At 35.3% G+C, this 118022-nt stretch overlaps 7 protein-coding genes and 1 long non-coding RNA gene across 14 annotated transcripts; 4 read left to right on the plus strand and 4 right to left on the minus strand.

Moving 5' to 3' along the window:
• Window positions 1–1289: 1289 nt before the first annotated feature.
• On the minus strand, window positions 1290–25678 carry LOC138324902 (uncharacterized). 3 transcript variants are annotated; one of them, XM_069270133.1, is made up of 3 exons: window positions 25479–25678; window positions 25140–25245; window positions 1290–3122 (listed from the first exon to the last, which is right to left on the minus strand). In XM_069270133.1, exons 1-3 carry the CDS (start codon window positions 25483–25485, stop codon window positions 2618–2620), a joined length of 618 nt encoding a protein of 205 aa, XP_069126234.1. In that variant the 5' UTR covers window positions 25486–25678; the 3' UTR covers window positions 1290–2617. The 3 variants fall into 3 exon arrangements, with proteins under 3 accessions (XP_069126234.1, XP_069126233.1, XP_069126235.1); XM_069270132.1 differs by lacking the exons at window positions 25140–25245; window positions 25479–25678 and adding an exon at window positions 22915–23928; XM_069270134.1 differs by lacking the exons at window positions 25140–25245; window positions 25479–25678 and adding an exon at window positions 6408–7670.
• Window positions 25679–25703: 25 nt separating this feature from the next.
• LOC138324903 (uncharacterized) lies at window positions 25704–31766 on the minus strand. The gene is made up of 3 exons (XR_011208702.1): window positions 31596–31766; window positions 26547–26643; window positions 25704–26075 (listed from the first exon to the last, which is right to left on the minus strand). It is a non-coding gene; the product is annotated as an uncharacterized lncRNA (long non-coding RNA).
• Window positions 31767–32995: 1229 nt separating this feature from the next.
• On the plus strand, window positions 32996–47381 carry LOC138324905 (annexin A13-like). Of its 2 annotated transcripts, XM_069270136.1 has the most exons (9): window positions 32996–33052; window positions 33957–34035; window positions 38810–38904; window positions 40664–40777; window positions 43409–43499; window positions 43914–44062; window positions 44521–44698; window positions 45269–45381; window positions 45720–47381. In XM_069270136.1, the coding sequence occupies exons 1-9, from the start codon at window positions 33032–33034 to the stop codon at window positions 45843–45845; spliced, it is 966 nt and encodes a 321-aa protein (XP_069126237.1). In that variant the 5' UTR covers window positions 32996–33031; the 3' UTR covers window positions 45846–47381. The 2 variants fall into 2 exon arrangements, with proteins under 2 accessions (XP_069126237.1, XP_069126236.1); XM_069270135.1 differs by lacking the exons at window positions 32996–33052; window positions 33957–34035; window positions 38810–38904 and adding an exon at window positions 39143–39155.
• LOC138324906 (inosine triphosphate pyrophosphatase-like) lies at window positions 46705–52670 on the minus strand. Of its 2 annotated transcripts, XM_069270137.1 has the most exons (5): window positions 52572–52670; window positions 51279–51428; window positions 50608–50736; window positions 48980–49172; window positions 46705–48519 (listed from the first exon to the last, which is right to left on the minus strand). In XM_069270137.1, exons 2-5 carry the CDS (start codon window positions 51417–51419, stop codon window positions 48236–48238), a joined length of 747 nt encoding a protein of 248 aa, XP_069126238.1. In that variant the 5' UTR covers window positions 51420–51428; window positions 52572–52670; the 3' UTR covers window positions 46705–48235. The 2 variants fall into 2 exon arrangements, with proteins under 2 accessions (XP_069126238.1, XP_069126239.1); XM_069270138.1 differs by lacking the exon at window positions 51279–51428 and having other exon boundaries at window positions 46726–48519; window positions 52572–52656.
• Window positions 52671–52886: 216 nt separating this feature from the next.
• On the plus strand, window positions 52887–74947 carry LOC138324907 (HBS1-like protein). Of its 3 annotated transcripts, none has more exons than XM_069270140.1 (17): window positions 52887–53027; window positions 54906–54974; window positions 55505–55669; window positions 55989–56123; window positions 57241–57294; window positions 65901–66231; window positions 66418–66500; window positions 67257–67416; window positions 67828–67940; window positions 68552–68668; window positions 69260–69493; window positions 70327–70500; window positions 71115–71210; window positions 71572–71675; window positions 72119–72219; window positions 73057–73201; window positions 73359–74947. In XM_069270140.1, the coding sequence occupies exons 1-17, from the start codon at window positions 52985–52987 to the stop codon at window positions 73410–73412; spliced, it is 2178 nt and encodes a 725-aa protein (XP_069126241.1). In that variant the 5' UTR covers window positions 52887–52984; the 3' UTR covers window positions 73413–74947. The 3 variants fall into 3 exon arrangements, 2 of the variants coding, with proteins under 2 accessions (XP_069126241.1, XP_069126242.1); XM_069270141.1 differs by having other exon boundaries at window positions 52897–53032; XR_011208703.1 differs by lacking the exons at window positions 65901–66231; window positions 66418–66500; window positions 67257–67416; ... (7 more) ...; window positions 73057–73201; window positions 73359–74947 and adding exons at window positions 57774–60873; window positions 61273–62923.
• Window positions 74948–77161: 2214 nt separating this feature from the next.
• On the minus strand, window positions 77162–81221 carry LOC138324908 (uncharacterized). Its single transcript, XM_069270142.1, has 4 exons — window positions 81070–81221; window positions 79387–79473; window positions 79071–79136; window positions 77162–78613 (listed from the first exon to the last, which is right to left on the minus strand). Exons 2-4 carry the CDS (start codon window positions 79467–79469, stop codon window positions 77824–77826), a joined length of 939 nt encoding a protein of 312 aa, XP_069126243.1. The 5' UTR covers window positions 79470–79473; window positions 81070–81221; the 3' UTR covers window positions 77162–77823.
• Window positions 81222–81353: 132 nt separating this feature from the next.
• Window positions 81354–87387, plus strand: LOC138326187 (neurofilament heavy polypeptide-like). The gene is made up of 6 exons (XM_069272315.1): window positions 81354–81646; window positions 84424–84582; window positions 85295–85370; window positions 85919–86076; window positions 86569–86670; window positions 87004–87387. Exons 1-6 carry the CDS (start codon window positions 81485–81487, stop codon window positions 87385–87387), a joined length of 1041 nt encoding a protein of 346 aa, XP_069128416.1. The 5' UTR covers window positions 81354–81484.
• Window positions 87388–91997: 4610 nt separating this feature from the next.
• On the plus strand, window positions 91998–108734 carry LOC138324909 (delta-like protein D). The gene is made up of 9 exons (XM_069270143.1): window positions 91998–92193; window positions 92481–92647; window positions 92783–92903; window positions 93331–93497; window positions 94116–94315; window positions 96661–97001; window positions 97511–97594; window positions 103653–107639; window positions 108006–108734. Exons 1-6 carry the CDS (start codon window positions 92146–92148, stop codon window positions 96864–96866), a joined length of 909 nt encoding a protein of 302 aa, XP_069126244.1. The 5' UTR covers window positions 91998–92145; the 3' UTR covers window positions 96867–97001; window positions 97511–97594; window positions 103653–107639; window positions 108006–108734.
• The last annotated feature ends 9288 nt before the right edge of the window (window positions 108735–118022 follow it).

Genomic DNA, 118022 nt, shown 5'->3' on the forward strand with positions numbered 1-118022 from the left:
CGTTCACACTTTGTTTCGAGAGACTTGACAAGTTTCAGTAATTTTTCCTTTTCCGTCATTTAGCACATGGCACCTGTCACTAAGAAACGTTGATCTGCTTTTACCTGCCCGTTTGGATGTTTCACTTGTCTGTCCACTACATGGTTTAGTTTGCATCTTGATCAGCTCATCATTGGAAACAGATGCAAAGGGTGCAGAGGCGAAAAATTCCCTTTTTAATCTGAAAGTTTTAATTCTCTGTTGATCTCTTATCTTCTTAGCGCGGGACTTTGTTTTATTGCTACTTTTCACTGCCGGACATTTCCGAGCGTTGACGTTTCTCTCGTATCACTTTTTTTGAAGCACATTCTTGAGAAATGTCCAAGATTTCCGCACTTAAAACACGACACATTTTTAGCGGGACAAGAAAAGCGATGGTCTGAATAAAGAATTCCACCTCTTCCACATTTTCTACACTCACTTAAAACTGGTCCTCCATAGTTCATCTGAGGTAGTGTCCCAAAACGCTGGCAAAGTCCATGGCTAGGGTTTTAACATGTGCATTTTACCCTGGTGAAATATCCAGTTCTCCATTTGTAAAACATTGTATGTCCCTTGCACGGATATCAAGTCTTAGTAATGAGCGACCGTATCGTAGCCCCAGCTAAAAAGTGGACTTGCCCGGAGATTCTCACACCAACTTTCACAGAGCTATAGCTAGTGTATTGGGGAAATAGCTCTAATGTAGTCTGTGAAAAAGGATAATCCAAAAGATGATATTTTCTATATACTGATTTATTACAGTCGGGTGCGGAGCGGAGAAATATCCAACTCTACACTTCCAAACCTAGCCTAAAGTGAATATACAAGTAATACAAAATGATAATATACAAAATATGTATTGTAAACAACTTATTGATATTTAGAAAGATCGATTTTATGTTCGAGTAGATTAAAACAAATAAATAACATCAAAAATGGTCCGAATAGGAAGTCATAAACCGCGTGACATATGTATTAAAAATATTGATATTTATAAAAAACGATTTTAGTTGCTATGTATAATGAAGTTCAATTCTGGTGGTATGTTTCTTTCGTCTCTCAAACACAGGTGCATAAAGTACCAAGGTGTAATCAAAGCTCCCCTAAACCCTGATTGGCCTTCCCGTATATGTTATCCCTGACGCATCTACGTCTGTCTGCTTCTTTCGGTGATTGGGGGTCTCTAATGTGCTATGGCCAGGTGTTTTCACAATGGATACACATGCCAGCGAATCCCCTTTAACAGTGTATAACAAAATACAACCAGATCTGAAATTGCTCAGGATTTATTCACAAACAATTCAAGTCTTTGTTTCTCTCGATCAAGATATTACCTTCTTCCTACATTACATTTAATTGGGTTTATTCCATGGGGGCATGTATTGGAGAAAGGGGTGTTGAGGTAAAGGGGAGATCTCGGATTCGTACATACCGTACTTGTTCTATTTTCAGATTCCCACATAAATTCGACAATTAAGACAGGAAAACGGGGCTTGTCAGATAGCAAAGACAATGCTGATTTAACTGTGACACATGAGACAATTATAATGAATAGACAGCTTTATTATAGCATTCATTATTATACATGCCCAGTTGTGTTTCTGTGATCGTTGTTCAAACCACAAGGCTAGCTTAAGCTTTTACAAATGATGGAATATTTCGTGAAAAACATTTCAAAATAACAAATGTAAAAGGAAAGCTGTATAGGGTTTATCTAACTTATCATTTCCAACTAGTACTGGGCTTTATACCTTTGCAGCTTTACCTAAGATGAATTGATTCGTTGCATAGCGTAATTTTCGTACCTTAATTTACACAGAGCAGATGTAAGGAGTATTAACAAAAGCATTTATTCATGAACCTCCAACAGGTAAATGTAGCAATGGTATCTGAAATACTGCGCACCAGCTTATTTTTGTGGTGACAATGTTTTGCGTTTTTACGCCTATTATTCATTACTGCGATATGACTTCGCGACATACAGCTTTGTTGGTACACGAATAACACCTTGTGGGGCGCTTAATTTCCGCAAAATCTGTTCGTCAGCGGACGCAAACATAAACGTGGTTTACAGTAGGCGCCACGAGAAGGCGCCGCAAGCCTCATAAAGGAAAAGTTTTTTGGCGCACCAACATTTGCGCAAATAATCACAACCGCAGGCTAGGATCGTCTAAAACTTAATCAAATTGATCACATGGACAGGAAGTCAATAGTGTTTGACGCGAGTAGTCGCTAAAATATAAATAACAAATTATTCAACATTGGACGTTATAAATGTGAAAGACTTCTGGTTTATCACATAACGTGGTGGTTATAAGAGATCTATCTTTAGCACTTATTTGATTTGTCTCGTATGAAGAAACAACACCTCATGTTAGAAGTTTTTCACGCGTAAGTTGAGAGATATATTGTTCCTCCCGTCTTGTACATCTAAGAACTGCCGGATAATTCCAAGTATTTCCCGGAAAATGTTCCATATGACATACGTAACACCATCCACTGGTTCTATTGTATGTATGGGTATCAGCCCAATCACAAGCGAATGAATGATAATTTATATTCCAATTTTTTTCAGCAATAATCTCCAAGTTCTACATCATTCACCAAAAGAAAGGTCTTTTGTAGACCCTTTTCTGATAGCGGGTTTGTTCCGGGATTTCTTTGCAGAACTGTCACTTTTTACAAGTTCTGGAAAGTGATTTCCGCTTCCAGGTTCCGAACCATACATAAGCCATGTCATCACAAATTCTTTGGAAGGCATATTGGCGGGAAGTGAAGTCTTACTGGGCAGTCTCCCGACTATTGCCAGATCCTCTCTAGCTTCCTTGTTAGCACTGAAATCATTGTCTAATGAAGAGTTCGACACCATTTTTCGTACCTTCCCGTTCTTTTTCACATATTGGGGAGGAGAACCGCCATGATGGTTCGACATATACATAAGATCAGTTTTCTTGTCAAATTTACTATGCATAGGACATGGCGACGCGCGCACTTCCGGTAGAATTCCGCTAGACTCTAGCCTGACGGAGTTGGCCCTGGCAACCTTGTCTATTGCATCGTCAGGGAAGTCAAGGCCGTCTTGGGAGGAACAGTCCATCGCCCTACAACAAACAATAAAAAAAATAACATAAATAACGATATAAACAATAATATAAATAACAACATAATATCACATAACAGGATTGTAAGTGACACCGTTGACTGCATCAAGGTTGATAAAAAGCAAACGGGAACTTGGCAAATTTTCTCAAGGACGTGTTTGCATTGTGATTGTAAGGGCTGAATGTGATTTCCAACGTTATGGTCATTACAAACATTTTATAATGGATGTGCTTTTTGAGACTTTAATTGATTCGTACATTGTGTATTATTTATAGTGATGCCTCATGAAAGTTTACTGCCAAAGACGGCCAGCAAGACAGCCAACCCATATTATGGAACCGGGCAACAGAAAGAGCAGTTGTCTCACTCATGAAACGCCGAGCGTTAGACAGGTATATAAACTCTACCATTGGTATAGACCATGATGTGTATGATTTAAGTACTCCGTAAACGTCTGGAGTACCAATAAATATCAACACTTGATTTTGAGTGGATAACAAAGTCGGTCTGTTTGTTTACACTATACAACTTTATTGTTGTAGAATGTCGGAGTCGTTGGTAGTCCAGGAATGAACTTACACAGGTAAATCATATATATCACACCAGCGACATATTTCTCCTCATTTCCCACTAATGTGATAAGTCTCCATGTTGGTATTACACACACTAAAATCACGGGTATATTGCCTTATGAAACACCATTAGGACAACAATAGTATATACATGCACATTGTTTACGAAAGAATAAATAACATTATGTTTCCAGACAGTTCATGCTTCATTTAATGACATTTATGACATCAGGAAATGCCAAAGTGGAATATCTATGCAACTTATTCGAATTTTCACAATCTATTTTATGTATCATTTAATTCATTAGTTTTGTTGACATCACAGATTATGATTTTGTTAGGAATACAAACAGCATATTTCACTCCTCATCGGCTAAGTAAACTGATCATATTATGTACACAGCGGTATTGATAATAAGTTATTATAAAAATTCCGTCTTTAGGCTATCTTAGTAGTCACACATATAAATATCAATTTCATGTTTGACCAAGTGCTTATATTAAGTTTTAGGCACACATTTCTTAAATATTCTGACAAAGAAAAAAATTGAATAGAAGTTTACTTTGACAGTACTAGATACTTTGACAGGCTTTGACCTTTGACAGTACTAGTTACTTTGACAGATTTTGACAGTACTAGTTACTATGACAGATTTTGACAGTACTAGTTACTTTGACAGCTTTTGACAGTACTAGTTACTTTGACAGCTTTTGACAGTACTAGTTACTTTGACAGACTTTGACAGTACTAGTTACTTTGACAGACTTTGACAGTACTAGTTACTTTGACAGTACTAGTTACTTTGACAGATTTTGACAGTACTAGTTACTTTGACAGATTTTGACAGTACTAGTTACTTTGACAGATTTTGACAGTACTAGTTACTTTGACAGATTTTGACAGTGCTAGTTACTTTGACAGATTTTGACAGTACTAGTTACTTTGACAGCTTTTGACAGTACTAGTTACTTTGACAGCTTTTGACAGTACTAGTTACTTTGACAGACTTTGACAGTACTAGTTACTTTGACAGATTTTGACAGTACTAGTTACTTTGACAGTACTAGTTACTTTGACAGACTTTGACAGTACTAGTTACTTTGACAGTACAAGTTACTTTGACAGTACTACTTACTTTGACAGTATTATCTGACAATGCAAGTTTGAAGTATTAGTTACTTTGACAGCACTAGTTAATTTGACAGTACTAGTTACTTTGACAGTTCAAGTTACTTTGACAGTACTAGTTACTTTGACAGTATTATCTGACAATGCAAGTTGAAGTATTAGTTACTTTGACAGTACTAGTTAATTTGACAGTACTAGTTACTTTGACAGTTCAAGTTACTTTGACAGTACTATTTATTTTGACAGACTTTGATAGCACTAAATACTGTGATAGTGCTAGTTACTTTGACAGCACTATATTTTGACAGTACTAGTTGAAAAGTCTAGTTACTTTGACAGAACCAACGTGAGTCTGAGCTTCACTTGACCTTGATACACGAAAGTGGCGTTCAGAAAGATAGCCAATGCGTGCCAATGACAGACTGTGTGTAAACACATTAGTTAGAAGGCGCGATACACAATTACAAACAAAATAGGAGTTACATTTGTGTTCAACTACCGTGATTTTATCTAAATAAACTACGTCATAAGTCGACAGAATTTTAAAACAAGACAAAGGTCTCTGATCAAAAGGTGTTAGTTTGTAATGAGTGTGTATCTGAGGCGACAGAGGAGATTGCAGTTAATGTGTATACAGATCAGACAAGTATAATGGTCCTTATTGGTCCGATAGAGTCAGAAAAAACCCATCATACTAGGGAAGCCAACAGACCAAGCTGTGTTGTTAAAGATCAAATGATAAAAACAAAGATAGGTATCCAAGAAACACCTGCCTTTATAGGGGGACAATAAATCAATAAACAAACTCCTATGGGATCTATACTGCATTGTTTTTGTAAGTTAGTACTCATCAAATCAATTTAAGTAATATCTATATTGTGTCGATTTTGTCGTTAGCTTATTTTGGCGATTCGTTTACTACACGTCCGATGAACAACTCTCTTACTCTATGTTCTATTGTCATTAAAGATGTCACTATAAGCTTGCTTGTTGTGTCTTCATATGTGTTCTGAAGAGGGGATTGTAAAGTCTAAAAGTGAAGATACGCTAGCTGTCAGTCACTAAGGATTTAATATAAGAATGCCCAAGATGATATGTCTGCAAGAGGGAAAACAATGGTCGCAATTTCGCGATCATGCAATGACGGCATCACATACCCAAAAAAATTCATATACTATATATGCCAGTTGTTACATGAAATAACCAAGAGAAACAAAATTACCCCTGCCTTAATAGATACGGATACTGCTTGCTCACCAGGCAAGACATTTGTTCCCAACCAGAGACCAATGTCGTATAACCAAGGGCATCTCACAGTTTTATCCCTAATGACATCAAGACAAATGATCATTTTACAGTCTACAAAGAGTGTAACGTAATCTGAAGTCTTGGCTAGCAACAATATCTTCACGGAGGAGGCAATGGTCAAAGGGACAAGACTATTACATTTTCAATATTCATCGCTATGGCGTTAGACGAACCTGCCCTGCAAAGTTTGACTGATTGACATATTATCATAAACTTTCAAATTCTTATTGAAGAATACCACTGGGGTAATGACATCTTGAAAACACATCACTGACCTTTTGGAGGACGGATCTTTGTCTACGACTGCTAGTCTCGCAGACAACAGACAGAAACCACTGCTGGTACGCCTTCTATGTATAGACGCCATTTGTGGATAGCTACCACAAGCAGACGACAACTTAGATGTCCGTGTGGGAATTCATAAATGGCGGGTGGCCATTGAATACCACCAAAATGTCACTAAGATATCATATCATGAATATTTTAGCCAAAGTGTAAGAAAAAACGTATGCATCCGTGAACTATACATCAAGTCACAACACCCTATCCTTGTACAAGCGGAATGGTCCCCAATTAGGTCAGACAGTTCCGATTCATAAAGCAATGTTCAGTTTTGAAACTCAGCAAATCACCAACGGTCCATTTAAGCAACAACCTTTCACTGAATTTTGTTACCCCACAGTCATTGTATCAACTCAAATAAGGAAATTGTCCGTGGAAAAAATCAAACAGAACAACTCTTCGTTAAGAATGAGATCCACACTTTCTCGCACTCCTTTGGTAAACTACACAAACGTTTACGCGAGGCGAATTTTTCCTGGGATTAGTTCCTTCTTAGAAGAGATCTGCGGCGTTCGATAAGAAGCTGCCACAGGCTTCTATCATTATGAGCTCAGGAATGTCTTGAGGAGTTTTTTCATTCAACAAATATTATAAGGATCCTGTCCAACAATTTCCAATACTCCCAAGGAACAAGTCACAAATCTGACAAGTAGCAAGCAAAGCCATATTAAGCTCAACGTCAAATCCTGTTTTGAATGATAATTTCCTGAGCATCGCCCAATGGGTTTGAGTTCCGTATAGAACTAAGTTTTTCGCCTATATTGACCAGCTTTGTTATCCTTACAAATCTGTATCTTTGTATCTAACTATCTTGGGTCATGTCGACTTTTAATTTACTATTCTGTCGACACCTGTTCATGTCAATTACCCTTAATCCCCCACTTGATTCCACAAAGTCACTTTATCAGTTTCCATTCACCTGTACAGGTAGACCAATGTCAGGAATACAAAAGTCCTTTCAAAAGGTTTGGAACTAATATAAATGGAAGTCCCTCCGGAACGAAGCACCCGGTTATCCGAGCTACTTATTACAAACTCCACCTGAGGTGTCGGCGTAGAGTATATATCCTATGAGTAACTGCCACAATAAACTGGGCTAAAATGGCCATTGTTCACGACTGTATCAATAGAATAAATCAAAAAGCACCTTTAATCTACTGTATGTACGTAGTCTTGTCTCTCGGGGGCATTCGATAACAACTTCAAATAGTCTATAAATACCTATAAATATCACAAGCTAATTGTGCATTATTCCCGGTGTACGAAGTAACACTGCTATTTTGTTAGAACAAATGAATTGGAGTGGTTTTGTTTCGCGCGGCAATGTGAACTCGATACCCGCGGAATTAGGCCCCGTATAGTTTGTTATTGAGGTGATGTCTTATATTTGTTATCGATACCCATATATTATGTATCTGTCTGACACATAAATCATGACAAGATCACTTAACTGGTGTTAATAGAATGTTAATCAAGAATAAATCCTTCATTAAACCAGCTCCGGGCATATATAAGCATCCGAAACACACCCGACCCGATGGGGATATTCCAGGGAATACGCCCGTAATTTATAGACTTACTGACGTCAACTATGTTTTTGGACACTGCAGTATGTTGATAATGTGTCTCGATGTGATAGCGAAACTCTTTGTCTACATTATAGTGCTATCTCACTGAAGCACACTGCCGAAGACAGTACCTCATACCAGTCACATCATACCTACAATATTGTCAGACGATGGTACGCAGGCTCTATGTAGGAGCAGTAACTATCATTTTGTTCGGACTCTGCAGCGTGACGACCAGGGGAGAGAATCAGGAACCTCCCTCACAGAGTCACACGATCCGCTCGAGACCAAAATTAAGATGGTGTCAAGGAAGCACTGCTTCACATATGTAAGAAGAACAACGTCTTTGGCAATTTAAATATGGCTTTCGATTTCGTTCTGGTTGAAATTAAATATGGTTTCGATGAACAGTTCAAGTCGATTGCAATATCCTATATTACACTGGACGCTCAAATGCCAAGAAATATGTGATTTCATTGAACATCGTGATATCGGACTCGGGTTTCACAATCAATATTTGTAATTATTAGATATACTAATTAATCATATTAGCTTCGTATGTTCATTGATTATTTCGTTGTTGTCGTTTCTTTGGACGCAAATTATAGAGAGAAAACATCCTTTAGACTGCCCTATCATTATGTATCCCATTACTCAATTATGTGTGGAAATATCATTTTGTAAAAAAAAAGTATGACATTGATGATATTACTTATTCAATTTCAATAAATCTGTGAAGATTGATGGCCGCTATTGATTGAGTTTTTATTCTTTGTTTGAATTCATATTCCAAAAATAGTAGCCTATTTGGACCTTCTCGAGTTATATATGGGTCTAAATACAATATGGCCTCTGCTGGTGCCAAGGTTTTCCAAATGATTACTATTCCTTTGTTCTCTCTTGTGTTTCAACGACACCGGTATGTGTGTTTTACAAGACGGGTAAATTGATATTTAACCTGACAATACAAACTTCTGCTTGATAAAATGTGAATAATTCTTGCTGATTAAATTCAATTTATCCAGCCTTTCAACACACGTGCCGGTAGACACGCACGACCACAGATGTTTTAGAAGACGCTACTAATAGAATTAATTCCTCTCTGGTCTGATAACTTACAGAACAAATATCTTAAGACGTATTACAAAACTATTGTGTATTTGCGTATTACAGAGTTATCCGCCCTTGTGGGTAGGTATTTATTGTGACGTCATGCGTTTGCGAGCGTAACGTCATACTTTTTGGAGAAAACGCTCACAAAATAATGACGTAACAATCGATATCTACCCACAAGGGAGGTAAATCTGTAATATGCAAAGACGGAAAAGTGAATCGGTGACATTTTCGTTTTATAATTTGGAGCTATGTTTTTCTTTGTTCCCTCAACAGCCGTCATCTGTGTGGTTATTTTGGGCACTGGACCTTGTGATTGTTGCCGACAGTTAGTTTTAAATCAGGACTTGAATTTGTACAGTTTTGTAAATAATTATTTGCTGCTTTTGTTTGTTTTTTTTTCTTCAAAGTTTTCACGATGAATGTTATTCTTTATATAATATTCGAGTTTGAAAAAAATAAATAGATTAATAAAATTTATGCGATCACAAAACAACCGTCAGTTGTGTACTTATTATGGGGAATGGGGACCAAGACTTGTGATTGTTGCAGACTGTATTCATGGTATTGTAGTGCTAGCATGCTGCAGCGTACCCAGTAGATCATATCCTATTGATACACTCCCTTGAAGAACGACTTGACAAATACTAGTACTACAAGGTGAAAAATAATGTGTCATTACTTTTAAAACATTACATAACGAAACATCACGAGAAAAGATCAAGTCAGCAAGGTAGCACATTTTTGGTGCCAGAGATGAGATTCTGCACAAGTAGGCGATATCAATCATATTTAAAACCTTGGTGCAATTAAATCACGACCGAGTTTTCAGAATTTTTTTCCTGAAATGAATGACGGTTTTGTATCCTTCAGGTTAATTAAACCCCTAAAAGTTCACGACTGACAACATATAAGCTAGCATATATCTACCCGTACTGCTGACATATTGCCACATGCGGAGTTACAATTGTACAAACGTTTTCATTATTTATTTACTGTTTTCCAGCCGTTAATATTCAGTATGTACTATACAATATACTTAGTTTGCTTTGTTTGATTTAATACGGTGGCCATTCGCCATCCATTCGTGCTTTATCAGCCATTTCGTATTCATTTTATTATTTCGACCGGGATCCGGAAATCAGAGCTAGTGGCATCCGTCCTGTGTCATTATCCTCATACCTAACGTAAGCCAATCGTCCACAAAGATCATAAGTACAGTTATTGAATATTGACCGTATTACATTGTGTAAGAATAACACTGATATTGACTTCCGCTGTTAAGCCCATTACAGAACAAACATGGCGGTTTCCACGCCGCGCGGCCGCATGGGATATCTATTGAGAAATCGATTGGTCCTTGATCTACTATCATCAGGTAAGATTGGTCCTATCGACAGTAAAGTATCGAGCCCTGGGGACTGACCTGAATTGACCTCTTCAGGTACATATATATGTCCGGCAGAATTGACAGTATGGTATATCGCACCAAATGACATCCTTACAAATTGTGCCAAACATGCCTTAATTAAATGTTCGGGAATTATTTATTTAGAGTTCATACAGGTACAGGAAAACGAGATAGAATATAAACGTTTGATTCTCGCTCACCTGTATTCAATGGTTATACGAGCATGTGTTACGCCTTAACGTTGATATAAATGTAGCTAATGACGTAACTGATCACTCTTATAGACCGGACGGTCCATTACTCACGTGTTCACTACAACACGAGTCGATAAACCGTCTACTCTATCTCAATTGGTCTTGAGACCATGAAGTGCAATTAATGGAGAGGTTGCAAAAAGTTGCCAAACACATTCATTTTGGAATCAGCGTTCTAAGGTGCATAGATACAGTGCACAAATAACAACAAATAAACTCACTGCAATACGAGGTAACTACGTATATATATACCATTTACGGAAACATGAACGCTATAAATCAGCCAATGACCTTGACTTTGGTATATCAACGTGATGTTGGCGTTAGTATAATGAATATTTGAGGCTAGTAGTAAAAACCAAATGCATTAACCAACTCATTCAACTGTTTTATACTTAGTAGGACATTATGATGCAAAAGGCAAAGTATCATTATTTCTTCATACTGGGACAAAATGTCGCTCATACATCATACAGCTGTTACGTCTTTCAAGAACTTCATGATGCAGAGAACATAAAACAGCCGGTTTCTCATTCATTCAAAACTCAATTTTGCGAAATCATCATACAGTTGTTTCGTTCTCTCATTCGAACTAAAATAATGCAAAGGTCAGCATATTCATGATTCCTCTTCTAAAACTAAAAATAATGCAAAGACCATCATACAGGCTATATACATCTATTTCCTCCTTCAAAAGGAAATAATCATCAAAGACCATAATACCACGTTTCCTCCTTCTAGAACTAAATAATGCAAGACACCATACACAAAGTTTCTTCCTTCTAGAACCCAATTATGTGAAGACCATCATGCAGCTGTTTCGGTCTTTTAGAACACATTTCTTTCAAAAAAAAATCATAATGCTGTTTCGTATGATGAAAATAACACATTTTTTAGATAGGTTTTACATAACCAGTGTCGGAACTTTCATTTATACTTGGCTAATTATGTAGGTCAAACATAAGCTACCATAGTCAGAACTTGGTGCTGTTTGTCACTCTTGGTATAATGACCACATCATGACTAACTTATCTTGATTCTTTTTACCCTGGACCTTTTGGTGTCTATTTTGGTATATATTCCACTAGAATCTTATATCAGGTTTAGTAGACTCAGATTACGTGTTTTAATGAATTATTCACGGATCTGTCATGGTATAAAAGTCCGCCGATAATCGATGACCTTATTGTACATGAGGATGGGTTTAGCAAGCTTTCTGCGGAATTCCCATCTCGGAACTTCAACTATTCTATCATATCATTGTTAGAAGAATTTATCTATGAATCGACAGATCAGGAACAAACAACACCAACTACAAAACAAAAGCTGTACGGACGTTAACCAAGCACTGGAACTCTGCATAACTTTCTACAAGTAGAGGGTTCTTCTGCTTTAGTGACGACATACGCCATACAAAGTTAGGCCTAGGTTGTGTTCGCATTCTCAAATGAGAAACACCCCCATCTCTCTTCCATTTGTGAGATGCATGGGAAGTTTTGATGGAGATGATATTGCCATTTGAACTCTTCGTAGAGCAACATATTGCAATGAATCATTCTTCAATAATTTTTATCACGAATTAAATATCTATAAAAGATCATTACATTGCAGGAAAAGGTACAATTCTCTGACAGAAACCGCCACCAACATTAAAATATCTACGTATACAACAATGTCAATGACCATTGATTGATTGATTCAACATATTTAATTGTCTTAATGGATATACGATAGGATCATCAGGTATGAGTTACAGACGCCTTCTGTACAATAAATACCAACATGACGCCAACAACAAGACGAAAACAACAACATCATGGAAAGGACGATGAAAATGACATTACAGACGACAATTACAACGACACAATGACTTTAACAACGAACATGAAAGTAACAGCAGCAACAGACACATTAACGGCGACCATCACATTAACTAAACAATGTAGCAACGAACTGACAATGAGCCGAAACAACAAAACAACGACGATGAAAGTAACGACATCCGCAATGAAAATCGACAATGACATTATATGACAAGACTATACAAATGGCATGGTGTGATTGTTTACCTCGTCGTTCTAGTCATTCTGTGAACTTCTAAATGAAATCGACTATCAGTAAGTATAAATACCTGTAACACGTTTCCAGACGACAACCACAGACGATGGTGGGTGAGAGTCTACCTGTTCACCTATGTAATAGTTATACATTAACGTGTTACACATAGCAGGACCACATAATGAACGGATCCATATCTAAACTTCAAATGTCAGATTTCTTAGGAAACATTTAAATCGTACAAAACAGCTTTTGCTGTTTCGTTACTGAAGCAGAAACATCGCGGGTCACATCTATATCCGCCTTGTGTAATGGTTAGGTGCTGGAACAGCCTGGCGCTCGTCCGAGAACCTCCCGGTACCAAATTCAGGTGTGATTTCATTTAATTAACTTTATTACTTTGGTTTTAAGGCCAATTATATTCTACGTTTTTACAAAATTCATACAACATAATATAAATCAGAGTAATTGCATTGATCAATTAAATTGATTGATTATCTGTTGAAATAGGACAGTATGGGGTAAAACTAACAAATACAAAAGTATATCTGTACTGATACACTACAAAGTCAGCACAACAAATCAAACTCGTGTGTTTTCTCTGGCCTAGACCTTTCCTTTTCCAATAAGACGTAGTAAATAGCATGCAGTAAAACTCGTAGAAATTTGAGGTACACGACCATTTATTACAGGTAAGCGACTAATAGGTGTATTTATGTTGATAAGATATGTAATGAAATGTCGGATAACCAGAGGTTGTGCATGGTATGGCGAGTTTGCCTGGTTTCATTAAAGGCAAACATGGCTAAATCTTGTGTCGATTAGTAAATATGAGTTTAATTGAACACATTTGGCATTCTATCTTTGAAAGTTACACAGTAAAGGGGATCAATGCTTCACATTTTAAACGATCGTGAAATTTCGTTTTCTGTAAATGTTTAAGTAGGATTAAGTAACACAGACTAACATATTGATATTGGAAGTAGGTTTATATAGGGGTTTTATACTACAAACTGGTCACGTCCATAGTGATAGTTCTAAAGAAATAAAGACTTCTGAAAATACAATGTTCGGAACAGCTGTATGGTGTCCCTAACATCACCGACAAGTTCTAGAGGGACAAAACAGCTTATGGTGTCCCTAACATCACTGACAAGTTCTAAAGATACAAAAAAATCTGTAAGATGTCCCTAACATAATGATAGTTTTACTAAAGGAGATAAAAAGCTAAGCCAAACATCACTGACAAGTCCTAGAAAGATTAAACAGCTTATAGTGTCTGTAACATCACTGACAAATTCTAGAAAGACAAAAAAGTTGTATGTTGTCGCTAACATCACTGACAAGTTCTAGAAATACACAAAACAGCTTATGGTTTCCCTAACATCACTGATGAGTTCTAGGGGGGAAAAAGAACTGTATGTTGTCCCTAACATCACTGACAAGTCCTTGAGGGACAAAACAGCTGTATGGTGTCTCTTACATCACTGAAGAGTCCTAGGAAGACACAACAGCTGTTTGTGTCCAAAACGATAACTGACGAGTTCTAAAAAGACAAAACAGTTGTGTGGTGTCCTTAATATTACTGATAAATTGAACAGTCCGAAAGGGACGACTGTAGTAGATGTATGCTAACTCTACGGTAAAACGATGCGAGTTAAGAAGAACCTTCTTTCAAGTCTCTAAACTTTACTGACGAGTCCTAAGCGGATGAAGCAGACTTTTGTTGTTCCCAGCATCACTGCAGGGTTAGATGACAAATCAATTATTCGGTGCAATTTCGAATTGAAAATACATCATTTTAACTTTGCAAAAATGAAAAGCATTTACTCCTTTCAAAATATGGACATGATGTAATTATAATCATAGAAAGGCCGAGTGCTGTTTACATATTGATTAGTACTTTATCTGTTCAAGTAAACATATCTCATACTAGTAATCTCATGGTAATGAATTGTAAACAGTTATCAATATCTTATCTTATTACAAGCATTTATAAACATCAAAACGTAATACGTGACACAATAGATATGAGAGAAACAAAGAAACCTGTTCCTTTGGTGCTTACCCCTTCGTTCCGGGTAGGGTCACCCAAACTTTGGAGGGTCGGAGCATGAAGTCCTTTAAAATCCGCACCTCTGATTCACATATATAATCCTCTTCCGTACCCGGGGGTGGGGTTTAGAGGGTGGAGCCTACCCTAGTAGGACGTAAGGGTAACCACTGTCCAGAAATAACATAGCACCAAGTGTAGAGATCTCAAAAGTGTGGGAACCAGTACTATATTCCAATTCTTTGATTTGAGGCACCCAGGGGGTATTTCTTAACAAAAACGCTAAAATCAATCATAAAAGCAAAACGAGGTGCTTCTATTTGTCAAGGAAAACAGCATTTTATTTTCTAAGGACATGCATTACGGTCTGTATGATGCGCTGACTAGTTTTTAAACCTATAAAATGAATTTCCCTTTGTCCGAGTTTGGCCTATTGTTTAGCGTGACATGGTACCGTAACTATATGACGTGCCGTGAAAGGTGTATAGAATACCGATAGAAATACATAATGCATAACGGGTTAACACTTGGCAGTGGTAGCCTCTCCTGAATTATTGTAATCCGGCCTTATTCATGCTGAGTTCCCTCCTGTACTCTAAATACAATGCCGCACCCATCTGTATCAAACGCCCCCTCACAATTCTACCGCGTCACCAAACTCGAACACTTTCACAAATAGTATGCAAGTGTTTCTAACTCATTTCTCACTTTTAAAATAACAAAAAAGAAAAAACCCAAATCAAATTGATAATCATCGTAAGGTCATGCGGTTAATTAATTAATGATATAAACCTATTCATGTTCAACAACTGTTTAAATGACCGGGAAACTTGATACAGGGGGATTTAAAAACACTCGTCTGAGTACTGGGTTATGTTTAGTTGGTCCCGACCTGATAGCCTATATATCTATACAGTGCCAAACAAATCCTGCAATACTTCACACCGAAATATATGGTTAATATACCCGTACAATGTCAATAGTGCACAAAGCACAACCTCGCAATGTTTTACATGTTTGGTTAGCTTTCTTACCCGTACAATGTCAATAGTGCACAAAGCACAACCTCGCAATGTTTTACATGTTTGGTTAGCTTTCTTACCCGTACAATGTCATTAGTGCACAAAGCACAACCTCGCAATGTTTTACATGTTTGGTTAACTTTCTTACCCGTACAATGTCATTAGTGCACAAAGTACAACCTCGCAATGTTTTACATGTTTGGTTAGCTTTCTTACCCGTACAATGTCATTAGTGCACAAAGCACAGCCTCGCAATGTTTTACATGTTTGGTTAGCTTTCTTACCCGTACAATGTCAATAGTGCACCAAGCACAACCTCGCAATGTTTTACATGTTTGGTTAGCTTTCTTACCCGTACAATGTCAATAGTGCACCAAGCACAACCTCGCAATGTTTTACATGTTTGGTTAGCTTTCTTACCCGTACAATGTCAAGAGTGCATCAAGCACAACCTCGCAATGTTTTAAATGTATAGTTAGCTTTCTGACCTGTACCATATACAGACTATACAAAATACAACCCAAAATTTGCCCCATATTTAAAGCAGTCGCTATTGTGATGTCAGGAAAAATCATCCGCAATTAGAGCAACAATAACACGCTGACAGAGAAATACCGCCACACCACTGTCGTAGGGAGAATTTCTCTTTCAAGTCCAATTAACGGAAGTTTAATTAACACAACCTAATTAACAATTAATAAACTCAACTCAGTTCTTCATAACAAGATACAATTAACAAATCAAGAACAATTAACAAATCCAACCGGAAGTGAAGTAAACAGAATTATTACCTGATCCTGTGGGAAACCTTTGGTGTCGGTAAGACGAAAGGCAGCGTCCTGTATGGACCGTATTTGGACATTCTGACGTCTCCTCACACCGAACACGTAATAAAGATACCGATATCAGTGGAGACCATAAATTTCCTATCTGTACGTTGGTCAGCTTGAGTCGACAGAACCATAAAACATTATCCAAACACTTGTACTTACACGTGTAGAGCGGTTTGTGTAAAACTCATGTTTTAGTCATAGATTTCTCTCCTTCCGAAATTACCACGCTAGGTATTGATTTTTGGCCCCGACTTACCTGGACTCCTAAATATGGACTCTAGTTTGCATGTACTTGTCACAGAAAACCTGTCCTGAGATTAAACGATTGTAAACTTGAGTAAACTTTCAGTTTTTTTAGTATAAAAATATCAAAACAATAACCCAATCCAGGTAAGAACAAACACAACCCATACATGTACCTTTGTTTTTGATATCAGAACCAGACAAATACCAACTTCATGTCTGCTAAGAGTACTGAATTTACCACAATTACAATATTTTATCACTTTGAATATCCATCAAATGAATAATGTCACATTGTTTTTACCTTTTTCACGAACGTCTAGGAATTCCGGCAGTTTGAAGAATACTGTCCCAAGAAGACAGCGAGATTGTGACATCCGCGGAGCAAAGTAAGGCTTTAGATGACGGGTTGTAAAGATAATGCCAGTCTCTAAACTAGAGTTTCACCTTTTTTCTACAAAGTACCGTATTATCTAGGCGCACACAATAGCCATAGTCTACAACAGCATGACAATCACTCTCCTCCATGAATTCGTCTGCTACCTTTTCAAACTGTATACACAAAACACTTACCAGGATTCTGTTAGAATAGTATCATTTCAAAAAGAATCGTCAGCTAGAAGCATTCAGTCATGTAAGATTATCTATCAAAATGCATATTTTTGGTTTAAAAAATCCCAAATATTATATGATGCTGCTCGACCCGTTCAACAAATTTGACAATGTATTCAGATCAAGAAGAACAATTGATTTCCGAAAAAACTGTTGTATGCAAGAGAAAGCTGCCAATGCTTTTCACGAGCAGTTCTATTCTATTGCAATTGTAGAGCATTGGTATTGTGGTATATTAATGTATAAGTAGCAATGAAAACAAACCACTTTCCCAGGTACAATCATGTAAAAATAGTAAGCAAATATGTATACATGAATATTTAATCGACAAACAGTTCCATTTAGGATTTCAATAGGTTTTTAATGAAGCACTGTAGGCCCTAAGCTGGAATGTTGGTTTATCTATCTCATTCCATGGTTGTTATATGTACTCTGTGCTACCCAAATACAAAATAACAATAGTATCGTATTTCTTTATTGCTCCCACAGCAGGTAAATCAGTAAAACTTTTGTGATATTGAACAGAATTATAGTAAACATTAAATAGAAACTCCGAATTACACAACCATTGTTATCTATTCAGAGAAAATAAAAACCCACAAAAACTTAAAGGCAATAGAAATGAGTAAACGTACCTTTCATATTTGATGTCAATGATTTAGACACCCACGTGAATGACCAAAGTCGCAACTAGTCACTTCCTCAGATACATTTCAAAGTATTGTTGTGGATATTTTGGTCTTCTTTTCAACATACTTATGAAATATCCAAATACAAAATAACAGACGTATCTTATTTATGTATTGTTTCAACAATATATTCAAATCAGTGAAACGTGTGTGATATTCGACAGTTATAGTAAGAATTCCACAACCATTGTCATCTATCAAAAACAAATTATAGTCATATATCTATATTAACATTTTCACTGCAGTTCCACTATGTAACCTTACCAAGCGCAGTAGCGCGCTTCATGGAATTTGCCTCTGTCCAGTTGGCATTCATATTGGCTTTTGCTTAAATATATATTCATCTATCTACATGATACGTTGCAAAACCAGTTTCCAGTTTGAACACAAGACAAATGGTAACTTTATAATTTATGTCGATGCATTTTAGACACCTAATTGAATGGTTCAAATAACACATAGCTCATTCCCCATGACACAATTAACATAAACAAAAACTCAGTAGTCCCGTGTCCTTGCTCAGCAATACAAATCCTAAGAGAACGAATTCTCAAGTACATAATAGATGCAATTTATCTTCAGTAACTGATACTTCATAACCGTTGCGTGAAACCAGCCGAGAAGATATACAATAATCCAAACTCAACAATGGAACAAGCTGTAAAACTGCATGGAGAATTTTTTATCAAGACCAGGTGTTGGAAAAGAAAAAGCGTCTGCGGCTTTACCAACAACACCCATCAAAGCAATCTTTGTCGATTTCGATCTTAAGACAATCTCATAGCAGTCAATGGAAGGTCATGGACAAAACAATCAACAACTACCCAGTTTTTTGTATTGCATATCGCGTAGAGGAAAACATATCGAGGTAAGCTATTAGTGATGTATTTTCGATCAATATGGTGCACTATGGTGGCATTCACATTTCATAGAAGTTATGGACTACAAAAATGTCGGTTATGCTCCATCTCATCATAACAATGTCTTTTACAAAATGCAATAACATTTGTCACATGTAGAATTCAACTAATGATGCCTTTATCCTTCACTCTTTTCATTTTTGGCCTGTAGATAATGAGAGAGTTTTGGATTATGTCAATCATAAGGTAGACTTATACCGCGCGTTTCATTTGCAGATACAACTGGTACGAACCCGCTGTATCTGTAATGGAACGCGCTGTACCAGCCGAACCGAACCGGTACAAGTGGTTCGTTCCACTGGATACCAAGATGGCGGACCCGAGATTCTTCGTTTGTCACCAGAATGTTTTCTTTGTTGAAAACAAGGCAGAGCGTATTTATATCCGATAAAATTACATGGATCGTTTATTTCAATGTGTGCTGAAATTCTTTAGGTATTATTTTTATATCCATATCATAGTTAACACCGAAAATACTTAGCTTTTATATTCGAAGCGTATCTTTCATATGGGTGCCGCCATCATGAAAAAATCCAAACGCGTTCCATTTGGCGGTGCCGTATCACTTTAGTGCAAATGGTACGAATCCGCAAATGGAACGCACGGATGATTGGCACTTGTTGTTAGCGTGCAGCGAGAAACTTATTTCTTTTAAAGAGGAAAGAAAACAAAAACACGTTTACGTCCTCGTGACCAAGCTGGATCATTCATTCATAAATCGTTTTTAGCTAAAGTGTCTAACATAGAAGATGATAGAATGTCGACAATATTTGATAACCATTAATCAAATAATATTACACTTCATAGAAAGAAAGCACGTCCATTAAATGAGTAATGCTATGAAAAGAAGTAGATATAATTTTTATGAAACGGAATGTAATATGGCTGGTTTTTTGGTAGCGAACATGAGTGATTTGAGGCGCTAGCAACTGGACCACACCGAAAAAAACCTGAAACTTTCCAAACTGATACAACTTCATGAGAGCGACGACTCGATATTTTTGACATATATATAGGATAAGTGGTTGAGGGAGATATTTTTGACATATATTTAAAGAATGATGAATGAAGAGTTTTACGTGCCAAACATATATAACGTTTCGGGGCACGCCAAATAGTAAAGTGTAAATGCGAATTTATGTATCCTACTGCCTAGACTCGTCAGTGACATTAAAACGGTTGATGAGAATGACAACATCTCGATACAGAACACACGTGCTATGATAAAGGTTAAGTCAATCACTGAAGTGAAATCCTATAACGACTGACGAACCTATTTACTTAATCATTTAAATACACACACAGGCAATGCAAATGGTGGAGGCTTTAGGCAGAACACAATAATGGAATTAAATACAACAATCAGAAGCGATATGAATAATAACGATATGGTGTGGTGATACGTAAATGATGTTTTTGTACCAAACCTGGTAATTCGTCGCATGCTACTTCGTCGCTTCTTCCTTTTCATATTTATCACATAAAATGTACACGTTAAGCGCCTGCCACTTAACTGGTGAAGTTTGACAAGCAATGAAATATGATCTGGCAGGTATTTATGTACAGTATCGACTTATGCAATATAAACTCTATATCTACTTAACCGATTTACAAACAGTATAGTATGTATTGGGAAACTCTAATATAGAATTACTAAATCGCTTTATATTGGATTTCTTTACTAAACTTAAATGTTAAAACGTTACAATACGGGATTAAAGAAAAAATATTACCTACAATTTACATCAATGCATAGGTAAAGATTATACGGACGGCTCCTCACAACCCGACACCGTTGCCAATTATAACACATAGAATAAATACCGCACAAATTAGCTAAAAATCGAATATTTTATGAGTGTACAAGTTTCCAATTTACAAACTAATTTGATAGTTCAATAGATAATGTATTGATAAGGTGTTTATTCACAGATCCGATGCAGCCGCTAAGTCCTTGTTAGAGTACAGCTTATTTAAATAGCTTTTGTGTTGCGTTTATTACAATGTAAACGATCGTAATTTGTACGACAATGGACCAAACTGGAGGAGATAATTGGAGGGGCAGCATGTTCAATAGTATATCATATGGAAGGCCATTCATGCATAAAACGTCTATTAACGATTTAATAAATATTTTTATTAATTTATTGTCCATTGTAACTGTCAAATGTTGCGACATTGAACATTTTATACAACAGAACATCCTGAATTTTATATTATTATAATTAATTGTGATAAAAACTTTTAATAAAAACCTGTTTTTACATCTATGTTAAGATTATGAATAGGCTTACACGTGAATTTGATCAACTTATACAAAGAATCAGCCGCTAAGTCCATAAAGTCAACAATGTTCATGGTATTTATTTCAGCTTTGACTCATATACAGTGTACCACTTTCCCAACATAAGAAACAAATTCTCAAATATTGTTAAGGAGAACTAGATAGCTTTCTGAATAGTTAGATTATTATTTTCTTTACCGTGAGAAACGATACAAAAGAGAAAGTACGGTACAGTATATGAATATTTTCGAATTAAAATGAAACTCGGACAAAACATATTAAAGCTTCACTAAAATGTGGTTTTTAAATTGTCCAAGGTTAAAAGAAAGTAAAAGTAAATCTCTAGGTCTCATTTCAATAGAATGAAGCATCGTAAGGCCAATCTCTGCATTCCAACAAAGTCTATCTTTGAGTCTGGCTCTACAGGTTAACCTGACAAATCTCGAGTTATGAAAGATATTCATCGGAATAGATTACGTTTTAACGAAAGCGTAACAAAATAACAAATATATGACGTCATTAGATTTAGGTTAATTAGATTCATCAAATGTAGCACATCATCACAGTATCCTTTGATATCAAGTTATATTATATGATTTTTATCAATCAGGAAAATATAAAGGCTGAAAGTTTTGATACTATTAAATCATCAGAACAAAATCAGAAATACATTTTGAGTGAACTACTGTTTTTACTGATTATTCAAATAAAATATCTAAAATCAATGTGTGTCCTTATTGAACACTGAAAATAGAAAAACCTGAAGCAGATTTGTAGTAGCTCATTTTAAAGTTCTACATTTGTATTCCAGCCGTTATTTAAACTTTCCCGTCAATTTCCGATAACTGAATGTGATATAGTATTATCCATCTGATATTCCTCGTATAGTCAAGTCACGATTTCTCAGAAAGGATACAAGCTACGATAATTGCACTTGTGCTTCAAAACTCAAAAGTAAAATATATTTTTTGGGAGTCACATAGGATATACTCTCGTTAATCAATTGGATGTTAGCATTAAAATCAGACTTTATCACAGACATAAGATAAAAAGGTGTCATTCATTCTTACACAAACTAAAGAAATCAGTCATTATTACTGATAATCTACACGATGTTTATTAATGTTTTGACAGACCAATACTTACAAATGTATTGTGCTTTAAAGCTAACAAATTGTATTGAAGATTAATCACATACCAAGTTTAACTGTATTAAGTAAAAGAGAAAATCGGATTTTGTAGATTAAATAAAACGGATTAACTTCAAATATCCATTTTATAATTTAGATATAGCAAACGAAACCCTCCATAGTGTAACTGGTATACTCAATATTATATTTTCACAAAATGAAATAAAATATGTTATAAAACAGCCTTTACCTTTCGAAGAAGGCGAAGGGTGTGACCTTCTTGCGGACTATTTTAGGGAGGTAGCCTCCCGTCCGCCTGTACCTCCGAGGTGAGAACTTGATATCCAGCCTCTGTACGCCGAACAGATTTTCCTCAGTCAGTTCACTGAGCAAGGCGGGACTGATGAAAACCTTGTCGGTCTCCACAGATCGTCTCACGACATCCCTGTTAGGCAGTGCAGGGAGTCGGTCCATGACAAAGGTGACGGGTCAGGATACCCTTTCTTCACCTTTGGTTTATTTTGGAATGACAGAAGTCTGCCAACGGGACTGGCTTCCCTGAATATCTACCTATGTCTGTGACACTGACTTGGTATTCCCGGAGTTTCGAGAGCATTTACTTCCACGACAATATCATATTAGAACTTGTTGTTTTCTTCATGCTACGGGTTATCCAATTGAATTTTCATGATTCTGTCTTATCACAAAGGTGATTAGTGGTGATTAATCTGTTAATCCGTGAACACCTTATTAAACAATCAACAGTTCGAACATTGACTCTCCTGAAATATTGTTTCCAATGGTACATGGATTTTCACCAAAACTTCGTCATTTTCCTTTTGCACTGTCCGTCTGTTCGTCCAAGCGAAGACGACGTAAGGTTTTACTTCAAGTTTCCACGTGTAACTGCATCTAGTTAGGAGGACTACAGATCTTATACGTCCAGAGTCGGTACCTACACTGGCTAAATACCCGATCTTATAACAATAATACCAACACTGCGGTCATTATCTCCACCGGTCGATGTCACCCAGGTAAAAAAACGACACGCACACCTGGTCATACGACAGATCAATTTCAACACCTTTCCTGTGTTATTAATCAAATCGAATATGTCTGTTTACTCAAACAATACAGTCAATTGTTATTTAAAGCACGAGTACTTAGCAGCAATACACTAATCCCCTCTGAAGTTTGCTCCAACTCTCCACCCTAACCCACTCACACGTTATATTAACACACGCCGTTTGACGAATTGCTCTCCATTGCAAGGTCGATACGATAGATCGGGTTGGACACCAACAGAGAAGGGACACTGGTTCTCATTCCGGCCTCCCGCCCAGCTGCTGGGAACGAGACATGCGAAAAACTTGTCAATCCTCATTAAGCAATCCGATACGGTAATGAGCACCGGAGACATTTTATATGCTAATTAGCTTCAAGTAGGTAGTAGAGACTTGATTTGTGATCAATGATCATTTATTTTCAACAAAAGCGCTCTAAACTCAATAACAGACGTGTATCGGTTTTGTATACGTTTTAAAATGCAAATTTACTTTTAACCATTTACTCAGCAGCGGATCAAAGCTGATTCACTTTCAAGCAATAGATATTATTCATACAATAACGGCGGGTATCGGTTTTAGCTCAATGAACAATTTCAGTAATATTCAGATTAAATCAGCCAGGACATCACATCACATCATTGACTTGAGGGGTTGGGGGTTGTGATCATAATTCTACATAATGAAATGTAGATCACGTAACGTTCATGATAATAGACTCAGTGGAGCATACTCACCTTATCAAGGTCTTATATACAAAGTGCTAAGAAAGATGCTTAAAAATTATTACAATTCTTAAAGTTTTTCATCATATGGTAATTTGAATGTGTTTAATTTAAATGGAGCTTATCATCAAATCTAACTGAAGATGAATAATTAATTGTCTATGCAATTAGCTAATGTATGTAGATTATATATATCATAAAGTATTCCTATATGAATATATGATATTGAGATATTCTAAAGTAGTGTATCATTCAAACTTAAAAAGTATTTGAACTTTATCTTTTTAATGACCAATACCTTTTAAAGCATATTTATAACGAGACAATTGTTAAATGCGACATTCAAAATGTTGTGATACTAGTATTCAGTTTAAATTTTAAGTAAGAAAGAGACCATGGAAGAGGGGCATTGATTGGTATCTTTGTAAGGTATTAGGGGAGACGGGTAGCAAATAAAAATTTAAATAGAAAAAATAATCAAACAGAGTTGTATGAAGAAGAAATACGTATTTTTTTAAAACTCCAACGATGATCGTCAGCAATGATAGACTCCAATGGTGAGCTATATTTAAGACCTGTTTTTTTAAGTCAAAACGTAATTAATTTATTTTAAGAAAATATGAAAATTAAAAAATAAAACAAAAGCTACGATAGGCAATGTTGTTTGCAGATAATATATACTTTACCTGTGAAGCCAGTGCCACACCCAGCGGCGCTTCTCAGCCCTTCTACGATTCGTCAGTGACTCGTCAGAATTTTTACTACTTTTCGACAACATAGGACAGGACACGTCTGTAATGTTTTACAAGGATACATTTTATCTTGTCGTTTTTTAAACATTCGTCATCGGTGATTATGGCATTGTATATTTAGAACTACTTTTACCGTCATTGGAACTTTTGACATCACTGTTTAATTCATTCAATTTAAATCGTTTATTTGCAAAGAATAAAACAATTAATTTACAAAGATTAAAAAGCAATTAATGACATTCAATGACCTTCCGTAAAATGTGCTGAACTTACCTGACATTCAATGACCTTCAACGCATGTACGATCACCTTAACTTCAACGCCATCCAGACACCTTTCTTGGAACCCTAGTGACATTCAATACCGTTCAATGACATTCATTGACGTCCTGTAAGGTTCATTGACATTCAATGACGTTCTTCTTTGACATTCGGTGAATACATAGACACTTAAAGACCTTTATGAGCATTCGATGACATTCCAGGACGAGCATCCTTAATGTTTGGTGATCTCCATCAGCATTGGGCAAGATCAATGGCATTCGGGGACCTTCATACACGCTGTGTGAAGTTCCTTCACATTTCAGTAACATAGATTTACATTTGGTGAGGGGCATGAACGTTTTGCAAGACGGTCCATTGACATTTCATGTCCTTAATAAACATTCGGTGACATTTTGTGAGGTTCTTTTCTATTCATTGATGTCCATTGATCTTCATGGACGCTCAGTGAGGCAGGCTGAGAGGCTTAGAAATGCAGCATGGGCGAGATAAAAAGGTATATACGAGGACAGCAGAGTTCCATTAATTGCAAAACTACAGCCATAACGAGTTTGACGAGGAGATGTACAAAGATGTCTGTCAATCTAGACTGAAACAAGAACAGTGAATAGACTTTTTACTGAAATAGATGCATCTTAAGAGATATGGTGACATACATTTGGGACCAAACGATCACTATTCCGATAAACAGAATAATGACATGACTTAAGTGTTAACAATACACATTGGTATACCCCTATACAATCGTTTCTATATAGATTTTATTGACAAAATGCCAATAAATGAACTGTTCCGTCGAGCGGTAGAAAGAACTGTTAAAATAGACTGTTAAAATATGCTGTTGGACCGGAGTGACGTCACATCTAAAATTCGTGACGTCCATGCATTGTTTTGAGTCAATGGGTATAACAAAACCTTTATCGACTGGGTTTTCGGGCTCGGGTAACAGTTTGTTTTTGGTTCCAACAAATCATCTGTTGCCCTCAATCCCAGTCAATAACTGTACAATGTATATGAATGAAGTGGTGGAAACAACTCAAGACCGCGTCATTACACTTACCCACATATAGTCCTCCATCGTTTGACATACTTTCGGGATTTCTTCCCAAAACAGGTAACTACGGAAGACCGCTCCGTAGGTAGGAGTTGGCTCTGTACTGGATAAGCAGAATGGTAGGATAACATAATATTTGAATTATATGTAATAAAAATAATCGGACAATATCAACTTAATTACATTGATAACAAAATGGTCACACAAAGAGATAAAAAAAACAACAACAAATTCGTGGAATTTATAATACCCGCTTTTGTTAATCAAAGGCCCATAACTCCAGCAAATAGGGTCCGATCCAATTTGGGCATGGCCCCGTGACATTTAACCATGTTACCAAGTTTCGAGAAAATCCGGTAGTATTTGCGAAAGTTATTGAACAGAAACAAAATGGTGTTTTTCGTTAATCAAAGGGCCATAACTCCGCCAAATAGGCTCCAATCAAAGTCCCGCTCGAACTTGGCCAAGGCCCTGAGACATTTAACCAGTTATGTACCAACTTTCGAGAAGAATCCGCTAATATTTGCGAGTTATTAAACGGAGCCGAAAAGGTTTCGCCCAATGAAATATAAAGACTACGAAATTGAAATTTATCCTATACATAGATATAATCTTCAGATCATTTTCAATGCATACAGCGAACAATATGGGTGGTCAGTTGCCTAGCTTGACCAGGAAAATACTCCTCTAAAAAATAGAGCGAAGTCAAGCTTTACATAGAACATGACGTATTTTTTTCCAAAACGAGGCCGCAGCAACAAACGGAAGCGTGCAACAAAATGTCAGATAGAAGTGACAGTCTTGCCACGGCATGTTTAGTTAAAAAACAACAACAACAAATCGAAGTGCGAGGGACTGTTTATACATATCATATCATACGCTCGCTAACTATGTACACCAAATATACACGTAGTTAGTCTGCGGCTGTTTGTGCGCTGGCATGTGTTGAAATTAACTCACCACGTGCCACAGGCGTCTGCATTTGGTTTTGGAAAAATACAATGTCCTAACCCTACTATATAGTAGGGGTAGGTTATTATACTTTTTTTTTTATAAAACCAGAAGCAGACGCCTGTGCCACGTGCAATGCCGTTACACGAGTCCCAACAGATCCCGACAAGTTCCGCTTGAGATGTGGCTTCTGTTACTTCTATTGCTACATGCCATCTCTGAATTTAATTCCCTATAGATATCCTAGGGTGCTACCTAATCCATTATAATTTCCTCCACTTTGTTGCCGATGCAGATATATTTTTTTCATCGCACACTCTTTCGTTCAGCCATTTTGTTTACTTTTAGTGCGTGACAATGCGCATGCGCCAAACTTCGACAACACAATCCATCGCAGCTTCATTTGCATATTATTTTGTCTGACGGACAACGTAATAAATCAAGGATTTCCTTCAATTTTGTATTCAAGACACATTTGTTCAATCTCAAACACATTAAGAAATTAAATCGAGATATTTTAATATGTATTTTTCATCTTTTCTTCCGCTTATCGCATTTCACAAAAAAATATTTATTTGGTTGGGCGAAACCTACCTTTAAACGGTAACAGCCGAAAATGCTGTTTTCCGTTAATCGAAGGGCCATAACTCCGCAAAATAGATATTGACCATGTGACCAAGTTACAAAAAAATCGCTTTAAGATTTGTGGCAGTTATTGCACAGAAACCAAGCGTTACAGACAGAGAGACGGACAGACACGCGGACAGACCCACACTCATATCCGTCGTTCCGGTGAAAGCGGGGGATAAAAAGAACCGGAAATTCTAAAGGTTGCCCTAGTACATGTAAAAAATACGATTTCCAGGTACGTGTATTTAGTAAGTCAATATATTTAATGAAACAGACAATAATATTTTGGGTATTTTTTCAGATCTATTCAATGATATCACAAACATGGACCTGATGGCATTAACGGACAGCCAGGAAAATTTGTTAATCCAAGAGCTTGAGATTCCGTCAGCAAATGCCGATTCCAACACGATGTCCAACTATCAGCTACCCCAATTCAACAAGACCTTATCGGGGAGACATTCGAATGTTAATTTCCATGGCATCGTCCAAAATCTGCATATTCATTATCATTGATTATCGGTGTTGGGACCAACCTGCGGCCTCGGGAAACTGTTTCCCTCAGCCTGCGGCCTCGGGAAACAGTTCCTCAGGTTGGTCACAACACCTCGGGAAAAGAGTTTTGACTGTTGACTGATAAGGCATGAAACAACTGTATAATATTCACTACCACATTTTGCCAGTAAGTCAATGTTTATAAAAGTTTTTAAAATGGCTTGCCATTTCTCTGTAGTTTGGAATAACTTTCTTATCCAGTTAAGCTTTAAAGAGGAAATAATAGCATCAATATTAATCATCTTCACGCCTCCATTCAGAAAATCTTGAACTACAATATCTCTCTTAATTTTGTCAGATCCACAATTCCATAAATATTGAAATGAAATTGTATTCAACTTTTTTAAAAAAATTATTTGGATTGGGAAGAGCAGTAAAAAGATGATTAAATTGTGATACTAGTAATGATTTAATAATATAAATCCTACCAATAGGAGTTAAAGACCTCCTACTCCAAGGTTTTTATCAGAGATTTCAGCTTAATTAATTTCTTGTCAAAATTCAGCTTTGGAAATTCATGAAGATTTACGCTAAAATCAATTCCTAAAAGTTTGAATCTGCTTCTTCCCCACTGTAAGCCCATATGAGGTAGAAAAGTATCCTGACTAAACTTGTTATGACCAATCCAAATTACTTGTGTTTAATCCACATTTGTTTTTAACCCTGGAATTTTATCAAAATTACCTAATTCCCTAATTGACTCTGTCAGAGATTTCTCAGCTCCATCTAATATAAGTGATTTATCATCTGCGTACTTAGATACTAAAATTAGACAATGATTGACATCTAATCCCTTAACATTATCATTATGTCTTAATGTAATAGCTAAAATCTCTGCACAAAGTATGAATAAATATGGAGCAATTGGGTCACCTTGACGACACCCTCGTTTAATATTAATAGAAGAATTTAAATTACCACCATGATTGATAAAAGAATAGGCATCTCTATGCAGAGTTTTCACCCTAGACAAGATACTTCTACCAAAACCGAAAACATTTAAAACTTCAGTGACATGACACGGAGTCGAAAGCTTTTTCAAAATCTATTATCAATAAAATCCCAGAGATATCTTTTTCCATTGCATATATCATTATATCATATACTAACCTTGTTTTAACCCAAATATACCTCCAAGAGAGAAAAACTGTTCGATCTATATCTATTAACTTATTCAAAACAATTTTTCATAAAATGCTTCGGTTTGTCCGCTTTTGGAATACAAGGAATAATCCCTTGTCTTTGAGTTACAGATAATTCACCATTTCGATAACCATAATTATTACCATGTTTTAGTGTTTTACTCGCCTCTTCAAAAGTTATTTCCCTTCTAAATTATTTGACTCAGGTAGGAACGGTTGTGGAACCTCATAATCACAAAGAAAGTTTGTTTTAATTCAAATCCATTGGTAGATGACCGAGCAAATCATAAAGTTTTCTGTAAAAATTACTTATTCTTCCAAAATATATTTTTGTTTAGTCAACACATCATTATCAGTAGAAAGTTTTAGAATAATTTTAGATATAAAATTCCAATTTTCCAAAATAAAAATAATTTGTAGGTTTTCCCCCTCCTTCACCCATCTTGCGCTAGAGCGAACCAAGCTACCTTTTATTTTTGCCAACCTTATTGCCTCTAATTCTTTTTTTTTCTTATTATTCAAATTTTCTATATTAACCAAGTCATCTTCCACCATCTCCTTTATAACTTTCTTAATATACTCACTGTAATATTTTGCTGGTATTTTTTCTTAAGAAGAATAAGAAATAATTTTCTCACTTATTTCCATAAGCATAGTTTCTAAAAATAGCTGATCATTTATAGTTAGTTGTAATTCAGAGACTGGTATAAGTTTTAAATGTTATAAACTGGAATACAGTACTATTTTTTAACATTATCAATACAGTTATTAATAATATTAATATATTCAATATCATAAAGTAATGAATTATTAAATTTCCATTATCCCTTACCTTTTTTAAATTCATTTAGTTTCAAAGGTATTTTAGCCAAAGAATGGTCCGATCGATAACCTGGATCTCTACATGATAGATTTATACTAGACAACAGATTTTCTGTAATAAGAAAAAAAATCAAGGCGAGCTTGCAGTACTGGGTTACTTTTTCCCTACCCCCAGACGGAAACTTCCCACAACTTTATATAGGAAACAGATCTGCTATCTCCAGTATAATACTTTACCCCTAAAGGAAATTAACAAAACAGGCAGCAACGTTAATCTGTCTTATAATACCATCAACATGACGGAAAAGTACTTATCTGAAGGTGGATGAGGATGGGACATAATGGAACAGTACTTATCTGAAGGTGTATGATGATGATGGACATGATGGAACAGTACTTATCTGAAGTAGGGTGATGATGGACATGATGGAACAGTACTTATCTGAAGGTGGATGGTGATAATGGAACAGAACTTAACTGAAGGTGGATGGTGATGATGGAACAGAACTTCTCTGAAGGTGGATGATAATGAATTACATGATGGAACAGTACTTATCTGAGGGTGTGGATGTGATAATGGAACAGAACTTACTGAAGGGTGGATGGTGATAATGGAACAGAACTTAACTGAAGGTGGATGATGATGATTAGAACAGAACTTACCTGAAGGTGTATGATGATGATGATGATGATGGAACAGAACTTACCTGAAGGTATGATGATGATGATGATGATGGAACAGAACTTACCTGAAGGTGGATGATGATGATGATGATGATGATGATGATGATGAAACAGTACTTATCGGAAGGTGGGTGATGATAGACATGATTGAACAGTGCTTATCTGAGATGGAAGATAATGATGGAACAGTATTTATCTGAAGGTGGATGATGATGAACATGAAGGAACAGTTCTTACCTGAAGGTGTATGATGATGTAGAACAGTACTTACCAAGACCAGGTGTGGTAAAGTCCCCCGGCGAAAACTCTTATGATAATAAACATGATTATACCGATGAGCAGTTTTGGGATTTTCAAGTTGGATCGCGAACGCATTGTATATGATATTTCGAGATGAATTGTCTATAGCTATAATATAATGCTTGTTGATTGCTTGGTATCTAACAAGTGAGAAACATAGCGTCACGAATCTATGACGTCACAATGTAGCAGTTGTTCATGGTAACAACCTTTGACCTATCTTATAGGTCACTAATATTGGTGACGTCGTGAGATTTGACTTACTGTAGCATGTACTGTGTAGGAGATGAAACGAAACGGAATCTCATACTGAAATAAAATTGATTAAAATACACGTCTTTTTTTATCAGTCCATTTAATAAAGTAGTTGGCGACATCCCGTAAGGGGTCGGGTTCTGATGACCTTTATACCACATTTACTTCAGATAAAATGCATTTTCTACACCAAGCTACAGAAATTGAAAACGACATTTCGTTTAAAATTAGTTTTGTTCTGCTCTTTGAGTAAGACACACAAACATTCTGACTGATCTTTCAAACGATTTCGTCCCCTGAAATGCGCTTCCAAGATTCTGTCAACAACAATTGGATTGGCTGATCCGAAATGTCTGTAGAAAGTGACCCTTAATGGGATGTTGTCAGATTGATTGCCACGGGTTCGTTTTGGCAACGAATTCCCTCAATTTTCATGTGAACGTTAGAATTATTTGCAAATTTCGTAGACGAAAATATTTGTATAATTTTCCGTTGCTTATTTCAAGACATATTTAATGTAACGCGTTTCAGAATTATGAAATAAGAATAAATGGACATCAAATTTTTGATACACTGCATTTAATCATCTATTTTACAAAAACTAAATAAAGGAGAAATATTTAAAACGTATCTGAAGACGGATAAAGTAGTTTTCTACAAAGTTCTGCGACTTCAAGAAAATTCATTTAAAAATAAAATCACGATAGTAAATTGAAAATTTGTCAAAATGCATGAAATATATAATAACAACACGGAGGTACTTTGTCCGGTCTCTGTACCAAATATTTTCGTGATTTCGTGCGGATGACATTTTCGCGATTTCGCGAGACATTGCTATGATCGAGAAAATTTGATAAGCGAAATATTGAAAAATGCTTCACTCATATGTACCCCGAAAGCCAGATCTCGAAAATTTTGGCAGTCGTAAATAACCGGCTATTCGGTATCATCTAATTAAAATAACAAGGTAAGTGGTAAAACATTTTAAAGAAATTGTAACGAAGTAGACACATACATGTATATAGAAATTCTATGAAGTAGATGGCATATAAAGGTCTATGAATAATGTATCGCTGTGTTCCCCAGCGTATTCATCGCTCTGACATCACGTGTATTGGTAAACACAATGTAAGGTAGATAACCTAAACAAAAATGGCGGCGTCATATCGACAGGTGAGTTTTACTAAAAACATTAGCCGGGATAAAAATTTGACATTTGGTGAAATCAGCGATATTGTCGGAGACAAGTCTAGAACACGTAATGGATGTATACCATTAATACTGTATTAACCGTTGACCTGTCCAGTACGACCGCGATGGTCGGACTTTTATTTTGGTATCTAGTGTAAACAATGTATTGAAAGTAACGTAAACAACCGCGAGCCCGCTACAGCTACACTGTAGATGTACATTACTATACATGTTTGCAATATATTTTTTGGTCATAGTTGTTAAGTTTACGGTAAGGAACGGCTTCTTGTTATCATATTGAATCTGTACAGTTTACAGTGAAGATAGTGAATGTAAACATAAAAAATGCACAAAGAGCAAATTGACATCAACTATAAATAGGCATACCTGTATATATCGATTTAATAATATGGGAATTTCATTGGCGCCATTTTTAAACAATTTTTTAAGCGTCAGTAATGGTTTCGTGTTAGTTTTCACTGCAATTTAATTAAAATTTGATCTTCTATAATGTCGCTCTCCGGAGACCGTCCGTTCGTCCGCTTCTAATAGTTTAGTTATACGTATTTTTCAGCACCATTAATTCAGGGTTTGGTTTCGCGTTAGTTTATATTATTTTATATTATTGTTTGTGTTAATTAAACATATATATATACACGATTAAACATCAATTATTTTTCAAATGATGAGTATCGTGTATGCTCTGTCGGGGGTGGAACATCTTAAATAATTCATCAGCATCAGCAATTTTGTGTTATGTTTTGTTCAATACACACATATATGCTTACCTTGAAATAAGTACGTAATTTGTCATATACTTCTCATTATAAGACGTTATGTCCATTTCTCACTGTCATTTTCCTCCTCTGTTTTAACTTTAACACAGGGTACGGTGAAAGCATGCGGACCAGACTTCAACCCAGAGAGCGCAGCTCAGGCTTTCCACAAGGCAATGAAGGGCCTAGGTGGGTGACGCATTTTATTTCTACCAATACAATAAACATACTAGGCTATCATCGTCTGATGGCTAGAATACTAGTACGATACACAATATTTTCCCTGTGATTTCATTTCACGATATTCAGTGACTTGTCTTGGCACTGAAACAAGAGGAAGCGCTGGAAAAGTCATAAAAGCCCGGACTTTGACGAAATACATGTAAATACGGAGAACATTTTATAGTACATTCTTGAAACTCGTAAAAAATTGATTTTAATAAACCTTTCGTACACGCAACAAATGTACGAACAATTTTTTTGTGTATCTTTTTTTTTTATTTTCAGAAACAACACATTGTTTCATAACCATTTTGAAATAAATATTTATACCTCATTCATCTCATTCTTTCAACAACAATTTCAAACTCCCTGGTTTGTGTTACAAATAATCATTCATATCGCTCATTTATCTTCAATTTCAGTTTCGCCTCTAGCATAAGCATTGCTATTGGTATACATCATAATGTACGAACAAATTTGAAACGAAATATTTTTTTTATTTCCTCGTTAAATCGCAAATCAACTAGGAGATACTTCGCTGATGGCGGCCTCGTTGAAAGTGTACACACTTGTAGACAAGCATTGATGGTATTATAGATCTTGGTGGAGATAGGGGTTTTTCCCCCTCCTACACCGACTTTTGAGTTCCGGCTATGCACGCACAGATATTATAGTGTTATTTACAAATATTTAAAAGTATCACTATTAACAAAAAATAAAATATCTATAAATTCCAGTCATAAGGACTGAAAATATGTATCAATTTAAAATATTGGTGTCAAATGAATTGAGGGTACCCTATGTGTATACGTACTAGTTAATAGATTTAGTTTCATAAAATTTTGATCTATTTATAGGGTAGATTGATACAATGATATATAATGGGGAACACTGATACAAGTGGCGGGGCAATCCCCAAACAACTTGTACCTACTTAATGGTAAATGAGTATATAAACCTGAATAGACTGGGGATTAGAATTGGTCTATAGGCTGCATAGGTGTTTTATAGAGTCTCTTTTGCAGTTTCCTTAGACCAAATCTATTTTAAAAGTTACACTACCGGCCTCACTAAGGATGTTCACTTAGGACAAACTTGTTGTTAGTCTTCCAATATTTGTTGAGCTGAGTCTTAAAGCTGTTGATTGACTTGGCGTTGACTACCTCGTTTGGTAATGCATTCCAGTGATTGATGACTCTATTGGAGAAGTCATTTTTTGTTGTATTCAGCCTGACCTGTCTCTTGAACAGTTTGTGGGTATTTCCTCGGGTTGACTGGTATGGTCGACTACTAAACATTGTGTCTGAGACTATTTTATCATGCTTATTAATAATCTTGTATAGTTGAATCAAATCACAACGTTTTCGTCTATACTCCAGTGTAGGGAGACCCAATGTTCTAAGTCTGTCTTCGTAGGACAAGTCTTTGATATTTTTAATCCTCTTTGTAGCTCTACGTTGGACATTTTCGATTTTGATGATATCTTTTTGTAGGAATGGTGACCAGATGGTAGTGGCATATTCTAGGTGCAGTCGTACCAGGGATTTGTAAAGAGTTCTGGATATATGTTGGTCCATGTATGTAAATGTCTTAAAAATTACTCCTATGATACGATTTCCTTTTTGTGCTGCTATGTTAGCTTGTTCCGAGAAGTTCAGCTTCTCATCTATGATCACACCTAGATCCTTTTCTGTTGAGACTTTCTGGATAGTTATGTTTGAGGATTCGTTCCGGATGTTGTATTGGGATGTTTTCTCGTTGTTACCAATCTCCATATGTTTACATTTGGTAAGATTGAGAGTCATCAGCCAGTTCTCTGCCCACTTTACCATTTTATCTATACTATTTTGTAGTTCTTGTCTGCTACCCGGAGTAGAGATTTGTTTGTAAAGTTTGGTGTCGTCAGCAAACATTTTAACAAGGCATGGCACAACTTCTGGAATATCATTTACATAGATCAGAAACAGTACTGGTCCCAGAACACTTCCTTGGGGAACTCCACTTGTTACAGGTAGACTATGGGAACGTGTTCCGTTAACAATTACTCGCTGTTCCATGTCCGTGAGAAAATTTCTGATTCATTGGAGAACTCTCCCTTTAATACCATATTGTTCCAGTTTGTGTAGCAGTCAGCTGTGACATACCTTGTCAAACGCCTTGCTGAAGTCCAGGTATATCACATCGGTATTGTGGCCTTCATCCATTGATATTGTCCAGTCTTCCAGGCATTCCAGTAATTGAGTGGTGCATGAACGTCCCTGTCTGAATCCGTGTTGCTCTTTTGTGAATAGGTTGTTGGTATCCATATGTTTGACAATTTCGTCTCTCACTATTCTTTGTAAAATCTTGCTAGGTACTGAGATCAGGCTGATTGGTCTGTAGTTACTAGGGTCTTTCCTTGAACCTTTTTTGAATATCGGGCAAACGTTGGCTTTTTCCATGGGTCTGGGAGTGTCCCTTCTTGGATTGATTTGTTGAATATAATAGTTAGAACACTTTTTATTTCATTAACTGTTTTTGCCAGCAGCATTGGATGGATATTATCTGTTGGTGATTTGTTAGGGTTGATTTTATTGATGGCTTTTTCAACTTGTGTGACAGTCACAGTAATCGTCTCAAGGGGTTCAGCAGTTTCTGGTTGGAAGGTGTGGTCTTTCTGTGATTCTTTCCTCTGCAGTAAACACACTGGCGAAGTATTTATTCATAGTGTTGGCTATTTCTTCGGAGGTCGATGTTAGCTCTCCTGATGGCATTGTAACATTTCCAATCGTTGTAGCTGTGTTGGTTTTAGTTCGAACATATTTCCAGAAAAGCTTCGGATTTGTTTTTATTTTGTCAGCCAGGTCTTTTTCGTAGTAGTATTTGGAATGCCTCAGAGTTTTTGTAGCTCGGTTCCTAGCCATTTTATATTCAGCAAAATTGTGAGCGGATTTACAATGTAGGTATTTGGACCGCATTTCCGTTTTCGTCTAACTGCATCCTTAGCTGTTTTGGATATGTATGGTTTTGAATTTCTTTGGCTGCAAGTTTGATGTAGTGGAATGTTCTCCCTAATTTCCCTATCGAGTTGTTGACTGAAGACTTCCCAGGCTTCCGATACTGGCCACAAATACGTGTACTACACAGAAACCTCATCAAAATATATTGACATTTGTTTTAGTATATATGAGATGTTTGAAGCTGTCTTTGGTAGATTAATGCTAATATCCATTTTATTTTCCGTTTCTGGTTTTCTATCCAGTATGTAGACAGATCTATAAATTACCAACTTACAGTTTGGACGTGATAATTGGAGCTCAAATCTGGTTGCATGATCTTAAGAGGCGACTTCTTTATTTTTTACTTATTTATTTTTTTAATCTTTATTTTTTTAATCTTTCATATCCATTTGCTTTCTAAAGATTTATGTATTTATGTATTTCGAGATATCACTAAATGACGTGGGTGAAGAATGATTTAAAAAGTCTTGAACGTTCGTCCGTCTTCCGGTGATTGTGACGTTCATAATTTGACGAAATTTCGTCACAATCACCGGAAGACACATCTTTCTGCGAGAAAAATTGAAAACGGTATTTGCCAGCTCAATGAATATGGATGTGTCATATTTTTTGTATTTGGTGGATGGACTGATGGTATAAATGACAGTCATGGGTGTTTTTTGTAAATACGTAATTTGGAAAAATTATTTAAAAAAAAAACGTGATATTTACTGGGGCCAACTCAATGAATATGGATGCTTTCCATACATTTTTTAGTATTTTGGTGATGGACTGAAATGATTATATATGACTGGCATGTGATTTTTTTTTTTTTGAAACGAGAATTGAAATAATTAATTAAAAAAATCGGGATATTACTATTTAAAAAAAAAAAATCACATGACTCGTCCATATATACTCATATCAGTCAAATCCACTCATATATACAAAATTCCTTAAAAAAAAAAAAAAAAATGTATGACAACGTCCATTTTCATTTAGATGTCCCCCTGAGCGTCCTTTGACAGTTCCCCTTGACGAAACTAATTGACGTCCCAGGCTGTGACGTCAGCTTGTACATATATATAAATATAGGACCAAATCAGTCCCTTTCCCCTGAGACGTCATAAAAAATCTGTACTTTCCGACAAACGAAGGGAAAATTGAAAACGGGATTAATGTTTCCGAAAAATTCGACGTAAATTCGTATTTTTCACCCACGTCGTTTCAGTGATTTTGGTGTCTCGAAATCGACATATTGGGCTCAAAAAAACCAAACCAATCCACAGTGTATTTTAAGGGAAAATTTGGTTTCTACCGAGTGTACGCATGTCAGGGTATGGACCCTGTGACATACTATGTATTCCTTATTGCAACAATTAAGAGGGTATCGCACGATGAAGACCACGGCCTCTACGATTATCGGAAGTAGCCTATATTGCTTAGCAACCATTATTCGACGCATCTGGTGCTGTATCCCGTTGTCTTTAATATGGTATTGCCTATGCAAATAGTGGAAATCAAATACAAAGTAACAACATAAATATAAAATTGGGACGTGAGCTAAAACCATTTCCATAATTCCAATGGGTTAACAGTTTTGAAATATTTGACCTTGGACATGAGCAATACTTGTCTCTAGTGCAATTGTAACTTACATGTATATCCATATAAATTGCATTATCAAAATGTTGATAAGTAAACCTACGTTTTGATATGTTTTAGCGTCATTATATGCGGGTACTTCTTACATTTTTATAAAGGTACGGATGAGAAGGCTATCATTAACCTCTTGTCTGGGCATTGTAACAGCGAGCGTCAGGAGATTAACGCCATTTCAAAGTCATGTTTTGGAGCGGTAAGTACAAGGTCATAGTTTGGAGCGGTAAGTGCCAAGGTCATGTTTGGAGCGGTAAAGTTTACAAGGTCATGTTTGGGAGCGGTAAGTCGTAAAGTCATGTTTGGAGCCGTTAGTCCAAGGTCATGTTTGGAGCGGTAAGTTACAAGGTCATGTTTGAGCGGTAAGTCGTAAAGTCATGTTTGGAGCGGTAAGTCGTAAAGTCCCATGTTTGGAAGCTATATAGTTAGTCCAAGGTCATGTTTGGAGCGGTTTTAAGTCCCGAAGGTCAATGTTGGTGGTGAGCGGGGTATAAGAATCCCCCAGCGATGAGAAAGTGGTTTGTTGATGCAGTTGTAAGTGTACAAGGTGGTTTTATCTATATGATTTAGGGTCCTCAGTTTTAACGGGATAGTCTGCTTACTCTAGACTAGTAAAGGATCATTACTCATTACTACTGTGCCAATAAGTCACAAGATTTTCCAACACGATGACATCGTCTTCTGCTCTACTTAGCAAGTTAGTTTGATCTAAGATGCATGATCCAGCAACTCCTAACTGTGAGCTTTATGAGATTTACAATTACCGGGGATGAGGAAAAAATGGGGATCAAAGTCCATTAGATTCTGGATATGTGATTTGTAAATATATCATTAGTTAAATCAGCAGTTTTTTTAAGTAAGTGGGTTGATGAAGATGGACTTCTGGTGGACAAAAAGCCCCAGGATTATTTTTTAAACAAACACAGGATACCAAAGTTAAGGTGCTGCAAATAGTCGTCTGGTATAGAATTTTACCAACTAAAATTTTTCTATTCAGAATTAAGGTAGTGAATTCTCCGCTATGTAAATTCTGTAGTGATGAAAATGAAACATATATACATTTGTTTTACGAATGTTCAAGGATAGCAAAAACTTCGTAAGGAGTTTGAGAAATGGTTACATGAGAAAACCACTTTCAATGTTAGTTTATCACCATTATCAATACTGCTTGGACATAAACAATACGTTAAAATATAATGTCATTACTTTTCAAACAATATGTATATCATTGTAGAATTAAGAAAATTTATGTATGGTTTGAAGTACTTTAATTACATATATGTAAGTATTATGAGGCGGAAAAGGTTATGTATCAATCTAAAAATGAATATACAAAATTCCTTATAAGATGGGGAGGATGGCATGCATTGTTTGAAAAAGAAAACATTGAAATGCAGTTGTCTCTTTGACAATCCACATATTGTAGATAGATAAAATGTTGGTCTTGTAGGGTTTGTGTAAATGTGTATGTCCAATTGTTACTTGTTGCATATATACAAAAAATGTAATGTAAGACATATTATTGGTATTGTGATGAATTGTATTCCTTGTTCTGTGTAATAACATGTTCATGAAAATCAATAAAAAATTTGAATGAGAAAAAAAAGTATTGTAAGATTCAAATTGACATATTTTGGCATAATTGGTTTCAAGGTTATGTAAATTAAGAGAAGCAGTTTTATATCTTTTTAGGGACATAAGTGCAGGGATTATAGGTACTGGTGTTTGGGACAGTAGGGTCATCATGTCATATCATAAATCATGTTGTGCATAGCAGGTGACAAGGTCATTTCTGTAAAGGTCATGCCTGTAACTTAGAGTGTACCGCTTTCAAGGTCGTCATCAGCGGGTTCTGATTTTAGTTACCTTTGTTGCTATGTTTCCGATAAACTGATGTAGTCTAATAACTAATTTACAGATACAAATATGTTGATAAATTGTGAATCTTTTTGTTGCAGAATCTAGAAGACAAACTGAAGGGAGAGTTAGGTGGCCATTTCCTGGAGCTGTGTCTGTGTCTCTTGATGCCAAGCTGTCAATTTGATGCCTGGTGTCTCCATCAGGCCATGAAGGTCAGTCATGTATCTCCATCAGGCCATGAAGGTCAGTCATGTATCTCCATCAGGCCAGGAAGATCAGTCATGTGCCTACATCAGGCCATGAAGGTCAGTCATGTGTCTCCATCAGGCCATGAAGGTCAGTCATGTGTCTCCATCAGGCCATGAAGGTCAGTCATGTGTCTCCATCAGGCCATGAAGGTCAGTCATGTGTCTCCATCAGGCCATGAAGGTCAGTCATGTGTCTCCATCAGGCCATGAAGGTCTGTCATGTGTCTCCATCAGGCCATGAAGGTCAGTCATGTGTCTCCATCAGGCCATGAAGGTCAGTCATGTGTCTCCATCAGGCCATGAAGGTCAGTCATGTGTCTCCATCAGGCCATGAAGGTCAGTCATGTGTCTCCATCAGGCCATGAAGGTCAGTCATGTGTCTCCATCAGGCCATGAAGGTCAGTCATGTGTCTCCATCAGGCCATGAAGGTCAGTCATGTGTCTCCATCAGCCATGAAGGCATCATGAAGCCATGAAGGTCATGTGTCTCCATCAGGCCATGAAGGTCAGTCATGTGTCTCCATCAGGCCATGAAGGTCAGTCATGTGTCTCCATCAGGCCATGAAGGTCAGTCATGTGTCTCCATCAGGCCATGAAGGTCAGTCATGTGTCTCCATCAGGCCATGAAGGTCAGTCATGTGTCTCCATCAGGCCATGAAGGTCAGTCATGTGTCTCCATCAGGCCATGAAGGTCAGTCATGTGTCTCCATCAGGCCATGAAGGTCAGTCATGTGTCTCCATCAGGCCATGAAGGTCAGTCATGTGTCTCCATCAGGCCATGAAGGTCAGTCATGTGTCTCCATCAGGCCATGAAGGTCAGTCATGTGTCTCCATCAGGCCATGAAGGTCAGTCATGTGTCTCCATCAGGCCATGAAGGTCAGTCATGTGTCTCCATCAGGCCATGAAGGTCAGTCATGTGTCTCCATCAGGCCATGAAGGTCAGTCATGTGTCTCCATCAGGCCATGAAGGTCTGTCATGTGTCTCCATCAGGCCATGAAGGTCAGTCATGTGTCTCCATCAGGCCATGAAGGTCTGTCATGTGTCTCCATCAGGCCATGAAGGTCAGTCATGTGTCTCCATCAGGCCATGAAGGTCTGTCATGTGTCTCCATCAGGCCATGAAGGTCAGTCATGTGTAAAGTTCTCTGGTGTCCCCACCAGACCATGAAGGTCAGTCATTTGTTAATGGGTCTGGTGTCTCCACCAGGCAATGAAGGTCAGTCATGTGTCTCCATCAGGCCATGAAGGTCAGTCATGTGTAAAGGGGTCTGGTGTCCCCACCTGGCCATGAAGGTCAGTCATGTGCATGTGTAAAGACGTCTGGTGTCTTCAACAGGCTATGTAGGTCAGACATGTGTTAAAGAGTCTGTTGTCCCCATCAGACCATGAAGGTCAGTTATGTATAAAGGGGTCCGGTGCCCCTGTCAGGCCATGAAAGTCAGCGATGTGTCTCCATTAGGCCATGAAGGTCAATCATGTGTAAAGGGATCTGACGTCTCCATCAGGCCATGAGGGTCTGTCATATGTTAAGGGGTGTGTTGTCTCCATCAGGCCCTGAAGATCAGTCATGTATAAAGATGTCTGGTGTCTCCACTGGGCCATGAAGGTCAGGTCAGTCATGTGTAAAGGGGTTTGTTGTCCCCATCAGGCCATGAAGGTCAGTCATGTGTAAAGGTGTCTGGTGTCTCCATCAGGCCCAGAAGATCAGTCATGTATAAAGATGTCTGGTGTCTCCACTGGGCCATGAAGGTCAGGTCAGTCATGTGTAAAGGGGTTTGGTGTCCCCATCAGGCCATGAAGGTCAGTCATGTGTAAAGGTGTCTGGTGTCTCCCATCAGGCCCAGAAGATCAGTCATGTATAAAGATGTCTGGTGTCTTCACTGGGCCATGAAGGTCAGGTCAGTCATGTGTAAAGGGGTTTGGTGTCCCCATCAGGCCATGAAGGTCAGTCATGTGTAAAGGTGTCTGGTGTCTCCCATCAGGCCCAGAAGATCAGTCATGTATAAAGATGTCTGGTGTCTTCACCAGGCCATGAAGGTCAGTCATGTGTAAAGGGGTTTGGTGTCCCCATCAGGCCATGAAGGTCAGTCATGTGTAAAGGTGTCTGGTGTCTCCCATCAGGCCCAGAAGATCAGTCATGTATAAAGATGTCTGGTGTCTCCATCAGACCATGAAGGTTAGTCATGTGTTAAGATATCTACTGTCTCCACCAGGCCATGAAAGTTAGTCATGCATAAAGGTTTCTGTTGTCTCCATTAGACAATTAAGGTCAGTCATGTGTAAAGGTGTCTATTCACTGTAAATAACAACAATTTTTGAATGATTTAACATAGTAACTATATGTAAAATTAATGTCCACTGTCCGCATTGAGGAGCTGTCCGCTATATACATGACATTTATATAGTGATTTTTGTTGGGGATTCCTAGCACTGTCCGTTATGGACAGGTGTCCGCTATATAGAGGTGTCCGCTATTGCAGGTTTGACTGTATATACCTTTGCATGATTAAACATCAAAATAATTAAAATTCAATTATTGGTAATATTTAAGAACACTTGTTTACATGCAAACATTTTGTTTGTTTCATTTTCAGGGTATAGGAACCAAAGAGATCCGACTCATTGAGGTAATCAGTACCAAGTCTAACTCTGAAATGGCCACCATCAAAACTGAGTATAAAAACAGTAAGAATCATTTAATATTTGTACTGGATTAGTATTATGAAAACTCTGTAGTGACTTAATGTGATTAAATTTCACGATTTACAGTTAAAAGGCTCTGTTGTACTTGTAACAAATCTTTTTGGCATCAATTTATTTCACAGTTTCTTATATCATATAATTATTGACCACGAAAAACCTACACAGAAATAAGTTTACTGTGATCATGATTTTTAATCTATATTCACAGTAATTTACTGTACTAAACTAAGTATCAGTACAAAAGACTGCTGTTGCCACACAGGGACCTGGAACAAACTTTTAACCAACGGTATATATATAAATATATTATAGATACTATAATATACATAATGTTGGTTAGAATTTCTTGCCAGGTCCCTGTGGTTACCTTTACATGTTGTTTCTTTCTGTTTGTAGTTTATGGCAGGGATCTGGAGGGTGATATTGTGTCAGAGACCAGCGGACACTTACGTAACATTCTGGTCTCTCTGATCCAAGGGCGGCGGGACGAGGAATGTTACCTCAACAGTGATGTCATGAAACAGGACGTCAAGGACCTGTTTGAGGTAGGGATGAGATGGTGAGAATAGGAGTCTCTAAAAGGGAAGGGGTGAGAATAGGGGTCTCTATCAGGTAAGGGGTGAGAATAGGGGTCTCTATCAGGTAAGGGGTGAGAATAGGGGTCTATACGGGAAGGGGGGAGAATAGGGGTCTCTATAAGAAAAGGGAATGTAGTTTTATAAGGAAACTAAATGTGTTCTGTAAGAGAAAAGGAATGTGATCTGTGCAAGGAAAGGGTATGGTTTCTAAAAGGTACCATAAGGGGTTGGTCTGTGTAAGAAAATTGAAGGGTGGTCAAAAAGGAATGGGTGTTTTCTGTACAAAGAAAATGGCATGATCTGTACAATTGGGTGTGGTCTGCAAAAGGAATAATTGGTCTGAGATACATTTAAATGGTTCAGTAAAGTATGTTAAGAAATTTACATAATTCATGTAGATGCCTTATTTGTTTTTTAAATTCTAGGCTGGAGAAAATATGTTGGGTACGGACGAGAGTGTATTTAACAAGGTGCTAGCCCTCAGAAGTGTGGGCCATCTCCAGGAGGTGTTCAAAATTTATCGCCAGCAACATCAGCAAGACTTAGAAGCCGTGATCGCTTCTGAGACGAGCGGGGACACCAAGGAAGCCTATTTAGCCATAGGTGATTCTAATATTAGCTTTTACCTCCACTTGGATTAGCTAGCATTTCATCCTTACAGGCCTGACACAAGAATCTTTCTTGTATATGTTACCAGACTGTAACATAACTAAAGGGGAATTCAGTATAGAGCATCAATGCCATGATAGCTCCGTTGTGGACTGTGCTATGGTTCGGAAACAAAAAAGCAAATCAGTAATTGTTACTCTAGTATATAATTATCTTTTCAGCAGTTGATTAGAGAGAACAGAAATAAAATTACCGGTAATTGAAGATGTTACCAAAACTAAATAAACTAAATCCCTAATTGTCAACTGAAGTTATTAAATGAAGAAAACAATGGACAATTTTGTAAACTATACCAATGTAGGATTGTCACCAGGGATTAAAGCATGATTTATTTCTTTTAATGTTGCCTTCTTCAGCAGTAATTACTATACATGGGCTTTCACCTCACTCATCCCTGAAAACACAATTAAACTCTTCTAATCTAATACTGGAGCAGTTCATTATGAACATTTTAGGGGTGAATGAGTTAGGACCTAAAATTGTTAATTGTTAATACTGTTCCAGTGAAATACATCAAGGATCCGGCAGCATACTTCGCTGAGTGTCTGCATAAGTCTATGGCTGGGATCGGAACAAGAGACGAACGACTTATACAGATCGTGGTAGATCGATCAGAGGTAAGATCTTACTGTTTCCCATACTTCATAGGGATATCCCGTGGTTGCTAGGGAAAAGATAACTCTATCTTACACAGGGGGGTGTAAGACAGCTCACATGCGCTAGACAATAACGTGACGTCATCAATACATGCGGCGTAACCGCGGCGTCCATTGTCGATGACGTTATCAATTTTGACGCATAACCACGTTCGTGCGATAATGTTGCGATGAAAAAGCTGGAAAGCAACGGGAATTTCATATTTTTTCAAATAAGTATGGGAGAAAAAGAATCTTACATGGGTCTGTGAAACGTAGTATGTGTGGAGTATTTAAACTTCCTTTCTTATGGTTTACAGTTGGACCTAAAGGACATTGCAGAGAAGTACATGGAAATGTACAAGAAGGCTCTACCGACAGCCATAGCAGACGACACAAGCGGGGACTACCGTAAATTGTTAGTGCGACTTACTAACCTGAATTAGTGCTCAGATTTAGAAAACGACCTCAAGTGTTGCTGGTGCGACTGAAAAACTTATTTTAGTGTTCAGATTTAAAAGATGGTGCCTTGACACTGAGTACATGGATATTTACATAGAATATACATGGGAATAGACGGTAGTGCAAAAAGGAAATATAATTATATTATGGGATAAGTAATGTACATTCTTCTGAATGACCATTCCATCAAGGAAAAATTTTAATATGATATTGATAAGAGCATCTTTACGTAGTTTTAAGCTACAGTAGCTTTTGTGCAGTTTACTGTGACAAGGGGTAAAACTTACAAAAAAAGAAAAAGTGGAATGTTCATTTTTGTCATGAGCAATGTTGCCTTAATGTTCAATTCCTTATAGGTGCCCAGTAAAAACGATAAAGAACCACCTGTAATACCTGTAAAGTACAGGCACTGAATATAGAATTGGTGCCAGGAGCACATTTCTAACATTGTAAAGTGCCATTTTGAAGGTAGAGTAGATGCTTGCACACTTTACTTTTTAGTAATGCCTTATTAGAGATTGTAAGAATTTCTCTTTAGCCTAAGTTGTAGGATGCTTTCACCAAGTACGATGGACCACACTTGCCAGTAAAATTGTGGACATGTATATACAACTTCTTTCTATTACACTACCATGTTGTATTTTCCAAATTTTGATCTCTACATAAGAATTTTATTTGATATGATGTATCTTATCCAGCCATAGGTCCTCCTGTTGACATTGAAGTGGTTAAAGCCAAAGAAAAATCTTGGGTAAACCATTTATACAATTCAGCAAAAACAACAGGGTTTTTGCCAGCTATTTCGGGAATAGGACCCAAAGCAAAAATTGGGAACATATCATTGGTGTTTTTCAAAATTTTCAAAAGTATAATTTGGGAAAATACAGTGCTATTTTGCAATTGGGAATGGGTCCTTTTACTGGACCCTGCAAAGGCCTGCCAAATACCCTTAACATGAAAAAATGTATGTTCCTAGACAATTGTATTGTACATATCGCAAATTTATTGCTGAATTCAACCATGTGGCAATACAATTCAAGATCACCATTACAATTTCCTACAATACATCAACATAGATCTACGCAACATTACCAAGGCGGACCGTTCTCAATCCGATTAAAACCAGAGATTCAATACGCTTATAGCGCAAGCGTATTTGAAGATCTGGTTTTAATCAGATTGACCCATTCTGTTCTTCTATAGACCAGAATAAGGTGGACCCGAAGAACAAGTCTGAAGTTAAAGCCTTATAGTAGAATATGAATCTAGACAAGCCTTTTCTTAAAAATCATTTCAATAATATAAACCCATTTTTTCTATGGCATGTTTGAATGAAGAGAAAAGTTGATATCCTTTTTATATACACTTTTACAGACCAATATTATGGTATGCAATAGCTATGACTGTAGTGCTGAGTACAGGGCAGGGTAAACTCTAAACTTTGTGATCTCATATCTACTTTTTATAAATCATTGTTAATGTATTTCTTTTAGAATGAATAAATATTTTTTAAGAACTGATTTTTGTTGTTTCTTTGATACTAATGTGGAGGATAATCCCAGTATCCAATGAACTTGGAACATTACATCAATATGACTTCTTTTAACTCTCTTACCCGTTTGGTAATCAACTAATAAAACTTGACTGACAAATAAAATATAATCAATAACATATTTTCTTCTGCTGCTTCCAACGATGGTCTACCCCTGACCATTATGTAAACTTAATCATATATAAGTTGTTCGTATAGCATCATATACCTCCTGTTACATACTTGTATGTTTGAGAGTGGAATAAAATCTGAAAATCTATACATATAAAATGAAAAGTTATTGAAAAAGGTTCCCCAGATCAATTTATCGATAAAAAGAAAATACTTTTTGTATGCAACAGATTAAAAAAAAATACACTAGAATTAGTAGTCATATCGGTACATTCCAATGGGACTCGTTTATGTACCACGTGATAACTGAAAACGTTTGTGTGGGATTAGTATCACCTGTGGTGATGGAACGTAACTGCTGAAATGACGTTAGCCCTGGATATCATCTTTTGATGTCAATCCATCACCAATTGAAACAATAGTCCCGCGCAAATTCACGTAATGGTACGTAAATTTGTCCCATTTCATCACTCATTGTTTTCAACAAACAGTATGCTAGCATGGTGAATGAAGATTCACACTTTTTCTTTCATTGATCCAGGAAGAGAATTTTATGTAATAAACCTTCACATGTGGTATCTAAGTGTTGCGCATTTCATTAAAAAAAAAAGATTCGTGAATGTATATATTATATCCAATATTCTGGCTACATGGCCAGGGCATGAAGGTTCTAAAAAATATTCTTATACATTGTATATTCAAAATTCCATATTACTGGGCCATGAAGTAAGACTTGAGTTTATCCACGGCTCGATATCTATGAGAAATTGTGTTCTTGGTAGACTTCGGCATCTCAGCATATGTCTGTGTGAAACCACTGGGCTGGAAACAAGGGTCCCAGCCAAAGTCTCTCGGTCCTCGGGGATCCACGATCGACCCCTCAGTTTTACCAACGAACAATTTAACCTCTGAGTCCTTTTTTCCATCACAATAGGCAAATATACACATAGCACAGGCGGTCTTGTCCTCAAATCCGGCTAGCATCTTGTACAGACCTACAAATCAGAATCCATAGATACAATTGACATAAGGACAAATACATACTGGGTATTACAGTGATAGCTAAGTTATTACATGACATATACCCTAATAATGATCTGAATGGTTTTCTGACAGCCATTATAGCTGCTACTACAAAAAGTCCTTGCTTGTTTGACAGTTCTTAAGTATATGGCATTGACATAAAATGATCTTCAGTAAATATGTACATATATTTTTAGCTTCCAAAACCATATGGGCAATTTAGATTCTTTCAAAATTTTGAAAATTAGATTTCTCTGTAATATTTAAGATCTTTAAGATAATATTAGGTTATCTTTCTTCATAGTGGTTAAGTTAATGACCTGTCTATCAGAATTATGGCCAGTTAGGACTTCACCTTCAAACTAAGGGCCTTTTCAAAATTGTATGAACTCTGTAAACAAATGAATTATTACTGAACAAAAGTTCACTGACCTTCTGGTCCCACACTCTTTAGGAACCACTTGATATAGGGGCCAGGCATACCCCCTAGGGCGTTAAAACACAGACTCGTGTCTTCCGTCAGGACCGGGCCCTTCACATGCTCAGCTGCAAGGCGACACTTGGACCGTGCTACTTCCTCTGGATCACCCTGATATTCAGGAAGGTCAATATCCATACTGGTCACCTGACAACAGGGGAGATAATCAACATCAAAGAAGGGACTTAATTTAAGGATAAATATTGTAAACATGTGAAAACTATGTGAGGAGGAAATTAACGCTAATAATGCAGAGACTTTATGAGACTAAAAAATTAACAAGCAAATTTATTGCGAACATAGAAACATTATGTAATGTTTTACACAAGCGAATCACGAAATAAAACACTCTCAAATATATCCACGTTTACAGCCGTATATATATCTCTCAGGAAACAATTTTAGGTGACAATTAACTCCATCTTGGGAAACCCACGGATGATCGCACAACACTACGCTACACTTATCACCCGTGGGCAAACTCCTTGTAAAATCCTCCTAAAATATGCTAATTAACATACTAAAATTGACCAATTAAAATACTCGATATATAGTTCGAAACTCTTCAGAATGAAAGCTGCTGGTTTAGTAGCTTGAAGATAAGCAAAAAGAATATGGGGAAATATTTCAGTGTTTATCTATTGAGTCGGTGAACGGACATGTCTGTAACCAGTATGTAAACAAACTGAACAAAATAAATCAGCTGAATTGAGACATCCGAATCAAAAGGCAAGGTCACACAGACCAGGCGTTATTACGATAACATTGACGAAAATACCTTATACCTAATAACATTAAGACTATTAGTATAAAACACTCATATGACAATACCTATTTAAGCCCTAATAAAGCATAATATTATTACAGAAATACCTAATAAAGTCCTATACTGCTATGAACGAAGCTAACAACGCTTTTGTTCATAGTTTACCTGGCCCATACACACACGTGTATACACCGCTCGTGCGCACACAGTATCGCGTACCCAAACATTCGCCAGGTGCAAGTGTTGGCCATCTTTGTTGTGCTGCCGTATACTGTACTTAACACTTACTCTGATTAGATGAAATCACATCGCAAAAATGTGCTGGAACCAATCAAATTCTTCATGCATATAAATTACCTACGAAGAGTTTTCCCACAGGTGATAAGTGTAGCGTAGTGTAGTGCTATCACCCGTTGGTCGCCGACAAATGAATTAACTCATACCTGTTTACAACTGTGTGGGGATAAAAACCTCTGCATCTACATAATAATAAATACTAGTGTGAAGTGACTTTACTTTGAGGAAAATATTGGGTTCCAAATTAAGCTACAATGTAATTTTTATTATACTTTTTTTTTATTTTTGCTTTTTGAAAATTAAAATGATTTTCCCCTCATATTGGAATTGTCATTAGTGAATTATGATGGATATCAAAACAAACTTGATGACAAATGGGCCATTAATTGGCCCAAAAACCTTGCAGAGAAATATCCATACTGATGATTATAATATGAGGCAATATCTATGATAATAAAATGATAAATCATATAAATACAATTCTTGTATTTTAGTACAGTATATTTTGATTATTCTCACCTTGTATTTAAAATCTGCACCCAAAATGTCTTGAAATTCCTGCAGTTTTTTCTTATTTCCAGTCACCAGGACAATTTCTGACTGTGCAGCATTATTCATTTTGGAAATTTGTTTGTTTGATGAAATAGTCTACAAGAAAATTACATATACATGTAATAATGAGTTTAAGATCAAAAGTGCCATGATAAAGTATAATTTACAATTTATTTGTTGAGAGCAGCTATTAATATCGCTGTGAAGTAAACTGACAGAATACATGATTTTTTTCTGCTAGGGATTAACCTCTGGCTTATCAGTGTAATGCTCGACTGATGGCACTATAAAGAAGTTCTAGTCCAGAGGTATTTACTATAAGTAAATCCAAAATTGTATATAACTTAGTTATTTGCCCTTGCGGGTAGGTATTGAATATGATGAAATGTTTTTGCAAGTGTAACACCATCCTTTATAGAAAACAAGAGGCTCAGAGGGCCTGTATCACTGATCCGGGTTTTTTTATTTTTTAGCAATTATAACAAAACGCTTACAATTAGAAATAACAAAATTGACCCCACCATTTGTACAATTTTTCATCCCCACCCTATAAAGATGCTACCAAATGCATTAACTTCAAATTTCTTTTAAAGAAAACAAGATCTCAGTAAAACAAATAAGGTGTGTCCTTCACTTACGTATAAACAATGGAAATATCCGTTGTAATGTTTTCTCTTTCGATTCAGGAGATTGCTGGATAAAATAATAGTCCTCAAGCAGACCGAATTACGGATGATTGACAAAAGTTTGATGGAAGACTGTGCCAAAGGGGTAATCATGAAGAAACCCTAAAAAGAACCAGAAAATATTGTTAGAACATCAACAACCTGGTAGTAAATACCTCAATCAGTAGCTAGAGCAACCGACTAGTAGTGCCAATATAATAATAAATAATATTTATTGCAAATCATGGGGCATACAGTGTCGTGCAGTTACCATTTAGTACAAAATATGTACTACTATATATACAAAAGCACAGTTAAAAGAATAAATTTAAAAATACGTGCATGTAGTTATATACTGAAAGCCAAGGGAAAATGTCTTTAAACCGGATATCCCTCTGCTGTCAACAAAGACAAAGAAGGACACATGAATAGTTTTGTAAACAGCAATGTGTATCGAGGATATAAATTATTTATCCTTGCATGATGATATTTTTTAATCAGGCAAGCAACACAACCGCTACACCTTAGCTGCTGTTGTAGCGGAAAAGATATCACCTTCTGAAGTCAGTCAGAAGGTGATATCTTTTCCGCTACAACAGTAGCCCGAGATACTCTGGCCCTGACACCAGACATAGACATTATGACAGATAAATGTCTGGTTTAGGGCCAGAGTGCAGTAGTACTCGAAAACCTGGAATAAGCCGACACCGTTTGGTATCGGGCCAGGTACTCTCCGATTCAGACTGACCACTGAGAAGCACCACTACCCTTAGTCTATACAACAAATGAATATCATATCTACCCAAATATAGCAATCCGTCGATATTAAAGATGATTTGCATACTACGAGAAAATGGCGACGACGACGAGGGAAATCTAAAGTTGCGGAAAAGAAACTACTGTGTTGACACAATAGAACGTGCATGCGTGATTGAGTAGATAAATTATTCATTTGACGATTTGTTGAAAAGACCAAGGTAAGTGGCGATTCTCGGTGGTAATATTTTGTAAGTAGTCTGAATCGGAGAGTACCTGGCCCGATATCAAACGGTGTCGGCTTATTCCAGGTTTTCGAGTACTACTGCGCTCTGGCCCTAAACCAAGTCTGGTGTCAGGGCCAGAGTATCTCGGGCTACTACAACAGTAGCTACATGTAGCTACACCTGATCCCTACCCTGCCTACGACAATAAGCGGACATGTCACTAAAATTCACAGCTATTTTAGCTAGACAGTTGGAAAACTAAATATAAAGAACGGACACAAACCTTTCTTCTGGTCTTTAAAAACTGTCAGTCATAAATTACCAGGCACGACTGAAAAAGTTGCACGTTGTGTCTACTTTCACTTTCCCGCTCAACTCGGATAGTTTCGTGTTTTATTAACGGTTTTAAGGAGTTCCGAATATATTTAGCTTCGTATTTTTTTTTAAAATAATGAAAACATATCTACAGATAACATATATTTGTAATAACCTCTTGTTTCATGCGAAGCAGAATCTTAAAGGATTTGAATCGGAAGAGAATATTGTGAATGGAATTTGAATATAAATATAAATATTCGTACGAAAATAAGCGCCATTGCAAATTTCATTGGAAATATGGCGGCCTACACAGACTGAACAGATTTCGTGGTTGAAATGAGTTAGCCTAATCGATATTGCCCAAATACTCGTGTAATCATGGCCCGGCATAGAAATGTTCGGACTATGAACTACGAAGATGGTATGGTAACATTCTTATGGAATACACTGATTTATATGCTTGGTGTCACTCATTCATGATTCAATCATTTTGAAATTGCAAGAACTGGAAGGAGTCTCAACTCTGTTAGTGTTATGTAGACGATTAGGTCTAAATTAGGTCACAAATAGAGAAATTTGAAAGTCAAATAGGGGTAAAGAAAAAAAACACGATTTATTTAACTGATCAAATACGCTGTCTACATAAAATTACACGCATTCATATTTATTCATCACTGTAATACACTGACACTGCAAAAAGGTTTTCAGCTGGAAATACCAAACTAAACAACTTTGATCTTTTTAAGACTGCACCGAAAAAAACCCTTAAAAAAACACTAAAAGAACTCCCTTTGAAATTTCACATCCTGCTCTCACCTCAAAACATGTCTACATATATATATATAGTGCACTGGTCTGGTATAATTCAGTGATGACTGATCATAAGCAGGCTCATGCAGCCTGATACGTCATCATTTTATATCATTCCTCGGAAATATACATACATCCTCGATACTCTAGGGTTTAAGATTAGGTTTGGGACACTCCCGTATATGCAGAATAGTCCTGCATTTGAGTAACATTCCTGTATTTGAGGGATAATTTTGTTATGCAAATGCAGGATTCGGTGAAATGAAAATGGATAAAGTTATTTTAAACATTGGTATAAAAAAGGGCGTCAAAATTTTTACATGGCATCATCACTAATACAACTTTCCATATTCTTACTCAAATGGAAACAAATTTCATAATCTAAATGTTTGTAAAAGTCACAAACAAAATCACCTCTATTGTTTACTATGGGGCTAAAAACAGACCACAGATAAAAGTCAATCAATCATGACATTTGCACTAAATTTCCCTGATGGCTATACACTATCTATGGAGAGCACCTAATTTGTCACTTTATTGCAAAGTGAGATAATAGAATTCAATAGTTCACACACAAAAACAAGACTTCAATCAGTTATATGGCTATCTGAAAATGATGACGCCCTTTTTTGATACAAATTTTGAAAACAACTTTATCCATTTTCATTTCACATAATCCTGCATTTCCAGGGGGGTGGATATAAAGACAGTTGTATATAAGACTAATAGTTAACCCCTGGTAGTGGAGTATCGAGGATAATATATATAAATGTCCATATGACATGTCCATTTTGTATACTATATTGACTAAATCACAGGTCCTTGAATTTTAGATTAAAACAGAAGCATTTTGTTTTTAAAATGTCAATTTCATATACCTGGTAATAGAAAGGAAGAATGGAAACAGATGCATTTGTTTTTAAAATATGAATTTCATATAATCTAACACAGAAAGAATGATGACTTAATTATGTCATCACCCTTAATTATAAGAATTTAAAAAGTAATTTGATCTAGTACATTGCTACGTTAGTAACCAGAAACTAATTTCAACTTGATTCAGAATGATACTAGGACATTTGGAACAAATGCAATGGGATATTCCATAGTTCTGTCTAGTGTCCTGGATTTGTCTCGGCACTGCCCTCTATAGGAATCTACAAGAAGCCACCTACTGTCACACTCGATATCAGGAATTGACATATAGATATAGATCCAGTCACTATAGCACAATTTTAAACTAAAAAATATAACTGGCAATACATGTACAGGGTTCTCACTAAGTTTTTTAATAGATGGTTCAAAATAAATAATAGGTGGTTGGGGGTCACAGGTCCCCATGGTTGTCAATACTTATTTCTGACTAAAATAGCCGGTTGTAAACAAGGAAATAGACGTCTGTTTTTGCCGGCAATCGGCTTTTAACGAGAACCCTGCATGTATATATTTTCCATATATCTGACTATATTTGTGTTTATGATGATTTCAGAGTGTTATGATGATGACGACTACCTGGGACACTCTGTGGAAGACAACTACTGTATTTCTCCTGGCACTGGTGAGTACCACATGTACATTTGTGTAGTATAACTCTGATGGAATGGCTAAAAGGACATCTCGACCTATGTGGCTATTTTAACTTAACTGTGACATTTAATTACTTCTTACCGGGTAGCTACTATAGAGTTCAGCATTAGATATTCTGTATTTGCATATTACAGTGGTATTTTCACTTGCGGGTAGGTATTGATTGTGATGTCATGTGTTTGCAAGCGTACGCAACGTCATAATTTTTTCAGAAAATGACATGAATTGCGCTCACAAAATAATTAAGTCACAATGCATATCTACTTGCAAGGGAGCTAATTATAGCTCTGTAATATGCAAAGATGGAATATCTACTTTGGGACCAGATATATAAAATGTTGCATGTTCTTAAAGTATTAATATATATATCTGTGAATGAGTGATACATAAATTAAACTTATAAATGTGCTGGTATATAGTGATTTGATAAAGGAAATATTTTACATTTATCATATAGAAAGATTAAATACAATGGATATATGATAATGTTTATCTTTATAGCGGCCCAGTTTACTTTTAATCGTGAGAAAGACTTTGACCTCTCTAACTACATGGGTAATGAGAAGATCCCCGAGGAGGAAGAAGGATTTGACAGCGACACAGATGCACCATCTCTTAATGACTCCCAGGGCTACAAAAAACCAGATCTCAGTGACGTGGAACAAGGTAAGAATCCCTGTTGTAAAGAGGTCAGGTTTAATTATGGTTACAAAAGGCCTGACCTTTGCTTTGTACATATGGTAAGATTGAATAACTGTTATAGCTACAAAAAGTATTACCTTTGGGACATGGAAAAAGTTACGATTGAAAATTTGAATTAAGGCTGCAAAAAAACCTGACCTAATAACAAGGAACATGATGTTTAATATCTAATATGAAAATGATTATCTGTCATTAGTATACTTTACTATTTTAAATGGTCAAGGAAGAGTTTTCACAAACTGAAACTATATATATTCAGTAATTTCATTATTTTTTTTTTCAGCTAAGTTGAATTCTTGTTTAGAAGAAATACGCAATATTCTTGGTGATAGCACTCCAGACCACATCCTGTATCAGACAATCATCAAAAACAAATTCGACTTACAAGCCAGTCTCAACGAATTACTTAAAACAGATGGTAGGTAAAAGGGAAAGACAAGTCAGTCTCAATGAATTACTTAAAACAGACGGTATGTGAAGGGGAAAGACAAGTCAGTCTCAACGAATTGCTTAAAACAGACAGTAGGTAAATGGGAAGACAAGCCAGTCTCAATGAATAACTTAAAACAGACAGTATGTGAAAGGGAAAGACAAGCCAGTCTCAACGAATTACTTAAAACAGACTGTAGGTTAAGGGGAAAGACTAATAGAATCTTACATGGGCCTGACAGGTGGACAAGATATCTCAACCCGAGTGAAAGATTTTGGCTGTCATACTTTGGGAAGCCTCGGGTTTACAGTCAAAATCTTTCACAAGGGTTGAGATATCCTGTCCACCTGACAGACCAATGTTTGATTCTTTTCCTCCCATACTTCAATGAAATATTTTGATAATGTCGCCATCATAGGAACGTTGCAATGCTTCAAAAATTCATGACGTCATAGACAATAGTCACCCCATGTAATGATGACATCACATCATTGTCTTGCACATGTGAACTGTCGACAGAGTTATCTTTTCCCTAGCAACTGGGGGATTAACCTGTCAAGTATGAGAGAAAAGCCAGTCTCCAAATCATTGTTATCATAAGATGGTAGTAAAGACATAGAAAGATTCAAGAAAGTCTTCACTAAAAGATTTGTTCTGATTACACAGAATTCACAGGCTTAGAGCCTCACATTAAATAGTGTTACAGACATTCAAAGTTGAATCGCAATTTCAAAATTCAGTAAATAAAACATCTTAATTTTTAATCTTAGAAAATTAGTAGGAACTTTGTGGTCCTCCACGATTTACAAATGACATCTTCTCAAGCTGCCACTATATGGTACCACAGATTGCCGGTTGTTTGGCCTAATCTACTGTTGTGATCTTTATCTTTCTGCAAATCTTATTGATAGTTGTAACTTGTCGGATACATCAATCAAACAAAACTGCAATCATATGTTGACAATAAATAATCTACAAAATAAAGAAATGTAAGTTATTTATATATATATAAAAAGTCATGCTATATGAAAAGTTGTAAAGAGTAAAAAGATATGTCATGATAATTTTTTGTTTTTTTTTACACAGTTTTATGTTTTTGTTACAGATGCCCCTAAACCACAGAGACAGCCGAGACAAAATCGGCGGAACAGATCACAAGGTAAACGCTTTGCTGTTACTAGTGCCGATAGATGATATAAACCTACACTAAAATTATACTGGGAGATAAAATTTAGAGGATTGATAAACCGCCCAAAGTAATCATAATGGAGATAAATCTGTTGTGGCGATATAGAGAATGAGATAGTTTGGTTAAGAAAAACAACATTGAAAACATTGTTGATTTTTTTTTTTTTTTTTCTTACTCAGAAATTCTAATGAAATACTTTGATGTTTTAATGTGAAACAAAAATGCTCTGGCATATAAAGAGACCATAATACAGAATAGAGATAAATTATTCAGACTTAAGATATAGGTATTTATTCTTTACATGCTTATCATTAGAAATTGCTTAACTAGTTGCCTTTCTTTCTTCTTCATTCTCTCGTGCTGTTTCCTTGGCTGCCGGGTTTTGTTATGAATTATCTCCCTTGGTGCTGGTGTGTGATTGCCTCCCTTTTCGGCGTCTGTAAGGTAAGGCGATGATGATGATGATGACTTAGATAGTTTTATGGAGTCACTTGAATCTGAATCTCCAGAAAAAACACATTTTCTATCATATCAGAACAAAAATTTAGGAATATTGAAGTTTGGTAAACTCTCTCCATCTGTTGAAAGCCCTATAACAGATATTCCGAAAAAAGGTGAAACACACCAAATAACTTCAGAATCAGCTGACTCCTCGTTAACAACAGGTGCATTTGTATCATGTAACCCTACAAAACCCAAGGGCAAGGTCGGGTTACAAGGTCAATCCCAGGGCTTAGGAGGACTTTCATTGTCCAACCTTGCTAAACAACACAGTGCTGCCAGACAGGGGGTCAGTCTGGCTTCCCTGGCAAAGCCAGATGTAAAAAAAAGTTTAGAGGGAAAGAAAGAATCAGGAAGTATAGAAAGAAAGGCTAATGTGGCAAATCTGAGCCAGCAAGCTGGTCAAGCTGTAGCTAGTGGAACCCAAAAGGGTGAGCCGTCATTGGCAGGAACACAGCTAACTGGAGAATCTAACAAGTCATCAGGGCTGTCGCTCACAGATTTGATCAATAAAAAACAATCTGGAAATAAACCTAATGCGGTCACAAAGAGTAAACTACAAGTGTCGAGAGTGTCCCTAGCAGACCTGGCAGGTCAAAGGTCACAGTCAAATCTAGCAGGGGGGACCAGGGCTAATACCAATACCAAAGTTTCACTTGTTGATTTGGCAGCAAAATCATCAGGTCCACCGAAATCAGCATCAACAGTAAGTCAACCATCCAGTAAGATTGGGAAATCATTGGCTGATTTAGCAAGTCAACACAAAACAACAACGGAGGGAGCAGCCAAAAAAGCAGCTACAACAGACGCTGTGATTGGTCAAATGTCTGGTCTTTCTCTGGCCGACTTAGCCAAAAGTAATAAAACACCTCAACAAAAAGGACCGGTACCAAGTGTAAAGTCTCTTCGGGAATTGACAACGCAGCAGCAAAAATCAACAAAAACAAATACTTTATCTGATTTGACAAATCAAAGTAGATCAAAAAGACTAGAAACAGGAAGTGGGGCCGTCTTGTCAGCCGGTAGGAAAGTGCAACCTGTCTCGTTGGTACAGAGGATGGATTCCACTGTCGATGAAAGTGTTTTAAGTGATCAGTTTTCTGCGTTAATGAATACTAATGTAGAGTTATTTCTTGATGATAACACAGATTTAATGGAAAAGATACAAAAGGTTTCACCGTCCGTTCTGGCAAAAACAATATCTTTTTCTAATGTCTGTTCAAAGCGACCTGGAACAACAAAACCATTGAGATTTCCAAAGTTTTCATACCAAGTACAAATGTCTCAAGTGAAGGAAAATTTTATAAAGGAAAATGAAATTATCAAACCATTTGATTTTTCAACACCATCACCAGATGATCTGGTGAAGCAAAAACAAACTCGAGCCTTCACACGCAGCGGGCGATAGACCTGGACTGGTTAAAGCCTTACACATGATCTTCAAATTTATTTTTTGAATTTTAAATTTTTTGGTAAAAAATTGTATTATGTGGGAACACTAGGTACGTAACAGAATATTGTTGGTGCATGAAAATGTAATCAATTGTGCTGTAAAACAAAGATGTACATGTACATAGATAATGATAAAAAACGCCGTCACAATTTTTATTATTTTATTAATTGTACATTGAAAGATCATTCCACAGTAAGTACAGAGATTCCTCCTAGATCAGTCTAGATCATCTGAAATATTTTGATGAGTTTCATTTCATCTTCATCTTTAATCATTGTTTTGATAATTAGTAATCCTTTAGATTTTTTGATATTTACTGTATCTAATTTCAATAGCATGATTATTAAGAAAATATAGTTACAAGATCTTGGAAATGGAAGTAGGACTTGGTGCACATCCTGATTGAAAGAAATCAGTGATGTTGAAATCTCCTACTATCTGGACTCCATTGTCAATTTGATCTCAATTAATATTGGTAATTAATAAAGCAGCAATATGTTCTATATACATGTATTCATATCAGGCACATATCGGTGATCTTTCGTGTCATTCCAATACTATCCTGAAGCTCCGCCATAATCAAAATGTGTTTACAAATGTTCACTAGTAAAGGTGTTTCTACGCAACAAATACTTCATGTTATATAATATATAGCACAGGGACCTGGCACAAATTTCGAACCAACAGTTTTTATACTATAATATATATATAAATACTATTGGTTAGAAATTTGTGCCAGTTCCCTGTGTTATATAGTCTTATTAAAATCCAGATCCTTATCATTTCAGTCTGTTTCATAGAGGATCTGATGACCTTCAATTCAAGGTCACATTCTGATGACTCATACTTTTAACCCACCTAGTAGGGGCCGCCTTGGCCGAGTGGTCAAAATGTCTTGACATATTACCAAAGACTCTCCACCTCTGGGTTGCGAGTTAGAATCCCATGTGGGGCAATTGGCAGGTACTGACTGCTGGTTGGTAGTTTTTCTCTGGGTACTACTGCTTTCTTCCACCAACAAACCTGGCACATCCTTACACATACTCGATACTCCAGGAGTTCCGATCACTTAGATTTCTACACCCCTGGACTATTTCATAGTAAAACTGAAGGCAACAAAATAGAACAGTTAATTTAGTCATTTGATGTCAAAAGAGCCGTATAAATCTTTGCTAGCCTGTGATTGTTCGAATGTTTTTCGCTGAACTGCCTTCAATTTCACTATGAGATAGATCGGAACCCGTGGAATATCGAGGAGGATCCATACATGACCCCAGGCTGTTTAACTATATAAAATCAAACCCACCTGGTTTTATTACTGAAAACGTCACAGCATAAAGATATGTAGCTAAAATGTGCTCTTTGTGCAAAATGACTACAAAAAGGAAAATGGTTCTGATAGATCCTACTATTTCCTACCTGTCATGAAATTTGACTGTAACAATTTAATTGGTCAATTTGAAAGGCCATCAGAATGTCACCTTAATGGGATGTTGTCAGATCCTTATATGAAACTGAGTGAGAATAATCAGATTACAGTATACAGTACAAATGTTACACAGCCATTTATATGTTAACACTGCTCCGTATAACAGGTCAGTATTAACCCACTACCTTTCCGAAACGGCTTTTAATTTTTAAAATGGGAATGTAGAACAAGATCGATAATTTTGTAGAGTCGCAAAAGCTATTAACTTTTCGTTATTACTACATTTATCATCACCTTCTGAACGATTTGATTAAAATAAATAAAATGTTTATTTTCATAACGCGGGTCGTCTTATGTTTCCCGCCGTCGTCCTAAATACCGCGCGGTAGTTGACTATCACTGCGCCAGACGGCAAAACAGCGAATTGACTCTCCACTGTTTTCATATATTACGCAGGAAATCTTGCATATGTTTGGGTCGTAACCTTATTTTAGGTCATCGGTATGTATTTTCTGATGTTATTAATGTTTTTTAAGAAACCTTTATATTTTGCTTCGGAAAACAGGTCAGTATTAACTTACTGACATTGTCGATTTGAGACTGTAAGTTTCTGAAGTCCTTTAATATTAGCCGGAGTTGAGTTTTCCTCAGGTGTGTTTTGACTCTGATTTAAGTGCATGCAATATTATTGTTACTAAAAAGTGATCATCCAAATATTTTGTAGCTGTATATAAAAGTGCTTTTATTCTTACAAAGGATCACTTTTATGTGAGTTTGTTGTTAATGTGTCAATATTTTTTTGTAATTTTGTATATTATTTTTCTATTAAAAGAAATTTTGAACATACTTAATCTGTTGTTTCATTTTCCTACTAGTAAATTAAATCCGTCTCGGATATAAACAGTTGATTCAACATTTGACAGAAAGTACTGAAGAAATTTTATCTGTTCTTGCGTCCCGTCCATTCTCAAATTTTTGTATGTCCTTGATTGTATGTATACATTTTAAGCCATTTTGGTAACAATCTGAAAGCATCATCAGTTATTAATTTTCGCTATTGAAGTTTGTTGTTAGCCAACCATCATCACATGGAGGGCTTTTCAAATCACCTGTCATCTGTCAGTTCCTAAAACAATTTTTGTTATAACTGTTTTTCAGAAAGCATGGAAAGGGGTCTGTCTCAAGTATATGTAGACTGTCCTTGGTCCTTGTTATGCATATTGCATTTTGGTACTAATTCAGATCCATCAGCAAGATGAATATGGCAAACAATCATCTATCTTTGATTTTGATAGTTGAAATTTGTTACCACTCTTTAGGTAACCTGAGACAAAGTCTCATGGTGACCTATTCTAATCGCCTTTTGTCCGTCATCCTCCGTCATGCGACGATAAACAATTTACATTTCGACTTCTTCTCCAAAACTGCTGAAGCAATTCAATTTCAATGAAATTTTGCACAAACCTTCTAAGGCATAAGACCAATCAAAAGTTGTGAATTATATGACCCCCATCCCCCAGGGGGCTGTGGGAGGGGCCAAAAGGGGTTAAATTAACTAAAATTTCAAAAATCTTCTTCTCCTCACAGATGTGGTAGAATCAAATACTCTTAATGGATAGAAAGGTCTCAAGGCCCTCTACAAAAATTGTGAATTATATGACCCTGGGGTCTCAGGTCTCCCCTTGGGGAGGGGGTTACGTTAACTCCAGTTATTATAAGGAAAACACATTATTTAGTATTATTTGGTCATTTGTAATAGGAAATTAGTCAAATGCTGTCAGAATTATCCCTATAAAATGGCCATTAAATCCTATTAGCAAATTGTCCATGACTGACCCCTCCCAGGTGCCTTAAGGGTGGGGCCAAAAGGGGTCAAATATGGTAAAACTTGATAAATCGTCTTCTGAAATTCTGGAACTGGTAGAATCAAATACTCTTCATAGATGGAAAGTTCTTAGGTCCTGTTAAAGAATTGTGAATTATATGACCCTGGGGTCCCTAGTTTCAGGGGGTTAAGTTTACTATAGTTTATTTAGGAAAAACACATTTATGAACGTTATTTGCTTAGTTTTCATAGGAAAATAGTCAAACTGGATTATAATCACTTACCTGAAATAGCATTTTAAAGGGACATGAACATAATTAACCATGTAAATTTGAGTAAAATACCTATTTACGATGTGTCAGATACCTTACTAAGTAATATATATCAGTTATTGTGCAAATGTGTCATATAAAATAATTAAAATGGAAATTCCATCTTTCTGTATTTTGAACCGGCCCGGTCGAATTTAGTAGTGTTGAACTTTAGTGACCTCCCACAAAGCACAGCACATATGTAAACAAAATGGTGGGTCAAAAACGTGGATGAAGCGAACACAGACGAATTCTGATAGAAAACAGTGTACGTCAAGAGTCAGTAACGTGCGCGATTGGGAAAGTAGGTAAATATAAATGGATCACAGAAATGCAAGAGATGGGAGCAATTCCCCACTTTATACTTGCGTGATGTACATATGTGCAATAAGTCCTCTCTTCGCGGTGCCCTATCGAATGAAAAGTCTCGTTTGACTTTTGACTTATCATTCTTACGCTATCAATACAAATAATTTTATAACATATAGCTTAAACTTAATTTCTCAACCATCGTAAATTAGAAAATTATCTTAAAATGTGGAAAACTAATATTCCTTGTCATGTCAGCAAGTTTGTTGTTCAGTATAACCTCGCTTTCGGCCAGCTTTCGTTTTGTGTTCCAAATATAGAATATGACGGTCTATTTTTATCATTTTTGAGGTAGGTATTCCCCACGTTTTCCTGTCGTTTTAGATAACCAATGATTGTAATAAGATATTCAATAAACATCTGAAAACCAATTCTAAGCATACAGAACAAATTATTTAAGGTTCATGTCCCTTTAATATCATATCCATATTGGTCCTGGTCGATGCCCAGGGGCCAGAGGGGCGGGGCCAAAAGGGGTAAAAATGGCTAAAATTTCAAAAATCTTCTTTTGAATTCACAGATTTGATGGAACCAAATACTCCTCATAGATTGAAAGGTTTTAAGACTCTTTACAAGAATTGTGAATTTCATGGCCCTGGGATCTCAGATTTTCCCCTGGGGAGGGGGTTAAAATTTACTTAAGTTCATATAGGAAAAACACATTTATGAACATTATTTGCTTAGTTTTTCATAGGAATTGAATCAAACTGGGTTAGAATTATCAGCCTAAGATAACATTTTATCTTATCAATATTGGTCCTGGCTGACCCCTAGGGGCCAGAGGTGTGGGGCCAAAAGGGGTCAAAATGGCTAAAATTTCTTAAATCTTTCTTCTGAATTCACTGATTTGTGAAACCAAATAATATTCATAGATTAAAAAGTCAAATTTATAAAATCACTGACTGACTTCAAGGGCCTGTTTGACCAATATGTAGTGTTTATATGTCTGTTTCATTTTGTATCCGAACTCCGGTGACTGTTAAGGCCTGTAGGCCTCTTGTTTCAGATAGTGCTGAAGGAATGTTTTTCAGATGCATATGTGGCTTTACTTTTAATGGTTCCTAGTTGTGCATATTGTTTTTTGTGAGGGATAGGGAAAAAACATGTCTGATAAGCAGCCATCTTGGATTTTGATAATTATACTGGAATCAGGTTGTTCGTCTGTCTGTAGACACAACTTTGTCCGGTGAACTCCTCCTAAACTATTTGACAGATTTTGATAAAATTTGGTACACAGAACCTTGACATAAAGAGGAGTTGAGTTAACTATGTAGGGTTCTGCAATGTCCCCTTTTAATAGAGTTATTTGTGCAGCGGGGAGTAGTAGTCGGCCATAATCTGGCGACTGTGCAGTTCTAGTTATAGTTTGTTACTGCTGTTTCTCAGAAGTATTTAAAGGATCTTTCTTGATGTTGCTTGTATATGTATCCATCACAAAGATTTGACAAAATTGCAGAAAGTATTTATGTAGAATCGGCCGTCTTTCATTTGACTGATAAAGACATAGCAATGGTGGACATGAAAATCTCTTGATGCATTCACTGTTTCTCAGAAAGTACTGAAGACATCTTTATCAAATATCTATCATTTTTCTACAGCAGGAATCTAGAATAGGGTATGTCAAAGACAAGATAAGATACAGAAACAGAACCAAAAAAAAAAGAGAAAAAAAATCAGGTCAACACGTTAATACTTACATTCTTGATTGATTTATCCCCTTTGTCACTAATTACTGTCTCTATATAAAAGTAAATCAGAAACAGTATAATTAGGGACTGCTTAGCATTTTCTTAACTCACCAGTCCCACTAATGTGTATTGAATGTTACTGTCTCTTTTGACTATTTGAAAGAAATGATAACTTATAGTGGAGACAACAAGCTGGGTGAAGTTTTTCTCAGTATTTAACAGGAACTTTCTAAAGGAGGTTATCCGACCTCTGAGTTTTCGCTAAAGTTTCCTTGATCCTTTATCCATCCTTGATAATGCAGTGGTTACTATCACTTGGCTTTATATCCACTCCTATGGCATACTGAATTAAAACTGAGGGCATTTCAAGAGAAAACAACAAACAATCACAGACCTACAAAGTCTTCCTCTAACTCTATAGCCATACTGTCAACCTCAGTGAATCATTGTTATTCAATTGTTTTGATGTTCATTAAAAGACCAAACTAGCAGTCTCATCTGTTGTCGCTCACAGAGTCTTCAATTTTGCTTTGACATAGTTCAGGGGTGGATATTACAACAGTGATAGTAACCCCTGGAGTATTGAGGGTGTCCTAGCTTTGTCATGTATATTTCATATTAGGGTCCCTAACTTTTGCATAAAACATGGCCAACAAGTATAGGCAACCCAGATTTTGATATTTTGAAGTTGCCACCTTGGGTTTTCCAATGTTTCAATTAAATTCAAAGGGAGAGTGAAAGAAAACAGAGAAAAATACATTGTTCATTTGACTATTATGTCTTATATATATAAATATATGAAAAAGTGCCTTATTTTCTTTTCAATTATTTAAGTGACTTAGATGCTTATTAAGTCGAATATGGTAAGTGTAATTGTTTCTCACTCTGTATGAGATTTCAATGTAAGCTTTTATTTAATACCTTTAAGTATACTTTGATATACATGTATATGTCTCAAACATTGTGAAATGTTTTCAAAGTTATGCTGTATATGTTTTAGATTTTGCACCCAACCCCCCAACAGTAGAACTTAAGACGCCAGTGAAGAAACAGCCGTCACCTGTAAAACCTGAGCAAGATACAGCGACAGCTGTATCCCAAATTAGTATTAAAAATGATAAAGTACCTGTGAGTTGGTTGGAGCCCAATGTGACCGAGGCCACGCCCTCGAAGGCCAGTGGTGATGTAAGGACGGATAATGATAAGGACATTCCCGATGGGGCCCCGTCACAGAAAGCCGCGGAGTCTTTGGTCGGTTACTCTGATAGGACACCTGTACAGACTCCAAAGAAAGAGGCATCAACACCTCAGGTGACGAAGAGTGCATCAAAGTAAGTATAGCTTACAATATATCCTACCTGTAATATACATTATATGTAATACATCCAAACATCAAGTTAACAAGATATTTCTGGTTTGTCTTGGTATATATGTGACCTTGCTGAGTTCAGTGCTCCTGGTTAATGTGACCGTGACCTTGCTTACATCTATATAAATTGTTGAAAAATCTTTGACAGGTCAAAGCAGGATAAGGCGAGATTAAAAGAAGAATACGACAGACGGCAGGGAGACAAAGAGCTTCTCAACATGGTCGTTATAGGTAACTATTGAAGTTTAACAGTCTGTTTAATGTTTTTCTATTGGCATAGGTTTGAGATTCTATTTCTCTCAATCACATTATTTTAACTTTGAAGTTTAAAATTCTACGTCTCTCAATTGCATGATTTTAACTTTGAAGTTTAAGATTCTATTTCTCTCAATCGCATTATTTTAGCTTTGCCGTACTGGTGTGGAATGATAGAGTAATCTATGAACTTGTGTCCTGAACAGGCCATGTCGATGCTGAGAAGATAATATAGTGTAACATGTCTAAACCAGATGACAGGCATTCAGATTAGACAAGGATTGGTTTTGTTAAGTTATACAGTTATTACGAACCTCTGGGGACCATGAAAATAACTTCGGTATAAGCATAATTCGTTATATGTATATAACATAGTATCAGAAATATTTAGGTTAAATTTGTTATATGAAGTACAATAAAAATCTAAAAGAGATATTTCCTCTTTATTACATTAAAAATGTGTTTGTAAATGACATATATAGAGGTTACACAATGAGTTGTTGTTGAATAATGAATTTATTTCACACGAGTGAGTTATTTTTTAAAAGTTATAAAAGACACGAGCTTTAGCGAGTGTTGAATAAATTCAATATTCAACAACCACGAGTAGTGTGACCTGTTTCTACCACAATTATATTCAGTTTTAGCCGATAGAAATACGGCAGGGATACGGAAACGTGTATTTAACGAAATATCCAAATATGGTACAGTAGTAATCTTTGTGTTCGACAGGCCATGTTGACGCTGGGAAGAGTACCCTGATGGGCCATTTGTTATTCCAGTTAGGCATGGTTAACAAAAAGGCAATGCATAAATATGAACAGGAATCTAAGAAGGTTGGTAAAGGCTCCTTCGCCTTCGCCTGGGTGCTGGACGAGACCGAGGAGGAGAGGTTAGTCATTCGAAATTAGAAATGTTTATGGATTGCGTTGTAGGATATTTGTTCAACTTCTTGGGGAAATTCTGTTTTATGAAACTATATATGAGCCCTTCTAAACGAGGACAATAATGTTCAGACAGATGACCCCAGGGTGCCCTGACCCTGACAAAGTACAGATGTATGTATATATTTGTTGTGATACACAAATATTTAGGCATCTTAATACAATTTTTATGCAGGGGGTGGGGGGAGTATTTGTACTGTGAAGCAAACAAAAAATGGAAATATAGATGTGGAATTTACTTGATTTCGGTAAGTTTAGATCATGTTAGTGTGTTAGATGATTCTATTTCCTAATGTGTAGATCTGATGTTACCATGGGTATTATAATATTCATCTCAGCTGCCAACTTTTTGTATACAGATCTCGTGGTGTTACCATGGATATTGCTCAGACAAAGTTTGAAACTCCAAAGAAAGCTGTAACTCTGTTGGACGCTCCAGGACACAAAGACTTTATCCCCAATATGATAACAGGTAAATATCACTACACTGATGTAATACAGGCACAATGTATATCTAGTGAATGTCAAAATTTGTTAAGTTTACAAAGCTCTATCATGGCTTTTTGTACAAGGAACTAACCCCCTCCTCCGCCACACAGTGATGCAACTATACATACAATACATCCTGTGCCGTCCTGTCTGGATTTGGTACGTGGAGGCTGTGGCGGTTGAGTGGTTAAGATGTCTCAACATATTACCACATGCCTTCCACCCCTGGGTCGCAAGCTCGAACCTTATGTGGTGCAGTTGCCAGCTACTGACCGTAGGTCATTGGTTTTTCTCCGAGTATTGTAGCTTTCCTCCACCAATAAACCTGGTATATCCTTACCTGACTCTGGCTGTTAATAGAATGTTTAATTAATAATAACTAATAAACTAAAAAACGTGGAGGCAGGGTTACATATGTCTCTGTACTTTCATTTCTAAGCATTAGTTTCTCATGATAGTTTAGATAGATTGGTTGTGAAGAGATGAGATGAGATGAAGTTTCCATACAAAGTGTTTGTATATAAAGTATTGAGTTATCACAATTCAATGCACAAAAAGTTCTACCTTTCAAGATATTTCCTTTTGTGTTTACAGGGACAGCCCAGGCTGATGTTGGTATCCTGGTAGTGAACGCTGCCCGCGGGGAGTTTGAGACTGGCTTTGAGACGGGCGGTCAGACTAGAGAACACGCACTACTGGCCAGATCATTGGGTAGGTTCGGAATAGACAAGAATATTAACAGTGCAATATAGGTAATGGTTTCTAGATTCCTAGAGTCTTCTTTACCTGATAGGAACTATTTATTGTCCTTGATATTAATAATTAACATTGAAATTATTGGTAAAAGATGGAAATAATTAGATTAGATTTACTACATGTACCATATTTGACCCAATAAGCGCCAAGTGCATTTAAAAAATTGAAAAAATAAAAAGGCGCTTAATAAGATGAAATTGTTGCATAGGAAAGTGAATACCTATACAGTTTTGATAGTTTTGGTCTTTATGTATGCACGGGCAATTAAAAATGAGGACTCAAAAGGAGGAGGAGTGCTTATAGGGACATGTTTGAATTTGACACAAATATTTACGTTTACGTGCTATATCTATTGGAAATGGGAGAAATGGGTATATTTCAAGGGATGTTGTAAAAGTTTCTTTGAGAAATGTCACAATTGATGCATGAACAATATTAGAAAAATTTGAATTTGTCTTGATCATCCTTCAAACTCATCAGATTTCATTAAAGTACCACCCTAAACTTGATTTAATTAACTTTATTCTTACCTGCGACTTTTAACAGGTGTGTCACAGTTAATTGTAGCGGTAAATAAAATGGACACAGTCAAATGGTCACAGGAGAGGTATGACGAGGTGACAAAGAAACTCGGATCTTTCCTGAAGACAGCGGGATACCGAGATACGGACATATCCTACATCCCGTGTAGTGGTCTAAGTGGAGAAAACCTGGCCAAGGCCGTGTCTGAGCCTCAGCTTTCCGCCTGGTATCGGGGAAGCACGCTGGTGGAACAGATAGGTATATTTATGATGATTGCTAACTATTACATATTTATTATCTAAGAACATGATTGTGTTTTAGGCGGCTTTTAGCTTTTAAAGATATGATAAAGTTTCAGTACTTATTTATAATGGCTTATAATACCAGGATTTTGAGGTACTAAAATGATGTGGGCCCTGTATGATTAGTCCAACCTTCCGCCGATTAACATGTGTGATAAAAAAAATCTCTTCAAAAATATGAAGTCACAATCGCTAGAAGCTGGGATTTATCTACGGTAATCGTACTTTACCAACATCTCCAAATACTGTGGCATTACATACACTTAAGAGCAATTGAACAATGTCACCATATACATTTGTCTTTTATCACATAACTGGTCCATTGAGCCTTTCATAAATATCATAAGACACGTGTAATCACACCATTGTTATTTCACAGGTAATAATGACGTCGTGTTCAATATATGACGTCGCAGGATTGTCTCCATGGACTAAAACATAAAATCTGCATGAGCCTATTTCTACTTGTTTATATAGAGATTGAATTAAATGTTTTACTTATATTTCTATTAATAAAAGTTATATGATAGTTAGAATCTTACCATTGTATCTATGTAATATGAAATTTATCAAACTTGTTGAATAGTTTAATATGCCACTCGCCGAGTCTTTATACTTTGATGGACTAAAGCTTGTGACATATCAAATTATTGAACTTGTTTAATAAATTTCATATCACATAGCCACTCACATAAAGATTTTATATATATATAGTATTTCTGCAGTGTATAATGAAATAGATCATCATTTGTTTATTTCATCTAAATGATGTTTCACATTAAATTGTAGATAAGTTTAAGACGGTGACCCGTCAGTTGGACAAGCCCTTACGTCTGACTGTAGGGGACGTATTCAAAGGGATGGGAGCCGGGTTCAGTGTGACTGGCCGAGTAGGAGCCGGGTCAGTCCAGACAGGGGATAAGGTCCAGGTCATGCCGTACGGGGAAATGGCCACTGTCAAAGGTATGTTAGAACAGGTAGTATGTATTTCTGTGTTTCATTATCAATTGAGTCTTATATATCCCAAATGCTGAGTTTGTTGTGGACTTTTGACAGATTGAAATGGAACCACGACAAAACACTAAGTGTGTTCAGAAACAAATATTTCATATAACTGGTAGTCAGATGTATATAAACTTTACTCCAGGAGATCATATTTTCTCATGAAGCTTAACTTTTTCTGTAATGGAGAGAATTTTGCTACTACATACAATTTTGAATTCACCTTAGATGTCTTCAACCGTGTTTGTATTTTGGGTAATAAAAACCTTTTGGTTCTCCAGTGTAATTAGGACAGATGTTAAAAACTTGGAACAATCGTGAGATGTTTGAGAAGGAGGAAGGCCTCTAAAATCACTTGATAATGTCTGTATTTATCAAAGGAAATCTATCATCATGATAATTACCTACACAGGCAATATTTCTTTACATGAAGTTTTTTACATGAATTTCACATGAAGAAATATTGAATTTCACATCAAGAAATATTGCCTGTATAGACTTTAATTAATAAATGTTTTGATGTTTGATTGGTATCTGTTACAGGTGTGATGTTATTTGATTGGTATTTGTTACAGGTGTGATGTTAGGAGACCTGTCGGCAATGTGTGCATTCGCTGGGGACCATGTGACCTTGACTTTAACGGGCATTGACATGACCAACGTCAGTTTAGGTTTGTCTGTCTTCTACATTTATCTCGGCTAAATAAGGATGATTAAATCGTTTGTTGTCTTGTCAAAACATTCTGACACTCTGTCTAATTGCAATGTGTGTATGATTGATGTGTACATCCTAATTCATTGATTGAGTATAACTGGTTCATTTTGTAGTTGATTTGATTTCTGGAAATGAAATGGTCTCCTGCTTGACCTGATGGGTTTCTCTCCAGGTTTTGGTTTCATCTCCGTTGATGTAAATAGGAAATTGAAACATTTTCTTTGGAGGATATCTTCTCCTCCCATACAGTAAAACCTTTATCCAGCTATGGTGTCATACATGTTGATTTACTTGCCTGTTTCTTTTTATCTTGACAGGAAGTGTAGTTTGTGATCCAGCCAATCCAATCCACTGTGCCACGAGGATCCGTGCTAGAGTTGTGCTATTTAACTTAGAAATTCCTGTTACCAAAGGATTTATGGTAGGTCTACCAGACATTGTTGGAGGGTGTGGCGGGGGGTTTAATTCATTGTTAATGAATTAATTGTGGAGGATATAAATGCTGACATCAATGTAAATTAAAAATTTGCCATTGAACATACACAGCAGCTTCCTTATTTATTCTGTATGACTACACAGTTACTGGCAAGTGGATGAACAACCTTAAGCTTAGTTGTGTAGTTCATAAAAGTCTGAAAAAATGATATTTGATTCAGACATATTTTATCGCAACTTTCATTTAAAATGAAATTTAGGCACAACTTAAAACGTTTCTCCATGTTATCAAGGAAAAGATTCATGTTATAAGTTTGAAAATTTCACTAAGATAAATATCGACAAGAAAATTACGATAAAACGAATAAACATGTTCTTCAGTTAAGATATATTGATTTTAAATTATTTAGTAAAATATTTGTGTGACAGGTTGTGTTCCACTACCAATCCATTACTGAACCGGCCGTCATCAAACGGCTGGTTAGTCAGCTCAACAAAAGTTCAGGAGAGATTCTAAAAAACAAACCAAAGTAAGTACCGGTAACATACAAAGTTCAGGAGAGATTCTAAAAAACAAACCAAAGTAAGTACTGATAACATACAAAGTTCAGGAGAGATTCTAAAAAACAAACCAAAGTAAGTACCGGTAACATACAAAGTTCAGGAGAGATTCTAAAAAAAAACAAACCAAAGTAAGTACCGGTAACATACAAAGTTCAGGAGAGATTCTAAAAAACAAACCAAAGTAAGTACCGGTAACATACAAAGTTCAGGAGAGATTCTAAAAAACAAACCAAAGTAAGTACCGGTAACATACAAAGTTCAGGAGAGATTCTAAAAAACAAACCAAAGTAAGTACCGGTAACATACAAAGTTCAGGAGAGATTCTAAAAAACAAACCAAAGTAAGTACCGGTAACATACAAAGTTCAGGAGAGATTCTAAAAAACAAACCAAAGTAAGTACCGATAACATACAAAGTTCAGGAGAGATTCTAAAAAACAAACCAAAGTAAGTAACATACATACATATAGTGTTATAGGATTTCCCCTCATTTTCATTTGAATGCAGTGTATTGTAAATGCTGTTCAGCTGAACATAATTTATATTATTTTAGTAATTGTTGTCAGAATGATCAAATTTATACAGTTCAGTCGATCAAATTTTGAGGTAGAAATTTAAGAATATGACCAAGAAACCACAAAAAGAAACAGGACAGACACTGTTTACTCTGCTACCATGAAAATTATCTGATGTTATAAAGATTGTTTAATTGCTGTACACATATTTTTTTTATTAGTATCCCAGTTTTGCTAACAACTGTATATAGTATTATATCTGGTACATTGAGATGTGTTTCCTATGTAGGTGTCTAACAAAGAACTCCAGTGCTGTGATAGAGATCGAGTTTGAGCGACCAGTCTGTCTTGAGCTGTATAAAGATTTTAAAGACCTTGGGAGATTCATGTTGCGGTATAGTGGTTCTACAATAGCGGCCGGTTTGGTGGAAGAGGTAAGGGGTCAAAGTACTTGGACAGATATCGATCTAGATTTGATTTTCAATATTGATTCAGTGAATATTATGGAAATGAGGAAACCATGGTTAACCTTACTTAAGAATTTTACAAAAATTCAGATTTTTATATTAATGGCTGTCTATTATGTTGCAGATCCTAAAAAGCAAAATGAAAGCAGACGACACACAAGGTGCTTCAGCATACTGAGCTGCCAAAGTTTAGACCAGGCAGGATTTCTCTTACATTTTAGAAACACAGACAAAATTAAATTACTTTTAAAAGACAATTTATGATTCTGTGTTAAACATGGAATCATAATGACTTTCTCCCAACTTGTGTTCAAGGAGTGATGCTACACTTAATTTGCAAATCTTATAATCCATGTATGGACTGGGGAAAGGATCATATGGTGTGTGTAGGCCCTCTGTATGGATATTACATAGGGATATGGATGTGTAGTATTCGCCCCGATCATGGATATGAAACAGAAAATGAAGGAGTGTTGGCCCTCTGTATGGATATTACATAGGGATATGGATGTGTAGTATTTGCCCCAATCATGGATATGATGAATCATGGATGAAGGAGTGTTGGCCCTGATCTGGTACATGATAAAGCTTTGGTTCAGCATCAAATGTTATTTATTTATGTAGTGAATACATAGCAATGCGTTGTTAAATTTAGTTTTGATTATTGTTACATATGGAATGGTAAAGCTTGTTCCAGAATTCATTGATTGCTTTTTGAAAAAGATACAGATGTATGACAATTATTACTTTTCATCAGTATTTCTGATCATTGGTATATGATATTATATTACTTGATAAATAGCAGCTGGGTGTCTAAACAATTGCCTCCCATCTATATATTGCAGAGATTAAGTGAGAAAAGGCTTTACTTTTTTTAAATGTCAGAGCTATTTATTTTGCCGATGGAGTATTCAAAGTAGAAGAATTAATTTGATCAGACGTTTTATGTTTTGGAGGTATAACATACAAATCTGAGTACATGTATGCTTTTTGTCATGAACTGGTTCGCATGTTGTTAAGAGTAATCTCAGAATTTTGTGTTATATCTCCATAACATAAAACATGTATTAAAATTAAATCTTTTAAAAATTTACACTGAAAATATATTTTGCCACAAGATTTGAGAATACTGTATATGTGCGTGTGCTTTTCTTCTATTTGATACCCATGTGCATTCCCTTACATCTTCTTTCTTTACCAATACAACACTAAATATTCTTTGATAATTCCACATTTCTTTATTGTTTTATGTTGCCTTGTCAAAGTCTTAAGACAACTGATGAAGTTAATCAATCTTTATCTGTTCATTTTTGTTTCTCCTTCGACAATAGTTACCGGAATATGGATAGAGACTAGAGGATCTTTTAGTGAAAGCCAATTGACCTTAAAGATGTATTTCTAACTGAAATGGTTTATATAATTTATTAAAAAACAATGAAGATAATAATATTATATTATCAGGCTTAGTATGGATAATTACCCACAATTCTTGTCTGAAGTATGGCTTGATGTGTGATATGATTTGGTCTAGGTTATGTGATTGATTTTTACCAGAATCCATCATTTTCTGATGAATGTAAGTTATGTCTTTAACGGTTTTATCATATCTCTGATAACTATTAGTTTTTTCAGTAAAAGACCTCTGTGATTCATGTTACCATGACCACACTGCACGGATGACTTGGCAATAAAATGGTTTGGAGTAAAAATTGAGGTTGATGTTTTGTTTATTTTATGGGTTAATATCCTTATAGAAGGACATGCAGGTATATATCAAGACAGCCATAGAAGACAAGTGTTCAATAGGCCTGTGTATTGCTTTCTTGCTAGTTATAGTAATTCTATACTGTACTGTATATGGGCTGGTGACCATTCTCATTAAGTGCCCATACACTTGCCATAAAAGTTTGTATCGAAATATTTCCTGATAGGACACACTACTAAAGAGATTACAACAAAAAAATGCCTGAAAATTTTGTGTTCTCATATAAATATGCATGTGATGGCAAGACTTGGTTGTCAGCATCAATGCGTGACTTGGTCGTCAGACATGGGGTACGTTTATTATCCTGGTAGCCTAAATATAATCAGACATATCATTCATTACCAAAGCAACTTACCAGGTGTTTTGTATAACTACAATATCAACCTGTTGCTCTCATCAACAGCACAGGAAGGGGAGATAACTATTAATCAGGCAAGGTAACTTATATTACTATCCCTGGATTACTCTCACGAGTCCAGTACCCTGCATCTAAAATTGATTGAGAGAATCCATTTCACAACATGACAAGAAAGGGAGATAACTATAAAATATACCTGTATCTTTCATCAACAAGACAGGAAGGGAGATAACTACAAATATATCTTTGGTCTTTAATCAGGGGAAACTAATTAAATATATAAGCTTAAAGATGCTCCACCGCTGACAAATGGTATTTTTTCACTATCAAAAACAAAGGCAGACGATTTAGTATTTTTCTTCAGTTATAAAAGTTACTAACTTTGCATCATTACCACTATTGAAAAGTTTGAGCTTCTAATTTTACTTCAAGTTAAAAATATGAAAAATATTTAATTGCATCCCGAAAAAATTCCGTGACACTATATCCTATATGGAATAAAGTAATGATTGCGCATGCACCAAATTCGAAATAAATTATCTAATGTTATTTTTGTGTTAATTAGGCATATATATACACGATTAAACACCAATTATTGTTCAAATGATGAATATCATTTATGCTCTGTCGGCGGTGGAGCATCTTTAAATTCACCAACATGAGATCAAGAACTTAGTTGCAAACTACCAATATCTAAAGCAGTTAAAAAATATTGTTGAAATTCTAAACATGAAATGAATACTTGAAACTAAGTTGATTTATCACGAAACTACAAAATTGTGCAACTGCATACTGGGAAAACAAATATTATCATTTCTTGTTTTGTTTCGTTTTGTCACAAATTTAGATTCTTTTAGCTGATTTATGATTTTTGAGGACCTGCTATTACCCAAGTGTAATGCAAATGCAGGTTTCAATTTCAGTAGCTTATAGGCTTATTTCCTTTCTCTAAAAACTTTTTCAAATGAAATGAAGTAATGGGGAATGACCATTTATTAAAGATGCTCTTCCACCGACACAGCATACACGATACCTCTCATTTGAATAATAACTGATGTTTAAACATGTATATTTGTGTCTAATTAACATACACAATAATTTATTTTGGTTTTGCTACATGCACAATCGGTACTACTTCATATTCCATATAGAGCATAGTGCCATGGATTTTTTTCAACAATACATACAAAATAATTTATTTTGCTTTTAATGCGTGCGCAATCAGTACTAAATTTCGTATACCAGGTAGGACAGAATGTTTTCGAGATGCAATTAATTGTTTTTAATATTTTTATCTTACAGTAAAATAAGAAACTCAAACTTTTCATTGATGGTAATTGTGTAAAGAAAGTAACTATTGTAACTAGAGAAAAATACCAATTCATCTGCTCATGATTTTGATAGAGAAAATATTACCATTCGTCGCCAGTGAAGCATCTTTAACATGTACAAGACCTGTGTTTCAGGAGAATGTCATAATTGTTTTAAAATCTAGGAGTTTCATAATCTTTCAGGAGAGACGGTACAATTGAAATTTCAGGAGGTACAGGGTGTACTTCAATATACTATCTGTATGCTAGTATCTAAGATGATTTAGCCCAAATCAGGTGGTATCACAGCTAGCTTTAACCGGAAAAAAGTGTCGGGTACCACCTGATACTGAAACCCCAGAAAATCTACACCACTGATCATGAATTAATTGTATGTCTGTTGATTCTGAGTACATGTATATAAACAATGTTCTATGCTGACTAGCATGTATATTCAAACCTCATTGGGTGTAAATTATAACATAGACAATATATATGTTTCAACAACAAATTGAATATTTTATTACCATGAATACATTAAAGTTGTTTTTTAATTCAAAATATTTAACCTTTGACATCAAATTGGCAAGAGGTGGTAAACCCCCTTTTCTTCTGCTTGTATATATGACAACACCTGAACAAAATACAAGCATAAAGGAATAAATAATAATAAAAAAATGGTGACAATATGAAAATACCAAGATGTGAACATTAAGAACTGAATATTTGCAGAGCTGAAGCAAAAAATTCTAAACGTACTACTGACAGCCACAGAACAAATAATAGACTCCATGAAACAACCAAACACTAGCTGTAATATGCTCATTATAATAATTTGGAATCAAATGGACATGATATATATTCCGTAAGACAGTATTGCAATCGTTTATACCAGGTTGTCTCCCTTGAACATCTGTTTTGTTTGACACATTTTTCCAAAACTGCAATGTAAATAAGTGCCATGAAGAAAAACTTTGAGGTGAATTTTGATTTTTCTGAGCAACTAATTAAGAAAATAGAGTAACCGAATAATGGTGCATTGTATATATTTACAACTTAAAATGGACATATGATCATGACCCAGGATATGAACAATGCAAGCAATTAATAGGCAACTTAACCCAAATAGCACTGAACACAAATCTGGTGCATATTTCTATGTATACATCATTTCGGCCATACTGGACATTTTCTTAGGGATGTATACAAAATCTTCAAAATAGCCTGCTAATTCATTCACAGTCAAATCATCAAGTCTGGCTTCCTGAGAACACGACCGCTCCAGAACCTGGTCCTGATTGGCCTTGTTAAGATCAACAGACCTGCCAGGGGCAGACCTTGTTTTACAGTGGCGTGCAGTCTTAGCTTTCGGACTGCATGAAGATCCCGGTGAGTTACTGTTCGAGTCTCGAGAATGTTTCCTACTACCTGAAACATTGTGTCGATGTTCAACATCAAAATATGCTTGTGAATTATTTGTCTCTGATTTCTTAGACGAAATGCACATACTAGAAAAATCGCTGAGAACTTTTTTTGAACCTGACCCAAACACAGATATATCAGAAGAGTTTTCAGTAGAAAGAGGAAGTCTCATCACATTTAAGCCAGTAGGATCACTCTTTCTATCTTTCTTTATTAATTGGAGTCTAGCAGACCTAATAATGTGCTTTCTATCTTTCTCCGAATGATGAAGTTTAAGTCTGGCCTCTCGTATCAAACGACGAGGAGATCCTGAAACATTCGCATAATTGTACTTGTTTCGGTTTTCTGTGTCGCACTGATTTGTGCAGCGACAATGCTTTGTATTGCACTCTTCTTTTTTTAAGGTCATTTTCTGCATCGAAAAGATGACTTCCTGGGGGTAGGGCTCCATCCTTTTGCTGCCTTTCTTATGATGGGTTTTATCGCTGCTCTTGGTCAAAATTTTCTTTTGTCCGTCACTCTCCCTGTAAAAAGTATTTACATTTAAGTTTCGTGCAAAAATAACATGATATGTTGATTTTTAGATAACCAAAATGATGAAAAGTACTTATTACCGTTGAAAGGTGCACCTTCAAGTGATTGTGATGTCATATTTTATATTTTGATGTGATTTTTATGACATAAGGATGATAACTATCAGAAAGTGGGACTAATCGCAAAAAAATGTACTTTCCCCAAATTGTTTTGGTATCTCAAAACTCCTGTAGCACTGTATTTCATAAATCAATGCTGAACCATTGACAATAATATTTAACATTGTCTAAAATATAAATAATGATTTATATTTAAATGATAATAAATAATTATTTATTGTTAATTAAAAGAACAATATCATTCTAACCTCAAACAAGTGAAAATATTTTTTAAAGTGAAACATAACACTATACAGAAGATTAGGACCAAGTAGATATATATACTTACTGTAACCAAAGCTCCTGGACAACAAGGGCACTTTCAGAAGTTACTGTGTCAGGTGCAATTTTCGGACTGAAATGGAAAAACAAATACTACTGTATTTATTCTACAAATGTTACAGTGAAATACTGCCAGTATACCTACGTACCTGCTATACGTATTCAAACACAATGGATTTGCAAATTTTTGTTAATTAACATATTTTACAATATAGTTGAATATTTTCCACATGGTATATGCTTATTATAATGGATCATATATTTATATATATAAATCTTAATGTTATATTTATAATTGCCTCTTTTTGATTCAGAGATCTCACCTTTCTGATTCAACTCGTAACCTTTTGAATGCATATGGGAGTTTGGTTGTATTTTCTTCTCTCTGGCAGCTTTCATCTCCCATTTTACTGAAATGGAAAACAGATCAAAGTTGAAACCAGTCTTTAATAGTTAAGTTTAGCATGTATTGAATGATTTATATATGTATAGGTGAAGTTCACCATGAACATGTATGTAGATGCATGGGAATTTGAATCATTATTGAGCTTAAGTTACTATCATGATCACTGTTGTTATACTCCTGGAATATATATATATGAAGGTTGTGTTCGAGGACAGATCTAAATGAGACAGGTAATTTGATCCTCTGATGTATGTATGTATCAAATATGAATTGAAAAATGCTGCACAGGTATACGTACACTGTAGTTGATTGTGTGGCTTTGAATTTGCATTTGATAATTGGATGTTGCTGTTTGAAATAATTCTCTGCAGGCTTGTGATTAGCTACTGTTGTTGTAGTGGAAAAGATAACACCTTTTGACAAAGTCAGTGATCAGAAGGTTTTTTTTTCTGCTACAAAAATAGCTAGCCTGTGATTGGTCATTTTTTATCTCCTGAACTGCCTTCATCAGTTTTGCTTTGACATATTCCATAAGGTGGTCACATATAACGACAGTTAGTATATTAACCCCTGGAATATTGAGGATGTATGAAAATAATGTGATACATGTATTCATGTCAACACACTATTTATCAATACACAACAAACAACATTCATATGAACAAGTTTTAAAATTAATAAAAAAAATATATACATGTAACATATATTGTATAATATAATGAAGTACTAACATGGTACAAAGTACCCTTTTTAAATAAAAGTTTTATCACAACGTTTGTGCAACTGGACAACAAAGTGATCATGAGTTATCAGCACAAATAGCTACTGTTGTAGCGAAAAAGGTGATATCTTTTCCGCTACAACAGTAGCTACAGCACAAAATGCACCAGAATGTAGCTGATATCAGCTAACGATTGACGTCTATGAAGAGGTATCATGTATAAGACTTACTGGAACGGGCTTAATATAAAAAATTGTTAACTTGTGCCCAATCCTTTTTGTATTGTAAAAATTACAAATAAAATATGTTTAAATCAAGTCTTACACAAATAGATGTTTCTAGTAAAATGAGAAAAATAACCCCCCAAAAAATCAAATCAAGAGTAAAAAAACATTTTTAGTTTATTTTACACGTTATTAAATCGACTTTAGAAAATGGATTGGGAATGCCAAAAACATAATGAAAGTTGATCTTATAATCCACTGCTCAAAATCCAAAACTTTCAATCCGAGGTCGAGGTCCTGTTCAGTGGATCAGAACTTCAGCCTAGTTCAGGAGATGGGTGTTAGCTGATCGAACTTCGAATTCTTATTCTCAACAAAACACGTGTTTCTCGATATATTTACCTTTTTTTAAAGAATGTTTACAAGTCCAAAATTCAGTTGGAACCATCTAAGACCCTATGTTTGGAATCACATACGTTTCGTTGCTACATGAATCAGACACTACTCTACATGCGATGTGATGTTAAAAATAGAACCGTTTCATCAGGTTGTGTTTATAAACATGTTGCTGAATCACTTCCTGTCAAGGGGTTTCTAAGACAAGGGATATAAAGCAATCGCCAAAAATTCAATTTATTATCGTGCATCAACTCACCTTACCAATGTTGGCAAAACAATTTTTGCAAGTTTCACATATTTTGTCCTATTTTGCACAAAAACTGTTACTCAATATTTACTACGCGAGTCAAAACTTCGCGTCGCCATTATTGTCTTGTGGATGACGTCATGTTGTTTGTTATAGTTAGTAAGAAAATAGTGTACATTTAATCAAATAATATTACACAAGGCATTTATTTCTAAAATTAAAAACAATAACGTGTTACTAATTATTTGATAACTACTATTTTATTTTATGAAATATCAATACACACATAGTGATGACGTAGACAACACGCGACGTCAGCATGAGCACCATACGTCGTATAATGAAGGGGATGCATACACTGAGCTAAAGATACCATATTTTAACAAATATATCATAGAACAGAAGAGTTTAACAATTGTTAGAAATGGAGATAACAGAGGTTGTAGCCCCACACGTGGCAGTACCTGTATTCGGCGTTCTACTGTGTGCATTTCTTGTTTTTGCGTTTGGTTTCAAGTCGCCTGCCCAGCCACCGAGTTTCAATTTTGATGAGGATGGCAAGAAAAAGAAGCAGAAGAAAGCTAAGGTATACCGATTTTTAACTGTCTTGATGTTTTTTTTTATTAACCTGAACCAAACATGTTATGCATTGAATATTCAATTAAAAAAGTCTATTCTAGCCCATAGCGGTCATTTCTGATATATCTGCTGCCCACCAGCAGCTCGAGAATTCAATTTTTGTCCATTCTGCAGTTATCTTCAGATTAGACTTCAATACCACATGTTCTTTTAGATGGTTTATATAGATACGTGCTTTTCATGAGCATGTGCATGTACACCTCGGTATAGTAGTAAACTTGTTGAGAGGGCAATCCAGTCATCGAGACAGCTGCATAAAATAGATCATTCCTATGACAACAAGCTCGAGGGACATTAAATCCTTGTAATATTTATAAATATCTGCAAAGTTTAGAAGTAAGGTACATGTACCTGATTATTTAATTTAAAAAAAAATGTGCATGCAGGCATCCAATTAAGAATGTGAAAGTTTTATTTTATACAAATAAAAATAATCTTGGTGACATCAGTTAAGTGGTATCTGTTTCAAAACCTTCTTGTATGATGTAATCGCTTAGTTGACATCATTGTTAAGCTAAGGCTAGCTTTTGGAGATGTAATAAAGTTTCTTCAAACAATGACATACTGTACTCCTTACGCGTACTATGGACTTCCGGTTGCTTAAAATAATGTATATACAGTCATTTCATTAATGTCAAAATGTAAAATAGTTAATACCTCCACAGATTTTTGCTCCAGGAAGCAATTAATTAAATCTTGGAGTATTATTAAAATATGTAAAAAATACTACAAATTACATAATGAAAACTTGTATACATAAAATAATATATGGTAATGATAAATTATTTGATTTTAAAACAAAAAAAAGAAACCTGCACAAACAAATTTTATCTATATTGCATTATGTTTATGACTGATTGTTTGCACTATCAGTCTATTACCATAACTTTTATACATGTATGTAAATTTAACCCATATCTTTTTTATTCCTTGCATCTTATGGTTCAAGTAAGAGACCATGCGATAGCTATATATAGCCACAACATAAAATCTCTTTTTGTGTTTCTTCAAATGAGATTCAATGCGCCATGCCATAAACTTTGAAAATAAAATTTGAGACAACTGTCTTCTGCTGAAAAACAACTTTTAATTTAATTGTTTTATTTCCTTTATAAACCACCGGTCACCTGTTTGCCATTTTGACATCTTGGTAGACTGCAAAATTATAAATTAATATAATGCCATCAACAACACAATTATATATATATATATATATAGTCACATCACAATTAATTCACATTCATTCTTACAACATAAAACCTATGTAAATTTTAAACAGAATTATTTAAGTCGAAAAATGGTAAGAAATAACATTGTATTTTTTGGCTATATATATAGTTTTCGTCCAGCCATTTTGTTTACTTTTAGTGCGTAACAATTAAATGCGCATGCGCGAAACTTCGACAACACAATCAATCGTAGCTTCATTTGCATACTATTCTGTCTGGCAGACTATCATAATAAATCAAGTATTTCCTTCAATTTTGTATTCAAGACACATTTATTCAATCTCATACACATAAAAAAATTAAATTGAGGTATTTTCAATATGTTTTTTCATCTTTTCTTCCGTTTATCGGATTTTACAAAAAAATATTTATATGGTTGGGCGAAACCTACCTTTAAATTTCATACTCTAAGCTATATTTTCAGACAAAAATATTACAACTTACAGATTTCAAAGAAATACTATGATGTAGATAATAAATTTCATTAAAAGACTTCTTTAAACAGAGACTTTATTGCATTGTCCTTTTAAAGAAATATGAGATACAATTATTAATGTAGAGATTTAAACTTCTCCACACCATATCCTTAGAGTTAGCACATGTAGGACACGTATACCTATATAGGCAGCTGTGAGATAAGACTTAAGGACTATTGATTTTATCAGAGTCCATGCCTGTTCTAACTCTGATGTACACTTTTCTTTACAATCTCATTTTAAGCGATGTGGTGAATAATATCAATCTGTTTTCCATTTCAGTGTTAGATAATATATATAACGCAGACGGTGTACAGTCACTCTCTATCAAAATAACGCTATAGATTTTATCTGACTTTTATAAAGATAACACGTATAAATTTAAAGCTTTCAATTTATTCCATAAACCCAGAGCTTTGATGAAAATGCAGTTCTTAAAGATTTATATTAGTTAATGATAAGTCAGGATTTATCTGTCAAGTAAGTGTGTAAGAGACATATTGATTAGTTTATTTCCAATTTTTTTTTTTTCTAAAACTAAATCCATTTTCCTGCATGATATAAATATATATTGTGCTTAGTGATTGAAGAATTTAAAAGTATCAATAATTATAAATCCCTTACATATGCATATGTCATATACTACTTGTACAGATGGATGCTTTTAAAATCCCTCAAAAAATGCAACAAAAAATTAAATAAATAACGAGTTGGTAATTACATTAAGATTTGATGTACTATGTATATATATATATAAATCCTTTAAATTGGATACTGTATCCATGTTTTTTGCTATTTTCTGAATTATTTCCTGTATATATGTAAAAGACGAAATAAAACAAGCCTGCATAAATAATCTCTGCCAGAAAACATGCAGTTTAATTATATGGATACCAATGGATATAAACTTCTATTCTGATTTTAAAGCTGGTATTATCTTTCAATATGATTTTCATTGCTGAGAAAAGAAAGTTTTTATGATTGATATTTAATTTTAACCACATGTTTGTGTTTTGTAGCAACCGAAGAGTCAAACAAATGGCCATGTGGCTACTGTGACCACAGAATCTAGCCAGCCCGTCAAATCACAGCCATCACCTAAACATGTCGATAAGCCAGCCAAGACGTCCTCCCCCAGCAACAAAACTGCCAAAAAAGCTGAGGTTCAGGCCAAAAAAGTATGTAGTTTCATTTCTGTTAGATACAAGATACAAGAAGTTTTATTTAGTGTCGTATACATACAATGAAATAACATTAGCTCTGTAGAGCTATTCTTACGACAAATAAAGGTAGAACCATTTTATAACAACAAAGGAGATTGTATTAATGTAAAAGACAGGATAGTAATAATAATGTCAAGTTATGAATAGTTTAAATTTATCACAGCATGCAGTTTAGTTTCAAAACAGAAAACACACAATATATAGTAGATACATTCTACGGGACATGTTAAAAAAGCAAAGCTAAACGAGATGCTGTATGAAAAGTTCCATGCTGCATTCTACCAACCGAACTAAAAAAGATAAACTTAGGCTTAGAGCCATGTATTACATTAATAATGAAATGTGCTATCAAATAAATAAGAAATCATTATTTTAATTTGGTCATAATCTTTTAGCTTGTAAACCTGATGTTTACAGGAATGTAGCAGTGATTTACTTTTATACATTCATTGGTTTGTCGAGACAAACTTCTACCAATTAGAATATGAAATTCCAATATAAAGTAGTTCAAGATATATTTATTCAACGGCCCATCAACAGCTGGGGCCATTTAGGGCCAAACTTAAAGACAGCAATAAGACTAGTGATATACATAGTCATGAAGACATTGAGATATTATCAGACAATGGATGAACTAATTTGAAGATATTTATTGAACATTTTGTAGGCAAAGAAGACAAAGGAAGAAGTGACTGTACCAGTAACTACAGCTGCCCCTACTAAGATGAAAATGGAAGAAGATGGTAAATTATTATTACAGTTTCAGATCACAGTTTATCATAATTTTTTTTTTTTAAATACTTTATTTTACTTTACCAGGTAAGAATATCTTTATTACAATGTAATTTTATTGGATCAGTAGCAAAAATAATTTGAGATTTACCCATGAAAACTTCTATAGGCTGAGATTTTTGTACATGGATACTTTCATTAGGCGAGATATCTGTACATGGATATTTTCATTTGGTGAGGTTTATGTCCGAGGATAATTTCATTAGGTGAGATTTATGTAGAGTATAACTTTTCAAAACCAGTCGTTCTCTATTATGTATACAGATCCCTATATATTTTGATATAATTGTATGGAATACTGTCCTTCTTAATTCATAGAAATTTAAACCTATAAAATCCGGAAACCTGGCTATACCAGCCAACATGCTGCTCCCAGTGATGTCCTGTTTAGACAAGGTACACTGTACATGTACATGAAAACCTGTACTAGGAGAAATTTATATGTTGGTCAACTTTGAACAGGTGAGATCGATATAATTGTAAGTTATTTTAACTCTAGGTTGGACCACTCAGGTTTCCCGTAAAGACAGGAAACTGAAGAACAAGAAAGAAGATAGAAATGATTCTGGAGAGGAAGCTGAGGTGAAGGTCACTCATGTCGAGGAACCTCCTCAAGAACAGAGGTCAAAAGGCAAAAACAAAAAGAAATCTGCAAAGGTAATCTTATATAACATGACATGAAATAATGCTATCTACAAAAAGTGTTTGATAGCATTTGTATATCTTATATTCATGTAATGAGCATATTATATTATTATATGGTAGATCTCAAATCTGTGAGCTGACCAATCAAAATTACTTGATTGGAGTGAAGGTTCTGAGGGCATTAAAAGTCAGAGCTTATAAAAGGTCATGAATTCCTTAATGAAATAACAGGAAGTACTGTTTTATAAACTCTTCTATTTCTGTCTCATAACATGTCTTCTAAAGTATTGCATCATCAAATCAAAATATCTCTTATAATAAGATCCAAATTCATCTGGAATATAATATTCATGAAAAAGTAATGTTTCATCAGCAATTGATTAATGAAGTAAGTGGCTATCGTTGAATGATGTTGAAATAATTTAGATTATTTATATAGACAAAAACTTGGTGATTTCTTCAAGACAGGTTCAGAGTGATAATGTTGTGATTGTTTATACACAGGAGGAGCCAAAGGAGGAAGCTAAGACAGTGACTAAGGAAGTTGAGAATAAGGCCACAGAGTCTGTAGCCAAGACAACTGAGACTAAGGATACCAGTGGAGATGTAAGTCACGGAAGTGTTGTATGCCTTTCAGGAAATGATAGCATCACGATCATCACATTGATATTTATTTACGACAAAATTAGTTTTGGAAGTATACATTATTATAAAACTTATATATGGCAATTGCAAAAAATTTGGCTTACCAAATTGCAGATGTTTCACAAAAGGTCTCATCTTTTTTTAACAGTTTGTTAATGAGAATGAAATGTATCTCATTAGTGAGGATTGCAAGGAAACTAAAAATAAAATGGAATATCTTTGTTGTGTATAGAGGTGTATGTTGCAGCCTGTTTCTATAAAACACAAGATGCAGCTGTTTGTTGCACTTTACAGCGTGCAGAGCCCACAACAGAAAGTCCCAGTAAGAAAAACAAAGGTAAGAAAGCTGCGGCAGTTGAAGCTGTAAAGGAACAGGTGGAACCAACAGTAAAACCAAGCCCACCAGCAGCTACCAAGAAAGGGAAAGCTAAATCACCCTCTCCTGACAAATCTACAACTGAAGATGCTAAAGTTAAAGCCCCGGAGGCTAGCAAATCCAAATCTCCGTCTCCAGACACGGCTAAGGCCAAAACCAAAGATGTCAAACCAGCACCGGAGGCTGCCAAACCGAAGTCACCAGCAGCAGTCAAAGAGAGTGGAGCTAAAGAGGTGACTAGTGGAGACAGTAAACCTGTCAAAAGTCCCAAAAACAAGAAGAAGAATGAGGTAAAGGTTTAGTCAGTTATGTAAATTTCATTAAATAATAGATACTGTTTAACAAGAAATATTTGTGGGCACAATCTTTCCTAGCTACTAATGGTAGCAATCAGATAGCGATTCTATTTAAGTCAAAACCAAATATCAGTGATTTAATATTTTGTGTTTAATAGCAACTACAAAAACAACAAACATATCTTTGCTAACCTTGGCATATTCTCCATATACATTTGAAGCTACATATGAGTTACAAGTACAGAGTATAATGTTGATTGTTATTTGTTCATTTACACACATTAATTATATAAAAAAGATATAAGTTATGACTTTGAGCGGTTAATTGCATGTAATAATCAATATTCCAACTAAAAAGTTATTTTTTTAAGTTTGTATAATTAAAAACCTTCTTTGTACCTTGTGTATGTACTTATAATTCACAACGAATGTTATATATTTTTTGAGGAAAAATGACAATATAATAGATGAATTTAGTATGCATGGATACATCAACCGGGAAATTCACTCAGAAAAAAACAGTAATAAAAAAAAGGGGTATATCAAATTAAGAATGTTATTGAATACTCAAATGTATGTAATTTTCAAACTTTGAACAGAAATATGCGAAATACACATACGAATAATAAATGAAGGTATAAATATACTATATAGGTAAATCTACACTGTCTTTCAAATTAATTTATCCTTGTTTCTACCTATGTTGGTGATCAACCATTTTGTACTCTTTAGTATTGAGAATGTTGATGAAAATGAACAAATGTTTCTTTAAGGACATGCTGTATAAATAAATGCATTGCTACGTGACTGGTGCTCACTTAGCATTGGTCTGAGTAAGGAATGCCAGATATGCTTTACCTGTAATACTCTGAACTGAAAATACGTAAGAGTACAATATATATATCACCTAATAACTTCTATAAACAGCTATGGTGATTTAAGGTGTTGAATGATAGCTGGAGTACCCGGAGAAAGAACACCGACCTACGAATCAGTACATTCCGACGTGGAATTTGAATTCGAAACCTAGATATGGTTGATTTGTAGTGTTCTATCTGCACAGCTAATCTACTTATCAACCACAGCCCCAGAGATGCGTTAGACAAGATAAACAAAGGTATACAACACTGACCTTGCCTACTATGCACGTTGGCTTTGTTTGGTGAAACCTCCAGAACTCTACTCTGCCCCGTGGGTCATTTCCGAGACTGTCTGATAGCAATGGTGGTAGCCACGCACGGTTTTGTCCCTTTGCTGAATCTTTTACTCCAGTATTCTTTGCATTAGTTTCGCCATGTTACGGCTCAAGAAACAATGTTTTTCGGCGTGGAATCATAGCAAATGTTTTACTCTCTCCAGAGAACCGATTCAAATCAGGCATTCCTTCAATGTCTTTAATGTTGTCTTTTTGCCTCGTTTTGAAGTTTTTTTTCCTGATTATATCTGTAATTTGCTGTTTCCGTGATATTTCCTGACAGACTGTTATTAATCTTTAAGATTTCTGTTTTGACACTACTTTGAGGTCTTTTGTTTCTCAGATTAAGTTTATCTGACGATTCTGTTATCCTTCCTGTATATGTCATGTCCAGTGACTGCGATATCTTATTGCCTGTATATACCCACTGACGGTTAGTAGTTCTCGTTTCAAAGCCGCCATTTTGAGCAGCGCCTATAGCATATTGCGGCGTCCTCCGAAATTTGTGGGAGTTGGTTACTGGCCGACAGGTATGTGGTCGGACTCTTCCTCTGTTACGTCCTGCGGGTAGATTACTTAAAATGTTTTCTTTTTCATGTCTCTGGGGCTTTTTAACAAACGATGTTCTCAGAAAGTTCTCGAACTCTTCGTCATTTTCGATTATGCTTATGTCGTCAAGGTCATCGGTGTAGCTATTCTCATCATGATCATTTTCAATTTCTTCCTCATTGTTGAAGTTGTCATTCGGCAAGTAGTTCCTACCAGCCATATCGACACTGTATTCAATGATGGAAACTGTAAAATATGTAAGCAAAAATAATACACCTTTTAAATATTTGTTAGTGGTTGTGATTTCATCAAATAAATGTTAGAAAGGTCAGAACGTCACTGGTGAAGCCTTTATAAAAGGCGAGAACATATTTACGCAGTGGTAAACTTATCACAAAATCTGTTTTCAGAGGTCCGAACATATGAATGGTGTCACGGGCATCTCTGACTTAAGACCTAGAAGTATAACATATGTTTATTGCTTCTAACATAACGGATGTTGGTAGGTAATTGTACCTGCTTCCCCATTGCATTGTTCTTAAATGCGAATAATATGGTGTCTTATTTTTTCCATTCTTTCAAACGGACTTTCTTATATCTCTATTGAAACCACCTTGAATACAGTCTTATTTTTTGGACTTAATGCTTCAGACTGGCGCTCACCATAAAATGAATGGGTCGATGTGACCGGATGGGGTGTACTTGAGCGATATAGCACTACATGGAGTCAAAACACGCGTGCACATCACGTACGGAACATATCGCATGCTCTGGATACTGTCATTAAACGTTACTATTAACCAACCCATCCTAGAAAGTAGAAACAATTATACGAATATTGCTTTCACTTTTATTTTGACCGTGTTACGTCGGCACAGACCGAAAACTTCCTTCTTTTCCACACGGACAAAGATTTGTCTCCTACTCAGATTTCTTCTTGTTTTATCATCCGTTAACAACTAATAGCCTTACCTTAATGTCCTGTACTACTCACCGTCCCTCGTCAACTCCTATGAACAAGGACCATCTGAGATAAAATACATTTCCATTAATGTTTTAATGTAGTGACAAGGAATTCTACAATGAGCTGTACCTAAATATATCTTTTAAAGGGTTGGTATGACATGACATCTAAAACGTATGTATGCCTAATAATATTCTAACACACCACAGTTAACGAGAAAACAATCAATAGTGTATTTGCATGTCAAAAAGCTGAATCAATAAGTATTTGTTATGTTTATCTACTTTCGGTTTACCATGTAGTATTACTAATTAATAAATTCCATTGTAACACCTTAGTGATGCTATAGATTATATTCACAGAGACTGGAAAAAATACAACCGTATAATGATAATGATGATCGTAATAAATTAGTTTATTAAAGTGTCACGCATTCATCGACATAAAATGCATACCGTATTGCATTGATACATATTTTCTTAACAAAGTGTGCATTTTGTAAATAAACGTCAAAATTATTATGATAAATTGGTACTATAAGCAAAGTTTTCTTCATTCCTAATGTAATTGACGTCTACGAAATACGATATGTTGAGAATCTCATAGTGGACAAAACTAAAGTATAATTTGAAAGTTAAATCTCAGAAAATTTCATAGTGACACAAGACTAAAGTAAGAACAATAAGTGTATATTGAATTCATTCTTTTTAAATGTATTTATCTCAAATGGGGTGAGCTGATCATCTATTTTTGGTTTCTACGTCACTCAATAATCGCTGACTGTTTTATAATGTAATGTATTGAATTTACCCGCCAGATATATCAGGTTTGTCATAAAGAATTTAACCCTTTCACCACTGTAGGCCATAAAGAAGTCTTCCAGATCAATGCATGGTAGAGTCTGATAAAGTTACATAGAGGTGAAAGGGTTAAATGTGTATTCTTGCATGTAAGGGCATGGTTGTTGCGTGTCATGTGGTTCTTTGTTCGTGAAATTTATCAGTGAGATCTGTGAAGAGATTATGAAGTTAAGCTTGAAGGAATAACACAAAAATTAACCAACCAGTTGTGTTAGTACTACCAGGGTGTTATAAATTCAGTAGCATAACAACACTTACTTATCGTGATAGGAATTTTACATTGTCTATCTATAGTGTTATTTCTCCAACATCGCACAAAACAAACAATGAATAAGGATCTCAAATGCAATTTGATATATCGCACACCTGTCAACTTATTGTGATTTGTCAGTATAAAGTGATAACAAAATCGATATAAAACCCATTAGCTACGAAAGTGTCACCATGATCGTTTGTTTTGGACATATTAATGGCGCCCCAGAGCAAAATAAATCAAATAAATTTTAACTGATCATTAATCAAGATTGTAGTGTGTGTTCAGTGCGTATACTTGTCAATTAAATACTGATTTCTGAAAATAATTATTCCTCATTGGCAAACGTCTCTGGCGTGAACATTTTTTTGGAATCTAGTTTTAATAGAATTATTTGTAGAAGAGCAGTTTATCGGTCATACTTTATCACTAGATTTGTTCGTTTTTTGTTGTATTTGTTTTTATTTTTCTTCATAGCATTCAAGGAAGTCGTCCTAAGCTATTAAAAGAAAGTTAAACATACAAACCAAACAAATAAACCTTTTTTGTAGATTTATTTTGTTTGTTTTCTTTCTCTTTCTTCTTTCTTTCTTTCTTTCTTTCTTTCTTTCTTTCTTTCTTTCTTTCTTTCTTTCTTTTTCTTTCTTTCTTTCTTTCTTTCTTTCTTTCTTTCTTTCTTTCTTACTTTCTTTCTTTCCTTCTTTTCAGGATTTTTCATCTTTCATGTTATTTATCAACTAGTCAATAGAAATAGTTTACCTACCTTTGGTTGCCTATATCAAAGTAGATCAAAATACTTTTTCAGAACAGCCTGTCCTCACTGCACGTATGCAGCCAATCACATCCAAACTCCTATCAGCCAATACGCGCGCTCGTAACGATGAACTCTACTATTGCTATATAAATGACACCGCCTTGATAGAAAATATATCACTACATCAGGATGGCTTTAAAAGGTTTTCAATTTGTTTTTACTGTGCTTGCATTGAAGGTAATTAAATTTCAGTATTATGGTTGAATCAGGAATTTAATTACTTTTTAATTTGTCAATTTAATTATTACTTTATTTTTGTACAATTATTATCTTTAATCTTCACACAGGAAATAGAGTTTAAACAATGGTTAATATGTTTTAAGAAGATTTCAATGATCTAATATTGAAACAATAAAATCAAATTTTGAACAGCAATGATTTACGAAGCGACGAAGACATCAGCAAATATAATTTTCTACTATTAAGGAGATATAGACTCTCAAACATATTTACATCTTTTAAAGATCATTGACGTTGAGTGTAAAGGGAAACTGGCCGTGGAATTGGTGGAATTCCACAACAAAGATGGACTGGACATCAATGGTCAGTGTTGTGACGGGGTCAATATACCCACGTGTCCATTGGAGAAGTGTGACCACCGCTTTACCATATGTGCCGGTGACCAGCCCGCGTAAGGAACTCTAATTTTGCATAAAAAGTTATTAAAGAATGATTCGTGCGTACTGATGATATAACAAATATTTTCAATTTTAACGCGTTTCTATATAATCATGTACCTTTATATTTATCACGTTGTTCCTTTCAGAATGAACTTTACAGACGACAGTTGTATATATGGTAGAGAAGATTTTAACGCTCTAGACAATGAGAATGATTTATATTTTACTGCAGGCAGATCATCTCTGTTTAGCTTTGATACATGGAAGGTAAGTACTGCAACGTGAACTCACAATGAATTATTCATCTTGTAAACTTTGAAAGTTGATACCGACCCGTAGGATCTCACCTCAATAACATAAAGATCTATTCGAGTCATTGTTTTCCTATTCAGTCTATATCGCCAATCAGTAATGGTATGTCTATTTTATGAGAGGATTACATTGATTTCATTTTTTAAGGTTTCAAAATTGATTAATGTCAGGTTACTGGTAATGCTCGTTAAAAGTGATTTTCCTGTAGTTATCGCAATATTTATTCAATGATGAAAGAGAAAACAGTTGTGTGTGGAGGTTCAATTTTTGAAGGTGCTAAATAACTTTTGTCATTTGAAACAATTAACATCAGTATCCGTACTAATAATGTAAAACTTATGTAAAATCTTTAGGATGATATAATTGATTTTTTTTTGTTTAGGGATGGGCCTCTATATCTGTGTTGGTGACAGATTCAGACAGTGATGGACTGGTACCGGTCGATAACCTTTACCTAAACTTTACCAGCCTTATACCTGGCTTTAACTCAACAACAGACTACAAATCCACCTACACCCTGCTTGGTAACAGGGCCAACAAGCCCACCAGGTAAGTTTATAACAGCCGTAACAGAGTCAAATATCCTACCAAGAAAATTAACAACAGAATACAAATCAACTTACACCCAGCTTGGTGACAGGGCAACTATTCCACCAGGAAAGTTTATAAAAGATTACAAATCCACCTACACACGGTATGGTAACAGGGTCAACTATCCCACCAGGTAAACTATTACTTTGGAAGCATTTAAAATGATGTGAAAATGTTCCACGTGGTTATTCCGTAGGTGCCAAAGAACATATAGTATATTACTATTATCATCGGAACAGTATTTTTGAGCTAAAATGACTGTTTAAGGAAATAAAAACACGATTCGGAGAGCGGTAACAAGATAGATGGTTGTTGAATATAATATTTATTTCAAATTACTGCATGTATGACAATGCATTTTGAAACTATTTAACAATTTAAACGCGCTCCGTATAATGATGTTGTTACAATGAATTACAACTGGTACCAATCCAAAAAAATGCATGATTGAATGACTGCCGGAGCGTAGTTATAAAAGGATGCCGAGGAAGTAGTTCGGGTCTGCAGAATATCCACCAATCAAAAGACCGTTTTGTTTAAAGATTTCTTAGACTGTTAATATTTTTATAATTATAGGTTGTTGATGAAAGTGAAGGTGTATTGTGACCCCCATTACTATGGTGATGACTGTTCAGTCAACTGTGTCAGTGATAACGCCTGTGACGGCCATTATACGTGTGATAATAAAGGTCGCAAGGTGTGTAACTCTGGATGGAAGGGAGATAACTGTGATATTATGGTACCAGGAGGGGTAGCCGACTGCAGTGTATATCAAGGTAATTTTATAATCTTTAATTTTCATGGCGTAATCGGGTCAACCCTTCATAGGACGTCTAATTAAGTTAATAAAGGTATATTAACTTTTGTTAAATGACTTTGAGTTTTGCCGTTTTCTGATTGATCTAGATTGGTTCAGAGGTTGACATTGCAAATCAGGTAACCTGGCTATATATAGACACAGGGAATTCCCCGTTTCTTCTACATTTTTAACCAATCAAAATAGAACATTGCCGATCATCAGGGAATAGCCAATATTTAGGCAAACATGGCAGACAACATTGCCAGGTAGGATTAGGAAAACTATTTTACATGTTTAATGTAGCCATATGTTCGAAGATTACGTACAGTGTATATTATGAAGAAGTCCATCAGAAGTGCTAAAAGTACCTACTGATGATACTTGGATGAAGATTTTCTTGAATATTTGTTTAAATTATAGTCGTTATGTTTCCTTCCAAGGATGAGTGTCAATTTGGGTCCTCTGGTGGCCATGACCGACAAGCATTATTTTTTGTTTGCATATACCCGGGGGTTAGGACATCATGATATGACGTATGATTAAGGTCAGGTCGGAGTCCCTTGTGAGTTATAGGGGGTTAAACATTAGGGGCAATTTTCTGTTTTGTCCCGTTTTGTTGGAACCAAATTATATTTCTGAATGTTTTTTTTATGAATTATAATGCATTTATGTTAAAAATAAATCATTTTGAAAAATATAACTTAGTGTCAAAAAATTCGTCACAGTGACTTAATTTTGTAAAATGTTAATCATGTAAGAAAAAATTGTATCTGGTACCATAATATACCAGAAAAAAAGTTATATATCATATTAGATTGTATCGAACAATACATTTTTATATCTCTCCCCCTGCCCCCCAATCCTTTCTAATCCACATTATTCTTTGCCTAAGTGTGTAATATGCAAATATATTGCTTTATGCAATATAATATAATGTATATAGCATTTTGTCAGGTATGTTATGGCACCAGACGAACTTTGTTCTTAAATAATTGACATTTTACAAAATAAGGTCACTTGGACCTATTTTTGACACTAAGTTGTATTTTCCAAAATCTTTAAATTTCAACATATAAATGCATTATAATTCATAAAAAATAATTCAAATATATAATTTGGTTCGAACAAAACGGGACAAAACAGAAAATTGCCCATCCTGTTTAACCCCCCATAACTCACAAGGGGCTCCGACCTGACCTTAATAATATGTCATATCATGATGTCCTATCCTCTGGGTATCTGTAAACAAAAAATAATGCTTATCGGTCATGGCCACCAGAGGGCCCAAATTGACACTGATCCTTTGTTTTTTTTCAAAGAGGCATCATTTCATATAACAAAACAATTATTGACTTTTTGTAGTTAAATAAGAGGAATTGTTAAACTTGAGAAAGGTTAACATTTCCTCGTATTAACCTAATACCTAATGCATAATGTACTACACTTGTTACAAAAACAAAAACGAAAAAAAAACCGAGTTATATACTACATCATTTAGTGTGTAAGCATTCACTTTTCCTTTTTTCAATCGTGAAAAAAGCGAAAACCGTTTAAGCCACTACAATGTATAAATCGGTGATGCGTGGAACTATTGAAGACCAAACGACGTTTCTTCTATATCTTAACATTAACTCGTTCTAAACGAATTCAACCACTGTGGAGAAGGTTTAACTGTCGTATAATAAGATCCCCATATTTTTCATACAGATACAAATATTTAATTAATTCTCACCTTCTTACAATAAATGATCTTGTTACAAAAGTATACATAAAACACCGTATTGCAAAAGCCACTCTATTTTCTTCTTCTATTTTTGCACTTTTAAAACTAATAAACTATTTAAAAAAATGATGTTTCAACTTTTAAGTAAACTTTACATACAGGTTCTAGAATTTTTAAGGTATTAAATTTTGTGTGTTAAAATTACATAAAAAGTAATATTGTGCGCATTAAAACATTTTAAAGATATATCAAATTATTAAGACAGGTTGAAATATCACATAGGCTATTCTTAATGAGACACCAGTCTGATATTACATTAAATGCTGTAAGTCTTCTTCCTTCTTTACTATCTGCGCCAAATTATTAGCAGTGTGATTGCATATTCCGAATTTGCATATTACAGAGTTAACTGCACTTGCAGGTAGGTATTGATTGTGACGTCATGTGTTTGCGAGCTTAACGTCATACGTTTCGGAGAAAACGACGTAAATTGCGCTAACAAAATAATGACGTAACAATCGATACCTACCCGCAAGGGAGCTAACTCTGTAATATGCAAAGACAGAATAGCCTAATACATATGGTTGTTGTATACATAGATAGGACAGAGTTTGTACCAAGCATTTGGGAAGGTCAGTACCAATGCCCCGGAGAACCATCACAAAACTTTGTGCTGAACGTCAAACGGTCTAGTGGATACATCGCTCTTGTGGCAGATATGACCATCCAGTCCGTTGTCATAGCACTTTCTGGGACGTATGCCAGTTCCTTTAAGATTCTGACTCTCTCCAGGGCCAAACACTAGTACCACAGGAGATCGGGGGAAGGAACCTTACAAAGTTGGAACTTAACCTGCAAGAAAACAAGCCAATTGAAATGACTGGAAATATATTTATAAACACCGAAAGCTGTTCTATCCTTCGTCTTGTAAGGACGCATGGTAAGGATGAAATTATAGATGGCGTGCTAGGGTATTCAGATTAGCAAGGGGAAACGGTTATATCAGGACTTAGACCTAATTTAAACTAGCGATATTTTGTATATTCATATATCATTTATTAGGTGTACTTGAACATAACTAAGTTGATAAAAAGTGTGCATGCATCAGACCTAACATCAGGTATTACTGTTGATTCGTAGATTGTTGTGTTGTTTGGAAATTTTGCCAAAATAGCACATTATTGTACATTTCAGTTTAAGAAGTCCAGTTGGTTCAGAACCTATAGTATATTTATTATTTATTAAAAGTTTGACTAGTACATATTTGTATATTGTGATTGAGGATATGATGATATTTATATCTCTTCTGTTATGATATAAATTGTGAACAAAAACATTCACATTATGTATTAATTCTGCATGTAAAGTATGGATTCGTCATGAAATGGGTGTATGCTATATTTTGTATCCTTCTGTTTTGATAATGTTTTGAATATCATCTTGTTTCAGCTTACTTTGGTGGCTGTAATATGCAGGGTACCTGTATACGATATGGAAGTCAGAAAGATCAGTATTACTGCTGTTGTAATTATGGTAAGTTATAGTGTACCTGTGTACGATATGGAAGTCAGAAAGATAAGTTTTACTGCTGTTGTAATGATGGTAAATTATAGGGTACCTGTGTATAATGGTAAGTTATAGGGTACCTGTGTATAATGGTAAGTTATAGGGTACCTGTGTATAATGGTAAGTTATAGGGTATCTGTGTATAATGGTAAGTTATAGGGTACATGAATATAATGGTAAGTTATAGGGTACCTGTGTATAATGGTAAGTTATATGGTACCTGTGAATAATGGTAAGTTATAGGGTACCTGTGTATAATGGTAAGTTATAGGTTACCTGTTTGTAATGGTAAGTTATATCAGGTACCTGTGTACAATGGTTAGTTATAGTGGGTACCTGTGTATCATGGTAAGTTATAGGGTACCTGTGTATATCATGGTAAGTTATAGGGTACCTGTGTATCATGGTAAGTTATAGGGGTTACCGGTGTACCTGTATTGTATATGGTAAGTTATACGGTACCTGTGTTGTAATGGTAAGTTATAGGATACCTGTGTATCATGGTAAGTTATAGGGTACCTGTGTATCATGGTAAGTTATAGGGTAGTGTATAGGGTTACCTGTTTGTAATGGTAAGTTATAGGATACCTGTGTATCATGGTAAGTTATAGGGTACCTGTGTATCATGGTAAGTTATAGGGTACCTGTGTATAATGGTAAGTTTATACTGGGTAAGTTATAGGGTACCTGTGTATAATGGTAAGTTATAGGATACCTGTGTATCATGGTAAGTTATAGGGTACTGTGTAAATGGTAAGTTATAGGGTACCTGTGTATAATGGTAAGTTATAGGGTACTGTGTATCATGGTAAGGTTATAGGGTACAGTGTGTATAATGGTAAGTTATAGGGTACCTGTGTATAATGGTAAGTTATAGGGTACCTGTGTATAATGGTAAGTTATAGGGTACATGTGTATAATGGTAAGTTATAGGGTACCTGTGTATAATGGTAAGTTATAGGGTACCTGTGTATAATGGTAAGTTATAGGGTACCTGTGTATAATGGTAAGTTATAGGGTACCTGTGTATAATGGTAAGTTATAGGGTACCTGTGTATAATGGTAAGTTTATAGGGTACCTGTGTATAATGGTAAGTTATAGGGTACCTGTGTATAATGGTAAGTTATAGGGTACCTGTGTATAATGGTAAGTTATAGGGTAATGTGTATAATGGTAAGTTATAGGGTACCTGTGTATCATGGTAAGTTATAGGGTACTGTGTATATGGTAAGTAAGGGTACTGTGTATATGGTAAGTTATAGGGTACCTGTGTATCATGGTAAGTTATAGGGTACCTGTGTATAATGGTAAGTTATAGGGTTCCTGTGTATAATGGTAAGTTATAGGGTACCTGTGTATAATGGTAAGTTATAGGGTACCTGTGTATAATGGTAAGTTATAGGGTACCTGTGTATCATGGTAAGTTATAGGGTACCTGTGTATAATGGTAAGTTATAGGGTACCTGTGTATAATGGTAAGTTATAGGGTACCTGTGTATAATGGTAAGTTATAGGGTACCTGTGTATAATGGTAAGTTATAGGGTACTGTGTATAATGGTAAGTTATAGGGTACCTGTGTATCATGGTAAGTTATAGGGTACCTGTGTATACATGGTAAGTTATAGGGTACCTGTGTATAATGGTAAGTTATAGGGTACCTGTGTATAATAAGGTAAGTTATAGGGTACCTGTGTATAATGGTAAGTTATAGGGTACCTGTGTATCATGGTAAGTTATAGGGTACCTGTGTATAATGGTAAGTTATAGGGTACCTGTGTATAATGGTAAGTTATAGGGTACCTGTGTATAATGGTAAGTTATAGGGTACCTGTGTATAATGGTAAGTTATAGGGTACCTGTGTATAATGGTAAGTTATAGTACTGTGGTATGGTAAGTTATAGGTTTTAAGTTATAGGGTACCTGTGTATAATGGTAAGTTATAGGGTACCGTGTGTATAATGGTAAGTTATAGGGTACCTGTGTATAATGGTAAGTTATAGGGTACCTGTGTGTAAGTTATGGTAATGGTAAGTTATAGGGTACCTGTGTATATGGTAAGTTATAGGGTACCTGTGTATCATGGTAAGTTATAGGGTACCTGTGTATAATGGTAAGTTATAGGGTACCTGTGTATAATGGTAAGTTAAGTTATAGGGTACTGTGTAATGGTAAGTTATAGGGTACCTGTGTATCATGGTAAGTTATAGGGTACCTGTGTATAATGGTAAGTTATAGGGTACCTGTGTATAATGGTAAGTTATAGGGTACCTGTGTATCATGGTAAGTTATAGGGTACCTGTGTATAATGGTAAGTTATAGGGTACCTGTGTATAATGGTAAGTTATAGGGTACCTGTGTATAATGGTAAGTTATAGGGTACCTGTGTATAATGGTAAGTTATAGGGTACCTGTGTATAATGGTAAGTTATAGGGTACCTGTGTATAATGGTAAGTTATAGGGTACCTGTGTAAATGGTAAGTTATAGGGTACCTGTGTATAATGGTAAGTTATAGGGTACCTGTGTATATAATGGTAAGTTATAGGGTACCTGTGTATATGGTAAGTTATAGGGTACCTGTGTATAATGGTAAGTTATAGGGTACCTGTGTATAATGGTAAGTTATAGGGTACCTGTGTATAATGGTAAGTTATAGGGTACCTGTGTATAATGGTAAGTTATAGGGTACCTGTGTATAATGGTAAGTTATAGGGTACCTGTGTATAATGGTAAGTTATAGGGTACCTGTGTATAATGGTAAGTTATAGGGTACCTGTGTATAATGGTAAGTTATAGGGTACCTGTGTATAATGGTAAGTTATAGGGTACCTGTGTATAATGGTAAGTTATAGGGTACCTGTGTATATACATGGTAAGTTATAGGGTACCTGTGTATAATGGTAAGTTATAGGGTACCTGTGTATAATGGTAAGTTATAGGGTACCTGTGTATAATGGTAAGTTATAGGGTACCTGTGTATAATGGTAAGTTATAGGGTACCTGTGTATCATGGTAAGTTATAGGGTACCTGTGTATAATGGTAAGTTATAGGGTACTGTGTATAATGGTAAGTTATAGGGTACCTGTGTATAATGGTAAGTTATAGGGTACCTGTGTATAATGGTAAGTTATAGGGTACCTGTGTATAATGGTAAGTTATAGGGTACTGTGTATAATGGTAAGTTATAGGGTACCTGTGTATAATGGTAAGTTATAGGGTACCTGTGTATAATGGTAAGTTATAGGGTACCTGTGTATAATGGTAAGTTATAGGGTACCATGTGTATAATGGTAAGTTTATAGGGTACCAGTGTAAAATGGTAAGTTATAGGGTACCTGTGTATAATGGTAAGTTATAGGGTACATGTGTATAATGGTAAGTTATAGGGTACCTGTGTATCATGGTAAGTTATAGGGTACCTGTGTATAATGGTAAGTTATAGGGTACCTGTGTATAATGGTAAGTTATAGGGTACCATGTGTAAATGGTAAGTTATAGGGTACTGTGTATAATGGTAAGTTATAGGGTACCTGTGTATAATGGTAAGTTATAGGTACCTGTGTATAATGGTAAGTTATAGGGTACCTGTGTATAATGGTAAGTTATAGGGTACCTGTGTATCATGGTAAGTTATAGGGTACCTGTGTATAATGGTAAGTTATAGGGTACCTGTGTATAATGGTAAGTTATAGGGTACCTGTGTATAATGGTAAGTTATAGGGTACTTGTGTATAATGGTAAGTTATAGGGTACCTGTGTATAATGGTAAGTTATAGGGTACCTGTGTATAATGGTAAGTTATAGGGTACCTGTGTATAATGGTAAGTTATAGGGTACCTGTGTATAATGGTAAGTTATAGGGTACCTGTGTATAATGGTAAGTTATAGGGTACCTGTGTATAATGGTAAGTTATAGGGTACCTGTGTATAATGGTAAGTTATAGGGTACCTGTGTATAATGGTAAGTTATAGGGTACCTGTGTATCATGGTAAGTTATAGGGTACCTGTGTATAATGGTAAGTTATAGGGTACCTGTGTATAATGGTAAGTTATAGGGTACCTGTGTATAATGGTAAGTTATAGGGTACCTGTGTATAATGGTAAGTTATAGGGTACTTGTGTATAATGGTAAGGTATAGGGTACCTGTGTATCATGGTAAGTTATAGGGTACCTGTGTATAATGGTAAGTTATAGGGTACCTGTGTATAATGGTAAGTTATAGGGTACATGTGTATAATGGTAAGTTATAGGGTACCTGTGTATCATGGTAAGTTATAGGGTACCTGTGTATAATGGTAAGTTATAGGGTACCTGTGTATAATGGTAAGTTATAGGGTACCTGTGTATAATGGTAAGTTATAGGGTACCTGTGTATAATGGTAAGTTATAGGGTACCTGTGTATAATGGTAAGTTATAGGGTACCTGTGTATAATGGTAAGTTATAGGGTACATGTGTATAATGGTAAGTTATAGGGTACCTGTGTATCATGGTAAGTTATAGGGTACCTGTGTATAATGGTAAGTTATAGGGTAGTTATAGGGTACCTGTTTGTAATGGTAAGTTATAGGATACCTGTGTATCATGGTAAGTTATAGGGTACCTGTGTATCATGGTAAGTTATAGGGTACCTGTGTATAATGGTAAGTTATAGGGTACATGTGTAAATGGTAAGTTATAGGGTACCTGTGTAATAATGGTAAGTTATAGGGTAACTGTGTATAATGGTAAGTTATAGGGTACCAGTGTAATATGGTAAGTTATAGGGTACCAGTGTAAAATAGTAAGTTATAGGGTACCTGTGTATAATGGTAAGTTATAGGGTATCTGTGTATAATGGTAAGTTATAGGGTACCTGTTTGTAATGATAAGTTATAGGGTACCTGTGTATAATGGTAAGTTATAGGGTACCTGTTTGTAATGGTAAGTTAAAGGGTACCTGTGTATAATAATAAGTATTAGGGTACCTATGTATAATGGTAAGTTATATGGTACCTGTGTATAATGGTAAGTTATGGGGTACATGTGTATAATGGTAAGTTTATAGGGTACCTGTGTATAATGGTAAGTTAAAGGGTACCTGTGTATAATGGTAAGTTATAGGGTACCTGTGTATAATGGTAAGTTATAGGGTACCTGTGTATAATGGTAAGTTATAGGGTACCTGTGTATAATGGTAAGTTAAAGGGTACCTGTGTATAATGGTAAGTTATAGGGTACATGTGTATAATGGTAAGTTACAGGGTACCTGTGTATAATGGTAAGTTATAGGGTACCTGTGTATCATGGTAAGTTATAGGGTACCTGTGTATCATGGTAAGTTATAGGGTACATGTGTATAATGGTAAGTTATAGGATACCTGTGTATAATGGTGAGTTATAGGGTACCTGTGTATAGTATTTGGCGCGCTTTCTGTTATGTACGTCACATTGACAAAAATGACGTCACTGTCGCTATTTGCAATGTTCACTGGCAAACAGGCTGTATGCGGATAACGTTTTGCAAAATCAAATGTCATGATTTGGAAACTCAAATGCCGACGAATTTACAAACACAACAAAAAACCAGAGCAATCAACCAACGAAATACGCAGTAATTTCTACCTGGAATGTGCATAGACGCCCCCATCAATGACCTTTCTTCCGTAGACGTGGTTGCACTCGTTTAAAGAAATTGTTATTGTTGATCGTACATAATTGTTTGTCCTATAATTTTACTATTTTCTTCAATCCGTTATGTACCAAAAACATTATTACCTTCTATTGAGGACACCATGTGGTCTTAAAGTGTTTTCTTGGGATGTCATAGTACCCTCGACCACACTATAAGACTTTAGTGCCCTCAAACGAAAACCATAATATATAAATGATTAGTTAGATAGCTGTTTTCTTTTGATCACCAATCTTACAATTTAATAAGAAATCTATCGGCGTTTTATTCTGTTACATTAGTCATGTCTTGAACAATCACTAAAATATTATGTTATATTCATAATTCTAAAGAAAATGTTAACTTTTCAGGTACCCAAGGTACATCATGTTCTCAAACCACCAAGAGCCCCCAAACCACACCTTCTAAACCAAACCAACCACGCCCACAACCACGTCCACAACTACGTCAGCAGCCACGCCCATAAACACATCATTGTACAATGGTAAGTTATAGAGTACCTATGTAAATATGAAAGTCAGAAAGATCAGTTCTACTGCTGTTCAATCTTTTTGGGGTACTTTTTGTTTCAATTATCTTTTCAAAATCTTTCACGAGGGTTGAGATATCCCTGTCTACCTGGCAGACCCATGTAGGAATCTTTTTCTCCCTCATAATGAAAATACAATTATAAAGGAAAAATTCCAAAGCGCCGCCATCATAGGAACGTCGCAATGCGTCAAAATCAATGACGTCGTCGACAATAAACACCGCATGTAATGATGACGTCATGTCTTTGTCTAGCGCGTGTGAGCTGTCTTTTCCCTACCTCGGTAAAAGACGGAGTTATCTTTTCTCTAGTAATCGCGGGATAACCGTGTCAAGTATTGGAGAAATCTCTGTCTAAGGTAAAAGAAATATCCATTTTTTACACAATAATTGAATTTGTCTTGATCGGAGAGTACTTGGATATATTCTAAATTGTAAGAACTACTGGACCATCATGCGCTATCAGTAGTCCGAACTCAGGATCTTGTAACTGTAAGTTTTTTATACGTCATAAAGGTAATTACATGCATGACTACTATTGTACTACTATTGTTTAATATCCATATAAATGTATTAACATGTGACATACGTATATCATTGCTATAGTTTACGATTCTTATTGCAATTATAATTAAATGTTATATACAAACTATTTCATTTATGCCTCACACGACATGGCTGATGATTACACACTTAACGTATTAGAACGTACAATTAATTGCAGCTTGACTTTAATTTGCCTTTGGCTTCCAATAAAAAGATGATATTTATTTATCAGCGTACATTAAGGAACAAAACTAAAACTTGGGTATTATGCCTACCATATATGTCGATAATGTATTATAAGTAAATCCGGCGTTTGTATGTCACCCTTGACGCGTTTAGCCATCTTGGTAAGTAGCTTTATTTGATATTGTGTTATTATATTCATGTGGTGTCTTGTACTTCATGTTGTAATTATTTATATATACTCATTCAATTGTTTGACAAGGCAGATACATTTGGATATTTCGGAAAAGAACTATTTTATCATTCCTGATGTTTTTTTTTTTCAAATTGAAACTCTGGAAAATGTATCTAATCATAAACATCTTGGTGTTTTCTTCTCTGAAGATGGTAAGTGGCTTCATCATATAAATTTTAACTTAATAAAGCAAGTAAGCGTATTAACTTACTTGAGTCTGTTCAGTATAAAATTAGTCGCAAACACTCATCACAATGTATAATGCTTATATAATACCCATACTTGATATGGTGACATCATTTTTGATAACTGTAATCAACATGAGATTGCTTTACTTGAATAAATTCAATTAGATGAAGCTAGAGTTATTACAGGACTGCGAAAGGGAACCTCGCACTATAAACTTTATTCTGCACTTGGTTTGTACACCCTTGCTGCAAGACGGAAAAACACAGACTAATTCTCTTGTACAAAATATTATAAGAGCTGCTCCTACTTACTTAACAGAATTCATTGAACCCTTTTTAAATAATGTAAATCCATATTTATTAAGAAATGGACGAATCTTTACAATACCTTTATGCAAGGTAAACTACATATGCAAAAGGTTTTTTACCATCAACAATTAGATATTATAATGAACTTGCAGCAAGGTTTGACTTAACTAATGTCACATCATTATACCAATTTAAGCAACTCTTAAAAAGATCTGTTAGTAACATTACCACAAATACAACTATGAACACTACATTTGTAAATACAGGTGATAGGAAATATAATATTTAATTATAAGAATTCTTCAAGTAATCTTAATTCTATCTTTATAGGGACCATCTTACTGAATCACCAACTTGTAGTTGTGGTAATGCTCATGAAACAGTACAACATTATTTTCTTGACTGTGTAAAACATGATAATCCACGCTTTAAAAGATAAATTATCTGAGGATAATCACAACCACTACATTCTAGATAGGAACCTATCAAGTTGTTGTGAATGTGATGATCAGGTCAATAAATATATATTTGAGTGTACTATTGAGTTTGTAAGATCCACAAATAAATTTCCGAGCATAAAATACAGTACATAAAAACAGTTGTGTTAATATTCCACTTTAAACATGTAATGTAAAATACAATATAAATACATTGACTGAACAACACAATAGTAAATAATCATATTTTGAATATTTTACACTTGTATGCATTATGTATTAATTATAATAATTACTATGCAGTGTTGTTAATGTGATAGCTTAAAGTTGTATTTCTGGTAATTTTCACTGTAACGATATGTCGTTTTAACATTTGATATTTGAACATGGACATGTAACTTGATGATTTAGCTCCCCAAAAGCATATGTCGGCCTATAAGAGAGCCGAAATCTAGGGATAATATATTCCTGGTTTTGAATAAAACACCTCCAATCTCCGCCATATTCAGTACCTTCGGGTTTTGTCGGAATTCCGAATCGTATCACGTGACTGGCGTCAACACGTCCTGTTATTAACATTAATATGATTTTTCTGCAGATGGATTAACTCAATCATCATCTTAAAATTATGTCCTATATTTTCTAACTCTATAATTATATAATAAATAAATGTAGCTTAACCTATATGTACTTTTAAAAATCTTTTAAAGTGTATTCATAAATACAGCAAAACTGACTTACTCCCCTTAGCAACCTTACTTTAAATACAGAATCCAGTATCCATGACTGTCCCCCAAACCCATGGGTGATGACCAACAATGGCTAGTAAGCCGATATGGACATTGTTTTGATCTGTATCCTATGGGTGGAGGGAAACCTTTCATTGAATACTGGATTCAGTACCAATAACCTTTTGAATCCTGGCAATTATCTTCTAGATACCTACAGTTTTTAGAAATTTAAACCTGATTAAAAAATATCTATAACTACCCACTTCCATATTCAAATCTTGTATCTGATAATTTTAATATGTTTATACTGTTATATTTTTGTAAACAACACTGCGTATCTTAACTTATATATCTTATATATCTTGCTATGTACTAGTTGTTACTCAGGCTATGCCTGTTGTTCAATCCCTTTTCAAATAATATTTGAAAAAAAATTGTTGAAATTGAAATTGTTTTACATAGTAGAAGTGTTTAGTTTCAATAACCATTTTAATGCTTCGATCTTGCTCAAAGTTTTTTCCCCTGATACTTTGTAAAATAAACATGTAAACAATGCGAAAAGGTATTGCTTATTACTGTACAGATTATCAATATCGATTTGACTATTGAATAAGTGACAGCATAACTCATGTTTGAATATAAAAAAAACAGATGTTTAAGTAACATTTTAGTATGCAGCCTCGATACTCCAGGGGTTACTATCCCTGTCGTCATATTCACCCCTGGAATATGTAAAACTGAAGACAAGAAAAGACACATGTAATTATGTCCTTTAATTAATGTGCATCATAATCGAATAACGGTATACTGTTGTTCACTTCTTGACTTTGAAGTTGGGTGTGGCTAGCTCTTTAATCTTCATACGAAGTCTATGTGATTATTTTCTCCTGTTTTACTATAGGATAGTCCAGGGGTGAATATAACGTAAGTGATAGTAACTCCTGGAGTAACTAGGATGACAAAATTTTAAAAATTACTTCTTAATAAAAACAAAGTATTTAGTTTGTATATACCTTTTATATATGTTCATGTATTTTATATTTTCTGACTTTCTGAGTTGTTTGAGGCGGAAGATGGAGCTACCCTGATGAATAAGGAAACGATGTGAACTTGTGAACAAATCATAAAGGAATGCATGTAATATGAATGATGGATGTACTTGAATGTTTTATATAAGTTGGTATGTATTCGGGGTTAATTTTCAAAATATTTTCAATATAATTGTAAAAAATGTAACCACGGGCACTTCAGATTTGTATTACCTTCGAATGTATTGCTACATTTTTTTTGGGTGCTTGCTTGCTTGCTGCGTTTTTAATCGAAGAATCTATCTTAATAAGATCAGTTATATTGTTGATGGATTACCGTTCAGTTAATATAATTGTAATTAATTAGTGTATATTCGTTTTTATCGAATTGTTGAAAGAAATCGTGTATGTATGTATGTATAAGAGTTGAAAAATGTATTTTCACAGATTTGAAACTACGGTTATAGGTAATTAACGAAAAGTGATTATTTGGTGTAGTTCCAAATATTTTGTTATAGGAGGTTCGAGTCCTATGAATCTACTGTGAACTACGATGATGACTTGAAGATACATGATCTAGGACCCTAATAACACACTGATACAACCAGATACCTGAAGTACATGACTCGGATGATTACATCATATGGCGGATCTGAAGGCATCTAAGTGATGTCAAACAACGCGTACCTTTATTATCCCTTCTTCGATAATCCAAAGATTATCACAACCGCGTAATATCCAACCCTGAATTTTACCAAAGCAAATCTTAAAGCTCTGTGTGTAAAAACAGATGAGGAGGTAGTTTCGTTTTATAATCTACATCAACGTTACCCTGTGAAGCTCTCTGTATATTTAAAGGACAATTTTGCTGGCCTTTTTTTCCCCTTCTCTTTGTTCCTTTTTCCCCTGCTGAACTGTCTTCAATTTTGCTATGGCGTAACCCAGGGATGTAAATCACGACATTAACCCCTGGGATATCGAGGACGATATTCTACCTAAGTGCGGTGTTTGGCCTGTTAATTTCTATTATGATTTCGAGGATTTCCAAAGTTTATCAATGCATCACTACAATATTTATACATTCAGTCGTTTGTAATTGCCTGGTAGAATTATCTCCAGTAGTAGTATGTTTATTGAAGACTCACAGGAATGATTATTCCGCATTTTATCAGAGTTTCACAACCTGACATCATATATCGTACCACTTTCTATTCTGGGCCTGGCACCATAAAACTTTCTCGTACAGATTTTTTTACTCAAGTCTATGTAAAATTATATAAACGTCATATACTATGGTCATGTGTAAAAAATTCTGTCTGCGTGTATGTTTTGCGTGGTGGAGAATTGTATATTCATGTTTGTCTTCTTGTGCCAGTTTTATAGTGGCCGCCAAGGTCTCCAACGGGGCTAAAGTATTGGGTTTTGGACAACAGAACCCAGAGCCTTCCTCACAGGCAATTATAGACAATAGTCGCCTTTTACGATCATGCATTACCTGCAGGGCCTATGTAAAATCATATAAAATCATATACTAGTGTAAAAATTCTGTCTGAGAATTGTTTTATGGTGCCGGGCCAAGGTCTCCTAAAGTTTGGGTTTTGACAAGCAAATAGACAATGAATTAAGATATGATATCATGGGGTCTGCAGCAATGAGAACATGTATGTACAAACTCTTACTCCGATGATAAATACCTTTAAATAATTTTGTTACAATTTACGCAGAACTATTAGCAATCTGAAATGATTATCTCTATCTCTCCATATTGGTCCTCGCTCGCCACTACAGTAGGGGTTTGAGAATCAAAAGGTATCAAACTCTGTTGCCCTTCCGCCAACAATGTTTCTGATTAAATTTGGTTACATTCATACTAAGTGAAAAGTCAAGTGTTACTTATGTATTATACTAACTACTGCTGTGCATTAGAATTTCATATATATTTTTATCATTTATCAATATTTCTAATGTATTATACTAACCACTGCTGTGTATTAGCATGTCATATATTTATTTATCATTTATCAATATTTCTAATGTATTATACTAACTACTGCTGTGCATTAGAATTTCATATATTTTTTTTATCATTTATCAATATTTCTAATGTATTATTATAACTACTGCTGTGTATTAGCATGTCATATATTTATTTATCATTTATCAATATTTCTAATGTATTATACTAACTACTGCTGTGTATTAGCATGTCATATATTTATTTATCATTTATCAATATTTCTAATGTATTATACTAACTACTGCTGTGTATTAGCTTTTCATATATTTATTTATCATTTATCACTATTTCTGATGTATTATACTAACTACTGCTGTGTATTAGCTTTTCATATATTTATTTATCATTTATTAATATTTCTAATGTATTATACTAACTACTGCTGTGTATTAGCATGTCATATTTTTTGTCATTTATCAATATTTCTAATGTATTATACTAATTACTGCTGTGTATTAGCATTTCATATATTTTTTATCATTAATTAATATTACTGATATATTATATTGAACACTGTTGTGTACTGGTGTATTTCAAACATTCATTTATCATATATCAATTTTACTGATTACTCTTTAATGCTTGTAAAAATTGGCGATGTTTTCATATTTGTTTTAAAGTAACACATACAAATTATGTAATTATAAGAAATTTATGTGTTAACCGAAGAGATAACAAAGACCATGAAGCCATCTTAAATATTGGCCTCGTGCGTTATCAAAAGAGATGTGACATATTCTAGGTATTGTCTTCTGAAGCTAATTTGTTATTATTGTTTTGTGGTTGTTTCAATTTTACAATAAAGGTTATCTCTCTTGCCACAAAGGTTCTACGTAGAAGGGAGGCAACAAATACTCTTCTCTGTCTATGACTATTTCATTTGGTGAAATCCTGTTAAAATGATCGCTCACTTTGTAATGATTATATTCTATATCATCATCGATACTCCATGGGTTACTATCACTGTCGTTATATCCACCTAAGGAATATGTCATGCCAAAACTGATAGCAGTTCAGGAAAAAAACTGGCCATTCACAAGTCTGCAGAAACTTCCTTTGAATATTTATTGAGGAAGACGCTCAACGTCAAAGCCATACAATAAAAGGACCCATATACCGGCTGGTCTTTTTTTTTTTACAAAAAACGTAAGTTGTCCATGCCGTATTCCAGTAGATGATATAATGACAGTGATGGTAACCCGGATCCCAGATGTACCATCCAGGAGTGAATGATGTAATCTGTATTATAAGAGCGATTACTTCAACTACCTGTTTCCCGTGACCAGGGATTGATTATAACTGTAGCAAAGCCCCATTCCATCCATCCATCCATCCTTCCATCCATCCATCCATCCATCCATCCATCCATCCATCAATTCACGTACTAGATACATAGGTAAGTAAATAATTCAGCATTATGTCATTTACAGAAAAAGTTCGCAAAATTATTCCGTCTTTGCATGTAACAGTGTAAGCTCCCTTGCGGGTAGGTACCCATTGTGACGTCATTTTTTTTGGGGGCAATTTACGTCGTTTTCTCCAAAAAGTATGACGTTACGCTCAAAACATGACGTCGCAATCAATACCTGCCCGCAACGTAACTCTGTAATATTCAAATACAGAATACATTCATCAATTCTAATACTAATAAAGTTGTATGGTCTATCATTTTCGCTCTTTTTGTCATAGTGAAAACTGTTTAAGTGTTATACATATTTTTCTCCGTTTCTCTTAGTTTTAAACTTTCTAATTTTACCACTATTTATAAAGTTGCAGCACTGGAAGTATTTTTAATTATAAAATTAAAAAAGAGGCCGACTCATTCCGAACTCTTCTGAACATCGTCGCGACAATCTCAAAGTTACACGAGAGTTGTGAAATCAAGAGAAATGTCAACTATATTTCGTAAACAAACCTTGTGGTCGACCTCAGCAGACTGGATCTACAAAGAAAACAATGCTCGCACATTACAATATTTGATACACTTATTCTTGAATTACGGCAATGTGTGAATTAGATATTTCAAATACTCGCTCTATGGACATATACCAGCACAATTTGCTCATATTATCCAGAAGAAAACGTAAACAAACACATGTGCGCTTACGCTAGTTATCTGGATCACCACGTGCAAGACGTGTGGACGTCAGTCACGTGATACGATTCGGAATTCAGACAAAACCCGAAGGTACTGAACATGGCGGTGATTGAAGGCGTTTTATTCAAATCCAGGAATATATGATTACTAGATTTCGGCTCTCTTATAGGCTGACATATGGTTTTGGGGAGCTAAATCATCATGATACATGTCCATGTTCAAATATCAAATGTTAAAACGACATATCGTTTCAGTGAAAATTACAAGAAATACAACTTTAATGTGGCATTAATTGAAGCGTTTCAATTAGTCGGACTTGGCATATGACATTTCAGGGTACAATACTCTAGAGTAACGTGTATCATTACAAACACATTTATGTGTGATATGAAATAAGCAGGTTTACAAACATAGACGTATCTACAGTGTATTATTACAATGTTCCTATCATCATTATATTATCATGTGAACATGAACATGCAAATGTCTATAACTGATACCGAATGGTTTTATCCATAAATGTTGTGCAATGTGCCTAATCGTAGGAACCAGTCTGTGTTTGCTGTTTCGAATTTGTCACATTTAATTCAAATGATTTCCTGTACGTACTTTACAAACCTTATGTTAATTTTCTGAAGTAATACTTTTAAACGTACCTTGCTAAATTGATTGGTGAATAAATGAATAAATTTTGCTTTGATGGCCAATTATATTCCAGAATTTAACGTACTCAATGTAGGGAAGTCACATGGGCATTAGTATCGTTCTCGTCAAATCTCAGACCCACTTCAGCAAAAAAATGTTCTGTGACTAATGTTTCTCTGAACTGATCGTGATACTATTTGGTGCACCGTTTCCGCAATTTAGCATAATATGTATTCCTGGAAAACGACTTTCTTCATGTTAGTCTACGAGTTTATTCACGATATTGAGCTTGACCAAAAACCTACTCTACTTTAAAAGATTCACTAAACAGCAAAACCAATCAGTTCAGTAAAACGTTAATTACAACACATTTTCTTACATGTAGGTGACATTTTGTCATATTTCCCCACCGTGATTCTGGAGGGAACTTAAAGATAGGTGATAACATATAGAATATTTCCGTCATAAATCTGTCGGTATGGTGACAGAACACAGGTACAAATCCGGCCTCATTAACATAACTGAACACAGGTGGGCCATTCTCTAGCTGTCGGTGTGTTATCTACAGTGATAGGGAGCTGGGACTACCAGCCGTAAAGAATACCCCTTCCTGTTTACAAGTCGGCTATTTCACATCGGATATTCATACAGTGTCTCGTTTTTCTTATTATATTCCTCAAATGTCTAATGAGTGTTTGTTCAATTATGGCAAATAAAACATTTACACAATGTCATAGAAATAGTTTTATTAAAAGGTATATAAACTTGATTAACTTTAGGGAGCGGTGAAGTTAATCAGTAGAAGTGACATACCTTACCTGATAGATAGTTACCGAGGATACTGCTTATCAATGAATACCCGCAACATACGTCCAAGTGACCAAACAGATTTATAGAACATGCCAATTGGTGATGTCCTATCACCGTGTTGGCTTTCTGGAGGACACCGTATATTTATCCGAGCTAAAGTTGACAACATTGGACACTTACGGTATCAGTGTATATTGTTGTTGACCAATTGATATTTCGGCCACAATACAAACACTAGAGTTGGTCTATACAAATGGTCAGACTGTATTACAATGGCTGGTACCAGTTTTGGTTTATGTAAAACTAAAAGGTAAATTGGTGTACTTGTTTTGTGGTTTCTTGTAAAAGGTAAATTTTTGTACTTGTTTTGTGGTTTTTCTATGAAAATAAAAGGAAATTAGAAAGAAGTACCTGTTTAGGGGTTTCTGTAAAATAAGGGTAACTTGAAGTACCTGTTTAGGAGTTTCTGTAAATATAAAAGGTAACTTGTTGTATCTGTTTAGGGGTTTAAGTAAATAAAAGGAAATTTGAAGTACTTGTTTAGAGGTTTCTGTAAAATAAAAGGTAACTTGTTGTACCTGTTTAGGGGTTTCTGTAAAATAAAAGGTAACTTGTTGTACCTGTTTAGGGGTTTCTGTAAAATAAAAGGTAACTTGTTGTACCTGTTTAGGGGTTTCTGTAAAATAAAAGGTAACTTGTTGTACCTGTTTAGGGGTTTCTGTAAAAATAAATGGTATGTTGTTGTACCTGTAATTTTGTATCTAACCTGTTTAGAGGTTTCTGTAAAATAAAAGGTAACTTGTTGTACCTGTTTAGGGGTTTCTGTAAAATAAAAGGTAACTTGTTGTACCTGTTTAGGGGTTTCTGTAAAATAAAAGGTAACTTGTTGTACCTGTTTAGGGGTTTCTGTAAAATAAAAGGTAACTTGTTGTACCTGTTAAGGGGTGTAAGTAAAATAAAAGGAAATTTGAAGTACCTGTTTAGGGATTTCTGTAAAATAAAAGGTAACTTGTTGTACCTGTTCAGGGGTTTCTGTAATTTTGTATCTAATAAGCATACATAGGTATTTGAATCAGAATATCGACACAAGCTATGAGGATGAGGCAATATGGCTTCACGCGTATTTGTGTTTGATTTTCATTCTCTTCAAATATATTTCATTTTTGTGCATTTTCTAACTAGAGATTTTCTCCCGGATCTGAGAATTGTTAAAAATATCAAGCTCAAAACATATACGAAATAATTATTTAATAGCTACATACTTACTGGTGCACTGCGAGCTACTTTACTTTAGTATACACGCCAAATCTCATAACTACAGTAATACAACACTGGGGAAAATGAAAATGAATTCTATGGGTAGATTACGAAAAATGAGCGCAACTACGACATAACCATCTTGTACACGATCCGAAATAACAGAAAACGTTATTTCTATAATATACTTTATTATATTATTTAATTAAGCATAGCGTGAGGACAGTAGATTACGTTAACCAACAAATACCTACCATTTTTCTCTTTTCCTCTACCTATTATTCTATCATATATTCTTTATGTCATTTACAATTAATTTTTATCATATGAAGAGTTCCACTATCACACGGAGACACAACACGATTTTACCGCTACCTCCCAGGCCATACAGAAATCCACACACTTAGCGCATTGCACACAGGGGAGTCCCTCTTTAAATGACCGTAGCTTTCTAATAGGATATTGATATTAAATAGGATCAAACCAAATCAAATCAATGTGTCACTAATTTCTAAATATAATGACAGATATATGTGTGTGTAAATGTACAACCTGTATACACATGCGTAGAATATGCCGTCATTAATTGTGACGCTATCTCCAGGAGTAAAGTTAGGGTCGAACAGGGCTCAACCTACCAAGCAACACGATAACAACATTTGATCTCACACAATTAATTTATACAGCTTTATTGAACATGTACGGAAGCTCAGAGGGTCTGCTGAAGTCTAATAATACCATTTTACCAACTAGAATTACTGTGCTCACAATAGAAAAAAACAAAATATAAGAAATGTACGGCCTTTTATCTCAATAGTAATAAGAATTAACTATGATAAAGACACTTGTTAAACGAGGTAGCATACAATGAATTATAGTTTCATATCTTGTGCTAAAATGAAACGTTTCAACATGAAAAGACCCTGTTTCAGCTCTGCTCTTAAACTTTCCCATTTTGTGCAAGTGTCGATGGCGATTTAACCGATTGCTGTAACGGAATGTCTAACATAAATTAACCCCCACTCAAAAGATATATATCAATTATATATTTGGTACCAGGACATGGCAAGTAGTTTGGAGTTTCCATACGTATGTTGGTACGGTTTGAAATGAGACTTAGGGAGAACTTGTTATCTGAGCTTGTCGTCAAATTATATTTAATTTCTGATAGTTTGATTGATCTGTGCCAGTTAACTCTCACACAGGGATTAGAGTGGGAGATATCCACAGTATGATTGGGAAGTGATATGGACAAAGACTTCCTCGGCAGGTAACTACCGCCCAATATCTACCTGGAGGACTGGTAAACACGCCGGTAACACAGCATTGTCAGAAATAGATTGATATAACTGACCGTGTCTGTAAAAGTATACAGAATACTAAAGTACAAAGAAAATAACACCGGCTATATTGGAACAAAATATTTGCATAAATATTTATTTAAAAGCACCACAGAAACTGAACCAGATGACAAAAACATCGTCTACCTTATTATCCAGTATTTAGCATGCACAAATATATTCCATTGTTCTTTCTTCACAGCCAAGTTGTTCGGATGGATGGTTAAAGTTCACGTCTTATCAACAGCCACTATCATTTATATACGACCTACCGACGTGATGCGTGTGTGAAGTGCTTGTCCGTTTTCGTAGACAGCGATATATTGGTATTGTATCTTATTGCAAAATAGGAACTCTTATCCATTTAAAAGTGTTTTTACACGAATCATACTACAAAAGACACCAAACAACACATCTCATCCGGTCAAACTATAATGATAACGAGCAAAAACTAGTTGTCCCACTCCCTTCATGTTGAACGCTAATTAGGTCGTGAGGAACAGCAACAAACAATTTAGACAAATACATGTCCTGGCCAGGGGACACAACCCAGAGCTTACAAACAAGACAGAACGCTCATCACGAAGTCAAAGGCGCGGCGATGTCAACGGAAACGTTATGAAATAGAAAGTCATTAGGAAGATGAGAAGAATGATGTCCCAAATTTAGTTGCCTTTTACAATCATACAATGACCCAGCAGGTACATCCAACGCTCTACTTGTATAACAACACGTAAAAGTTTTAATGCCTGATATTAATAATACCAGAGACTGTCAAACAGAAGCTCCTTGTATAAGAACCGTTATAAAAAGATAAAATAATAATAAAAAACACTAGTATATTGTAAACGTGATCTATGATGTCAAACTTAACAAACGTCACTTAATATTCATTATCCTCAAATCCAGGACTAGTATAAACAGATACACTATAACCGTTTGATGTGATAATAAAGTTGTATATCCTGTTTTATCCCAAACGACTATGTGAGGCCACAAATATCCTACATACCATAAATAATAGGGTACGATGATAATAAATTTGAATACACCTTAACAGTGTCTCATGAATCACGTGTCATTGATAGTAATTAATTTCAATTGTGAAAAATGTAAGATATGGAACACCCGCTGTCAGGAACCGGTGGACTTTGGTTCGACCCCTGAGTGACATCTGTCCCACGCTTTCTGTTATAGTCACGACACACCCTACTGTACTTTATATGCAGTTCTCCTGAATGATAAAGGGCTTTTTATTGATCTACATCATATGCACAGATAACCTTTGAACTGATTGTAAACAGCGTTTACTACTTGGGTGTCACCGGGATATGTGCATTCGAAATTTTTGTTACGTTTTTATGCAAATCAGAAACATAAAACGAAAATGAATTGGTTTTTCTTGTCTATAAAGTTGAAATTAAATAATGTTATCATCAGTTAATGTTGCCTTACATTTCATTTTCATCTTTAAATGCATGATATATATAAAGTGAGAAGGTTAAAATATTATGAGTAATTCTTAACAATATGAAGCTTCTGTAAGCTTTTTGGTTGCTATGATGACAGTCATGCATATATCATAGGCAGGACGCCGTCATGTCAATTTTATCTTAAAATAGCTTTATCTTAACTTATATAGAAAATGACCAGGAGATGAGGTCAGTTTCTCGCCCTGAAACTTTCTAGAGGAATTATTCTTTGAACACAATTGGTTAAACACTCAGTCTAGTTAATACGCATCGAATTATTCGTCTAAAAACTTAAATCCTCCCATTAAATTGCTGATAGTTCCTCATTCACCAATCGCAGTTAGACATATTCTTCGCCAATTGCATTTATTATTCATATACTATTGTAGGCAGTCTCAAATTATTCTGACTAAATTATTCGATGTCGAATCTGATCAATGATTTTGTCATCATGTTGGTATTCCCTTTCCTGAGTCAGGAACTAAGCCTGATCACGCACGGTAGATTACCACATGCAAAGGTCTGCACTCCCTGACAAAGCCCTGCAGTTTATGCAGGATTCACACCCACGCTAAAACAAAGACTGAGGTAGGCTTTGGGGGAAAAATCAGTCGGTGTTTGTTTTAGATATCTGTACAATAACGGGGACATATATCCAGTGCATAGAACTACATACAGCTAATATGGAAGTTTTTTACCATTTCGTTTGTTTTTGGTTAACACTTTGAAATTATTTATTTAGATACTTGTTGCTATATGAATATATTTCTTTTTCTTTGTCATCATCGTTATCATTGTCGTTGTCACTGGTCACAGTAGAGTTGAAAGTTTGCCAGAGTTTCTAGTGTTAAAAAACTCGCGATAGGTTTACACATTATTTATCTATTATGGCCTGG

This window comes from Argopecten irradians, chromosome 6 (assembly GCF_041381155.1).
Source record: "Argopecten irradians isolate NY chromosome 6, Ai_NY, whole genome shotgun sequence".
In the NCBI taxonomy this organism is placed as follows: domain Eukaryota; kingdom Metazoa; phylum Mollusca; class Bivalvia; order Pectinida; family Pectinidae; genus Argopecten; species Argopecten irradians.

What these genes read in the sequence shown, in the direction of transcription:
- LOC138324902 (XM_069270132.1), bottom strand. Translation starts at nt 23,138, where the DNA reads ATGGACCGACTCCCTGCACTGCCTAACAGGGATGTCGTGAGACGATCT. An exon ending in CCCTTCGCCTTCTTCGAAAG is followed by an intron (nt 3,123 to 22,914) that starts GTAAAGGCTGTT and finishes TGTTTGTTGTAG; the next exon opens with GGCGATGGACTGTTCCTCCC.
- LOC138324905 (XM_069270136.1), top strand. Translation starts at nt 33,032, where the DNA reads ATGGCGGCGTCATATCGACAG. An exon ending in GTCTCCATCAGGCCATGAAG is followed by an intron (nt 40,778 to 43,408) that starts GTCAGTCATGTA and finishes TTTCATTTTCAG; the next exon opens with GGTATAGGAACCAAAGAGAT. An exon ending in GGAAGCCTATTTAGCCATAG is followed by an intron (nt 44,699 to 45,268) that starts GTGATTCTAATA and finishes ATACTGTTCCAG; the next exon opens with TGAAATACATCAAGGATCCG.
- LOC138324906 (XM_069270137.1), bottom strand. Translation starts at nt 51,419, where the DNA reads ATGATTACCCCTTTGGCACAGTCTTCCATCAAACTTTTGTCAATCATC. An exon ending in GTGCAGATTTTAAATACAAG is followed by an intron (nt 49,173 to 50,607) that starts GTGAGAATAATC and finishes CCCTGTTGTCAG; the next exon opens with GTGACCAGTATGGATATTGA. An exon ending in AAAGAGTGTGGGACCAGAAG is followed by an intron (nt 48,520 to 48,979) that starts GTCAGTGAACTT and finishes TCTGATTTGTAG; the next exon opens with GTCTGTACAAGATGCTAGCC.
- LOC138324907 (XM_069270140.1), top strand. Translation starts at nt 52,985, where the DNA reads ATGGCCCGGCATAGAAATGTTCGGACTATGAACTACGAAGATG. An exon ending in CTGTATTTCTCCTGGCACTG is followed by an intron (nt 54,975 to 55,504) that starts GTGAGTACCACA and finishes TTATCTTTATAG; the next exon opens with CGGCCCAGTTTACTTTTAAT. An exon ending in CGGCCGGTTTGGTGGAAGAG is followed by an intron (nt 73,202 to 73,358) that starts GTAAGGGGTCAA and finishes ATTATGTTGCAG; the next exon opens with ATCCTAAAAAGCAAAATGAA.
- LOC138324908 (XM_069270142.1), bottom strand. Translation starts at nt 79,469, where the DNA reads ATGGGAGATGAAAGCTGCCAGAGAGAAGAAAATACAACCAAACTCCCA. An exon ending in TTACGAGTTGAATCAGAAAG is followed by an intron (nt 79,137 to 79,386) that starts GTGAGATCTCTG and finishes TTTCCATTTCAG; the next exon opens with TCCGAAAATTGCACCTGACA. An exon ending in GTCCAGGAGCTTTGGTTACA is followed by an intron (nt 78,614 to 79,070) that starts GTAAGTATATAT and finishes TACTTTTTACAG; the next exon opens with GGAGAGTGACGGACAAAAGA.
- LOC138326187 (XM_069272315.1), top strand. Translation starts at nt 81,485, where the DNA reads ATGGAGATAACAGAGGTTGTAGCCCCACACGTGGCAGTACCTGTATTC. An exon ending in CTGAGGTTCAGGCCAAAAAA is followed by an intron (nt 84,583 to 85,294) that starts GTATGTAGTTTC and finishes AACATTTTGTAG; the next exon opens with GCAAAGAAGACAAAGGAAGA. An exon ending in ACAAAAAGAAATCTGCAAAG is followed by an intron (nt 86,077 to 86,568) that starts GTAATCTTATAT and finishes GTTTATACACAG; the next exon opens with GAGGAGCCAAAGGAGGAAGC.
- LOC138324909 (XM_069270143.1), top strand. Translation starts at nt 92,146, where the DNA reads ATGGCTTTAAAAGGTTTTCAATTTGTTTTTACTGTGCTTGCATTGAAG. An exon ending in TGTGCCGGTGACCAGCCCGC is followed by an intron (nt 92,648 to 92,782) that starts GTAAGGAACTCT and finishes TGTTCCTTTCAG; the next exon opens with AATGAACTTTACAGACGACA. An exon ending in CGACTGCAGTGTATATCAAG is followed by an intron (nt 94,316 to 96,660) that starts GTAATTTTATAA and finishes TTGTATACATAG; the next exon opens with ATAGGACAGAGTTTGTACCA.